Source organism: Tasmannia lanceolata, unplaced genomic scaffold, assembly GCF_043159265.1.
Source record: "Tasmannia lanceolata isolate RefF3 unplaced genomic scaffold, GAP_Taslan_0.1 ptg000029l, whole genome shotgun sequence".
Taxonomy (NCBI): Eukaryota; Viridiplantae; Streptophyta; class Magnoliopsida; order Canellales; family Winteraceae; genus Tasmannia; species Tasmannia lanceolata.
In genome coordinates, this window is record NW_027518706.1 from 7,260,750 (window position 1) to 7,384,205 (window position 123,456).

At 38.0% G+C, this 123,456-nt stretch overlaps 6 protein-coding genes and 1 long non-coding RNA gene across 28 annotated transcripts; 4 read left to right on the forward strand and 3 right to left on the reverse strand.

Moving 5' to 3' along the window:
* The first annotated feature begins 449 nt into the window (after positions 1-449).
* LOC143858914 (uncharacterized) lies at positions 450-18,321 on the forward strand. Of its 11 annotated transcripts, XR_013239078.1 has the most exons (9): positions 450-553; positions 776-882; positions 970-1,108; positions 2,027-2,616; positions 2,970-3,139; positions 3,629-4,507; positions 4,784-5,400; positions 5,489-5,531; positions 18,085-18,321. XR_013239078.1 is itself a non-coding variant. In XM_077369606.1 (8 exons), exons 5-8 carry the CDS (start codon positions 2,985-2,987, stop codon positions 18,172-18,174), a joined length of 408 nt encoding a protein of 135 aa, XP_077225721.1. In that variant the 5' UTR covers positions 450-553; positions 776-882; positions 970-1,108; positions 2,027-2,616; positions 2,970-2,984; the 3' UTR covers positions 18,175-18,321. The 11 variants fall into 11 exon arrangements, 3 of the variants coding, with proteins under 3 accessions (XP_077225721.1, XP_077225722.1, XP_077225723.1); XR_013239077.1 differs by having other exon boundaries at positions 3,629-5,400; XR_013239079.1 differs by having other exon boundaries at positions 3,054-3,139; positions 3,629-5,400.
* Positions 18,322-21,630: 3,309 nt separating this feature from the next.
* LOC143859282 (APO protein 3, mitochondrial-like) lies at positions 21,631-30,531 on the forward strand. 2 transcript variants are annotated; one of them, XM_077369988.1, is made up of 5 exons: positions 21,631-21,873; positions 21,985-22,034; positions 25,777-26,194; positions 26,361-26,788; positions 29,563-30,531. In XM_077369988.1, exons 3-5 carry the CDS (start codon positions 25,809-25,811, stop codon positions 29,970-29,972), a joined length of 1,224 nt encoding a protein of 407 aa, XP_077226103.1. In that variant the 5' UTR covers positions 21,631-21,873; positions 21,985-22,034; positions 25,777-25,808; the 3' UTR covers positions 29,973-30,531. The 2 variants fall into 2 exon arrangements, with proteins under 2 accessions (XP_077226103.1, XP_077226104.1); XM_077369989.1 differs by having other exon boundaries at positions 25,922-26,194.
* A 2,857-nt stretch (positions 30,532-33,388) lies between these two features.
* On the reverse strand, positions 33,389-38,495 carry LOC143859173 (sec-independent protein translocase protein TATC, chloroplastic-like). Its single transcript, XM_077369863.1, has 4 exons — positions 38,246-38,495; positions 35,311-35,424; positions 33,971-34,261; positions 33,389-33,725 (listed from the first exon to the last, which is right to left on the reverse strand). Exons 2-4 carry the CDS (start codon positions 35,347-35,349, stop codon positions 33,540-33,542), a joined length of 516 nt encoding a protein of 171 aa, XP_077225978.1. The 5' UTR covers positions 35,350-35,424; positions 38,246-38,495; the 3' UTR covers positions 33,389-33,539.
* Positions 38,496-40,441: 1,946 nt separating this feature from the next.
* LOC143859082 (uncharacterized) lies at positions 40,442-52,735 on the forward strand. 4 transcript variants are annotated; one of them, XR_013239134.1, is made up of 6 exons: positions 40,442-40,594; positions 40,814-40,995; positions 41,086-41,162; positions 51,107-51,760; positions 51,939-51,998; positions 52,461-52,735. It is a non-coding gene; the product is annotated as an uncharacterized LOC143859082 (long non-coding RNA). The 4 variants fall into 4 exon arrangements; XR_013239135.1 differs by having other exon boundaries at positions 52,496-52,735; XR_013239133.1 differs by having other exon boundaries at positions 51,939-52,735.
* A 2,495-nt stretch (positions 52,736-55,230) lies between these two features.
* Positions 55,231-64,299, forward strand: LOC143859191 (uncharacterized). Of its 8 annotated transcripts, XR_013239187.1 has the most exons (8): positions 55,231-55,336; positions 55,554-55,730; positions 55,818-56,124; positions 56,205-56,836; positions 57,630-58,260; positions 59,887-59,954; positions 60,031-60,067; positions 60,156-60,584. XR_013239187.1 is itself a non-coding variant. In XM_077369881.1 (6 exons), exons 2-6 carry the CDS (start codon positions 55,609-55,611, stop codon positions 63,985-63,987), a joined length of 504 nt encoding a protein of 167 aa, XP_077225996.1. In that variant the 5' UTR covers positions 55,231-55,336; positions 55,554-55,608; the 3' UTR covers positions 63,988-64,299. The 8 variants fall into 8 exon arrangements, 3 of the variants coding, with proteins under 3 accessions (XP_077225996.1, XP_077225998.1, XP_077225997.1); XR_013239186.1 differs by lacking the exon at positions 60,156-60,584 and adding an exon at positions 63,856-64,299 and having other exon boundaries at positions 55,818-56,836; XR_013239184.1 differs by lacking the exons at positions 56,205-56,836; positions 57,630-58,260 and adding an exon at positions 63,856-64,299 and having other exon boundaries at positions 55,818-55,962; positions 60,156-60,394.
* Positions 64,300-67,197: 2,898 nt separating this feature from the next.
* Positions 67,198-83,467, reverse strand: LOC143858880 (Vps51/Vps67 family (components of vesicular transport) protein). The gene is made up of 6 exons (XM_077369569.1): positions 81,127-83,467; positions 79,295-79,489; positions 73,502-73,806; positions 73,090-73,269; positions 70,678-70,858; positions 67,198-67,908 (listed from the first exon to the last, which is right to left on the reverse strand). Exons 1-6 carry the CDS (start codon positions 83,290-83,292, stop codon positions 67,738-67,740), a joined length of 3,198 nt encoding a protein of 1,065 aa, XP_077225684.1. The 5' UTR covers positions 83,293-83,467; the 3' UTR covers positions 67,198-67,737.
* A 15,222-nt stretch (positions 83,468-98,689) lies between these two features.
* On the reverse strand, positions 98,690-120,984 carry LOC143859315 (alpha/beta-Hydrolases superfamily protein). Its single transcript, XM_077370041.1, has 8 exons — positions 120,754-120,984; positions 118,344-118,652; positions 115,955-116,154; positions 115,012-115,362; positions 114,376-114,576; positions 114,154-114,224; positions 112,500-112,639; positions 98,690-99,162 (listed from the first exon to the last, which is right to left on the reverse strand). Exons 1-8 carry the CDS (start codon positions 120,791-120,793, stop codon positions 98,837-98,839), a joined length of 1,638 nt encoding a protein of 545 aa, XP_077226156.1. The 5' UTR covers positions 120,794-120,984; the 3' UTR covers positions 98,690-98,836.
* Positions 120,985-123,456: the final 2,472 nt, after the last annotated feature.

Genomic DNA, 123,456 nt, shown 5'->3' on the forward strand with positions numbered 1-123,456 from the left:
CATAAAACTCATGCTGGCCCACATTTTGGGGGTGATCAGAGCATTCGTTTGAAAGGCCCCTACATTAATAGGGTGCCTACAAAAAATCAGGTCTATAGGATCATCCTAACCCTTCCATTTGTAGAGGGAAAAAATGAGCATATCGGACAAACATCTGTTCATTTTTCCCTCCACGTTTTGATGGATTAGGATGATCTTATAGACCTAATTTTTGGTACACACCCTGAGGCCTTTAAAATGAATGCTTTGGATCACCCAAAAAATGGGGGGCCACCTGTGGTCCTGAGCACGAGCGTAGAAACACTTTACATTTCAGTGTACCTGCGAAAAATTACTTGACAAAAGCACCCATACGCCATAGCAATAATGCTTGCCCTTGAGTGTGCCAATTTCCTCTAAAGGGCATATTTGTAATTTCAATATATAATAGGTTATAAAAATCAGGTTCACCTACCCCTCCGAAGATGCTCTTTCAACTTTTAAGTAAACCCTCTCATCAAGTCATTGGCAAATGTCCAACGTCCTTTCCAAACATTTCTTCCGATTTATACAGGTCTGTAGATCTGCATTTTTGAGGCGTTTCTTTAATGTTTTCATACGAAATCGTTTCCGATATGTGTGTTTTTTAGGGTCCTGTTTGTGAAATAATCATTTTCCCTCTTTATTTTTACTTCCATTTATTTTGTTGTTCTAAATATTATCTTTTCTCCATTTGATATTGGTTTTTCAGATCTAGTATTCTTACAAAATACCCTTGTTATCTTTGATTTTTCAGATCTAGTAATGATTGATGTCATTTCCTTCAACGTCTTCTTCCAAAGCTATGGTTGATTCTCTCAATTGCAGACCACCTCCTCTTAGAGACAAGGGTGTGAATGTTAGGTAAGCTTTTGTTTGCGTTCTTATTTCTCACATAATTGCAGAAGAAAGAGATAAGGATTTGTTCTTATATCTACATGTATTTTACAGGCTTGTGGATGGATCAGGTGATATAGGAAAACATGTCTCCTTGCGACCAAAAAAAGTTGGAATAGGAAGATGGGGAGAAGCCTTCTTGGCCGGGGGGATTGAACGCATCTTGACCGGGCGAATTGAGCGCTCCTTGCCGGTAATTTCTCAATTGTTGGTTCCAGCCTGTCTGATCCTTCTTGGCCGAGAGGATTATCTCAGGCAAAAAAGGGGAAAGAGGTAAAAAGGGGAAAGAGTGAATAAGTGAATTGAAAATGGTAGGAAAAAAGTGAATAAGTGGACCAAAAAGGTGTGAAAGCTTGAAATTATAGTAGAGGAAGTAATAGTCCAAACAAAGAGGAGGAAGAAGGAGGAAGAAAGAGGAGGGTAGGAGAAAGCTTGAAATTATAGTAGAGGAAGTAAGAGTCAAGGAGGAGGAAGAAAGAGGAGGGTAGGGAGAAAGGTGTTCCTACTTTAATTGTTAGTCTAGAAATTGATATCCAAGAAATTAATGTCAACGTTCTAAAGAAACATTATCTATAACTACCTCATAAACCCATTGAATAGATATCTTAAGAAGTAACTACCTCATAAAGCATTAAATAGATATCTTAAGAAGGAAGCGGACATGCAACCATATGCTCTCCCCTATTTTATAAGTTATTTCATGTTTAAATAAGGGAAATGATTTCTGCGCTCCAATGTTTTGATAAACATGCGCTCCAATTTTTATTGTGTATCATTTAAAGGGCTGTCAGAGGAATATTACGGTTCTCAAAAAGCACTTAAAGAACTTTAAATACTAAACGGCAAACAAGTGGAGCGCATGTTTATCAAAACAATGGAGCGCTGAAATCACTTCCCTTAAATAATCATGTCTTGATTTCAGGTGTGGTTATTTAAGTATACCACGTTATGAACACCTAGTTTTTCTAAAGCGCATCCACTTTGACTATGGATACGAGATCACAGGAGGGCTAGGATTTTTTTTTCTGTTTATTATCTTATTGTAATCATTATTTAATTTATCTAACCTAACGTCGAAATGAATTTTTTTGTTCTTTTTTGTTTGAAACAGACAACAGACAGGCAGGAAATAGCAAGACTGATTTCAAATCTTCTACAACAGAGAGAGGGAGAGAGAGAATGGATGTGAATATGTTGATCCAGCTGATCTTTTCTCTTATCATCAAATTCACTGCAGACTTACCTTCGCTTATGGAAAAATTCAAATCTACGGAGAATGGGCCACTGAAAACTCTCGTATATGCCATGGTCTTAATCTCCTTCTTTGTGGTTACTGTCGTCTGCTCTTATAAAGCAACCCATTTAACTGATCGCTGGCTCCTCATGATACTTGTTCTATCTATAACTTCTTTACTGTCGATTCTTCTGTATAGAGAATCAGGAGTATGGAAATCCATTGTTTCATACGCGTTCTCCCTGTCTTTGCTGTACTTGGCTGGAGAATTTCTACTACACAGGCTGAGGGCTTGCTGGTGTGGATCTATCAAGCTATGTTACGCGTCTTTTCTGTCATTCTATGTGCCATAGCCGTAGCTGCCATGTTCTGGCCACTGCTGAGCTCAACCTTCTCGCCAACCACTCTCGGCCAGCCATCTTCCAACGCCCTTAACGTTTAAAGGGATCGAGTAGTCACTGCTACATGTTAGTTCTTCCTTGTTTTGTTTTTAATAAGTTTATATGTACTTGACCTTATAGTTACGGGCAGCAGCAGGTGACAAAATTTCTATGCTATAAAATGTCCAACGCCCTGTTCAAACATTTCTTATGCTTTATATAAGTATGTAGATCTGCATTTTTGAGGCGTTTCTTTTATGTCTTCATACGAAATCGGTTCCGATCTGTGTTTTTTATGTCCTGTTTGTGAAATAGTCATTTTCCCTTTTTAGTTTTACTTCCATTTATTTTATTCTAAATATTATCTTTTCTCCATTTGATATTGGTTTTTCTGATCTAGTATTCTTACAAAATACCCCTTGTTATCTTTGATTTTTCAGATCTAGTAATGATTGATGTCATTTCCTTCAACGTCTTACCTAGCTTTCACGCTCGACCTAAGGTTGCAATATTGTCATGAACAGGATAACGACCTTAAATTTATGATTGATTCTCTCAATTGGCGCAACTGCAGACCACCTCCTCTTAGAGACAAGGGTCTAAATGTTAGGTAAGCAGCTGTGGATTCTATCAGATATTGAATGCTTATATATATTAATTCAGTGTAGCAAGGGCAAATTCAATTAATCAATAGATGATGGATTTATTCTTTAAAGATACCTTTAGTAACTAGCAAGTTTCAGCCGACATGACTCTTGGAACATTGTATTGATGAATATTTAATAGGAAATTTGCTACAGGATCTTACAAACATAGGTGTTCGTCAGTTGGTTAATTTTGCATATAAGTTGGAGCAAAGTGGAAAATCAGTGTACTTGTTTTTATCATGTAGATTGTAGATTATAACTTGGATCCATAATGTAGTTTGTATCGAGCTTAGCCTACAAAATTAGATTATGGTTTGTACTCCAGTGGTTGATTTTAGTTTGTTTGGTTTCATTGAATAATAGCTCTCTAGTTAGCTTATCTGGAATTTTTGGATCTGAAAGAAGCCTCTTTTAGTTATTTATCTCACTCTTTTTTTCTAATCTCTATCCAGCTCTTCCAAGCCAGCTCTTGAACCTACTCCACAATAGTACATAGGCCTTGCCCCAAAAATCATCTCCCTAAGATGATCCTAACTCTTCGAAACACAGGGATTTTTACGAGATGTCGCTGTATTAGATTGGAGGGTTAGAATCATCCTGTTGAAGATGATTTTTGGGGCATAACCTATTTACATTGAAACTCAACATATGAACGGTTTGGATATTCCAACAAATTGGCTCCAATAAAGTTTGGAAAGAATATGAGTTATATGAACTCTTGCTGTTCATTTTGCAACATTTGTAGCCTCCTCTCGAAGCCGTTTATTCTCTTGTCCATTGCGCGGCTATCGCCTTAGTGGGATCTATAAAATCTTATGTCGAATTGCGATATCCTCTCGAAGCCCTTTATTCTCTTGTCCATTGCGCGGCTATCGCCTTAGTGGGATCTATAAAATCTTATGTCGAATTGCGGTATCCTCTCGAAGCCCTTTATTCTCTTGTCCATTGCGCGGCTATCGCCCTAGTGGGATCTATAAAATCTTATGTCGAATTGCGATATGATTGAGAGGGCCCCTCCTTTAATAATGAGTGGGTTCACATCACGACAGGGAGCAAGCTCTTTGCGCCCCACGTATGTCTTCCACAATGATGTTTGGTGAATAGTATGCAGAGGACCCTACTTGACCGAACAAATAGTAGATCGTGAGTTCTTAGTAACACACTTCTATTAGGGGATCGGCTCAAACGCTGAACTTGTGCATCCCCAAAATACTTTGAATTGCTAAGGTTGTAACTTCACCATTACCATATCTCCTTCTTTGTATTCGCTAATCCCATGCATATTATTCCAATACCCAAACCGTTCATTTGATGTCCCCTAATATAAATAGGCCTTTCCCCAAAAATCATCCCCATCCCCCAAAATTATCTATGGGTTGGGATCATCCCGGCATTAGAATTTTAACAGTTCAGTCGTTGGGCCCGTCCATAGCGATGAAAGACCTTCTAACGTTGTTAATTTTTTATTTTTGACAAAAACACCTATCGCAATAATGTTTTTTCTGAGTTTAACCGGAGCCATGTAGTCCCTTTTACTTTATAGAACATGGTTTAATGGTTAATTTTTAAGCAATTATGTTTGCCCTAAAGAGTACTATTTTTTTTAGAGGGGCATATTTGTAATTTCGTAAGATAACAGGTTATAAACCCTAGTTTCCCCCTTCATCACCACTAGATCTATCATCCACTGCCTCTAGAATCCCCATCTCCCTCAAGATCCGGTTCACCATCTCCATCTAACCCTCCCTGGGTCGAATCAAAATCATCTTCCCCAACCTCAATTTCCCACCATTTGTCTTACCCTAGGACCCGATCCTAGGTGCCATTATCATATCTATTTGGGAGATCTTCTCATATTTGTCTCCGACAATCTCTATCGAATCTCCTATCAATGTCGTCAAGCTCGGTAAGGCTCGCAACCCGCTCAGCCACACCCTAGTTTCTTCTCATCCTTGCTCTTTCTGAGTAACCCTAACGCACTTTTAGGCGTTTCTTTTGTGCCTTCATCCTAAATCTGTTCTGATCTGCATTCTTTAAGGTCATGTTTGTGAAAGTCATTTCCTTCAATGTCTTCTTCCAATGCAAGCTTTGACCATCATCATAGGCCCAAGCTAAGGTTGCAAAGCTGTCACAAACCTGCTAACGGCCTAATATTTATGCTTAATTGTCGCGATTGGCTGAATTGCAGACCTCATCCTCTTAGAGACAAGGGTCTGAGTATTAGGTAAGCTTTTGTTTGCATCCTTCATTCTAACATAATACCTGAAGAAAGAGACAATGCTTTTTTTCTTATATCTACCTGTATTTTACAGATTTATGGATGGAACAGGTGATATAGGAAAAACAAATAAGCAGGTATATTTATTTTTCCTATTATCTTTTACGTTTGGATGTAGCAATAAATGTATTATCTTGTCAATAATTTGTTGTCAATCTTTGAAGTGATGGTGCATTTACTAAAAATTCTAAAATTATATTAGAAATATGGACCTTATACTCATACAAGGTTTTGAATAATGAATAAAGGGGAGCTGATGTCATGTTTCCTCTTTTCTATGTGGTTGCCACTTTTCCAATAAAGTAAATTACTTCAGAACTTGCGATATCTAGTCCCTAGCACACATTGAATAATGTTCTTCCTTGATATGGGTTTGTAGACATGTATTTTTAAGGTGTTATGGTCATGTGTCTATTCGATTGCTCGGATCGGTTTGAAACCCACTAGATAGATTTTCAGGAAATGTGTTTGTCTTCAAAAACCCAAATATCCCTCAGTTCTCCTTCTACCTATGATTAGCCTAGCTATAAAGCATGATGTAGCAAATTAAGAAAGATCCCAGTCAAAAAATACTTGAAAACTACTACTATGGTGATGATCGTCTTCATCATGTAGATGAACTAAACAAAGAACTCTTAAGTTAGAATCAAATGACAAATTGAGCGTTCATAAGATAATTTTTGAACTATTTGCATAATAAAATGAGGTTTCAGTTCAATAAAGCTGGCAACATACATTCCCAAATCAGATTAAACATAACATTGTAATCAAAGACGGAGTTTTCATGGAAATTCGAAGCTTTAGAATCCCTTTTATCAAACACAAAATAAATCAACCCCTTAGTTGTCAATTTCGTCCCGGTGACCATTTCGTTTTGGTCATCAGGACGGTGCGTTTCGGTCGTTATGTTCCGATTTCGTTCGAAACTTTTCGTTTCGCTACAACTAAATGAACCAAATATGTAAAAGATCCAATATCTACTTAAAGAAAAATCACTATTAATCAGCTAAAATGCTTGTGTTGACTGTTCACCAGTGCCTGACAAGATGAAAAAAATTTGGAGTCCAAATTACGAGATTTTTTTACCAGACATTTGGGATTTAATAATGTTTGGACATGATAGAATTTATGAATTTTTAAAATTAGAAAAATACCTCGCCTTTTGGAAGTTAACATTTTTTATTTGACCTGATTTTTTTTCTGAAATTTGTACTCTAGCTGGAGAGTTGACTTTTTATCCTTTAGATTTGTGTCTTGAAACTATTTTTATTAGATCCAAATGGGGGGTATTCCGTTATTTACATGTAAATCTTAACTAAGTGGACAATAAAAATAGTAAAGACATTTACTTAAATGACTTTACATGTCCGGAATAGGTTTTCCTACTCCTGCACCCTATGGTTTAGTCGTTCCGTGCGGTCGCTCGGGAGAGGGCCTTCACTACACTGGATCAGGCTTAAGTATTTGTTTCCTACACAGCTCCAGTCCTTCAGACCACGCCCATATTGGTTTAGTCGTTCCGTTTGGGCCCTCTGGAGACGTTTACTTAAATGACTTTACATGTCCAGAATGAAACGACTTTACAACTACGATCAACCCAAACTAATGCCATATAATAATTCCATAAAGAAATCAGCTAACCAATGAATGAAAGAAGTCAAATGTCAGTCAAATATGTCTTGAAAAGAAGATTCGTATATCTATGGCCACAACAATACCTAATGTGTAAGGAAGTGATAGTGGCTAACTAGACTAGGGTCGAGTGATAGGGTGACAAGAGTTAGGAATGATAATGTGAAAGAGAGTAAGAGATAAAGAGAAAGGTTTAAAGGGGTGGGAATGTAGAGGTAGATTAGGAAAGTAAAAAAGATGGGATCCGTATCTGAGGTGGCATGCCGGGCTTGTGCTATGGTCGTTTGGCTACAAGTGATGTCCAAGAGGTGTGAGAGAGCTAGAAAAAGGGAAATAGTGTACTCTGATCTCAACCAAAGAAGTGAGAGCTAAGTTGTAAAATTCGTTTCGTTTGCTGTTTTATTTTGGCGACCGGGGTGAAACGTTTCAACCATCTCAGTCATTTCGTTCGGATTTCTAATTGATGTAACATTTGCAAATAAAACTAAATTAAAATATTATTATGTCCAATAACAACCAGGTTTAGTCATCCCGTCTTGTTTGATTTCCCTATATATATATATACCACTTTTGCTTTTTTATATTTTTTGTTGTATGGATCTTGGCCACATCAGCCATTGGGCTTCTCCTTTTTGTACAATAAAATTCTAGTATTAAAGAAACATTTCAAAAAAATAACAAGAGACCATTTCAATGTCACGTGTGTGTTTTAGATGGGTTCTAAAGCTTATTAATAGATTTTAGTAATTGAAAATTTGTCACATTTACGCATTGTCCTTACGTTATCTTGCACTACAAATTGTGCTTAACTGCTGAATTATTTTCTCGTATTATTAAAACTTTCTTTCCATGGTAACCTATAATATCTGTATTTCAATCGACTAGTTTCTGCACCTATTCTTACCCTCCCTGTTAGTGGTAAAGGATTTGTGGTGTGTAGTGATGCTTCTATGAAAGGATTGGGATGTGTATTGATGCAAGAGGGTAAGGTAGTTGCTTACGCATCGCGTCAGCTCAAACCTTATGAGGAAAACTACCTTACCCATGATTTAGAATCGGCGGCCGTAGTCTTTGCATTGAAAATTTGGAGGCACTATCTTTATGGGGAAACTTGTGAAATTTTCACATACCATAAAAGTTTGAAATATTTGTTTACTGAGAAAGAATTGAACATGAGACAACGCAGATGGTTGGAACTTTTGAAAGATTATGATTTGACCATTAGCTATCTTCTGGAAACTTAGCTACATTGATTACTTCTCAGGCTCTTATCCTAGAAGACTTAAGAAGGTTGGATATTGGTATCTTTTGTGGGGTAAATCAAACCCAAATTGCAGCGTTGCAAGTACAACCAACCTTATTGGAGATGATTAGAATTTCCTAAGCCGACGATCCGCAGTTACAGAAAATTAAAGACAGATTGGTATCGGATGTAGAGTCAGATTTTCAGACCCATTCAGATGGTTCCCTCAGATGTAGAAATTGAATTTGTGTACCAAACAACCCTGATTTGAAGTTAGAAATCTAGAAAGAAGCTCACAGTTCACACTATTCGATTCACCCAGGGAGTACGAAAATGTATCGTGATTTGTGAAGAAATTTCTGCTGGAACAACATGAAAAGAGAGATAGCTACTTATGTATCTCAATGTTTGACTTGTCAACAAGTGAAAGGAGAGCATCAGAGGTCGGCAGGGCTGTTGCAACCTTTACTCATTCCAAAATGGAAATGGGAAAGAATTTCTATGGATTTTGTTTCTGGACTTCCTAAGACAAAAAGTGACAATGAAATAGTTTGGTAATAGATCGATTAACCAAGTTTGCCCACTTTCTACCGATCAAGACTGGTACGACCCCTGATGATTTGGCTAAATTATATGTTAAGGAAATTGTTAGATTGCATGGAGCACCGATTTCCATTGTGTCAGACAGGGATAGCCGTTTTGTGTCACATTTTTGGCGAAGTTTGTATCATGAGATGGGGAACTTCACTTGATTTTAGTACAACTTTTCACCCTCAGACTGACGGACAATCAGAAAGGAGTATTCAGATTTTAGAAGATATGCTTAGAGCCTACGCCTTAGATTTTAAGGGTTCTTGGGATCATCACCTACCCTTAGTCGAGTTTTCCTATAATAACTGTTAGTATTTTAAATACTAAAAATGAAAGAAACATTTGCTTTTGAAAAAGATTCTTTTTTGCTTTTGAATTTCCCACCCAAAATTTGAAATTTTCAAATTGATTCTATTCTCTTGTACTTTCCCACCAATATCATTTAAACTTTTGAAGGTAGCTCTCTTACCTCTTAAAAGTTTAGTCCAAGATGGGAAGTTGAGAAAAATTCTCCCATCCATATAAGAGGGAGTGTTGAGCAAAGGCTTGAGCCTTTCAAGGGCATTCAATTTGTTTGCCTTTGGTGTTTTACAAAGAACAAGATCAAATAAATAAAAAACACACGCGCGCGCGCGCCGAGCCGAGCCGAGCCGAGCCGAGCCGAGCCGTGCCGTGCCGTGCCGTGCCGTGTCGGGGCGGGGCGCGGGTGTGTGTGTCTGTGTTGGGTTGGGTTGGGTTGGGTTTTCTAAACGGATTTTTTATTTATAAATCCAACGGTCATGTCTCTTTAGTTTTAACTTAATCCAACCGTTACAACCCTCTTAAGTAACGGCAATTTTTTAAATGACGTTTTTTAAAAAGGTGTCTCTTCCGTTTTTAAAAAAGGTGTCTCTTCTGTTTTAAAGAGGTGTCTTCAACAGACACGTTTTCTCTATAAAAAGATATTGTTTCCAACGTCTTGAAAAATAGTTCTTACATCTGTTTTAGAATCTCTCTTTAAACAAATAGACGAGCCTTTCATCTCTGCTGATTCGTTTTTCCATCTCTATTGAGTCGTTTGCAAAAACAGAACAGTTTCCTTTCTGTTATTTTTGTTTTCTTTTCTCTGTTCTGTTTTATTTGTTGGGCATTCGGAGTGTTCGCTGTTTGGTTCGGATCTATCTGATTGTGCACTTCAGATAGATAGCGACGGTGCGTCGGGCTGTTGTATCCTGGGGGTGATTGCGTTCGGATCTGTTGCACCGGAGGGTTTTCCGCAGAGGCGCAAAATCACCTTAAAGAGAGCGACCTAGTCCGTGCCTCAACTCGCCGCATCGAAAAGGTTATACTAATCATCTATTCTTTCTGTTTTTCACAGAAATCAGTAAACAGGTACGCCATATTATTTATATTAAGAGGAAAATATCATAACAATTTTAAGGTGATTTTCGTTTCTGTTTTCCTCTTTCTAAAATATGGCATCCCATGACGAGATTATATCGGATTCCTCAAATCCGAATAAGCCTTTTCGATTTAGTGGTGCTAATTTTAAGAGATGGAAGAAGAAAATGTTTTTCTATTTATCCACCAAGAAAGTAGCCCATGTTTTGGAAGACCCAAAGCCTTGGCGATCAGAACTTGAACCAGTTAGATCTACTTTGAAAAAGAACTGGACAGATTCTGATTTCCTATGCCAAAACTTTATTCTCAATTGCCTATCCGACGAATTATACGATTTTTATAGTGACTGTAAGGATTCCATGACACTTTGGGAAGCCTTACAGAAGAAGTATGATACGGAAGAGGCTGGGTCTAAAAAATATGCGGTTAGCAAGTATTTTAGATATTACATGGTGGATGAGAAGACGGTGATTTCTCAAACCCACGAGTTGCAAAAACTTGTTCACGACATTCTTGCGGAAGGAATGACTATTAGTGAACAATTTCAAGTTGCAGCCGTGATTGACAAATTACCTCCTTCTTGGAAAGAATTCAGAAATTCCCTTCTTCATAAAACTAAGGAATTATCTATGGAAGGTCTTCTTGTTCGTCTTCGGATCGAAGAAGAAAACCGTAACCAAGATAAGAAAGAAGGGAATACTGAAATTGTAACTAATGTGAATGCCATTTCTGAAGTTAAGAACCAAAATCAGAAACCGCAAGTGAATCTGAAGCCCAAAAAGAAGTTGAAGAAAAAGCAACAGAACCAAAACCGAGGTACCTTCAAGCGTCCGAACCAAAACACAACTTCTGGAAAGAATGACTATTCCAAAATTGTGTGCTATATTTGTGGGCTCAAGGGTCATATTGCACGGATGTGTCGACGTAAGAAGACTGCACCAATCCCTCAAGCCAACGTGATAGAAGAGCCACTTGTGGCTATGATCACTGAAGTGAATATCGTTGGAGGATCTGAAGGGTGGTGGGTCGACACTGGTGCGTCCCGTCATGTGTGTTTTGACAGGAAGTGGTTCAAGACGTATGCTCATGCAGATAATGAGAAGAAGGTGCTTCTAGGGGACTCGCATACAATAAAGGTACTCGGTGTTGGGGACGTTGAACTTTGCTTCACTTCAGGGCGGAAAGTGATACTGAAGGATGTTCTTCATACTCCAGACATGAGGAAGAACTTAGTTTCTGGTTTTCTTCTTAACAAGGCTGGTTTTAAACAAACCATAGAGTCTGACCAGTATGTTGTAACCAAGTTTGGATCCTTTGTTGGTAAAGGATATGCATGTGATGGAATGTTCAAACTGAATGTTGAAATAATGAATGAAAGTGATTCTTCTGTTTACATGCTTTCTTCTGTTAATTCATGGCATGCTAGGTTGTGTCATATAAATAGGAAATATGTACATAACATGAGTGTATTAGGTATGATTCCTAAAGTAGTCTTAGAAGAATTTAACAAATGTGAAATATGTAGTAAGGCTAAAATTTCTAGAAAGCCTTTCAAAAGTGTTGAAAGGAATTCAGAACTTTTAGACTTAATTCATAGTGACATTTGTGAGTTAGACGGTATCTTGACCCGTAGTGGTAAAAGATACTTTATAACCTTTATAGATGATTTTTCTAAGTATACAATCATTTATTTAATTAGACATAAGAGTGAAGCCTTAAAAATGTTTAAGGAATACCTATTAGAAGTAGAGAACCAATTCAATAGGAAGATTAAGAGACTAAGAAGTGATAGAGGAGGTGAATATGAATCATTAGAATTCACTGACTTTGTTAAGTCATTAGGAATTATACATGAAACAACCGCTCCTTACTCTCCCGCTTCAAATGGGGTTGCAGAAAGGAAAAATAGAACACTAGTGGAACTTACGAATGCTTTACTCCTAAGTTCAGGAGCCCCTTCTAACTTATGGGGAGAAGCAATTCTAACTTCCTGCTATGTTCTTAATAGAATTCCTAATTACAAAACTAAAGTCTCACCTTTTGAATTTTGGAAAAATAGGAAACCCAATGTGAGTTACTTTAGAGTTTGGGGATGTTTAGCTTATGTAAGACTTTCTAATATTAAGAGACCCAAAATAGGAAGTAGAGCCATAGAGTGTGCCTTTATGGGTTACTCTCTTACAAGCAAAACATATAGGTTTTTAGACCTAAATAATAGTGTAATAATAGAGTCAGTGGATGCTGAATTCTTTGAAGATAAATTTCCTTTTAAATCTAGACATAGTGGGGGTACCGTGACTATTGGAGATAGTGGGGGCACCGAGCCTAGGATTGAGGTAAACCCTGAAGTAGAAATTGAACCTAGGAGAAGTAAAAGATCCAAAATAGCCAAGAATTTTGGCTCTGATTTCTATGTCTTTAGTTTGGAGGGAGATCCTTCTTCTTTAGAGGAAGCTTTGTCCTCGTCAGATGCTGACTTTTGGAGAGAAGCTGTCAATGATGAGATGGAGTCTCTGATGTCAAACCAGACTTGGAAATTAGTAGATTTACCACCAGGATTTAAGACCATAGGGTGTAAATGGATTCTTAGAAGAAAATTGAAACCAGATGGAACCATAGACAAATATAAAGCTAGGCTTGTTGCTAAAGGCTTTAGGCAAAAAGAAAATATAGATTTCTTTGATACATACTCTCCGGTTACTAGGATTACATCTATTAGAGTTTTGATTGCAGTGGCTGCAATCCATAATCTGGTAATTCATCAAATGGATGTAAAGACTGCTTTCTTAAATGGTAATCTAGAAGAGGAGATATATATGGACCAACCTAGTGGTTTCATATCTCCAGGTCAAGAAAATAAAGTATGTAAGTTGGTGAAGTCACTGTATGGACTTAAACAAGCACCAAAACAGTGGCATGAAAAATTTGATAATATCATTATATCAAATGGTTTTAAAATCAATGAAAGTGATAAGTGTATATATTATAAGTATATTAATACTTATTGTATTATTATTTGCTTGTATGTTGATGATCTTTTAATTTTTGGTTCTAACTTGGAAATAGTTAAACAAACCAAAAATCTATTAAAACAAAACTTTGATATGAAAGATCTAGGAGAAGCAAATGTAATTTTAGGGATTAAAATTACAAGATCTGATAGTGGTATATCTTTAGACCAGTCCCATTATATAGAAAAGATACTTAAAAAGTATAAGTACTTTGATTGTAATCCAGTATGTACTCCTTTTGATCCTAGTATTAGATTGTATTCTAATGAAGGTGATAGTGTTAATCAAAAAGAGTATGCTAGTATTATTGGTAGTTTAAGGTATGCTACAGACTGTACCAGACCTGATATAGCATATGCGATAGGCATATTATGTAGATATACTAGTAATCCAAGTATAGAACATTGGAATGCTATATCACGAGTCATGAGATACCTCAAACGAACCATTAATAATGGGATTCACTACCATAGGTTTCCTGCTGTTCTAGAGGGTTTCAGTGATGCCGATTGGAATACTTTGTCAGAAGATTCCAAGGCTACCACTGGGTATGTATTTACTATTGGTAGTGGTGCAGTTTCTTGGAGATCCAAGAAACAGACTATTATTGCTCAGTCCACTATGGAATCTGAGTTGATTGCACTAACCTCTGCATGTGAAGAGGCTAGTTGGTTGAGAAATATTTTATCTGATATACCTATTTGGGAAAGACCTGTTCCCGCTATTTTGATTCACTGTGACAGCACAGCTGCTATTGGAAGAGTACATAATAAGTACTATAATGGAAAGTCGCGACAGATACGCCGGAAACATAGTACTGTGAGAGAATTGATTTCTAATGGATCAATCACGATTGACTTTGTGAGATCTGGTGATAATTTGGCAGATCCCTTAACTAAGGCCTTGTCAAGGGAGAAAATCTGCAATACATCGAGGGGGATGGGACTAAAGCTCATTTGTAAATAGTTACCTATGATGGACACCCAACCTAGGGACTGGAGATCCCAAGAACTAGGTTTTCAATGGGAAAAACGAGTCGTAGTGTAACTTGTGGACGATCATGCTATTTTCAAGTTTATCTCAAAGTCCATCCCTATGGTGTAACTCAAGCATGATATCCTGAAGCGTTTGGAAGGTTGAGTTATTACTCTTAATGAGATCTATAGCTCGTATGAGTGGGATGTATAGGCTACAGGAGCATCCTTGATAGACTCACCTACATGTTAGCGCGGAAGTGGGCCGCTTCCAAAAGAGACAAGAGCTTATTCTCTTATGCTTACATGGAAACTGGGATGTAGCACATGGCCGTAATGTGCGAGCTTTTTGGAACCAATTGAACACTTTAGTATCATGTGTGTGGTGCACGTCTCTCTGTACCCAAGGATTGTAGTTCAAGACATAGTCACTATCAATTCCTTACAGTTAGAAAGCACTTACACTAAGTAAAGGTTCAAGACATAGTCACCTTTATTATACGTGATACTCTGCTGATTGCCCAGCATTAAGTTTTACTAATATTTTTTTCTATTAAAATAAGTGGGGGATTGTTAGTATTTTAAATACTAAAAATGAAAGAAACATTTGCTTTTGAAAAAGATTCTTTTTTGCTTTTGAATTTCCCACCCAAAATTTGAAATTTTCAAATTGATTCTATTCTCTTGTACTTTCCCACCAATATCATTTAAACTTTTGAAGGTAGCTCTCTTACCTCTTAAAAGTTTAGTCCAAGATGGGAAGTTGAGAAAAATTCTCCCATCCATATAAGAGGGAGTGTTGAGCAAAGGCTTGAGCCTTTCAAGGGCATTCAATTTGTTTGCCTTTGGTGTTTTACAAAGAACAAGATCAAATAAATAAAAAACACACACACGCGCGCGCGCGAGCCGAGCCGTGCCGTGCCGTGCCGTGTCGGGGCGCGGGTGCGGGTGTGTGTGTGTGTCTGTGTTGGGTTGGGTTGGGTTGGGTTTTCTAAACGGATTTTTTATTTATAAATCCAACGGTCATGTCTCTTTAGTTTTAACTTAATCCAACCGTTACAACCCTCTTAAGTAACGGCAATTTTTTAAATGACGTTTTTTAAAAAGGTGTCTCTTCCGTTTTTAAAAAAGGTGTCTCTTCTGTTTTAAAGAGGTGTCTTCAACAGACACGTTTTCTCTATAAAAAGAGATTGTTTCCAACGTCTTGAAAAACAGTTCTTACATCTGTTTTAGAATCTCTCTTTAAACAAATAGACGAGCCTTTCATCTCTGCTGATTTGTTTTTCCATCTCTATTGAGTCGTTTGCAAAAACAGAACAGTTTCCTTTCTGTTATTTTTGTTTTCTTTTCTCTGTTCTGTTTTATTTGTTGGGCATTCGGAGTGTTCGCTGTTTGGTTCGGATCTATCTGATTGTGCACTTCAGATAGATAGCGACGGTGCGTCGGGCTGTTGTATCCTGGGGGTGATTGCGTTCGGATCTGTTGCACCGGAGGGTTTTCCGCAGAGGCGCAAAATCACCTTAAAGAGAGCGACCTAGTCCGTGCCTCAACTCGCCGCATCGAAAAGGTTATACTAATCATCTATTCTTTCTGTTTTTCACAGAAATCAGTAAACAGGTACGCCATATTATTTATATTAAGAGGAAAATATCATAACAATAACAGCTATCAAGCAAGTATTCAGATGGCACCGTTTGAAGCATTGTATGGTAGAAAGTGTAGATTGCCTATATGCTGGGACGATGTTGGTGAAAGAGAGATTTTGGGACTCAAGTTAGTTCATCAAGCAATTGATAAAATACAAGTAATTCGGGAGCATCTTAGAATAGCTCAGAGTAGACAGAAAAGTTACGCCGATGTTCGAAGAAGGGAGTTGGAATTTCAGGCTGGAGACAAAGTTCTGTTAAAAGTGTCACCCACTGGAGGGGTGATGCGATTTGGAATCCGCAGAAAGCTTAGTCCCAGATACATCGGACCTTTTGAGATTTTGGAGAAAGTTGGAGCAGTGGCATACAGATCAGCCTTGCCTCCTTCCTTAGCAAGTGTTCATAGTGTGTTTCATGTGTCTATGCTATGGAAGTATGTATCGGATCCTAACCATATAATCGAACTACGACCGGTACGGTTGAGAGCAGATTTATCATATGAAGAGCGACCTATTCGAATTGTGGACCGAAAGAATCAAGTTTTACGAAAACGCACCATTCCTTACGTAAAGATTCGATGGCAAAATCACTCGGAGCGTGAAGCTACTTGGGAATTAGAAGAAAAGATGAAAACCGAATATCCATTTCTATTCGAGGACTCAGGTACGTGATAAGCAAATTTCGAGGACGAAATTTTTGTAAGGAGGGTAGAATATAATATCCTGAAAATGCCCCCCTTTCTAATTTTGTCCACCCCTTTAGTGGAGGGCATTTTTGCCAAAAATAATTAAAGTTTAATTAGGGCTTTTCTTTTTAGACCTATAAATATAAGTTTTGGGAGAATAGGGAAACTAAAAGCAACCCTAATTCTTGCTACAGTTGGAGAGAAAGAGAGATCTACAAGGAGAAAGAGGAGAGGATCAAGAACAAGTGCTTTCTGACACAAATTGAGGTAAGAATCTTGTTTCGATTGTTCGTATGTTTGCTAAGGATTCTAAAACAAGGGTTGGGTTGACTAAAATTGAGTTTTCGTTTTGATTAATACGACGTCTGATCTTTGGTTTTTTCGAAGGATTCATCTTGTTTTAGTAATCTTCATCGTATCCAAGATCTAGATCATATGTTTGGAATAGTGCGTTTTGGAAGGTTTTGATAAAAAAAACCCACATATATTTTACATCCTTGATCTGATAAGATTTGAGTTGCGAGAGTGGGTTTGGTGGATACGTCTCGTCGTTATGAATCCATCGGATCCAACATTGCGCAAATCGGAGTTGAATGGAAGGAGTTATGAATTTTTGAAGACTATCTAGTCAGAACTTTAAGGCCCTTATAGGAATTCCATAGAAACGATGTATGAGTAAGGTCTGACTCATTTAGAGTAAAAAAATATATATGACATTGATTTTGTGAACCTCATATGTAGGTGATTGAACGGCCGATCAAAAGACAACTTCAGAATCTGATCGAGATGAGTAGTACGGGTTATACTAACGGGTTATATTGTAAGAACCTTTTGGAGCTTTGCTATTTGTTCAATCGAATTTGAATTTGAACCAATTTTGACATCTGTTGAGTATAGCCTTTTATACTCTTTATTGGACACAACCTTGAGCCTTGTGCTTTTGAACTCCTATTAAACTATTGAACTATCGAATTTACTTTCGATCCTGAAATCATTGAATTTGTTGATTCTTCGGAGTCCCTTAACCATTGAATCATTGAGCTCTATGCCATGATTATTGAACTATTGACTATTGAATTCTTGGAATGCTAGTTTATTCTTGGACCCTTATGCCTTCGGGGAATGCATAATACGTTGGCAGCTAGATACCATTAGGCCAAATTCTGGACCCCCAGTGGGGAATGCATAATACACTGAAACATTTTGATTTATCGAAATTAGTAAACTAAGCAACTGTGTATCCAAGAATTATCGAATCCTATATTGAATTCAGATTTGACACCTATTTCGATTTTCTTTAACTAAAAGAACTCTGCTTGAATGTGCTTGATGTTTTGGAGCCATGCTTGTTCGTATATGGATCATGCCTTGATCTTATTATTTTCCGTCAATTGCTTTATCATCTGTTAGTGCAGTCTTTATTACTCACAATCGAGTTTTAGCTCACCCGTGGTTTAACAAATTTCAGGTCAAGAAGATTGACTCCAACCTGAAGCGGAGTACCAAGAAATCCACAATTAGGGCCTTCTTTTATTTTGTTTCACATCTAGTTGTTTAGGTAAGCAAGTGGTGGACAAATTATACTTCAATCTTTTATTATTATTTATTATGGGTTGTGAGTGAGAGAGTTTGACACTCAATGTTTAATTTGTTTAATGGTTGACTTTAATGGATGGAATGGAATTTAGTTGTTGAGTTTAGTTAAGCATGGTTTTGTTATTGCTAGCCTTGCATGTACGTAGAGTAACCCTCTATCAACATGTGGTGCTGTTGTGGAGATAGAAGGAATCTAATTAAGAGTATTGAGAACTTCAGATTTGATAACAGTGACAGCAAAAGCTTTGAGATATGGAATGCCATGTTTGCATTGGCTTTGCTAGTATATGCTCATCAATGAGGGGTTCCCACAATGTTATCAAATAGGACAAGGGGATGGGCTCCCCATCATGGAAGGTTGCATATTTTTGTAGAAATTCTTTTTTTCATATTCATTCCTCTTGGAGGGTTCCTTTACAGTGCGTATCTGTGGAGATGAGAACTTTTGCCTCCATTGGTTTTGCTAATAAAGATGTGTCTTTGTTGGCTTGAATTGTTGGGAGTCTCCCAAATAGTTTTATAGTATCTCAAACTTTAGCTATGGCAGTTTACATGATCACTATACTCTCTTCTAACAGAAAGAAATGAGTGAAATGAGAAATCTAAATCTGCTTCAGTTTCAAAGGGTTTTGAGTGTGGGATATCCAAATAACCTAATTTAACAAAGAGCATGAGACTTGATTCGGCATTTAAGTGTCTAGACTTTAGAGAGTTAAAATCTATAAAGACTTCAATTTTTGAGAAATGCGCACAGAATGAGAACTAGAAAGTGGTTCAGCTACCAAGGACTTTGTGAGAAATAGAGCGTACTCTTCATTAGGAAAAATGAAAGTTAGGGAAAATAACGATTAAGAATTCAGTGTCTTAGTTTTCAAGGATTTGTGAAATGTCATTCAGCATGACCCTTTTTCTATTATAATTTTCCAAAACCAAAGACTTCACTATTAAAATAACAAAGAGGAAAGGATTTTGAATCTCAGGAATAGGATAAGGGTCTGTATGTTTCAAACAAAACACATCCTTCTCAGCACAATGTACAACAATACCAATCTAAATTACTGATGTAAACAGCATCCTAGACTGGATTGTCCCTTGGCTTTGAAGTCGTCTCTTTCAGTGAATCTTCTAGGGGACATTTAAGTGGTTGGATAGAAAAGAAATTAAATCTTTTTTATACCATTGGTTCATACTGGCTTCCTTGAACTTCCCTGTGAAAAATGCAAAATGATAGATGAAATGTCATGATAATTTAAATAGTAAAGATTTTGGAAGAGTTCCTAATAAATTTCTTTGAGGTAAACTCCCAATAGATAATACCTCCATTATCTCAATCTAAACAGTTAAGGATATGGAAGAGTTCATGATATTTTTCCTACAGATGAGCTTTCTTCTTCATGAGTATTCATGGTCGAAAACCAATAGACATAGAAACCATCAATAAAAAGAATGCTGACATTGAGTAAAAGAGATGATATCTTGAGATGGGTATTTCTGAAAAAAACCTTCTATCAATTGAATCTTTCAGGATAAAACTTCAAGAGAAAAGAATACCAACAAAGAATACCATCAATAAAAGAAAACCAACAGAGAAACCATCAATAAAAAAAGAAAACCAACATTGAATAACATCAATAAAAAAGAATACCAACAGAGAAAACATCAATAAAAAAGAATGCCAACATTGAGTAAAAGTGATGCTATCTTGAGATGGGTATTTCTAAAAAAACTTTCAATCAATTGAATCTTTCATGATAAAACATCATTGAAATAGGGAAATAGATGAAAAGGGCACCAACTATTAATGGAAGTTAATCAAATCAATGTATGGGAAAAAGATAAGAAACCCATAGACATACCAAAAGGCTAAAACCAGTGACCCCTGCAAATGAAGTAGCCATTGAAGCACTAGAGAGAGCAAGCTCTCCAAGATGACCAACAAACATAAGTGATATAATTTGTAGGCAGTTCTGCAAAAGACTAACTGATATGAGAGGCCCAGCCAACCAAAGTTGTTTCTTCACCTCTGCAACTATCTCAGTTCTACTAAAACCATTTTGAGTACTCTGTCTACAAAACTCAGAGCTCTTTTCAGAGTTTGGAAGTAAAGGAGATTGGAGAGAAGGGTTGTTTTCTTCTTCCATATTTCTTCCTTATCCGTGTAATTTCTGCAGGGAGAAGGAATAAAAGCTTAGCTCAAGGATCCACCTTCGCCATGTGTGCAGCAAACATATATGTGTGGATTTTTTTGACGCAAATACCCATTCTATATCTCTTAAATAGCTAAATTAGCATCGCATAGTTTTAACCTGTCAAATGTAAATTTCTGTATAACTATCAAATGTCTCGTATAACCATGTGGCTACTCATATTGGCACTACTATGTTTTGATAATGGGACTAACTCACCTTGTCTTTTTTATTTAATAAGTTGTCAAAAACAAATTACAATTCCCAAGAAGCTCTCTTAATCGGCTTCAGTTTTATGCATAATTTTAATCTGAAACGCAAATTTCTGTATAGCTATCAAATGTCTCGTATATATAAATGGCTACAAGCTACTGATATTGGCACCACAATCTTGATAATTGGACTAGCTCGCCTTGTCTTTCATTATTTAACAATTTGTCAAAAGCTATAACAATTCCAAGAAAGCTCTCAACAACTAATTAAATAATAAAAGAAAAGGTGAGTTAGTCCCATTATCAAAAAACGAAGCACAAACTTAAAAATTGTATAGATATAAGATATTTAATAGCTATTGAAAAATTTATCTGTATAGAGTATTGATAGATAATCATTGAGAAAATTTTATTTATATGATATCTAACAATTAAGGGAAACTTTGCATTTGAAAGGGCCATCCACGTTTTCCCACTGTATATAGAGTCAGTAACTTAAACCAAGTTTACATGTCTGAGGTTTTAAATCATCTCATGTGGCCACCTAATTTTTTCCATTACACACAGTATAGGTAGTAAAGATGAGGTTTTAAAAAATCATGGGGGCGACCTAAATTTTCCCATTATATATAGTAGTAGGGATTTGCTAAGCTCCATCGTAAAAAAGGGTTTTCACAGCTGGTCTGTCGCACGTCAGACCAGCCATCTCGTTAATGGAGACAACAGCTTTTGCAATGGACGCTAGCAATTCCCATGGTGGTATAGTTAGGGGTGTGCATTAATCAGTTTAAACCGAAATAACCGACCAAACCGAATTCGATCAGTTATTTCGGTTAGGTTAAAAAATATATCGGTTCGGTTTCGGTTTCCATCGATTTTTTTTTTTGGGTTTACCGAATAACCGAACAATGGGTTAGATGAAAACCGTTAACGAAAGGGGTGTCCTGAGTAATAAAAAGGGGTGAATAAATTAAACCTAAAAGCTAAAAGACTTGGGGTTTTCTGTTCTTTTCACTTCATCTCATCTCACAAAAAACAGAGCTAGGATTTTCTTCTGTCATCTCTGCCGTCTCTCTCTCTCTCTCGTCTCTGCCGTTTTTTTTTTTTTTAAATCTTCTTTCTGGTTTGGGTGATCGCTAAAAGTTCTTGTATTGTTTATCAATTAACCCTCTCCGGTAATTTTATCATTTCTGAGAAAAGGGTTTGCTCGGGGCTCCAATTGAAGGAAGAAAGGGAGTCAACTACACCAATCTTAGATTTCAGGTAATTTTTATCTATTTTTCCTCTTCATTTGATTAATTTGTTGGTGATTTTTGGGAGCTCCAGCCTCCATCAGATTCATCTACTCAATAAAATCTTGGTTTTTCTTCTCAGCTACTGGTTTTTGTGGGCAATTGAAGCATCGTATGCTGCAAACGTTTCAGGTATGGATTCATTCTTGCTGCAATTTTTTGATTTGTTTTGCTTTCATGATGAATTTTATCTGTTTGATTTGTAACTACTTGGGATGTGCTTTTATCTTAATCATCTAGAACTTTGGAATGTAGTTTTTTTTTTCCTTTTATTGTTGGCTACTGCTGATTACAGTAATGTTGTTATGTGATTTGGCCTTCCATTTTTCTCCCTTGGAACATGGCAATATTTTGTTCATACATAGGTCTGGAATGTTGATTTTTCTCTGTTAATGTTGTGGGTTTGGATTTTTCATAAGTTTTTTCCAATGATATTTTAATCCTTTCTCCATTTTTTGAGTGAAATTCAGGCTTCTTTGAGTTTTTCTTGCTTAATTTTGATTTTATTTATGTGATCTAGTCTTGCAAATATGCAAAAACTTCATGTCACCTTGTCAGGTTATTTATGTGATCCATTGCTGCCATGATGCAATCCATTGAGAAGGAATTTCATTTTCTAAATATGCCTGATTAAATGACGTCTGTTTAGATTAAATGTTGTAGGATAATAATTCCTACTTACATGGATTGAATGGTTTGGACTTTGGAGTAGTTGATGGTATTGAGATTGGAGGAGTCTGATGGAATGATAACTTTTGGATATATAACTTTTGGATAAATCCAAAACTAACATCTAAAACTGAGAATTGGTTTATCAAGAACCCAACTCCCAATTTTACTAGGAATCAGTTTAGGACTCAAAATCAATTATCAAAATCCAAAAATAAACATGGCCTAAACTTCTAAGCTCCTATCATTCCTCTTTAGTAATTCGAACCATAGCAGAACTATCTTTTCAATAATGGATTTAAGGCCACAACTTTGATGTTTTTAGCATACGGATTTCGGACAACAAGAGCAGGCACATGGAATTTTAAATGGAATGAGAAGTAAAATTAAAATATAAATTTTAATTCAAAAAAATTATATTAAAATTTCCATTCCGGGCAAAATCAGAATACCATCTCTTGGGGCGGGAAACAGACACCGTCATTTTCCCCCTTTAATTTTGCCCTGGCATGTCAATTCCGTCCCCTTGATTCCTCTTTTTAAACCAAATGTGAAATGCTAGAATCGGGCGGAATCAGAATCATATACAGATTCCAGAGCTTAATTCCGGCAATGCAAACAGCATAGACAAAAAGTAGCCAAACCCAAGCCCTCAATCTATGTCCATACTCATAGCAGTGCAGTGAAGAGAGAAAAAAGGAAGGGAGAGATTACATATATTTCATGGAACTAAGAAAACAAGACCAAGGTATACTACTCCATCTCAAACCTATAATATATAATACACAAGTAGAACAACAACCTTTTATGAATTTCAAGAAAGTTTTCTTCTAATTACAAAGTTTTGTTTTATTCAACTTTTTAGATTTTTCAATTCAATAAGAAAGGTTGTTGTGACCGCCAAGAATGAGGAAGATGAAAGTTTCTTAATTTGATCAAATTCTCCAGCTATTTTTTATTTCGTCTGTTTAAAACCCTAATTTATGAGGGCTTTCCTCTAAAAAGGAAGGGTTCTGTTCAACTGTGTTAGAAACCATTGTTCTGTCTGTGTTTAAAACCCTGATGTTGGTTTTTGGTTTCTATTTTTCTTTTTTCTTTTTTGGATTGTGAGTTCTTATTTGTGTTTTTCATTTTAACAGAGAATTATTATCAAGAAGCACTTTTCTTTCAGTTCTGGCTTTTTCTTTGCTTCTATCTTCTTTTCTGTACAATTCCATCTTTATATATTCAAGTTGTTCTCTTCAATTCAGATTTGAAAATATGGACTTAATTTGAGGAAGATAATTAGTAGATGAGATTGGCTTGCACTTAAAAGGCATTTAGGAATAAATTGGGGTAATTGGAGTATGTTTTATGTTTTATAATGGAATACTCAGTCGAGTACCGATATTTGTAGTATAATCTAAAATGCAATATTCATTGACTTGGTTCATTCACCAATTCTCAAGAATCATGTTGGGCAGTGTAGCTCAATTACATCAATATGCAGTAATTGAAGACCTATATATATATATATATATGTGTGTGTGTGTGTGTGTGTGTGTGTGTGTGTGTATGTGTGTGTGTGTGCCTAAAAAATCAGCTTCATAGGATCCTCCAAACCCTTCGAACCGTGGAGGCAAAAAATGGACAGATTTGTGAAGGTTTATACACGTCCATTTTACCTCCACAAATCGTAGGGTTGGAATGATCCTATGGAGCTGCTTTGTTGTGGACACCTATCTATGTGAAGGCCAATCAAATGAATGGTTTGGATCACCCAAACAATATGCCTTCCATTGTATTTTAAGGTAGTGTGTAGAAACCGTTTTCTACACAACCGTTTTCTACACTTGTGTGTAGAAACCGTTTTCTATATATATATATATATATATATATATATAGATATATATATATCTCTCTCTCTCTCTCTCTATATATATATATATATATATATATAGAGAGAGAGAGAGAGAGAGAGTTAGAGTTAAGTGAAGCTACACATACGTAGCTAACTTAGCTACACCGACGGCTTAAATACAGTGGGTCTACATTATTTGGGTGATCCAAACCATTCATTTGATAGGACCTCACATTGATAGGGTGTGCCCAAAAAATCAGCTCCATTGGATGATCTCAACCCTTCAAACTGTGGAGGCAAAAATGGATAGATTTGTGAAGGTTTTTACGCGTCCATTTTTGCCTCCACAAATCGTAGGGTTGGGATGATCCTATAGAGCTGATTTTTTGGGCACACCCTATCTATGTGAGGGCCCATCAAATGAATGGTTTGCAGCACCCAAACAATGTGGGGCCCACTGTATTTTAAGCCGTCGGTGTAGCTAAGTTAGCTACACGTATGTGTAGCTACACTTTTCTCATATATATATATATATATATATTTATATGAGATCCCTTACTGAACTTTGGAATTCTTTCCATTTGTTATCTTCTTATATAAGGAGATCTCTCCCTGATATTTTCACTGAGTTCCCAATGGATTCCATGTCCCTGCTCTTATTGTCCGTATGCTAAAAGCATCAAAGTTGTGGCCTTAAATCCATTATTGAAAAGATAGTTCTGCTATGGTTTGAATCACTAAAGAGGAATGATAGGAGCTTAGAAGTTTAGGCCCTGTTTATTTTGGATTTTTATAATTGATTTTGAGTCCTAAACTGATTCTTGGTAAAATTGGGTGTTTGGTTCTTGATAAACCAATTCTCAGTTTTAGATGTTAGTTTTGGATTTCTGCTATTGTTGGAGTTCAAGATCTTGTTTATGGTGATTTTTTATTTTTTTTTTGTATATCGTGATTATGTCATAGATTTCCTATCATTAGAATGATCTGAATTCTATTTCCATATTTTGAAAAAAAAATTCAAGGAAATAATTTTCCATGTATCCAAACACCCTTGAGGGTTTTTCTTTCTATGAATCTAAACATCGATTGCAGATTAAGGGTTTCTTTGTTTTGAGATTAATTTACTTCCTCTCCTTTTCTTTAATTTCATTTCTTTTAGTGAAAAGCTGATTACTTGTAGATTTTTGAGATTTTGAAATTTTAGAGTTCTTGATCTTGGATAACTGAAATATTATTGTGTAGGAGCTTGGGATTTGAGCTTTGGTGATTCGTTTGAGTAGTTGATGTTTATCTTTCAAATGATGCTTGGGTTCTTATAGAAATTCAATTATAGCTCTAATAATCTTTCACCCAAATGTCTTCCAGAGTAATCAGATTAACGGCCATAATCGAAAAAGATGTTACCAAGAAGAACTCGAAACTTCGTTAGCCATAGCGAGATAATTTTACAAAACTTTTGCACTAGATTCATTTGTAGAATCGCTACTCATCGAGCCTCATTTTGTACTAGTTTGGTCGAGGCACCTAAATATGCAGAGCTACCGAGAAAGCTTCAAAACTCGGAAAGAAAGCCATTTGTAACTGGCGTAAATGAACTCAAACGTAGAGCAAGACTGGAGAGAGAAATGAGGCAGGAAGTGCGCGAGATTATTTTGCACCCCCCTGAAAATGGATTGTTAGTGAAGAAACTAGTCCCAGTTGCACATGAGGTTTACGCTGCCAGGTTCGAGCTTTTTCATTGTGTTTCGAGGATTGTTGAAAGCATCTCTGTTCATTCATGCAGGTAAAGCTGTGGTCCACAATTTTGATTTTGTGGGGCCTTTTTGTTTCTTTTTTTTATGTACTGGGTATTCAATTTCCAAGTGCAATTCTAAATATCAAATTTGATTATTCTTGATTTCTTGCTACCAGTTCAGATTCTAATTTGATATTCGTTTGTTCTCCTATAGCTTGTGTGGAGAAGTTCATGTGGGGCCTTTCCCACATAGAATCCATACGTGCGACATTGCCGGGAGTCCATCTAGCAAAGAGCACAACTGGGTAAAAGGTGGTGTTGAACATGTTCTCCCTCTCGTGGAATCCTTTCATCTATATGACAGATTGGGAAGAGCAGTTTCACATGAAGAGCGACTTCAGGTTGACCGCATCCCGGGAATTGTAGAACTTTGCATTCAAGCGGGTGTGGACATTCCTGAGTATCCAACAAGGAGAAGGGCCTTTCCTGTATACAACATTGCTGGGAAGATGATAGATTTCGAACGGAGGTATCCACGGGACGATACATGTGGAAAGGATATACAACCATTTGGGTTTTGGGAGAGGAGCACGAGTCCAAGGGATGACAACTCTCAGTCCTCTGCCTCTGATGATCTGCAAGGTTTGTCTCATAAGTTAATTATTCCTCCTTTTTATTTTAATAGTTGTTTTAAGAAAATAGCTGACCTCTAGCGTTCTTAGTTGGAAGATGTGGCCTTTTGCGTTTCCACTTCTTGATCTTTTCATGAATATAAGGCCTCTGATCACACATGAATGACGATGGATTTTAGATCCAAAATCCTAATTTTGAAAATATATGGACTGTGGCAGAAAAAAAGTGATGAGAACTCCATTTATTTGTTAAATGACTGGAACTTTTAAAAAAAAGCTTGCAACTGACAGAACTGGAAATCTTTTGGCCATACATAACTGAATATGGAGTGTATTAAGTCTGAAATGGAGAAGTACAACCCAAAATCATCCCTAAAGAAACTTATGAGAGATTTATTTGATATTATACCACTCAGTAAAACTCGGGAAACTTTTCACCATCTTCAAATAAGCCTCCAACAGTATTAAAAACGCTTAGAAGACTGTTTTTTTTTTCTGGCATGTTATTATTTGCTACTTTGAATGAAGAACTTGCCTGTTTTACAAAAAGATTGACACTTTTGTCATCAAATAATAAGAATTTTTAGTACTCACTTTTAGGGCAAGCTGGGTCAACTCCAATGGGTTCAGAGTTTGATCATTGTGCTTTGGAACATTGGATGAAAACCTAATGGTCATCGATTAGGAAGGTAATAAGAATACAAAGGTTTCTGGATGTGTCCCTAAACCATGTAAAGAGAAATTAAAATTCTGACTGCTAAGGTATATGGGTTCAGACTTCAGAATCTTCAGATGTTGAAGGACAATTTGTGGGAGAAGTTATCGGATATTTTTCGAATTCATTGAGAACCGAGAAGGTTGCACCATTGAAGTGAATCCTAATGGAACTTTTTCCTATTGGATTTTCAGGAGGACAAATGCTGCTGTTCTAACAGATATTTCAATCTTTCCCCTTTTTTTCTGGTGTATGCAAATATAACTATAGGACGTGCTTAATACTTACCACTATTTCTCTAGAGATGCCAATGTATTTTATTTGACTTACCTATGCCAAATCAATCTTTCCTGCTCGTACCACTCCCTCCTTGGATTCAGGCAATGTTAATAGATTACCTTGGGTCATAAAAATAGCCTATTTTCTTCTCAATTGACTCCTGCATCCTTTTTGTTTTGAGTAACCAAGGGGTAATCTCGAACTTCATTCATTCTTTGATTTATTCATGTAATCTCGAATTTCATTCATCCTTTTCTTTTCTGAAAAGTAATGATTTTATTAACAAACTATAAGCAGATTACATCATTGGGATGAGTCATCCCACTTGTGTAACATCAGTTACTTAGTCCCTTGTGTACAAACACTCCCAAACCAAATCATTCAAAAAAAAAAAAAATCCCAAACCAACAGTCCTAGTATACTTCTTTTTCTTTGGTATACCCATTTCCCTTATGTGGAGCAACTCTGAATCTCCTAGGGCTCCACCCTCTGCTGCACAGTGGCTCGGTTGCCTGCAGCCTGATTAAATTTCAGAAAGAAGTACACATGCAGAGAGTTTGGGCACTTTGAATTCAATCCCTTAATTCCCCCTCATCTCCACTGCCCGATCCGTCGGGAGTATAACCAACTCATCTGACATCTCTTTCCGCACCTTTTACTAATTTATTGGCATGTTCTTTTGACTTGTTCATGCTTTTCTGTTTATGTTTAGTTTTCATGAGATGTTTCTAACCTATATCATGGTGCCTGGATATGTGTTTGTGAACATATGCGAATTTTACCAACTTTTAGTGTGTATCTAGGTTCTAGCAGGCCACAAGATTCAGTGTATAGAGAAGTGTTCCTATATTTTTAACAAGCAATACGATAACATCAAAGATTAGCATTAAGATTTCTCCCCATGGTAAAATATTGCATGCGATGTTTGGATTAAGTTGAAATATTGGAGGAGTTTTCAATCATGAAAGTCTCTCTTTAAGAGAATGCAGAAGAGCTTTTAAACGATGTGATGACTTTTTGGTGCAGCATGTGGTTTCAACATTCATGCATCCCTCTCTTGATAAAATCAAGAGTATAGCCTTTGATTAAAACTAAGCTAGATAGGTGGATTGATAGAATGGGCCAAGAGAGAGGAGGAATGGGCAGTGGGAACTTTGATGGGCTAGATTCGTGCTGGTTGGATCTATTTTTTATTTGGTTGTTTGGGTTGCTTAGACTCTTGGTAGTAGGACAAACTTCCTTCTCATTTAGTAGTTGTTTGAAGAAAAAAATAAGGTTCCTCCTATTAATCAGGTGTTTGCTTATGTGCAATTTAGCCTTTCAGATGGTCTTTCTTAATTCTGTCTTATAGCAGTGATTTTAGTTCACTGGCTGTATTTTTCTTAAAAAGACCCATTTTTGTGTTGGAACTTTCCGTATGGATTTCTAATAATCAATATGAATGAGTGTTCTTCAATCATGGCTGTTTCAACAACAATGGGAAAGGTGTTTTAACCAGATGCCCAATATCTGAGAGTTCTACTGTTCTCATTGAATTAAACTGTAGCTTATAAAACTTTTTCTAACCACACACAAATTGCGAACTGATTAAGCAAATTAATATCCAATTTAGGGTATTTCTCTCTTAATTTGGCAAACTGGTGACCATTTTGTTTGTGCCTCACGCCTGCTGTTCTTTCTTGGTAAAGGGTTTGGACCAGATCATCCTCCTTGGTAAATTTCTAAGCATCTGATCCTTAATATAAATAAGTTTGCAAACTTTTTCATTGCATATTATTGCACACTTGCAGATTTGGCTGTGCGCGGCATGAAGGCATGGAAGACAATGCAGTCAGGGACCTTAAAACTCATGCAGAAATACGCAGTCAAAACGTGTGGATTCTGTCCAGAGGTCCAAGTGGGGCCCAAGGGCCACAGGGCGAGGATATGCCAAGCATACAAGCACCAATTAAGGGACGGACAGCACGCATGGCAGGACGCGACTATTGACGATTTGATCCCTCAGGTGTATGTATGGCACGTTAAGGAACCTTGGGACAGTAAACCACTTGTGGATCGGTTGAAGAGGTATTATGGGAAGTTGCCTGCAGCAGTGGATCTCTTCTCGCAGGCCGGTGCAAATGTGGGTGAGGATTATGCAGGTCTAATGAGGGAAGACATTGCAGTGCCCGAATTGGATGAAGAGAAGTGGGTTGTGTGAAGCCTTGTAGATTCTAGGACAGGGTCATTTTGATAAACAAAGGATTATTGACTCTGAATTGGTAGATTCTTTCAGTGTTGCCTACAAGGGTGAAAGAGGAGATCTTGCACTGGTGAGATGGTGAAGGTGGATGAAAACAGTTCTTGGGAATTTGGCGGAGAGAATTGGAAGAGGGGACTCTTCCAATGCTATTGTGTGGGCTAGCAATAAGGCTTATGGCCCGTGGCGCCTTGCTTTCAAGATTGATGAAATAAGGGACCTGGTTGCTTCTGTTCGTCTTGTGATGAAGCATACGCGGCGATCGGGCAATGATCTTGCTGATGTTCTTGCCAAGGGTGAGGTGGATCGTGATTCTTTGGTTGTTGACACCCCTACTATTTTGTAGCTTCTTCCTCTGTTTTTTTTTCCAGCCCTGTTACTTGTTTCGGATGGGGCTCTTGCATTTTCATTGTTGTCGGACATCTTGGCCCTTTGTACTATTTTTGATTTAATGCAATCTCGTTACCTATCAAAAAAAAAAAAGAGTTGGGAGAGGGGGAGGGAGCTGATACTTTTACTTGATTTTAGACTCTACTGGCCCATACAACTCAATGGGAATTCCTAAATCCCTACTAGGAATGATTCTCAATGAAAGATGGTGTACAGTACTAAAGCACATCATGTATTTGACCATAGATGGGTGTTTGGATGATCTTGGCACTCATTTGCTACTTATAGTGGAGATCAGAGTGGGACCCATCTAAGTTCAGCAAGCTGTGGACCAGGTACAATGACTTGCCCCGTTCTCTTTTATCTTGGCTGAGCTGTCTTCTGAGTCGGTGTTTTGCCCTACCAAGTCAATCAAAATTCCGACTCGCCTGAGTTAATGAAAAACTGACCCTCGCCCAAGTTGACTCCTTATCGTTTCCGAGTTCTTGTCCGAATCCATGTTTTGAAGCACCGTGGATTTGAAACTCGACCCAAAATCTGGGTCAAGTCTCCAGGTCATTTTTTTGTGTTCAAAGAGCCTGGTCATCAACACTGATTATAGCAAGGGTCCCACCTTCTTACCAAAGTAAATGGTGCTAGGTGGATAAGTAGTTTTTTAACCCAAGAGAAAGGATGAACATGAAGAAAATATGAAGAAGCTAACAAGGTGAGACTGAAAAAGGATTCACGACCAGAAAACCTTTTCTTTAGGTAGAAAGTATGGGATATGATGACATACATTTGTTTGATGCAAAACCCAATGATACTCCAGATCATAGTGTTTTGGGCCATTGATCTAGTGGGCCATACCATGAATAAGCAAATATATGCAAGTCTTTTCACCCATTTGTATGTGGGATAATTAATCTTTCTTTTTCTGCTTAATTTGTTATGATCTTCCATTTGGAGGTAGTTACCAAATGCCAGTTTTGGCCTGGTATTTTTTAGCTATGACCTATCTATGTGGTGGCCCACTAATTACTGAAAGAACATTCTTTCAGTAAATTCTTAATCCTTGAAACCGCTAGTTCTTATATCCTTTGCCATTCTGCATACTTCTGTGGTTGCAGATATATAACTCGGTGGGTTGCTCAGTTTTACAACTCGTCCGAATAGCTATTAAATTCCTTTGAAATGTAAAGCTATTTATAACTATGAAATATCTAGACTAATTATAATGGGGGATTTTATATGGCGTGTGGTGCAAAGTCCAGTATTTTCAAAATGTACAGTGCGGGCCCCTTCATTGGATGATCCAAACCGTTCATTTGTTGGGTCACAAGGTAGATAGGCTGCATCCCAAAAATCATTTCCATATGATGAGTGGAGCTGCTCTGTTTGGTTGCCAGTTAAATTTCTCCCAGGGAGTTTTTAATCTAAACAGGGAAGTCAACGGGATTTGTTAGGTTTTTTTTTTTTTCCCACAATTCCAAAATTCCTGCCAAAATTTAGGGGTGTCATTACCAAATATGGGAAGGGAGGAGAGAGAGAGAGAGAGAGAGAGAGAGAGAGAGAGAGAGAGAGAGAGAGAGACATCATTCCCTAAGAAAGAAAAAGAGGGGATAAGGAGTCCATGTCACCACATAAGCAATCATTACAAGTGTGGGATTAAAAAAATTCTAGTGCTAAAAGGCAACCAAACATGGGATGGGACGAAAATTTTACTAGATTAATCCTAGGACAAAATTTTTACTGGCAACCAAACGGAGCCCTTGGACCCGTTTGGAGACGCGGATTTTAGAATCTTGGATTTTCTCAAAATCGTAGATTGGGGATGAGAGAAGAAGGAGACCGGCCGTCGTTTTCTTCGGATGGTCTCATTCTTCTCTTGTCTCCCATCTCCAGGATTTTGAGGAAATCCAAGATTCTGAAATCCTTATACCCAAACAGCCCCAAAAAGTTATTGGAATGGTCTGTGTGAACAATTGAACATGATTATTTTATTTCAGATGCACTAAAAAGTTCTCACAAATTCCCAACAGTTTTAACCTGTTTTGATATCCTGCCTAAAAATTTCTTTCCTTCGATTCTAAGTAGGGTCTCGAAATTCGGTTCCAAAATTTTCGATCACAGAGTTAGCAGGAGCACTTTGGGCATTCCCTATCCTCAAAGAAAACTCACACCATTAACTATACAGCCGTCAGTTGAACAATAACATAGGCATGGTATGAAATTTCGATCGCAAGGCCGAAACCGAAAATCCGAAATTGCCGAAACGTACAAAATTTCAGTCGAAATTTCGGCAAAATTTGTTACAAATATTAATTTTTTATTCTTTCACAAAGTTTCGATCGAAATCACCGAATTTTTGGTAATTTCGGTCGAAATTTTGACCCAAAAAAAGGGTATTTCGGGCAGCTAAAATTTCAGTTTCGGATATGTCCGAAATTTTAGCCGAAACCGAAATTTAAAACCTTGAACATAGGTTGCAGTGTCTCCGAAGGATGTCCTGCAAGACAAGGGAGAGCTTAAGACAGCCCCCACCTATCAGCAGCCTCCGGACGAGGCTGCCGACTTGCGAGCATAAGAGCCTCAGCCTATTTCCATTGATGCAGCCCTCATCGGATGGTCCTAGCTCCTTCATCAAGAGTGTTGAAAAAAATTCCCCAAGCCATTATGGTACTACTCCTTTTCTGATCAATACAGATAAATGTGTGGACATAAAACAATGGAAAAAACAAGCTGAGAGCTAGAGTAAATCCCAACAATCATATTCCCACCATCTCATGAATTCAAATCGCCCATGAGACTACTTTAGCTTATACATGAAATAAGTTTTATATGCTGACCTGATTACTTCAAATTACAGTACATAAAAAAAGTTTGATATGATTACCTGATTACGACAAATTCCAGTACATGAAACAATGATTATAAACACTGTATTTGATAGTATGAATTGATACCAGAGAATGATACTCCTTTGAAGACGATAGAGACTATTGAAGGAAATAAAAAAGGGAAACAAATTTATAAATAAGATGAAGGGGTATTTACCTTATTAATGTGTATTTATGATACAATATGTGAGTTACATGAGCCATGTAAAAACAAATTATTTAGGGGACAATTCGGCTAACGACCTATTAGCTTTACCATCTAGGCACCGCCTAAGTAGAGACCCAACAGTGGCCCTGCCAACAGAACCTGGGTGAGAGGATCAGTTGATGGCGTAAGAACAGCTGCGACCACAACCGCACCAACCACGACATATCTCCAAATCGAAAGCATCTGGTCTCCAGATACTAAACCAACTTGTCCCAGCAGAAGTTGGACAACTGGAACCTGTAAAATAGAAAAAAAACAAGGACAGATTGAACTGATGACACTTTGCTCATAATGATCCTAAAAATCATATTTTGAAACATTCTTTCTTAAGTAGTACCTTAATAAATTTCAATTATTAAACAACAGGATTTGGTCTTCATGTTTCAATCCCATTTAGATAACTTAGAAATTTTTTGAGAAAGAACGACATAGAGAACCAAATTCATGCATAAAGAGTGCAATGCCAGTACAAATTTATGTACCTGGAAAGACAAACCCGTGCTGAACATAAGCACTAGCACAAATTCGAAGTACTGGTCGATCGACCATAATGATTCCACTGCCCCTTCAGCATAGCTAACAAAGAAACTCAAGGCTGTCGGAGTGAGAACTGAATAGGAGAAGAAGATACCGGCGTAGAAGAGCACTGAAGAGCCTAAGACAATCGGGCCAAGGAACTTTCTCTCATCCCTTGTTAAACCAGGGAGAATAAAGGCTATTATCTCGTAAAGAATGATGGGGCTCCCAAGAAGAATCCCAGTGTATCCCGATACCTGCGTAAAATCAGAAGATTGCTATTGTGATTCAAAGCAATACATATTCCATGGGAATAAAAACTGGAATACTATGGTTCTACTGAAAATTCAATTAAAGATGAAACAAGCAATGACCAGCTTTTGTATTAACAACGATGGGGTGGAACCTGGAATTAATGCCTAACCTCCCCGAGATGGTGTGTCTGAGTGTCTGTGTGCGTGTGTGTTGTCCTCAATGATGAAACAAGTAATGTACACTGTTTTGAATTAAAAATGATGGGGTGGAATTAATGGAATTAATGCCTAACCTCCTAGAGATTGAATTGAACAAATTGGAAGCCCTCCAAAGCAAGTTACTTGGATTTCGACCCGAAAAGAAAATTTGAAAAAAAAACATTCTGTTAATTATTTGATATTTCTTACCCAAATAGTAACTCAACTACACGAGAGCAGCTGTTTCGAGTCAAACTAGGTGACCAATCCAGTTATGCAAGATCAAATTGAGGACGAGAATGATATCTGTGTCAGTGGGATGCAACTTTTACCATATTCATCATGAAGTCAATAAGGAGGTGGATAATCAAGCAAAAGGAGCTGCTAGGGAAGAGCCTTTTTTTATGCTTTCATTTGCCTCAAATGCATTTTTATGATCCCGAACATCTGTTCATTGTTCCTTCTTAATAAAGTTTTCATCATCATTCAAAAGAAAAAAAAATCCTGCGAATTGGTCAAAACATACATACAAATGAAAATGAATGACATGGAACTAAAGCCACACCAGGCTGAGTATGGAAAATGTAACTATACCAAGGAAAAAAGTGTTTCATAAATATACGATAGGCATTCACGTAATTTTAGCTTCAAAGTCATAAAGAAAAACTCTCCAGGAGATAGTTGGAGGAAGCAAACTCCCTGAGAACTAACAGGGGCGTACTACCAAATCTTTAGAAAATGCAAAGCAGCCTAAGATAGCTGCTCCCACATCCAAAACTGACACAAATATTCTGTCGCAGTTCATCTAAATGATCGAATATGCATCTCTTTATCATCTGGGAGAAGATCTTTACCAGGATAAAGAAAATTATAAATGGGGCTGCTTTCTCCATTTTGTCGTTCAAGACTCTGCAAAGCTTCTGCTTGTGAGCTGTCTAGAATTTCTACTTGTGAGTCATCTCCCATGCCTACAATTACAAATAGCACAAGTAATGAGAAGATACTAAATGAAACATAAAAACCCCTCTTCCTGCAACAAGCTTATATCATGCAGATACATAATTGATAAAAAGATCATAAGTCAGTATTGTTAGCAGAGAAAATGATCAGCAGTCAACAGAGATAAATGAGCCACAGAAATGAAAATCTAGATTTCTGATAAAGGGAAGGATTGTTACTGTGTGGCTTCATATTGCCACTAAAGAAAACCAAATTCCAAGGGATTTCACGCGGTAATTGCAGAACACAGAGACATGAAGGTTTTAATCTTTAAGAGAAAGGAATCCATAGGTGTCTAGCAGGCTTTGGAAACTTCTGTAAAGCAGTGTGATGGTTAATCATTTCTAGATGTTGTTCGAAAAAAATAAAAATAAATAATCATGCCCCAACACAGACATAAGAAATGAAATGAACACGGGCCTTTGGGGATTATATATATTGAAGGCAATTAAGGTCACCATAATGGCTTGGTCATAATGAGCAGATAAGCAGATGGTTAATATAACTCTGGATCTTGAGTCAACTGATAATCCAAATATAAAATATGCTTGAATTTGAAGACACAAAGAGATGCATGGAAAACTGTGGGCTTTAAAAATGAGATATTAGCATGAGTCTGTATGGAACAATAGATTGGCAGATTCTAATGGCATTCCCTGCTTTTAGAGAACCACTTGCCTAGTTGCATCATGCAGGTTCATGTTGCATGAACGAGGGTTTGGCTATCTAGCCACACATTAAACTCTGGGACAACAAGACAGACTGGATATGGGTCCAACTCACTATGTGTATGGATAGATTGGCAAAGAAGTGGAGAAATGAAGAAGTGGCTGTAATCATTACACTTTAAGCAGAGTTTAAAAACTCCTTGACTCGACAAGGAACTCGCTCGAGTCGACTCCTTTTTGCCTTGGCCGCGTTCCGCGTTGCAACACATCCGCATTCCGCGTTCTTCCCTAAAGAGTCAAATATACTTCTTTGACGAGTTATGACCGTGTCAACCGTGTCAACCACGCTCTTGGCCGCGTCCACGCCAAGTTGACAAGGATTTTTCTTGGCCACTTTCCGCGTCTCATCCGCGTTTTTAAACACTGACTTTAAGAGTCAATCAATTCGGGATAATTGTTGGTATCTTAATACAAAAATGGTCTTTGTTGGTATTTTAAAAAGTTGTTTTGTTTACAAAAAAAAGCCACTTTGGTTTTGGAGAATGAGTTTGCTCACTTCACAAAAGCGAATAGTCCCGTATTGGAAAGTGGAGAAAAGCTTCATGTGTTTATATAGTTTTTCACTTCTTTAGCTTTGTGAATGAGAAGAGGAGAAAGGGGGCCTACGCGTATAAGCCACCAAGTGGACCCGGTGGGCATTTGGCTATACTACACACGCCCGCCGCCCGCCGCGGCTCGGCGTGTGAGTCAAGGTTTTTCCTTACCCTATATTTTAATTTTTGTTTATGTCCGTAAAACATTACCTTTACCTTCGTCGTTCTTCAAAAAGAACGCCAACGTTATTAAGGTAAGCCGGCATACCTGGGTAAGCCAGCTTACTGGAACATCGAATAACTGGGTAAATAACGCCGTCGTTATTTTACGAATAATTGAGTTGTTCCTGAACGTTGAAATGCGACCTTTGGCCTCTGTAACGTCTTTTGAACGGCTCTTTTCTTAAATGGCGTCTTTACTCTATTAAAGGGTGTGTTGAACGGATATGTTTTGCTTTGTAAAAGAGGAAGTTCTCTGGTTTTTTCAACATAAGCAACAAAATAAAACTACTGTTTCTTCTTGTTTTCGTTATCTTTCTGTAAACAAAGTTTCCTTTCTTCCATTTTCTATTTTATGTATTTTGTTGGGCGATTGGAGTGTTCGGGTGGTTTGAATCTCTTTGATCGTGCAGTTCTTGGAGATCGACGGTGCGTCGGGCTGTTGTATCCTGGGGGAAATTGCGGCCAGTAATCTGCTGCATCGGAATTAGTTTCCGAAGGCGCAAATTCACCTTAAAGAGAGCGACATAATCCGTGCCTCATCTCGCTGCATCGGGAAAGGTTTCACCAACATCGTTTGTTTGTTTTTTCTGTTTCTCAACAGTGTTAAGCCGTATTATTCCCTAAATCCACAACATAGCGGAGTGGAGTGAGTTATTTTTTAGTTATGTAGACCTAGTGAGAAGCCTTGTCCCTCTCTTGTATATTGATGCTTGGTTTTAATAAAATTTCGTTACATTTCAAACACAAGCTTGCTATGGATGTACCTGAGCTGATTAGCACTAGCAGTTCAAATAGTAAGCTGTTGAATATCAAATGACCAACACATTAAAATCAACTGACAAAAATAAAACTAGAGAAGATGAATTCAAACCCATCAAATGATAATATGTTCTGAAGGTTATAACTGGGTTGAGAAGCCTCAAATGAGTCAATATGCAAATAGATGAAAGAATAAATCGTATAGCATACAACACCAGCAGATCTGGACAGCAATTTTGGTAATACAATGAACTAATTCCCAAACAATCCAAAAAATAGAAACAGAAAGAAAGTGAAAAACCCACCAAAGAAGCTTTAGAAGAGGAGTAAAACAAACAAAAAAGAAAAGAAAGAAAACCAATAAACCATGACAGATATCAATTAAACCATAAAAAATCGAAAATTGAGTAGATTTAATCGCAACCCAATGGCAGAAACCTTCTCCAAAACCCCAAAGCATAAAAAAAATACATCTCATAAACTCCAAAAAGAATAAGATAATCCAAACCATAAGAATAAATTCAGATTTTGCAGCAAACCTTAATTACCAGAAATAACCGGTCTTTCTTCAACAACAGAAGAACCAACAGCACCCAACAACTGCTCCTGTTTCTGGTCTTTTCCACCTTCGAGAGCTAAACAAGCAAACCCATTCTTCTTCTTTTTCCAGCTCTGAGAAATCCTGAAACTGGGTCTGCTTTTGATTTGCAGAGAATTTAATTTCCTGGAAAAATCGAGACGGGAAAAGCAGTTGAGGTTGCCTTGTCCTTGCTGCTGTTTATTTGGGCGAGACCCCTCGCGTATTTTAGTGAAATTTGGGAGAATTTCTATTATGCGCCAGTGGTGCTCTGGACCGTTGATCTGATCTTGGTGGGCCATCACCAAAGTATATGAATCTGGGGCTCCATCGGGTTTTTCTTTTTGAATGTTGATAGTTGTAATTTGCAAGACATAATGGAGGGCTAGGATTCGTTGATTCGTTATAGAGCTGGATTATTCCGTGCAGAAGTTGATCGATTTGTATCCACTGTCCAGCCTAGTTTGACGGATCTGGGACTGCCTTTGGATAATTAATTAACGAATGGGATCAAAGGAGGATAAAAAAGAGAAAGCAGTGGCTTTAACATGCGATCACTAACCTCACATTTAACTCCAACAGCACCCGACTTTCACCCAAAACAACACTAATAAACCATCTCTCTCTCTCTCCCTCCCTCCTAGGGTTGCAATTCGAGTTGGGTTGAATCGGGTTGAGGCCAACCTGGTATAGCATTCCCTCAAACCTAGTCCAACCCAACCCAACCCATCGGTCAACCCTAACCCAAGCTGCCTCTAAATCTCCCAACCCAACCCAAGACAACCCGTCTAGCCTCCTTTTGGTACATGCCTAGACGGGATTAGATCTTCTAAGATCTAATCATTAGATGGTAGATCAGGGCACTGGGGCAAATTGAGCAGCTAGGATTGCTTTGGACACTAGTCAATATTAAGCTAATCTTTATTTAGTTATTTCTATTATTATCTATCTAGGCACATAACAGCTTCTTCCAAATCGGGTTGTGTAGAGTCTGGTTAACCTAGCACCAAACAAAAAGTACCAAAAAAATATTATGTAATACATAAATCATTACAAAATTAGAGGATGGTCATTGGGTTCGCTGTGGTCCCAATGCCCACAAGGGCAGGGGGAACTGCCGGGCCTAGCAAGGTGTGTTCTCACAAGTCACAACCAATTTCATGCACAAAGTGTGCAAGGCCTCAACCCCGACCCTAAGCAACCGAGGAAATGACAACTCAACCTTGAGCCAAAATCGGGTTGAACCCGTTGGGTTTGGGCTGACCTGTCCCGAGTTTGCACCCCTAATCTCACATCCTCCCACCCGTTGGGTTTGGTGTGCTCTCGTTCCTCGTGCCTTCTAAAGATGCACAAGCCTTTGTGCTTGCTCTAATGATGTACTTTGAAGAGTTGGAGGAGTTTGATGTAAGGAACTTGGTGATGGTTGGACTTATAGAGTAACAAAAGCAGGTTAGGATCGTCATTAGAGCGGTTCTCGTCTCTCTGGAGGTCGTGCTCCCTGGAAGCTCCTTCCTAAGGAGCACCGAATCAAGGTTCCGAAGTGGGAGCGGCACCCCGAGAGAAGGTTCCTGCTTCTCAGGGTAAAATTTGATAGGAATGAACTCAGAGACTTCACTACTTCCCCATATTGAAGTTCAAAGAACAGAGAAAAGCACAATATTAACTTGAAAAAGTATTCCATATAACTCCTTAGCAGGTTTTGCAAGCTACATTCAGATAAGGTATCATCACACCGAATTATTGAGATTATGTAAAATGCAATCCTTTTTTGGAGGTTGGAATTTATTAATCCACTCACAATCTTGGGTCATGCTATGAATTGGTGTAAAATAGTGTGCCCTACGCTTCAGAACATAAGGTGTAAACAGTGTGCGCCACTAGATCAGAACATGAGGTGTAAGTTGTGGACTCCATCTAAAATATAGGTTTGGGGGATGGTGGGTCCCAACTATCAAAACACGAAATGTAAAACGGTGGGCCCAACATGCTATAAGCCTGTAACAACCATTGTCTGCCCCGTTTAGACCAAATTGCCCATAGCAATAATGCTTGCCCTGGAGTGTGCCATTTTCCTCTGAGGGCATATTTGTAATTTCGTTATATAATACGTTATAAAAACAAGGTTCACCATTTTCCTCTGAGGGGCCTATTTGTAATTTCGTTATATAATAGGTTATAAAAACCAGGTTCACCTACGTCTCCCAAGATGCTCTTTCAAGTAAACCCTAGCAGCTAAGAAGCAGAAGGCAAAACCCTCTTATCAAGTCATTGGCAAATGTCCAAGAGCGCCATGTTCAAACATTTCTTATGCTTAATATAGGTATGTAGATCTGCGTTTTTGAGGCGTTTCTTTTATGTCTTCATACGAAATCGGTTCCGATCTGAGTTCTTTAGGGTCATGTTTGTGAAATAGTCATTTTCCCTTTTTTATTTTTACTTCCATTTATTTTGTTCTAAATATTATCTTTTCTCCATTTGATTTTGGTTTTTCAGATCTAGTATTCTTACAAAATAACCCTTGTTATCTTTGATTTTTCAGATCAGATCTAGTAATGATTGATGTCATTTCCTTCAACGTCTTCTTCCAAAGCTAGCTTTCATGCCCGACCTAAGGTTGCAATATTGTCACGAACCGGTTAACGACCTTAAATTTATGGTTGATTCTCTCAATTGGCTCAACTACAGACCGCCTCCTCTTAGAGACAAGAGTCTGAATGTTAGGTAAGCTTTTGTTTGGGTTCTTATTTCTCACATAATTGTTGAAGAAAGAGACAAGGATTTGTTCTTATATCTACTACATGTATTTTACAGGCTTGTTCATGGAACAGGTGATGTACGAAAACATGTCTCTTTCTTGCCAGCGAAAAAGAGTTGGAATAGGATGGCCGGTAATTTCTCCATTGCCCTTTCTGATTCTAGTGTGTCCGAAAGAGTAAAAGAGTGAATAAGTTGACGAAAAAGTTGCGAACGCTTGAAATTATAATAAATAAGAGGAAGAAAGATTAGGAAGAAAGAGGATAGGAGAAAGCTTGAAATTATAGTAGAGGAAGTAAGAGTCCAAAGAAAGAGGAGGAAACAAGAGTAGAAATAAGAGTCCAAGAAATTAATGGCAATGTTCTAAAGAAACTTTATCTATAACTACCTCATAGACCCATTAAATAGATATTTTAAGAAGGAAGCAGTTTTGCTTACATGTAACCAGATAACCAGATGCTCTCTCTTATTTTACAAGTTATATCCAGATGCTCTCTCTTATTTTACAAGTTATATCCAGATGCCTCTCTTATTTTACAAGTTATTTCATGTTTAAATAAGGGAAATGATTTCTGTCTTATTTTACAAGTTATTTCATGTTTAAATAAGGAAATGATTTCTGCGCTCCAATGTTTTGATAAAACAAGCGCTCCAATTTTTATCGTGTAGCATTTAAAGGGTTTAAAGGTTGTCTGAGGAATATTACGGTTCTCAAAAAAGCACTTAAAGAACTTTAAATACTACACGACAAACAAGTGGAGCGCATGTTTATCAAAACAATGGAGCGCTGAAATCACTTCCCTTAAATAATCATGTCTTGATTTCAGGTGTGGTTATTTGAGTATACCATGTTATGGACACCTAGTTTTCCTAAATCGCATCCACTTCGACTATGGATACAAGGAGGATAGAGCATACAATTACTATTCAAGTGGAACACGACTATGGATACGAGGATGATAGAGCATACAATTAAGATTGGCTTGATGAGAAGATGAAAGCATCACAGGAGGGCTAAGAATTTTTTTTGTTTGTTTATTATCTTATTGTAATCATTATTTAACCTAATGTCGAAAGGAATTTCAAGTGTTGAGGATAAAATGATGCTGACAGCTCCATAAATGACCCTAATTAGCATCTTCTTTCTCGTTTTCATGGTCTTAGATGTCATCAGAGCATGCATAAAATGAAAAAAAAAAAAAACACACACACACACACACACTCATATATATATATATATATATATATATATATATATATATATATATATATATATATATATAGGTTTATCTCATATGTAGTAGCCAATTCTATTATTTTCCAGATAGGACCCATGCAATAGACCTACAATTGGAGAGTCTGATTTTGTTCACGCCATAGAATTTAAACGAGAGTTTTGACATTCTAAGCATGGTTCACACCTTGGCAATCTTCTATGTTTTGATGATTCTAAACACATGTTGATTTGTGTTGTTATTACTAATGTGTTCGATTTTTTAGTGCATCCAATCAATCAAACACCAAAGTCAAGGACAATGTATAGATCATGGCTTGAACCAATGATGGAGATCAAATGAGCCAAAGCAAAGACAAAGGCTTGGACAAATCATGTTGATCTTGTAAAGCCAAGAAATAAAGAGTTGATCCATGAAGAAGTGGACCAAGACTTGAAGAGAACATCATTGTTGAAGATCCAAGTATCGAAGTCTTGTGCTAGGTATCCCATTTTTAAGGCACATAGGATACCCAAATATGGTCCTAAAAATGATAAAGTATAAGGCAAAAGACCATGTACCAAGGCTCAAAGGACTGAAATAGAATAACCATAATTGTGGAAAATTATACTGGGCTGGTCGATTGAGAGGCAGCAATCAGAAAAAATAAAAAAGGACCAGCGCTTGAGGTGTGGTTGACCGGACTTGGATGAAAATTAGCTAGTTTTGGGGGGACTTTGTCGTATTTACAGTTTTGCCCCTAAAACATCTATTTTGAGCTCAAATGCCTATGTGAGGGTACTACACATCCTTGGGTCCTTATGGAATAATCCTAAGCTTATTTTGACTTTTCATAGAGTGATTACCACCCTTGTGCCTCATTTGGGATCATTTAAAAGGGATTAGATCTTAGGATTCGTTTGTACATCTTTTGAGAGGGAAACTACTTGTGAGTTTGAGAGCTTGTTTAGTCTTTAAAGAGGTGGTTTGCATTTTCATTTTCTTTATACATCTTGTAATCGGCAAGTGTTGGTAGAGACGCAAAGCCATCTTCACAGGGCGAGTGTAGGAGACGCAGAGCAATCTCGAGAGCAAGTGTGGGAGACGCAGAGCTTTCTCCGGTTGGCGAGTGCTGCGGTTCAGAGCCATACTGTAAACAGTTTAATTCCCACATTTAAGGGAATTGGAATTAGTGGAGCCATCAACTATCTTGGTGGAGTGGAGTAGGCCTTGGTGTGGATCGTTGGACCGAACCACTATGAATCTCTGATGCACTCTTCTTTACTCTATCTCTCTATCATTGTTTGTGTGCATCTTTGTGTTTATCTTCATTGTGCTTGAATGTTTAATTTGCCATTTGTTTTTTATTTTGCATTAACAGGGGCAAAAGTTCTTATTCCCAATTCACCCCCCCCTCTGAGGTTGCTATCTTTTCTTCTCTACGCGGGCATACATTATGCAAATAGTAGTTGGTGAAGTGGATTAGGCCTTAGTGTGGATCCTTGGACTGAACCACTATAAATCTCCGATGCACTCTTCTTTACTCTCTCTCTCTCTCTCTATCTTTGTTTGTGTGCATCTTTGTGTTTATCTTCATTGTTATAGGCGGTTAAAAGGGGGAACAGGTCACATTGTTAGGGTGTTTTTAACAGAGATTTTTTACTGAGGTTAAATGGCCGATTCCTCCTCTTCCTCTGGCCCTCGTACATATAAAAGGATTCGAAGAGAGTTCCCACAGTTTACGGAGTGGTTCCAGCATCGGGACTGGGTTCGAAGCTTGCGGTACAACCAAGCAAACGCTGAAGCGAAAGCTCCCACCAAATCAAGAAGCTTGTCAAGAAGCAATGGAAGCAATTTCTGGAGGATTACAAATCCGTTTTTGAAGAATTCTTCCCCTTGACACACCCGACATTGAGGCTATAAGCACACCGGTGTACAAGCTTCCTTTTCCTTGAAATTGGTTGGAGTTTACTGATAATCTAAGGCGGACCCAATGGGAGGAAAAAAGGACCCTTTGCATCCAGAAAATAGCTGAGATTATAGCTATTCGGAGAAGCCCGATAGAAGAGGTCCCCTATCCACAATATGCCTTGGAGTTTTGGCCAGAGGACATGGAGTTAGAATTGGATATGGGGATTCTGATGGTAGAACTGAAGGATTGTGCGGAATAGGACTGTGTTATGGATCAGCGAGGATCCAATTTTGGTTTTGGCGTTATTGGTGCATGGTTGTGGAAGGAAAAAGAAAGATAAAAGAAGAAAAAGAGAAAAAAGAAGAAAAAGGAAGAAGCAAAGAAAACAAGAAATAGGAAGAAAGTGAAAAAAGGGGGAGTAGATTAGGAACTATAATAGTTCCGAAGAAACGCAGGCAACATTGGAGTGGTAAGGAAAACTATTTTTTGGTATCCTTTCCATTAGGTCTACTCTATCTAGTTCTGGGTATGCCCAGTCCAGCTTTTTGATATTTTGTAATACAGGACAGGACTCCTTGTCCCTAATGGTTATCTAATATCAATGAAATTGTCAATTTAAAAAAAATAAAAAATAAAAATAAAAATCTTCATTGTGATTGAATGTATAATTTGCCATTTATTCTAGGAAGATCATTTTTTAACACCCCCCTGCAAGATTATGTGCCCCCCTCTTAACATGATTTGACATCAAAAGGCTTTAAAGCCTGCCCACAATGCACGAGAAAAAAAATCTTTTCTTATACCATGTAGATTCCACCTTCCTATGAAGAGAGAGAACCCCAACACAATGTTGTTGAGAACACTTTGATCAGATGATTTTGGGTCTGATGAAAGGGCTCTTGATATGCCAAAGCCTCTTTTAGGGCTTGCAAATATTTTTCTCCATTTCCTTTTTAAATGGTGATATTTCATTAGAAAGGCAAGCACACAACAGTGATAGTCGGGACACCAGAGTACAAGTGAAAGAGGGGGGAAAACACAACCAAGACTACAAATTTCAAGTGGAAGAAAATAAGAAATCTCTAGTTCTGAACTAGACACTACAGATATAGTGGAATTGATTAAAATGACCCTCCAGTCGATCAAAAATCTTATCAATAAACTCCGAAAATCTCCAGGGATGGGGACCATCTGATAACATTGAAGGAATCACCCTTTTCTATCAAAAGTTTGGACCGTCGATTTTTGTAGGTGTTTATCTTAAGCACGAGACATCAATCTCATGTGGGACCTCAAAATTGATTGTCACTATTTATCATTTATTGCCTATCTACACGTTCTCAACTGTTAGGAGGATGCTAAGGCTGGGTATACAAACTAGTAAAAAAAAAGATGCTACAAAGTAGTAAATTGGAAAGAAGGGATTGAGCCTCTATTTCAATTGGTAAAGGATTTTGTTCTTCAACCCTGAGGTCAGAGATTCAATCCCAACTTACCTACTAAAAAAATTAATTAGCAAAGAAAGGACAGGAGAGAGAACAGTGGAACAGTAGGAACCTTCTTGCATCTCTTACTTTTAATGGCTACCTATAATCAATGAAGAAATTATATATTTTCCACCAAAATTTTTACTATACTTGATTTTTATATGATGTCAATTTAATAAAGTTTTAAGTTAATATAGGAAAACTCGAAATCAACGAACGATGGACCCTGGCAAGCCTTTGAGTACATCCCTTAGAGCATAGAAATGATTCTCACATATATGATCAGAAATCAAGTTGCTAGAGAGACTATGGTCTGAAAATGTTCGCCAGCGTGCCTCTTCCAGAGTGTAAAATTCTTTACCTTTACCACTACCATTACAAGTGTCTTGCCTTCGCTTTAGAAAGTACAATGTTCCAGGAGTGAACAGCTCCTCGGGCGCAGCTCCATCCTGTTTAACAATGGCAGAATCCTTTGAAAGTGGCTTGCGTAAAGGGTTCTCAACAACACCCGATTCATTTGTGATTGAAAGTTCTGCCATGGAAAGCAAATAACAGATTAAACACCACAAATTTTTGCACTTAGTTGTGTATAAAAAAAGAACAGAAAAAAAAGGAAAAAATGAGTGTATATATCAAATTAGGTTGTTATGTGTGTCTAATGAAACACATGCACATTGTTGTATGTATGTCTTACACAAGTAAACTAGTCAATTCATTTGAACTTTGAATGATACTGTCAAAATGCGCCAGCGGTTTTTGAAATCTCTACTTATCAGCTAATACAAGGTTTTCAATTTGTGGGTGTCTCATCATTTCTTTGTAAAGACCAACAATTTGTTCACAATGGTGGAAAACTGTGGGTGGTTCTAAGCTCAATCATTGAGTTGTTCATCAAGATATGTGATTTGTCATCCATTAATATTATGGATAAATTTTGTTGCTAAGATGTTGCTTTGGTTATTAAAGATTTGAGAATGTGGGTAACCAATCTTCTCCATTGTGTTGCGCCAATGCAACTTTGCAACATTACAATTACAATCTGAACATATGCACTTGTTGTCTTCGAGAGAATGACTGAAAAATATGTTACATCTTTGGACGGCTCTGATGGGTGGGAATTTATAGCAGGGTAAGATCAAGGAATCATTATCACTGTTCCGCCAAATGGGATTTTCAAGAATTAAGCCTCATCAATTCACCATTTGAACTTAATCGAAATGGTTGTGGCTTTATAGGTATTCCCGAATTTATAAACAGATCCATGTTATCGGCACCAAAGCGGGGTTTGAATATTACCCTTTTGAGGGTAATTCAATCATTGATACGTGCTCGAAAAGCGGAAGAGTGAAGGTGTGGTGAAAGTGTTCGATATAATGGCAATTAGAACTCTGATATCTTGGAACCCGATGATCCAGGAAAATGAAAGAACAGTGGAGATACATGGTAGTTTCAAATTGTCAAGCGTATTAAAAGCATGTGGTGTTTTAAAAGAAATTCATGAAGGAAACAAAATCCATGCTTTTCGGATCACAAACGACTTTCCAGTTTCGTTAAGCAAGCCCGGGAAAGCTGGAATACATATTGATGGATTTGTTCATTCAAGCATGATGGGTGTGTTTGCAGATTTTGCTCGTGGAGTAGGAAAACAAATTCATACCTTTTCAATGCAACCTAGTAGTTTCCATGAAAGAAGAAGAAGAAGAAGAAGAAGTGAAGAGGGGCGAGAGAGAAGTAGAAGAGAGAGTCAACATTTCTCTCCCTCACATAACATCATGTGTGTGTGTCACTAGGGTTACATGTACAGTGTCCATAACATAGTTACCGGATTCACCATCCGCGATCCGGGGTCGCACGATCCGAAACGTGGTTCACTAACGACCCGGATTGCCAAAAATGATGAACCACGGCGACCCGCAGGAGAGAAAGAGAGAGAGATGCATATAGACTAGAAGAGAGATGGAGAGAGCTACAAATTTTATATATTTTTGGTTGAATTGGAACTAGAGCTTTATTTTGAAAAAAATATGTAGGGCATATATGAGGTTTTTTTGTTTTTTTATTAAATGGATGTAGTATGGACTATGGAAGGATATTCATATATTCCAACGGGAACTTTCTTTTTGAAAAAATATGTATGACATACACGAGGTTTTTATATTTTGTGTATTAAATGTGTGTAGTGTGTACTATGGAATGACATTCTTGTAAAAATATATGAAATTATATATATATATATATATATATATATATATATATATATATATACCCTCATCGTACAGCTTACCGGACTACCATTGTACCCCGTACCCGTTAACGTACTGCGTACCGGAACGAACCGCGTTCCAGGTAACCTTGGTCCAGAATACCCTTAATCGGGTATATAATTACACCGCTTCACCTAAGAATACCTATACCATTGAAGCCCCTTCTGGCTTAGATGTTCCAGTAGCCAATTCCATTGTTGAAATGTATCTCAAGTGTGGATTAATAGAAGCAGCATAACAGCCATTTGCCGAAATATTGAGAAAAAAAATGCGGTGTCTTGGTAAGTCATGATTCAGTAAGTCATGATTCCTGAGTTTGGAAGACATGATCAGGGCAAAGAGGCAATCCATCTACTTGGAAGAGATGCCATTGGAAAAATATTGGACCCGACAAGGTGACCTACAAGGTGATAGATATTTTTCAAAATTGTGCAAAGATTATCAGATCAAACCAAAAGTAGAGCATTATGCCAGCTTGTCCAACTCCTCAGCCAATGAGGCCATTTAAATGAAGCTAAGGATCTTATAGAGAACATGCCATTAGAAACAAGTGTAGGTATATGGCAGACATTGGTAGGGGCTTGTAGAATATATGGATATTTAGAAATGGGAAGAGAAGTAGGACATAGGACAGGTTCTATTGATATTAGATGGGGTGAACCCTGTAATTTTTGTGATGATGTCTAACCTCTATACAGATGCAGGTGAGTGGGGAGAGTGCAAGAGGATGAGATGCTTGATGAAGAGGAAGTGAAGTAGAATGGATAAGGGTAGAAACTAGGTATTTAATGCAAATCCATGGGTTCACAGAGCACAATGAAGACATTCTCATTCATTGACTATAAAATCCTAGTATGTTTCTAATCGTCACTGTGTATTGATTAAAATCCGGATACTCAAATCCTTCTGTCAACAGTTCATTATTCCGATAAGCCATTTGAACCCGAGACTTGTGGCTCTATACTAAATGGAGCCACAAATCAAAATAAACTACACACAATGACCAAAAGCAGCTAGAATTTTCATCAAGATCTAAAGCTTTTTTTTTTTTTTTTTTGAAAGATGACAAATTTCATTAATGTTGGAATAGAAGATCTAAAGCTTTTAAAATAATTCATCAATAGAAAATCAACTCATCAAAATAAAGCTCCAACATTAGGTTCTAATCAAAGGGGAATCAAATACTAGTAAAAAAATATTAGATTTGTAAATAAGTCTATCAAACAAATCAGATCAACGAACTAATGTCAAACAATGGCCCAAAAGGTGTGTAACATGGTATAAGACTAATGGGGTTGGTAGGTTTAAGGTATGAAGCAAGGGTGATAAGATGGAAATGAAGGAATAAAGAAGAGAAATAAAGAATACGTACCTAGGATGGCGTATTGGCCTCGGGCGTCGTTCTGCTTCAGATAAGTTTTGAATTGGGATAGCTAGAGTATAGAAGTAAGGGGCTGATCTCATCTGAGAGAGAGAGAGAGAGAGAGAGAGAGAGAGAGAGAGAGAGAGAGAGAGAGAGAGAGAAGAAGAAGAAGAAGAAGAAGAATATAGAATTCAGAACAACAAAGAGATCAAGATCAAGATAGAAATGATAGGAGTAGAAAAGGGAAGCGGTTTTTTAGCCCAACCGTGGGGGGAGATGTAAAAAGGGAGATGGAATGGGGGTAACTTATGAATCCAATCGGGGGGGGGGGGGGGGGGGTGGTGGTGGGCGGGGGTGGAGATAGATAGATAACCTGGAGTCGCAATAGGGTTCTCTTAGACATCACACATTAGGATATGAAGCTTCACATTTCAAGAAAGTGTCACGCTGAATCAAAATAAGAATGCATCAATTTTTATTCACATTCAACTGTTTTCAGGGCCACCAGGCCTTCTATGCAAGCTAGACAATTTTGTTTTTAAATGACTCCCTACTACAAGTAAACTAGGACTCTTCAAACCCACTATGACTCCTAACTCATCATGGAAACTACCCCACTTGAAGCTCCAAAAATACAAGGACACCCTTCTGTTGTAATGTATGTCCACTTAACAACTTAAATGATTAATTAAAAAAAACTCAAATGGCCCTATCACTTATGATTTTCATAATAAACATGTAAACCCCATCTTAAGCAGCTACGACTTAAAAGAAATCAAGTGATATTGGTGGGGAAAAAAAGACCGTAGTACCCCTCCTATAACTTAAACAACTTAAAAGACACATAAAGGACACTTAAAAATTATAATATAGAACCTAGGACGGTCCCTGTCGGTATTGTAGCTCTGATACCAATTGACATGGAACAAACAAGAGAAAGGGATATTTTTAGGCTTTGTGTTCAAACTTAGGTTACTACGCTATGGGAATTGGTAAGTTTTAAAGGAAAAGGCTTATGAAAGTTTAGGAATGAGAAAATAGAGATTGTTGTGACGGATTTAAAATGGATGGCTTAGATTTGAGATTTAAGGTAATTATGATAGGGGAAGTGAGACATTCACTCCCTTTTCTTCTCTGGGCCAGCCCACTCTAGCGTATTTATGACCACCCTTTTAAACTATAAGAGGCTGGCCCAAGGAAGAAAAGTTGGGCGAATATATCATTTCCCTTATGACAGATCTGAGATAAACAGACTGTCGTGAAATATTGGTGACTGTAAGTGGCTTGTAATGTCCCTTTGGTCTCTAATCCATGAAGAAGTTTAAAGAAAAATCAACGGTTGATAATGTCCCAAGGATTGATGTTACCCAGTTTGGGTACTTTAAAGTTCTTGGTAAGGAGATGTTGTTGCCTTCACGGCGGTCGTTGTGAAAGCAAAGCTTATTTCGAAGATTGCAGAGAAGAAGATCAAGGAGTAGCCGGTGGGGCAGTTGTTCTTACTGCTTGATTTGGGAACAAATCTGAAAATGGTAGTTTTGAATTTCTATGTTTTGTTTAAGTAGTTAATGATTAGTGGGTTTGGTTGGGGGAATCATGGCTCGATTGTCTTTTTCTTAATCTGCATGTTGGGTTGAATGGATGTTGAGAACTCCCTTAGGGTTTTTTTAATGACTCTGGTATGTTGCTTTGATTTTAATTTTGAATACTTGGGAAGAAATCAGTATTGGAATATTTTTGAGTAGTTTGTTGGTGTGTATTAAGTACTGTTTTTCTTGCTGTTGATGTTTTTGTCTGTTATTCACACTAATTTCTTCTTGCTTTTTCTTCTATTTGTGCAGAAAAAAATCTGGACCAGTGGCGATCGATGGAAAAGCCTGATTACAGGAATATAAAATTGAACACAGATGCTCTTTTAGCGGACAACAGAGCATAAGATACGCGATAAAATAGTAGTGGACATTAACCTTTTAGAGCTACGTGCCATATACCATGTGATTAAATTAACTTTGCATGAAGAAGTTAAATCAATTCAAATAGAGACTGATAGCTGACAATTAGAAATCGGAGAATGTTCTAGTTATTAAATGGGTCAATGCTATATTGGCTCTACTCAAACAGTTTGAAAAGTCGACAATCAGAAAGATTCTTTGGACGGCAAACAAGGCCGCTGATATCCTTGCGAGACCCACCTACCCGAAGAAATGATTGATTATTAAAGAAATATCCAAAGTTCTTGCAAGTCAACTGGAGATAGATGCAACCTAAAGTGAGAAAACAACAGAAGCTTATCGAAGGGTGTGTTAGCTTTTTTTCTACCTTTTCATACATGGCTGCAATGTCTGCAATAAGCTCATATTCGACATGCTTCGTAACATGCTTAATGTCCTCTTCGCAGTCGACCTCGTGATCAATAACATCCGTATTTCTTATTTTTATCTGTACTTTACAGGTTTATTGATGGAACAAGTGATATAGGAAAAACAATTAAGCAAGTATATTTATTTTTCCTGTTATCTTTTTATGTTTGGATGTAGCAAATAAATTTTTTTTGTTCATCCTAGAATCTCTAAACATGATCACAAAATCGGATTATAGCTTATTGCCCTTTTTGAAGAAGGTTCTGTTACTAACATGTTCACTTCATTGTTTGTAATGTATTTGGGTTGAAAGCCGTACGCGTTTTACGTCTGGAAGATCGCCCATACCATGGTTGAGGCATAAATTGAATAGGTATGGTCGTCCTACTGCTAAAAGTATTATCTTGTCAATCATTTGTTGTCAATCTTTGAAGTCATGGCGCTTTTAGTAAAAATTCTTACATTATGATTTCTTATTAGAAATACGGATGTTATACTCGTGATCAATTACATCCAATCTACTATTGGCATCATCTGTATCTGGCTCTAGAGCCATGGTTTTAAACTTCAGCCGTAATTTCAGATTTCCACAAGACCGAATCGAAATTCTCATGGAAACATTTTTTTACAGGATTTCAAGAAATATTTGCTGAAATTCCAAATTTTCCAATGAAATTTTAGGGAAACTGAAATTTTACCACAAAATTTACAAGATTTCAACCGAAATTTCCGCCAAAACCAAAATATTTCGATTTTTATTGTGGCCGAAACTGAAACCGTAACCAAAATTTAAAACCTTTTCTAGAGTGATGGTTGTACTCGGTTCTTATTTCAGATCATTGTCTTCCTTCACTAACATTGGCTGCTTAGGATAATCCTTCATGCAAACAAAGGTTGAAGGAACGGAGAGCATTCGAGTTGGCTGTGGAAATAGAGGAACATGCTTAGAGTAGTCATACCCGCTATAATAGAATTTCTGTTTCATGTGCTGAAATGCAGCGACCATTCCTTGTATTCTCCTCTCTCCTTCCATAGATTGTGTAAGCAATTCATTGTAGACCAACAGTTTGTTTGCAATGGTGGAAAGCTGTGGGTGGTTCTAAGCTCCAATCATTGAGTTATACAGGAAGATTGTTAGATATTTTGGGTTTTCAAAATCTTGAATTTTTGGTTTTTAAAAACTAGTGTTTTGGGAAATGTTTTTCTAGAAGTGTTTTGGTGAAGAAAAACTTTTCTTTGGGAAAAAAGTTGTTTTTTGTAAAGAAGTCTAGAAGTGTGGTTGGAAAAATAGTCTGACATTGGAAGTTTCGAAATTTGGAGATGGGTGTGTAAAGATGCTTTACATATCAATGCTTTGTTGCTAAAGTAGGTTTTAGCCAAGGGTGGACCTGCACCTCAGCCCACGCACCCACGCATGACTTTGATGTTTGCACGACCATGTTGATAATGGGACTATCTAATCTTTTTTACATTGTTTAATCTGTTGTTAAAGTGTATTACAATTCCCCAAAAGCTCATTGCTGCCAATCAGAACTGTAAATTGCAGTAATTGAAGGGAACATGATTTTCCTACTTGGGGTTGGGCCTCTAGCTCACTGGTTAAGGCTTTGTTCTTTGACTTTGAGGTCGGGGGTTTAATCCTAGATTACCTACCAAAAAGAGATTGGAAAAGAATCAGAGACTAATTTTAATTCCCGATTCGGGCAATCCAAATGCGCCCTATATGGCTATATGTATGGTAGGAGTGTCAATGGACCTGAGCAATCTGCGACTGATCCAATTAAAATGGAAGGAATGCTAAACTGAAGGGCAGCCTTGCAAAAATAAGCCTCAAGGGCACCTTATTCGATCTATGTCACTAAACTTGATTTACAACTCCTTTAATTTATATTTTCATGAACTATTTTAATAGGGACAAGTGATGTGAATCCTATGGTGTGTCCTTACCCTTCGTCTTAAAACAAAGCAGGACACTAGTTTAATTAATCATGATGGAATTCTTTCGGCTTAAAAAGGTGATAGAGAAGAGAAATAAATTTTCATTTAATTTTATGTATCTCTATCAACTTTATCCCATATCTTTCAAAAAGTATTGTATGGTTTACACATCAGGATAATCCAAACTGTCCATTTGATGGGCCACAACAAAAATAGGCTGTCACACAAAATCATTTTCATAGGATGATCCTAGCCCTACGATAGTTTTATAGACTGTAGGGCTAGGATCATCCTATGGAAATTATTTTCTCGGACACAACCTATTTACATTGTAACCCATGAAATTGATGTTTGGATGATATTATTATGTGGGATATATAGTACATTTTGAAAATTACAGGACTAAACATGCTTACACCATATAAAGGGAAGTGATAAATGTGCCCATTTTCATCACTTGGGACACTCAACTGCATCGTACGTGGGAATTAGGTCACTTCATTTCATCAAATATGAAGTACATCAGCCCCTTTTCTGTCAGAGATACACTGTCGCTAGTGTCCCTAGTAATGAAAAGGGCTGCATTTATCATTTCCCAATATAATCTCCTACTATTATGTAAGGTATGTAGGGTAAAAAAAAATGAGGAAAGTGCTTCTGAGCTCCAAAACTCATGTTTGCCCACATTTTTGGGCTGATCTAAAGCATTGATTTGAAAGACCCTTACATGGATAAGGTGCCTACAAAAAATCAGGTCCATAGGATCATCCTAACCTTGGGAAAAATGGGCAGATCTATGGACAAACAGCATCAGTCCATTTTTCCCAACACTTTTTGATGGGTTAGGATGATCTTAGGATGATCTTATGAGCCTTTAAAATAAATGCTTTGTATCACCCAAAAAATGTGGGCCCACATGTGTTTATGAGCACGAGCTTAGAAACACTTCACATTTCAGTGTACGTACGAGAATTTACTTTGACAAAAGTAGGGTTGCAACTCAAGCCGGGTTTTACCCGACCCGAAAATAGCCTGGGTTGGGTTCAGGTTTCATGGGTTTCAGGTCGAGCCGGGTTGAACATTCAAAAGCCCAGATGAATCTCGGGTCGAGCCGGGTTTGAAGGGGCCCGACCCGACCCGACCCGAGTTACATAAGTTATAGTATGTACATTTTTTTTCTATTGTTAGTTAAAAGTTAAAAGTGAAAACCCACGCACCCGTTGTTATTGTATGTGAGTGTAATTTCTGCTTCTATGAGTTGAGTTGATTCAGCATTGTTTGATTGTAATTACAACATTGTTTGATTACAGCATTGTTTGATTCAAGTGTAATGTGAGTGTAATTACATCATTGTTTGATTCAAGTGTACTGTGAGTGCAATTTCTACTTCTATGAGTTGAGTTGCCTTGCCAAACAAGAATTTTCCTTAAAAAATTGCGTCAACGTGAAAAACCCGACCCGACTCGAGATTTATCATGGGTAGGACCCGACCCGAGATATTTCTCGGGTAGGGTTGGGTTCTCTAAAACCCGACCCGCCCGACCCGAGTTGCAGCCCTAGACAAAAGCACCCAGAGGCCATTTTCGTCTGAAGGGCATATTTGTAATTTCAATATATAATAGGTTATAAAAACTAGGCTCACCCACCTTCCGAAGTTGCTCTTTCAACTTGTAAACACGTGCGAGCAGCTACGAAGCAGAAGGCAAAACCCTTTTATCAAGTCATTGGCAAATGTCCAACTCCCTGTTCAAGCATTTCTTCCGCTTTATACGGGTCTGTAAATCTGCATTTTTGAGGCGTTTCTTTAATGTTTTCATACGAAATCGGTTCCGATCTGAGTTTAGGTCTTGTTTGTGAAATAGTCATTTTCCCTCTTTGTTTTTACTTCCATTTATTTTGTTGTTCTAAATATTATTTTTTCTCCATTTGATATTGGTTTTTCAGATCTAGTATTCTTACAAAATACCCCTTGTTATCTTTGATTTTTCAGATCTAGTAATGATTGATGTTATTTCCTTCAACGTCTTCTTCCAAAGCTAGCTTTCATGTCCGACCTAAGGTTGCAATATTGTCATGTATCTGGTAACGACCTTACATTTATGGTTGATTCTCTCAATTGGCTCAACTGCAGACCACCTCCTCTTAGAGACAAGGGTCTGAATGTTAGGTAAGCTTTTGTTTGCTTTCTTATTTCTCACATAATTCCAGAAGAAATAGACAAGGATTTGTTCTTATATCTACATGTATTTTACAGGCTTGTGGATGGACCAGGTGATATAGGAAAACATGTCTCCTTCTTGCGACCAAAAAAAGTCGGAATAGGAAGATGGAGAGAAGCCTTCGTGGCCGGGTGGATTGTGTGCTTCTTGACCGGGCGGCGGATTGAGCGCTCATTGCCGGTAATTTCTCAATTGCTGACGTCTTTCTTAAAGATTTCGGGACTGATGGCAAACAGCAAACACAACTCCTCCCGAGAGGCATCCTCATAAGAAATAGCAGCAACGTCGAATGCGAAACCATTCAAGTTGTAGTCATCTGCTTTTGCAACTAGAAGGATCAAGGTTTCTCCTGTTATCTGCCCTATTTCTGGCTCTTCGTCACCTCTGACAGTGAACAACTTCCCATCTTTGATGAACTTCAGTTTTTTGCGAAGGGTTGAAGCAACAGCACCTTCCTTATGCAACCAGGGACGTCCCAGAAGCATATTAAACGAGGCTTTGATATCAATAACTTGAAACTCAACCTCAAATTCTTGACCGCCTATAACGATCTTGGTGGTGAGGACTCCGACCACATTTCTGCGGGTGTTGTCATATGCGAGGATACCAAGGGTTGATTCGGCAAAATCAGTGGGACCGAATCCCAAGGTAATGGCAGTTCTCAATGGACACACATTCAAGGCGGATCCGTTATCTACCAACACAGATGGTACTTTCTTGCCTCCACAGACAATAGTGACATGAAGGGCTCTAGCATGATTCCGACCTTGAGGAGGCAGCTCCTGATCTGAGAAGCTAATGGCCCTGGTGGCCTGGGTTAGAGCAACAACTTCAGCCAGCTGCTCCGGAGATATTTCTGAGGATACCTGTGTGGTATTCAATTCTTTCAACATAGCCTCTCTGTGTTTCTTTGATGCTATCAATAATCCCCATACAGATATAACAGCCTGAGTTTTCTTCAACTGCTGCACAACTTCATCATCTGGATCTTTCACATATTGCGGCTCCTCTCCTCGAGCTAATGCCCCTGGATTTTCGACTCTCAATTCAGCAGGTTTGAAAATTCTTCCGCCCCTTGTCACATGAGCGGGCATAGGCAAAAAGGGGAAAGAGTGAATGAAAATGGTGGGAAAAAAGGGAAAAGAGTGAATAAGTGGACGAAAAAGGTGCGAAAGCTAGGAAGTAATAGTGTGAAAAAAGAAGAGGAAGAAAGAGGAGGGTAGGAGAAAGCTTGAAATTATAGTAGAGGAAGTAAGAGTCCAAAGAGGAGGAAGAAAGAGGAGGATAGGGAGAAAGGTGTTCCTACTTTAATTGCTAGTTTAGAAATTGATATCCAAGAAATTAATGTCAAGGTTCTAAGGAAACATTATCTATACTATAACCACCTCATAAACCCATTAAATAGATATCTTAAGAAGGAGCAGACATGTAACCATATGCTTTCTCCTATTTTATAAGTTATTTCATGTTTAAATAACGGAAATGATTCCTGTGCTCCAATGTTTTGATAAACATGCGCTCCAATTTTTATCGTGTAACATTTAAAGGGCTGTCAGAGGAATATTACGGTTCTTAAAAAGCACTTAAAAACAAGTGGAGCGAATGTTTATCAAAACAATGGAGTGCTGAAATCACTTCCCTTATATAATCATGTCTTGATTTCAGGTGTGGTTATTTAAGTATACCAAGTTTTTCTGAAGCGCATCCACTTTGACTATAGATAGAAGATGAAAGCATCACAGGAGGGCTAGGATTTTATTTTATTTTGTTTTGTTAATTATCTTATTGTAATCATTATTTAACCTAACGTCGAAATGAATTTTTTTGTTTACTTTTGTTTGAAACAGACAACAGACGGGCAGGAAATTGCAAGACTGACTTCATATCTTCTACAACAGAGAGAGAGAATGGATGTGTGAATATGTTGATTCAGCTGATCTTATCTCTTATCATCAACTTATCTGCAAACTTACCTTCGCTTATGGAAATTTGAAATCTACGGAGAATGGGCCACTGAAAACTCTCGTATATGCCTTGGTCTTAATCTCCTTCTTTGTGGTTACTGTCGTCTGCTCTTATAAAACAACCCATTTAACTGATCGCTGGCTCTTCATGATACTTGTTCTATCTATATCTTCTTTGTTGTCGATTCTTCTGTATGGAGAATCAGGAGTATGAATATCCATTGTTTCATACATCCCTTGCGTTCTCCCTGCATTTTCTATACTTTGCTGGAGAATTTCTACTACACAGGCTGAGGGCTTGCTGGTGCGGGTCTATCAAGCCATGTCACGCGTCTTTTCTATCATTCTCACAAGAGGTGCCATAGCCGCAGCTGCCTTGTTCGGGCCACTGGTGTAGGTCTATGGAGCAATGCTCCGTATATGGAGCTCAGCCTTCTCGCCAACCACTCTCGTACAACCATCTTCCAACGCCGTTGACGTTTAAAGGGATCGAGTAGTCACTGCTGCAAATTAAGTATATCTTTGTTGTTACTTGGGCTGTTAGTTTTTCGTTGGTATGTTTTAAATAAGTTTTTATGTACTTGACCTTACTTGACCAAACAAATAGTAGATCGTGAGTTCTTAGTAACACACTTCTATTAGGGGATCGTGAGTTCTTAGTAACACACTTCTATTAGTAACACACCTTCCACTATGATGTTCGGTGAATAGTATGCCGAGGGCCCTACTTGACCAAACTTCGTGAGTTCTTAGTGACACAGGGATTTTTACGAGGTGTCGCCGTATTAGATTGGAGGGTTAGGATCATCTGATGAAGATGATTTTTTGGGGCACAACCTATTTACATTGAAACTCAACAAATGAACGGTTTGGATATTCCAACAAATTGGCTCCAATAAAGTTTGGAAATAATATGAGTTACATGAAATCTTGCTGTTCATTTCGCAGCATTTAAAAGATACCATCTCTGGCTGGGTTAGTTTTATGATGCTTGTGAGGTGCAACACATCATTCAAGCTCCATCAATCAAAGGCAAGGATCTTGTGAGCTTTGTCACCTAACGGACATAGCCAGTGGCTAACGTCTAGAATTGGATTTGATCATGACCACACTTCTGTAGGGACTTTGATCGGACACCTCATGTGCTACCATTCAAAGCCAACATGGTTCTGCTGTCTGTTTGAAACCTTCAAATTTTAGGTGACAAGGTGGAATTCAATTCCTTGAAACTAGCAAAGCTCATAAATCAACAGCCACAAAATTCAAGTTGCATGCAGGGAGCTTAAGTTTGTATATACATAGGAAGTTACCATTCTTGGCTCAGCCAACACATGAACAGTAATAATAAAATTCCAGAACCAATCCAATTGAGGATTAGAAGCAGCCACGGTTTCTTTCACCTAGCATAAGAAATGACCCTTTTAGTAGCAGAAATCTGCCATTTCTATTCTCACAGTCTCTGTCCAGATTACCTTTCGTATAACCTTGCTAATAGTTCCAAACAAGTTCCTTCACAGATCAGAGTCTTCACTTGGTTCACGTTAAGGTTCGAGCATGAGATGATTCCACTTTCAAGGAGTTAATGAGATTAATCAGATTGTAATGAAATTTCAGGAATTTTGATAACAAAATTTTCACAACAAGACACATAAGTACATATAAAACCACAAAGAATGACTAACCTCCCAATAACAAAAGAAAAGCCTATACTTATGATCACCTGGGGGATGATGTCGAATTCCAAATGGGATGCGCCTGCATCAATCTCAAAAAACTAGATTTATCCATATCTGATCGTCATCAGGGTATGTCACCCGATCATTAATTATAGTACAAGAAAAGTAAATCTGAACTGCAACCACCTGATTTGATCAGAAAAAAAATTCTGTCTTAATAAACAACTTTATATCTGAAAAAAACAATGCAAATCTAAACAAATAATTCCATATATGATCTTTATACCCTTTTCACAGTATTCAAAGGGCAACAACCTGAGAGAAGCACCACGACGATCTTAAAAGGAATTTATTGCATACATCTGGAAGGAAGATAGAAACAAAGTTTTAAATTTTAGTTTCAATTTCTGTTTCAATCATCAGCAAAACATAAGCATTTCTAATGAAGTAATGCGTTCCTGCAGGTGTCACATAATAAGTGTTTGCGAAGTGAGAACGAGGCAAATATTGCAAAGTGGCAATGCGAATTGATGTGAGTATATGAAAAACATGACTTCTATGTGTTGGTTAAAAAAAATCTGATTTGATAGAACTTTGTTTTCTGACAGGCTAAAAATGGACGAGGCTTCTAAATCAATTGAGGAGGTGAGGGTTATGAGAGATGAAAATCGCTTGTACTTGTATACTTACAGATCTTGCATCTAATTTGGGTGGTACTGAATCTATTCTACAGAGTATCAGTCTGTTGAAAACCTGCAATGAATCTTTCAAATCTTGCGCGATAAAATTCCTCTTAGATAGTATCGTATCCACTTTTGCTGTTGCTGCCACTGTAGTCATATTCATGTTGCTGCCACTGTAGTCATATTCATGCAAGTGGGAAATTGGGATGCTTTTGAAGCTCGATTGAATAGAGATGAAGAAAATGATGGCGTCTTATTTTCTCGCTTGGATGGATATTGAAATAAGGAAGTTAAGGACCTATTTTTTCATGTCTGAATCCTGCAGTTTGTTCATATTTCTGTTCTTTTTCTTAACCAGGACCTCATGAAAATTTTCATCCCCAGCAAAGGCTTAGTTGAGTTGACATGAGTTTCTTAATCAGGACCATTTTGCCACGGTTTTAATGTTTTATTTATTTATTTATTTTACCATTGATTCATTCTTGATGCAGGTTTTCTGATTTTCTTAATTTGCACTATCATACTGATTTTCTTTATTTGCAATATTATGCCGCGTAAAGTAGAAATTGAGCGAAGGAAAGCGTCCCTTGAGCATAGCGAAGTCCGATCTACTCTTTAGAGTAGGTATTATTGAGTGATATGTTGAGTGATCTTCCATGTACCCTAGATTTGCAGTGTTCATCCTTTGTTTTCACGACATGGCTTGCTTGCAGGTTTTCATGATGTCGTTTTAATGCAACCTGTACTTTTCTAATGAAACCTTTCCATCTTGGCTGCGATGTCGTTTTTTTTTTTGCTAAGTTTAGAGTCAATCTCTCATTTTAAGGGCATTCTTAGAGTTTGACATGGCTTATTTATGAAGCAACAAATGTAGGCTGTAGGATGAAATAGACAAATGGATGATGGTGATTGAAAGAAGATGGCACATCTTCTAGAGAATTCTAAAGCAAAAAGGCCATCTAGGTCATTGATGGTAAAAAGACCTTTCATTCGAGGAGTAGGAAGGAGAAGAGAGATAAAGTGCTGCAATAAAATGTTCAAATTTACCCTATAAAAGGATACGGATAATATCCGAATTCGAACAATATCCGACGGAATTGAATTCGGTAATAAATATTAAATATCCGTTGAATTCAAATCCAAATCTGAATTCAGATAGTGTATACTGTAATCGAATTTGTCGAATTCGGATATAGCCATATCCGCTTTGAATTTGATCTGTTTACACCCCTAATAATAAGAATAATCAAGGTACATCATATTAGCAGCTATCTGGGGTTCCATGCAGCTCCATAGAAAAGATTTGATTGCAACATCCGCCTGTTCCCATCTCTCAAAGGTCGAATCTGTAGTGGCCGCTGGGGGGGGACTCTCAGGAAACTGAACTTTGCCTCGACCAAGAAGATATGTGCGTTCCCTCTGCCAATGCAAAAGATCTCATTCGCAAACAACCAATCAGAGGTGTAAACGTTGTGTAGAAGTTCACATCTTTTATCAGTTAATCAGGTAAATCTAGGATCATTCAGTCACGTTAGGATCGGCCCGGTGGGGTGGTGTTCGATTAGATCAGGCTTGAGTCATGACCGTAGTTAGCAAAAATGACGGTTTTTTAAAATGCTGTTTAAAACTCATTTTAATGGTTTGACGTTTAAAACTTTCATGGTAAAAGAACTCTATTTTTTAAGGAAAACCTTTTAAACACATTTAAAAAGCATTTTAAACATATTAAACACGTCTTTTTTGGCCAACTTTCCAACTTTACACCTCATATAATTTGTAAATTACAAAATTTTAAATGTAGTTTTTTGTGTTTCCATTTTTTTACTACGTTTTTTTGAACCAAAAATATCTTGAACTCAAATTTTTGCTGTTCCGTTTTATTGCCGAGTCACGTTTTGCCAACTATGGTCATGACCGCCTCAAGACCCACATGTCCTAGTCACGTGCCAAACTGAAATCTCATCCCACTGTTTGGTTAGATGAGATTTTAGTGGAAGTAGTAGTCAACAAGGAGGTGACAAGGGTGGGATATGTGTAGACTTGTCTAGAGAAGATTAGAGGGAGTTTTGGGGAATTTTGGTAGTGTGTTTGGTTAGATGTCAAAGCATGTGGGAGAATGGAGGGGTGTCATTAACAAAATAAATAGTAGAAGAGAGAGAAAGAGGAGAGAGAAAGAGAGAAAAAAGTAATGATTACACATGGCATTTCATATTCTACTCTTCTCCCCTCTAAAATTTACCAAAAACAAGGTTTGGCATTGGAAAAGTAAGGGAGGGGACAATCCCGCCACATAGGCGCCACCTAAGCAAAAAGCTAATAATGATGTCTCTTCCATGTCTAGTAGTCCAATGGGATTTGAGCTAAAAAATGACAACCAAACAACATTTGGTATTTCATATTCCTAGAAATGCTCAGCCGTCTTCCCTACTTTTTGCAACCAAACAGAGCTAGAAAGGGCTAGGAAAAATCATTGGCTTTGCTTATTCAGGTGGAACCCTAATAGGGACAATCCAATGTGCAATGGGTGTTACTTACATTTACTATTACCACTTGGCTCAAATGTATGTTGATGTGAGCTTGTAATCCCTTAAAAGTACTTGCACCTCATTCAGTTTTGCTTGTTTCTTCATGTAGGCTAGGAAAGGAACAATCCAATCACAGGCTGATTTTCTTTCAATACCTCTTGTTTATGGTACATGGTGTTTGGTTTGGTCAGCTACATATTTCTTGATGTAGTAGTAGTGATCAACCTATGTTTGCTTTGGTAAAACCCACATGATTTGCATGATTGCAACAGAAAATAACGCAGCAAAATCTATGCAAAAATCATCTCCAATGGTAAAAAAGGGTCATGGATTCAGATGCACGATAGTTGATAGCAATATGGATTTTTCAAACAAGAAACAAATATGGTCTAATGGAAATCACAAGAAGCGACATTGTGTTTTCTTTTAAATTTAAGAACAACTTTTACCCATCCTCTCTTCTAAACTTGTGCCATATATGCTCAAATAAGGCACAAAAATTGTAAATATCTCATTGTTTGATCTCACATTTTCTTAGTGGACCGTCAATTCCATGCAAAAATCAAGCTGCTAATTCTTACTAATGATGAACTTTTTGACCCCTTTTTAGGCTACTGTTCCAAATTTAAAAAAAAAAACTGTTCTTGCCTAGCTTTCTCACTAATTTAACACTCATTTGATTGCAAAGTTGGTACCCCATGTAATCCTGCATCAGGTTGTGAATCTTCAACCCTTTTTATACCAATTCATTCCGAAATACCCCAATTCTTTTGATTGCAAACTTCTAAACCTTCCTCTTTTTAGCATGATTTTGCTTTAGACCCAATTCCTACAATTTTCCATTTCCCCATTCATGCATCTTATTGTTGTGCTTCTTTATTATTGGGGATGTGCTAGGGATCATCGCGTAAGGCATTTCACAGATGGACCGTTGCATGCATGTGAGAGCAGCCACATAGGTTCAGATTTTGTCTTATTCATTTAATTCGTCTGTGGTGGCTGCTCTCACATGCAACAGCCCATCCGCGAAATGCCTTCTGTGATGGTCCCTAGCAAATCCCTTATTATAGGCTATTCTTCTTTTCTTTTTATTTCTTTGGCCCCATTTATATTCTTTATAAGCTCTCAAGTTCTCAAAATTTTCATCTCTGGCCTCAATTTCCATTCTGTCATTCATCTATTTTAACAACAATTTCCTCGTTTTTTTTTTTTTTTTTGGTTTCAGGTAGATGACATTCTCTATGAAGTGGGTAATCCTACCCATATGAGGATGTTCACGTGCTGTGGTCAATCATGGTTGAGTCACAAGCACCTCATTGTTTCAAACACCCCATGGTTTCATATGCTTGAAATCTAGTGGCCATTTGTAAAATATGAAGAAGATATTAGTGAAAGATGTTTCTTGTTTCTGATTGTTGCTTTGTCTATACGGGATAGTTGAAGGGTTGGAGCTTCAATTCACATTCGGCCTTGTGTAAACAGCTGTGCGTTCTATCAGATATTGAAAGCTTATATGTATTAATTCAGAGTAGTAAGGTCAAATTCAATTAATCAATAGATGATGGATTTACTGTTTAAATATACGTTTAATAACTAGCAAGTTTCAGCCGACACGACTCTTGCAACATTGTATTGATGAATATTGTATATGAAATCTGCTACAGGATCTTACAAATATGGGTGTTCATCAGTTGGTTGATTTTGCATATAAGTTGGAGCAAAGCGGAAAATCAGTGTTCTTGTTTTTATCATGTAGATTGTAGATTATAACTTGGATCCATAATGTAGTTTGTATCGAGCTTAGCCGACAAAATTAGATTATGGTTTTATAGTCCAGTGGTTGATTTTACTTTTGTTGGGAAAGTTGCCTTATTTCCCACCACGGTTGTGTGGTGTGGCGGGAAAGGCAAAAGGACAAGCAACAATATCATGAATTTATCACGATATTTCATGATATTTTTGCAGTAAAAAATAAAATATGAAGTATCTCGGAGATTTTTCAGAATCTCAAGAGAATTTCAAGATTTTTCGCTATATAAAAAATCATAAAATATCGGGATATTTTTTAAAATATGAGAGATATTTGTGACCATGATCATAATTTGGGATAGTGTGCTATAGATAACATATAGATTGTTTTGCTTTTTTTTTTTTTTTTTTTTCCAATGGCATGCAGCATTTCTTCGCATCTATCGAAAAGGCCAAGAGCGGGCTAGCGTGGGTTCCTGAATATGATCTTGTTGAAGGTCTCGCAGACTCCTACAACTTAGACTTTGGCAGGGGAACATTTAGGAAAAAGGCTGACTTCTCCACAGATGACATGATTCTCAACAAGACTCTTGTTCTCCAGAGCTAAGCCACTTTCATTTTTCTCTCTTTACTATCATTAGGCCAGTGTTATAAAGGGCCGGATCCTGAGTAACAGAACACTAGCTAGATTGCCTGAATCGGATGACATGCCAATGGAGTAACCAAGTGCATTTCCTTTGACTAGCAAATCCAAGAGTTCCCAAACAAAGATGCTAAATCATTTCAATGTGATTTGTCATGTTGATGTTTCATGTTATCATTTTATTGAAAAAAGTGAAGGGAAAAGTAGTCTGAATCTCAAGCCCTATAAATGTATTTTTCTGGTTTCTTGTTGAACTGTGGGTTGTTTAGAACATTAAGTAGCACAAATCGTGCCATGAAGTTAGTCTCTTGCCTCACAACAGAACATAGTAGATGAGCAAAGGCTAGCATAAGCATAAAAATGTGAAGGGAGAGTAAAAGGAATTGGAATGAACTTATATCTCTGATTCGAGCAGTAAAAATATGCATCCTCCTATTCTCAGGTAAGCTTTCAGTGCCCATGAAAACCAAATTACCCACAACATAGTGTGCTATTTATATTAGACATTGGCTTTGCAGGCAAAACCCACCGCATAGTAATGCTTATATCAATACTTCTGTGGGAGAATCAAGCTCAAAAGCAGAGTTTACTTCTGAGGTGAAGCAAACCAAGTTACATATTGCTCAAGCAGAGAGCTAACAAGCTTTTCTTGAGTTACTGTGTTCATTGTCCCCCCACTGATGACTTTAACTCTAATGCTGTAAAAAAATAGCAAAACAAAATTGATTTTAAGTGTATATAGTCAACCAAATATTTCCAACAAGGTGAAAGACAAATGATGGATCTAATTGCAAAAAAATGATGCGTTCAAATGCTGTAAAAAAACATTAACCTTTTTTGTAAAAATGGAGTTATTTATCTCAAATCATATGCAACTATTTTCCTTTTATAAAAGGAGGGAGATTAATATTGAGTCAAATTGGATGAGGGTAAATATGAGGAAGAACTTGGGTATTTGATGATAAAAAAGTAAACAAGATGTTTCTGGTCAATTGTTTTGAATTTTAATTACATCTCAAAATCCTTGTTAGGAGCTTATGTAAATAGAAATTGAAATTTTAAAGAATCTTAGGCATCAACAAAGGGATAGAAATTTAGGAAAATATGCAGCATATATGGGTCCTAGTGCAGACTCTGGTGGGTCCTGTGATTTGTTTGAAGTCCTTTGAAGACAATGAATCAGATTGCTTCCCTGGAATCGTAGGAAATTAGGAAAGAACAAATTTATTTATTGAGGGAAATAATAGTTCACTGCTTGAGGATAAATTCACCCCCTTTCACGTTTTTCTTTGCCTTTAAAACTTAACGGATAATATTAAAGGGGGGGATTTTATCCGTCAGAGGGGGGGAAATATCATTCCCCGTTATTTAATATCTTCTTGTTGCATGACAAGCAGAGTAGGCAGCACAAGTAACACACCTTGAGAAATCAACGCTTCCTTATGCCTGAGAAGAAGAAAAATCATTTTTGCTTGAGTAGAAATTGAACTTCTTACATTGGGGCTTTCTCTTGTTGAGAATGGATGTAATGAGTAGTCTTGGGTGGCGGGATTCATAGGGTACTATGGATTACCAGAGATTGGATTTTGGGTTTCCTTCCATGTAGATTGTAAATTTGTAATATCCCACCGTGCTTCCGCATCTGCGCGACTCGCCATGGTTGCTACTATGATACCAAATGTTTGGTACCTAACCAATATGCCAAAGGACTTGTTATGCTAAGCCCTTAAACCATTTAGAATCGTAATAAAAAAAGAAGTTAAAAGAGGTGACTAGTTTAGGCTTATTTAGGAAAAACAGTGGTTTATTTTGGAAAAGAAATGGCTTAGGAAAGAAAGAAATATCATCGATAGGGGCTCTGCCAAGGCGGCCTGTTCAGAGCCATAGACTCTGTCCGAGGTCTGAGTTTTCTGAAAGCAAAGAGTAAGGTGACTAAATAAGGCTTTCTTCTTAAGCATGGAGGTCGGAGGTTCGATACCAGCTTACACTACAGAATAAAAAAAGCAGGAAGTCCAACTTTAAAAGACTAACGATTAAGAAACACTAGGGTTGAGCCTCTAGCTCATTGGTAAAAGGCTTTCTTCTTCAACCAAGAGGTCGGAGGTTCAATCCCAGCTTACCTACCCAAAAAAAAAAAGAAAAAAGAATAACACGCTTAGACCAAATCAATGAGGATACAGAAGAACCAATCATAGAACAATGATTCCTTCAAAGTGAGGTCAGATCGAACAAGAATATGGCCTCAATATACAAGAACATTCTACAATCAATATGACAATGTTGAACCAAATGAAATTTGATTACAACCTAAGTTTCTACTCTTTTTTTATGATATATATGAAAAGAAAAAGAATTACACACGCCGGCAGGTACCCACATACTCATTCCACACCCTGTAACTGTTCTTCGTTGAGCTTCATTATACATTGCACCATTCACTTCTTTCTTCAGCTTCACTAATGCCTAATAATGGCATCAATGTGATCTTTCTGATTTCTTGTTCTTGGGATTCTTTAATTTATAGAGTAACAAAAGAGAAGAATCCTTATTACATCGTTGTCATCCCTGCTGCACTTTGCTCGGAATGTAGTCGTCGTTTTCAAACAGTTGCAATTCCACCATCACATTCAAGTACAGATACAAATAGGTATATTTTTCACGAACCACCGATATCTTTTCTTTTCGAGAGGAACAGCGCAGTGGTGGGGTAAGCAATCAAGACTCTGACCTGCCAGCTCCAGTAGTGAAGGACGATAGAAGGCCCGCTGCATTGACAGGTAACATGTCACCAAATGTGAGCATGGCATTATCCTTAAGCTTGCCAACTTGACCATCTGAAAGCATGGAACCCAGTCTCAATGTGCTCTCTCCAAATTTGCTCCCAACCTGTTGTCAATGGTTATGGTTATGGAGTACGTTAGTTCCAACTTCCAAAAGGGAAAGATGTAAGATTTTTGGCAAATTGTGCCCATATACAGCCTACAAAATGATAGCTAAAGCACAATCTAAAAACCAAGCTCATGGATGGTTTTTGACAAGGTTTCGGGATTCGGTTTCGGTATGTGTTTTGGGCATGATGGAAAGATAAACATCTAGGTTTTTTTTTTTTTGAAAGTTGACATTTATTAATAGTGAAAAGCAGTACAACCACAGGGGACAAGATGTCCCAGAACAAACATCTAGGTTTTGGATGGAAAATTCGGTGAGAATCCTGTAAAATCATGAATAACGTATGGTAACATGTATAAATGATGGACAGGTAAGATGAAATTTCAGAGTGTGCTAGAATAAGCACAAATACACACTAAAGAATGACTATATAAGCAAAAAAGCACCCACAATGGTTTAAGTTTTAAAAACGTCGTAGATGAACATTCTACAATCATGTATATTTCTGATATACATGCATTCTCCATCAACAATGTAAATGCATGAATATTCGATAAGGACTATTATTGTAATAGTCCCAGTTTGCTTATCTTCAGACCATCATGGGGTTTCTCGCCTACCCTACCTATTTCTGCAATTGATGGCCTATTTCTGCAATTGATGGGGCCCTATGACAAAAGAGGAGAGTACTGTCACGTCGTGTTAGATAGGTCCTACCGATTGGACCAATTGGAAGGGCAGATCAGGTGCATAGTCTGCAGTCTGACCAAACACACAACATGCACAATGGCCTTCCCGCACCTGACTTCCTCTCCATCCTCATATCATTTCCATATATATAATATCCATACCACTCAACTCAACTCAACTCAACTCAACAAAGCCTTTGTCCCAAACTAGTTGGGGTCGGCAAAATGAATCCTTTAAAAAAAAATCATGAAGAAGGTTAAAGGAATCTACCCGGCTCTAATCCTGGTTCTAGTTGGGTGGTTCTACATGGATCATTTTCTTCCATTCTATCCTATCCAATGTCATGTTCTCTGCTATGTTTCTTAGCTATCAAGTCATTCCTCAATGTTTCTACCCAAGTTGTTTTCGGTTTGCCCCTACCTCTTTTTACTCTATCAATTTTGCATGAGTCGCCTCTTCTCACCGGAGCATCCAAAGACGTACGTTGGATATGTCCAAACCATCTTAAGCGGTGCTCTCTCATCTTCTCCTCAATTGGAGCCACCCTCACCGTTTTACGAATGTCTTCATTTTTCATTCTATCTAGCCTTGTGTGGCTGCACATCCATCTAAGCATTCGCATCTCCGCTACACTCATCTTATGCACATGCTGCTTCTTGGTGGCCCAACATTCTGAGCTGTACAGCATGGCTGGCCTCACAGCTGTCTTATAAAACTTTCCCTTCAACTTCGTAGGGATTTTACAGTCGCACAAAACTCCTGAGGCAAGCTTCCCCTTCAACCAACCTGCTCTTATTCTATGGTTAACATCCTCTTCAATCTCTCCTTCCTTATGTAGAATTGAACCAAGACAGCGAAAGATATCCCTCTTAGGTACCTCCTGTCCAGTCATATTTACTACATCCTCGTCCCGCCTCCTTACATTACTAAAGTTGCATTCCATATATTCTGTCTTAGTCCTACTGAGTCTAAAACCTTTACATTCTAAAGTAATTCTCCATAACTCTAATTTAGCATTCACTCCTGCTTTGGTTTCGTCGATTAATACTATGTCATCTTTGTTGCTTAAAATTTAATTTTCAAAAAAGAAATACTATGTCATCTACAAATAACATACACCACGGTACCTCATCCTAGTTACCCTCCGTAAGCTCATCCATAACTATCGTAAAAAGATAAGGGCTTAGAGCTGATCCTTGGTGCAGTCCTATTATAATTGGAAACTCACTAGACGTGCCATCCGTGGTTCTGTCACTAGTTACTACTCCATCGTACATATCCTTAATCACATCAACATATTTAGTAAGCTAATGAGTCACATATTTCCATACCACGTGGGTGAAAAATACATCTCTAACATTCGCTCGATGTAGATGGGGAAGTGATATTTCCACCCCCTTTATTTGTCTTCTCCTAAGAATAACTGCATTTCCACCTCCTTTTGTCTACCTTCTCCGAAAATAGTCATTATCAAGAAAAGACAAACAAAAAGGGTTGGAAATATCATTTCCCATATGCATACACACACATTAGATTTTATGTGCACATGTATGTGCGGAGAGAGAGAGGGAGAAGGAGGGGTTGGTATTGCTACTTCCACACGACTCTTTATTTAGAATCTTTTCCATTGGTTTGTACTTGTATGAGCCAATGGAAGAGGTGGAAGTGCCCAAAAGAAGTGGTTGGAAATATCGGGCCCGTATATTACTTACACATATCTACTTGGGTCTGTTTTAAAGCCACAGGCCCAGCCTCACACTCTTCTGAGACGGCCAAATCAACCCGACTCATATAGAAATCAAGTCTACTTGGCTACACAACCCATCTAACAGTTATCCATTTACTTTATCTAATTGCCAGCCTAAATTTTTCACTGGATTTTCACAGTTTTTAAGCATTCTTTTCTTTCTTTTTTTAGCATTTTCTAAAATGGCAATCAATTTTTCATAATTAGCAATGACCCACAAATTTGAATGCAACATAATTGGCTAGTTTACAATGCATTCAATTGATATTCGAACTTTGCATAAAACCAATATGACGAATTTGAAAAAAGTAAGCATATTAGATGGGTACCTGAGTCATGAAGGACTTGAATAGTGGTGTTGCAGCCACAAAACTTGAATTATCATCAAACCCAAGCTTTGGAGAAAGTTCACCATTTGAGTAAGCTTTCCAGGAGCTTCTAGAAGATATATCATTGGAGGATGTCGAAAGAGATGATTTAGGTCTCCCTCTAGAAGATAATTGAGGTGCGCTACAACCAAAAAAAAAGCAAAAGAAATCTAAGTACAGAGATAAATTCTCTAAATATCTACCTATTTTTATTTAACATCAGAACCATCTGAATTTCATTTTTTTTTAATGGTGCTAAATTTCATTAATTTGACACGGTGATTGGCCTTTGGGGTTATATTTGACCTAGCTGAACCTGAAAGAGTCAGTAATTAGGGTTCAAGTGTCCAATGCGATCATAAAAAACAAGCATGCTTCAACAAATTTACATATTTGAGGGTTATTCATTAATGTACTCATTTTTCATTTTTCTATTTTTTCATCTTTGATATATGTTTTGTATTTTTCTTCATCGTTTGATGCTTCTACAATTTTTTCAAGCTAAACCCATGAATTCATGCATCTATTGGGGTATAAATGGGGAGATGATAAATCCGCACCCCCTGTAGGATAATCTGCACCCCTTATAACGTGAATTGTGGCAGACTTGAATGCTTTTTTATGTCAAACCACATTAAAAGTGGTGCGAATTTATCGTCACCCTTTGAATTCTTATTTACCTTTTCCATTTTTTATAGTTACATTTTATTTGGCATTTCATTTGATATATATTGATTTTAATTTTCACGGGGCAAGATCTACATATCTTTAGGCTTCACCAACGTATATACATTAATTTTTTTACTTAGGCATTTATTCATTTTTCAGACCTAGACCTATGCACCATTTTTTTCTGAATGGTTAAACTTATGCAGTAACAAAACGTATGCATTGTTACTGTAGATTATCCATAGATCCATACCTTTTCTTCTCTTTAATGTCTTTGTTCTTTGCTCATTTGTTTTCAGCATTTACTTTCTCTATAACAAATGTATTTTATCCTTGTCTATCATTTTTTTTGTTCCTTTAAATTTTCATTTGTCTCTGGGGGTGTTTGGTCCCAATCCCCCTTGGAATTGAACACGAGACCTTAGACAAGGTTCATGAACCCTTACCACAAACACAACGGTGTGGGATTGGTAAATTTTCAATTGTCTCTAAACTTTTAGTTTTATTAGTATAGAGAGAATTGCAGACAAGTAAACAGAACAGGCCTAAATTGCTTGCTAACACAATAGAAACATTTTTTATTTGGAATGGCACTGTTAACTTACCAACTTCTCCAAAAGCTTAAGCTGTTGGAGAAAGGCGTTATTGATCTTTTATACTTTAACACTCCCCCGCACGTGTGGCCCACTTGGCAAACACGTGGCACATGTGGTCCCACTTTGGGCCGACCATCGCATGTGGATTTTTCTATCAGGGAGGTTTGAGCTCGAGACCTTTGGCTCTGATACCATGTTAACTTACCAACTTCTCCAAAAGCTTAAGCTATTGGAGAAAAGCGTTATTTATCTTTTATACTTTAACAGGCACAAAAGAAACATTATTATACATCAAAATCATGAACACATTGATATTTTCTAAACAAAATATGCCAAATGATAGTAAAAACAAAAGAAAACAAGAATAAATGGTGGAAATCCGACGTATTGGTTTATTTCTTTTATAGCAGTGCAAAAAAAAATCTCAAAAAGGTGGCTCAAGAAAGAGACCAGGTGCATAAAGTTCTTGTCGAAGGAGACCCTTTGAATGTCATAAGGTGGCTCAAGAAATCTCAAAAACCACCATGGAGTTTTGACCACCTATTCAATGAGATGAGTGATTGGATGGATAGATCCTCTTGGTCATTTCATAAGTTCGACGTTTAACCAAGTGGCCAACCGTCTTGCTAGGGAGGGAGTTTCCATGGATGAGCTTCCTCTTTTCGATTCTCTCCCCCCTTAGCCCTCTTTTTTTCTCTTGATCTTTTTTATGTTCCTTGTTATCTGTTTTGTATCTTGACCCCCTCGGTCTTCTTTCTCAATAAAATTGGCTATCATTTTTAAAAAATAAAAAATAATGCAACAAATAAAAATATATGCATATTAGCTAATATACAATATGTAACAGCCGATATGCCCGATAAGTATCAATTCAGCCACTAGCCGAGAGACCAACTGATGCTGGCATTTTGAACTTTGTTAGTCTTATAGGAAACAATCTTTTTTTGCGCTTGACCACTTGATTCAAGAAGAATTGACCCAACTCAGACAAGTTCTGAATTGACAGAGTTTTTATACCAGTCAAGGTATTAAAACATTCAATATTATTTTAAGACAGAACAGACAATTAAGTTCAAAGAAATACCAGCAGGAAGTCAGGAACACTAACCTGATTGGAAGGTAGTTGAACCGGGGAACGGTAGAACATCTCAATATATTTGACACGGTATTTGTAGGCACTTTTTTAACAGTATCAGTGTACATACGATTAAGTTGTACCAAGAAACCAAACAGGACAGCATGACGCTGGTACGACTGCTTCGCGTTATCCCAGAGGTACGGCTCATATCTGTTAATTTCAAAAAACTGCTTCAATTCATTGAAAGCTGAAACAACTGAAAAAAGGAATAGAAGACAACAAAAATTATAAAGTTGTTGAGCAAGTTTGCATATATGACTTCTGGAAATAAATATTCAGGAACAGCACAGAATATTTCTTCCTCGTTGTGAAAGAAAATGGCACAAAGAAACTATTTCCAGAATTTCATAATGTATTAAGTATTTGTTGGAAAGAAGCTCACGTAGCCCAGTCAATAGGATCCAGCCTCTGTGAAAGACTATGTATCAATCCCATAACGTGTTCTCTTCTAGCAGGGACAGGCTGGGTTTGAACCTGTTTCCGTCTAAAAGGATTCTTTAATAATGAACTTTTTGATGGCTCTTCTTTCCCATTCAAATCGGTATGACTGAAGGACGACTCTTTTCCCCCAGATAGAATGTCAACAGTAAATCTTACGTCTAACAAAACTTGCAGGACTCCCTTCTCGGACACTGGCGGTGCATGAGCGTCCAAAGTCGAAATAAAGTCCCCATAAATACCAACCACCTACAAGATAACATGAAAGTCAAGACAGATGCATGAGATCGCTATCAATATGATGTGCTCTCAAGCCATCAAAAGATATAGTAAACTGTATCTATCCATTTACTCTTAGTTAACCATGCGTCAATATTGAATAATAATTACTCAATATCAACTTACAAACTAAACAAATACGGCTAAACCAGCAGTAGGTATTCAAAATGCTTTGGTTGAGGATGAAAAAAGCATGGCTAATAGATGACTAACAAATGCAGGGCACGGGATTCAAACAACCAATGCACTAAATTAAACTCCCTGAAACAGTTCCCATGGCAATCAAGAAAAATAGCTTGGTTATGAATCAAATGGCATGCTAAATTGATTGAGAAACTATGTTCTTCTGCAGTAACTCCTGAAACAACTAAATCATATGAGAAAAAAATCTCAATCTCCTGGCAAAAAAAGGACGTCCTAGTCAACCAAGTGACTAGGAACATCCAAATTTGGAATTTTATGACATTCTAAGCCTGATCTTGCCACCGTGTAGCCAGAGTTAGTCGAAATGAAGCCATACATGCCATTTGATTGAGAAACTATGTTCTTCTGCAGTAACTCCTGAAACAACTAAATCATATGAGAAAAAAATCTCAATCTGCTGGCAACAAAAGCACATCCTAATCAACCAAGTGACTAGGAACATCCAAATTTGGAATTTTATGACATTCTTAGCCTGATCTTGCCGTTGTGTAGCCAGTGTTAGTCGAAATGAAGCCATACATGGAGGCACAGGCATATGCATGAGCATATGGAGACACCATTCTCACTGACATTCTAATTCAGGTTATTCGCCTAGCAACTTGTATAGTTTGAGTATTATTGTAATAGCATGCATGTATGCTACTTCCCTGGGATGCAGTACGGCGGAAGAAGGCTCATTCCAGTCACTCCTCCAAATGCGCAGGAGAGATTGGTCCAGTATACACTATTAACTATATGCGTATTGCGTAATTATGAATGAAATTACATATCTACAAATTGATGTTGTAATTTTATATACTTTTGTTTAATAATTGCAAACATAGAAAACTGGAATAATTCCTAGAAATTTTTTATTTTTTTTAATGGTGAAAGACCATCCAGGGAAGGATGATCAAACATCTCCACAAACAATCTCCACTCCCAGACAAGCAAGATGATCTGTCTCACTATTGGGAAATCACGAAACATGCTGAAAACCCATAAAATGAGCTTTAGACCATGTACAAAATCTCCTCGATAGCATCATCAAATCTCTAAGGATATCTGACACCAACTCTAACTCATTGGATAACATTGAGGGTGTTGCATCAACAATGAGTGAATCTAACTGAGATTGATCAATGAGCCTGATCCTTGAGCAGAGCCTGAACCTCTGCCTCATTAGAATTTGTCTCATCAATCGGCAAGCTATAGGCCCATCTGATATCATTCTTTGTTCTGCAAAGGAGGCCACTGAAGTCCATTGGACCCGGATTACCTTAAGCTTCACGTGTGCGTGTGCATGTGTTGTGGCGCGTTTTATTTTTTGCTGTGAGTGTGTGTGTGTGTGTGTGTGTGGGGGGGGGGGGGGGGGGGGGGGGGGGGGGGGTCTGTGATGTCGATGTATCCCTCCAGATCGCGTAGAACCCTGATTGACCTTCGGATCAACAATTAGGCGATCCAGATCGCCGATCAAGTTCATACTATGACAGAGCAATGTCTTCCGTACACAGGCCGTCTTAGATCCATCGAAGATCAAAGCGTCAATTGAATCAACAGCCCTTGTTTCTTCAAGGGTTCAAATTTAATTTATTTTTGTATTTTGTAATTTTCCTATCGGCCAAGATTAGTTATTGTTTGAGTTTCGTTAGGATTTTAAGTTTTCCTTAAATTTGAACAAATTTTAAGAAAGATTTTTGGAGTCTTAGTTATTTAGGGCCAATCAAAAGAGGCCCTGCTTTAGTAGAAGAGGAAATAGGATTGTTTTAAATGTTTTTTCCTTTGTTTTAGGATACCTAGTTCTAGTAGAAATCGTCCATGCAAAGTCTATAAATAGACTCCATTGTAAGTTTGAAACAAGTTCTATAAGCTTTTAATTAATGAAAATTTTAGTTTAGTCGAAGATCTTCACAAACTATTCTCAGTCCCGAGTTGCCGATCATAGCAAGCGATCTGCTGCTTGCCCCTTTGCTGATTATAGGGGCCACCTGTTGCTTGCTTGTTGTCTATGCCACAAATATTGTCTCAGCAAGGAAAATCTCAGGATATGTTATTTTATTTTTATTTTTTCGGGTTTATATCTTGAAAAAATATAAGATAAAATTATTTACAAATCTATAAAAATATGTAAATGAAGAAAAAATATAAAATATCGTAAAAATATTATGATATTAACATGATATTATCGCGGTAAATGAAAATATCTATATTTTTTTAATTTCGGGATTGTCTCAGGATTTTGTTCTTTTATCAAAACATCGCGATGAAATCGTTATATTTTGAAAATATCATGATAAAATTGCTATATTTTGAAAATATCGGAGATATTTGTGACATAGCTTGTTGTAACCGCAGAAGTTCCTCGGAAGATTCAAGATTTAGCCCCAAGAATCTCCCCAGCATCCTCCCCTCAAGGTTTGCAACAAACACCCTTCTCTATGCTTTGATTTCATTCAAAACTCAGCCAAAACCGCCACCTTTTCCTTGTTTTTTCAGCCAAACGAAACCCCCTCCTCTTCATATAATTAGGAGAAAAATCCCTCTTATTTTCATATCATTTAGTCGACCAAATCCCTTCTTGATCTCCAAGACTAACACCCTCCTTAACCACATTTCTTGATAATCACAATCTACTTAAAACTCATTCTTGATCTTTCTTTAACCAGCTAATAATTCCCCTCTTTCCTAACCGATTCTTTGCTTTAACCTTCTTATTCTCTTTAACCTACCAAACCTACACATCAAACCAATTAACCACCTTCTTCTTCATTCTTCAGCCAATTCTTCAACCACTTTTGAAACCAAGAAATTTCAACTTACCTTTAACCAAAACATTAATTAATTCTCTCATTATATTTCCCTCCTCATTCCCGGTACAACCACCTTCCCTTCAAGAAAGATTTCTATTAGCTCCGTGCCCTTTTTTTTACCTTTTAAGCCCTTTTCCAACTGTTTCACATTCCCTTTTCAATCATTTCACATTCCTTTTCCTCCCTTTTACTTCATTTTCCCTTCATTTTCCTTCCAATTTCCCTTTAGCTTTCCGCATCCGTACAAACAGAGCTTCTGCTATGCCTATCCTATGTCATTTGGTATCAGTGCTTCAATCTGCTGCGTCTACTCTACATTATTTGGTATCAAAGCTTCTGTTGCCGTTATCTGCCTCTGCATCAGTGTGGAGGGGGACCAACTAGAAGCGGGGTGCTCCACTCTAATCCTGTTCAGCATAATCTCCTCACAGGATAGAAGAATAGAGGTCTCAAAAACTCCTCTAAAGATAAGAAGAGTCGCTGCCCAATGAACCACAGCACAAAAGATTTGTTGCTGAATCGAGTGAAGCCCTTTAGATGCACTTTTAAAACCCTCGTGCTCATTTCCTTCAAAACAAGTCACAGCAAGGTAAAGAGGAACAACTCCAGGGCGTAGATCTCTAGAGTAAGATCCGAGAGGGGAAAAGCTCAGCTGTGTGACAAGGAAGAAACCAACTCCCCCAAAAATCCAAAAGATGAAGATCCACATCTCACGCATAAAGCTGCAATGAAAAAACAAATGGCCCATTGTCTCACCCGGAGCGAGATACATGCAAAATGATTGATAATAATCCTGACAATTGAGAAGATGATGACCCATTAAGATCTTATCCAAACAAGCAGTCCACAGAAGGCAGTCACCTTGTGTGAGGCAAAACCATCTCTGGCAATTAGTCATTGAGAAATATGGTTATTGCTTTAAGACTGGAATATCCAGAACGAGCACTTAGACTTGGATACCCTGGAGTTTTCTCAGGTGCTATCAAGTCCACGATCTCCTACAAGATCAATTTGTTCTGATACCAAACTAATGCAAGGGCTGTAAACTAAACTCAGTCACAAACTTGCAGAAAAATACAACACCCAGCAACAACTACAAAATTCTACAATTCAATGAAGAAACTGATCTCCAGTATCTCAAAAGCAGCACCAAAAAAGAAGAAGAGTTCAATTATAGCAAAAGAAATCTCAACAACTTGAAAAGAAAAGGCCAAAGTGAAAATCCAAGGTACAGAAATTACAAATTCAAAGAAATCCATGTGGGATGGCTACCCCCTCCTTATGTATAGAAAAGCTCCTATAATTCTAACCAAGGTTTAAAATTTCGGTTTCGGTACTGGTTTCGGACCATGGAATTTCGAAATTTCGGTTGAAATCTGGTACATAACCCGAAACAAATATTTTATTTAATATTAAATTTCGGTCGAAATTTCGGTAAAATATTAAATTAATATATAAAAAAACAGTTTTTTTGGGTCAAATTTCGGAAAACCGAAATTTCGGCCGAAATAAATGACCGTTTCGGTTTTGGTCCATTTCGGTGTCGGTCTCCACCGAAATCCGAAATTTCGGATTTCGGTTGAAATTTAAAACCATGGTTCTAACTAAACAGGGAAACTACACCTAACAAGCGTCCTAATACAATCTTTCAACTAAAAACTAAAGTTTTTTGAAAATGAAATAAAAACTAAAGCTAATAAATGAAACTCAGAAATTAGTCTCTTAAACCAGCTACAACTGCTTAAATCTTCAATTTTTTTAATCCTATTTGATCTTGATGTTTGAGAATCCGTTTCCAACCAAAATACTGGACAAATAGCTTTAAGTGTTTGATTTAATCCTGAGTTCTCCCAAATTCTGTGTTTGCAGGTCATAGAATTGATCCTCAATTGGGACTCTTCAAAACATATTTAAACTATTCCAAAAAAATCTGGAAAATTACTCATATTTTTAACGGCCCAAATGGCAAGTTCTGGAGCATTTCAGTCCCTTCCAACCATGTGAGACCCTCCTGCTGACATCAGCAGTTATGCCCCATTTAGACCCAAAATTCTGGAAGGCTACTGATATTGGCAGTGTCATGTTGATAATGGGCGTAGCTCACAATGTCACAATCCCCCAAAAGCTCTCAGCAGCCAATTAAAACAAAAAGACAGTGATTTTGGCTCGTTATCAAAATATGGAGTGCAAATATCAGCAGCCTTCTGGAATTCCTCTTCTTCCTTCTTACATATGCCCTGTGGTTTCTTGGGACTTCTTCCGACACTAGTGCACCACTATATGTGATCAATCAAAACTTTAAAAAGAATAATAATAACATGTACAAGAATCAGTGCAGAAAAAGTAAAATCTAATTAAGCTAAAAAAGTTCAGCAAACTGATCATAAAGACTAAACGAGGGATAACCATATTACTGAAACTATAGGGAAGGATGAAATAAAATCACATGACTAGGCAGGCTGAACCTTTTCCAGGAGTCTAAAAGCAAAGTTCTGAAGTATAAATTTGTCAAGGACATGACCACCGATTCTATGAATTTCTTGGCATGCTTGGAACAGAAAAGAGATAATGTACAGAGAAGGCATGGAAGGGAGTGCAATTTTCATCTCCAAAGCGCCCTCATTAGACTGCTCTTGTTTTATCACGATTTCTTCCCAACCCTGCACAAAATTACAATGTAACTACGATGTTTTTACAAGGAAATGCATCTACAGAGCAGAAGACAGATAAATGTAAAAACAGCAGGAAAACACTGGTTAAAATGATTCATCCATAATTCCTTACTGACAGGAAAACAAGCATTCTCAGCATAGGTAACAACCTTAAAAAGAAATTAAAAGGATATTGAACGAACATAAAGTCTTTAGATATCCAAAGGCATCACTAGCAAAAGGATACATTTTGCTCATCATGGCCATCTCTCGACACAAACATATTCAGTTTTTTATTGAGTTTGTTCTCCTAAGGCTGAGAATATTTTACATTCTTCGAGGATCATTTGGTGAATTGAAAAGTAAGAATATATTCTTTATTGTCGCCACATCTAACACAATAGAGTTGTGTCACAAACTGAGAGATGTTCTAACTTTATTCCCTTCATAAGTAAAGCTTCGTTCAATACCAAAAAAAAAAGCCTTCGGATAAGCGTGGCGAAGTAAAGTTTGTTAGAACAATCTAAAGAAGCCTGGAATTGGGCAGAAGGCGGATATGGGCCTGGACTTGTGTAGGCTTGTGTAGATATACATAGGACATTTTATACTCTATTCTTTTTTTTAATGGCATTTTACACCCTATTCTTATATCCTTTATAAGAATACTAGTGGTCTTGGACCATTAGTTGATTGGCATGTGTACAATCCAGACCATTAGTGTTGAGTAGCAGAGCACCTCATTTGGAGGCAACCCCAAAGCTCTCTCACTTCTGTATTCCAGGCATTCTTTCCAAGTTCTTTCTTGTGTGCTTCCTTGTGGGGGTCAAGTTCTTCCATTGGTCACTTTGCACTAGACTAGGTCACTTGTCCTAAACTAACTTGGGGTAGTATTTAAAAGTTGCAAAGTCATGTAGAGTGTGGGAAATTTTTCTGCAAGCCAATAACAAGTATAACATATGACGTAGCCTGTTTGAAGAGACTGTCGAGTAAAATTTGGGACGGACATCTATCTACCTTGATTAACATGGTCTATGATACTCAAGGGGCTACACACACTTCCTCAAATTCGATATTGCATGAGAGGACCAAGCATATCAGAATGTGAAAGTGGATTGTCACTTCAACAAAGAATAAGGAAATCCATAACCCCATTCAACAGCTAGAAGGATCAGCCATCAGAAGTGTTTGTCAAACCTTTTGGTTACACTTCTTTTAAGGAAGCCATGCAACATAGATATCCATATAGCAACTTGAGGACTCTAATGACAAGGATGTTAGGATAGTAAAGCAACAGGGGTAGCTTAGAAATCTAGTAGTTATTGGGTACTCATGTATATTGTGTCACTAAACGAATGAAAATTTATGGTTTTTATAAAATAATATATATTTTAACATTGAATCCCTAAGGAACTAGGCTCTTCTCATCATTAATTTGAAAATAGACAGATGTGTAAATGGGTAGAACAAAAGGCCCATTATACTCACCACATCTATAACGGTGTAACGTTGGAAATAACACAATGGACGGACATAAGGAGGAAAATCTGAAAGAAAAAAATTAAACTAGAGAATCCGGGAGAACTTACATTGGTAGAAAGCATATAAATACATAGAAAAGCAAGGATATAAATCAAACCGATAATTACCCTTAATGGAGTTGTCGCCGATAATGTGTCATCGTTTTCAATATCCTTGGCCAGAATTACTGATAGCTCATCAGATACCCATGTTATCCACAAGCTATGAGCCTTAATGCAAAGATCACGCAAAGTCACGTTAAGTTCATCGAGCTTTGGGTTGGCACTGTCATTCACTCCAAACAAAGCGGCAGTAGCCGATGAAGTTTGCCTTCTAGGGCTTTCTAGCATTTGCATCCTAGGGCTATCAACCATAGGGGAATCAAACAACAGCTTTGAATGCCTCGACATGGATGGTAGCTTACCAAACACTGCAGTTCCCTTTTGGGTATTCACCCACATCCTTGGAGAACCAAGTATTAGTGGAATATTGCTAGAGTGGTTTCGCAATGCAAATAAGAGTCGTCCAATGAAAAGAGATCTCTCAACAATTATAGCTGGAGGCAGAGAGTCCCTTTCCATTTTGCTATTGCCTAGGGCAGTGGATAGGTGTCCAAGCTCATCCTCGAGTCCCTTCAATATGGTCGATATACTTTTGTAACAATTATCTTGAAGATACGACACTAGCTCCTTCAACCTTGAAGTGGACTTTTGGGATTCTAAGAAACATAGAAGATCTTCCAGAATACTCATGCATCTACTGTCCACTGCATCTCTAATCAGGCCAACTTCAGGTCCAAAATAAGCATTAAGACAATTGTGGAAATCATTCTCATCCGCCATTGCTTTAAAACTAGAAACCAGACCAGCCTTTCTATTTGTAGGCTCTGAAAACCACACCCCACCACCCGTTGAAGGCTTCTTCAAGTATGACTGGAAGTCATTAGAATCTCCCGGACTTGCAACAATTGCTCGAACAGACTCCCTAACATTAACAGCATAGCTCAAGTCCTCGAACCCAGAATGGATGATCTCTTTCATTCTATGTACGAACGCATCTTCAAATATCCCATCCCAGAGATCTTTATTGTCTTTCAAAACAAGCTCACGAATGTGGTTCCAAGGCGACTCAATCTCCGAGCCAAAGACACTCCTTAACCAATCCATACTCCCCTCCAACGCTTCCCGGCCATCTAATGTATCCCGGATTAGCTTCTCGCCCAATGCAAGTTCCTCTCCACTTCCCATAACATCTATCAAGTACCTCCCATTCACCTTACTAACAATCTCTTCACCGCAATTCTTTAACCAGGAGGAACAAGTCCGGGCCACGAATTCCTGTTCCAACATTACCATAGTAGACTCCAATTTCTCCCTATGCAATTTCCACAACCTGACCTCCTCATCAGGATTTGGAATCCCCCCAAAAAATTGTGTCCCAGGAGGCGATCCCAACACCGTCTTATAAAACAAAGGCATATCATTCAAAACCTGCAGAAAGAGCTCCCCTACCTGTCCTAGAGTAACCTGAATTATCCTAACTACATCGCAGAAGACTATCGAAACAGAACCAGAATCAAGATCCGAACACGTACCTAGCTTCTGCGAGATCCACGACCGCCTCGAATCCAAGAAAAGTCCGAGCACCTGCTTCGGATCTAGCTCATCAACAGTGGCAACCGCCGAGAGGGCGTCAGAGTACGCCGCAACACCAAGCCCTAGATCCATCAACCTCTCACGACTCCGCTGCGAAATCTGTGCCCTAAAACTCTCAACAATCTGCCACTGGTGCTGGAGCAACGGAAAATTCGACAAAAATTCCCGATCCGCATTAATTCTCAGCACAATTCCATGAACGACTTTGGCACGGAGATACCTTCCAGAAGCCTCCAAGAACATGGATTCATCTAAGCATCCCCAGATATTCTCAGGCGTATCTACGAGGTACTTGACGCGACTGGCAATGCCATAAACCCTAACCCTAGAAGGATTAGGGCTGAATTTTGGAGTTTCGGATGTGTCTGAGAGGGATTTAATGCCACTATCGATCTGAGAAATGTTAGAAGAGATTGATTCGCAGGATGATTTCATGAGGACGATTGAGTCTGCTGAATCGATTAGATCTCGGTAGCTTTTTCCGACGAGTTGCCGGAGTTCTTCCTTTTTCACTTCGATCTCCCTCTTCGTCGAGCCCTCGATGTGCCGGATCTCGGAGATCGGCTTCGTGCGGAAGAGGGATTCCGCGTCACGAATTCCGACGGAGGAGTCTTCCCCCTGCCGTTGAGGTTTTCTCATGGCTGATTTTGAGTGCAGATATCAAATTTGTCCAAAATCGAAATGAGGGTTTTGCCCTAATTCTCTAGCATTAGCATTGAGGGGGAATTGCAGAGAGGCAGAGAGATCAGATTTGTAAATGCACTAGAAAAAACGAGCTACCATCTTCCTTCAAAACACTTCTAAGACGGGATCCAGTTAACAAAAATAGAGACGATGGTGGAACTGACCGATGATTTGGTCAATTTCAAATTGATTTTTGACTTTTGTGAGAGTGGTACGCCTTTCTTTTGTCTTCTTGTAGAAGCTTTAGAGCGTGCATTTAGTAGTAAAGGGACCCACCCACCTATTTCATGATCTAAGCCGTTCATTTGTAAGTATTCCCTCATTGGATGATCCTAGAGCCTTCTGATTTGTAATGGATGGTTAAAATAAAGCTGAATGATAAATCCCAACAAATTAGAGGTGTAGAATTTATGATGGGTGAGATTTTCAGAGGCATAGTGGGACCTAGGAAATGAATTAGAGGTGCAACAGCTCATCCATGAAATGCCTTCTGTGATGGTCCATAGCAAATCCCTATTCTACTTTTCTTTATGCTTCTTCTGCCCCATTTATATTCTTTATAAGCTCTCAAGTTCTCAAGCTCTGGATCTCTGGCCTCAATGTTCTTTTTTTTTTCTTTTTTTTTGGTTTTGGTTTCAGGTAGAGGGATTTATATTCTCTATGAAGAGGGTAATCCTACCCATATGAGGATGTTCATGTGCTGTGGTCAATCATAGTAGAGTCACAAGCACCTCATTGTTTCAAATCCCTCATGCTTTGTATGGTTGCCGGGTTTTTTTTTGTTCCTGGGAGTTATGTGGGAGAAAAAAATACCCTGGGAGATAGGTGGGAAAAAAAAAACTCCTAGAAGTATCCTGGTAAAATAAAAATCCCATATTTGGTTATGTCGGAGAAAAAAATACCCTGGGAGATATGGTGGGAAAAAAAAAACCCTTTGTTTGGTTGCTTGAACTGTTGGGTAGAAAAAAATTCTTCTCAAGCTTATTTTTTGTTCCTAGAGTTTATTTTTGTTCCTGGGGTTATCTTGGGATGGGATGAAAAGGTAATCATTACAAAAGTGGGATTAAAAAATTAACCTCACAAGTAATCATTACAAGAGTGGGATTAAAAAAAACCTAGTGCTAAAAGGTAACCAAACATGGGATGGGACCAAAATTTAACTTACTCTCCCACATAACTCCCAGAAACAAAAAATACCCGGCAACCAAACAGAGCATCATGGTTTCATATGCTTGAAATCTAGTGGGCATTTGTAAAATATGAAGAAGATATTAGTGAAAGATGTTTCTTGTTTCTGATTGTTGCTTTGTCTATGCTAGGGGGTTGAAGGGTTGGAGTTTCAATTCACATTCATGGCCTTGTGTAAACAGCTGTGCGTTCTATCAGATATTGAATGCTTGTAAATATTAATTCAGAGTAGCAAGGGCAAATTCAATTAATCAATAGATGATGGATTTACTCTTTAAAGATACCTTTAGTAACTAGCAAGTTTCAGCCGACACGACTCTTGGAACATAGTATGGATGAATATTGCATATGAAATCTGCCACAGGATCTTAGATTGCAGGGTTAGGATCATCTGATGAAGATGGTTTTTGGGGCACAACCAGGGTTGGAGCCAGGAATTTACACTTGGTCGGGGACTCATTTACACTTGCCTGCATTGGGGGGGGGGGGGGGGGGGGAGGGAGGGCGGAGGGGAGGCATGGCCACTAAACTAGATAAGGATGCATGTAAAGCCCTACACCCATGGCCACTAAACTAGATAAGCAGGCATGTAAAGCCCTACACCATAAAAGAGATTTTTGCAAGCCTTGAGGGGGGGGCTCCCCCCCCTCGGGGCACGACCTATTTACATTGAAGCTCAACAAATGAGTGGTTTGGATATTCCAACAAAGTTAATATGAGTTATATTAGGGGTGTTAGTTTGCGTTCGGCTCAGAAGCTCGCTTGAGCTCGGCTCGGTAAGGCGTGCACCTTTGTACAGACAACATCATGCGATGTTCCTAATCCCTTGATAGATCAAACTTTGTTTATAGTTCTGCGAAGAAAAGCTAAGGGTGCATTTTGCTATGTTCCAATAAATGTTTTTTCTATTTTTCCTAACTAGTAAAAATGCACATGCGTTGCACGTGCTATCCATTTAAATTATTCATTTAAAATTGTACAAACCACATCATAGGTTGATCTAAAACATCCATGTGATAGAACACAACATCAATAGGTTGTGCCCGTAAAATCATTTACATAGGCTGATCCTAGCCCTCCAATCTATTGAGGTTTTCATGATTGTTGTTCCTCTTAAGGTGCCTAGAATTCGTCAATATTTTTACAGGTGTCATGCATTCGTAATATCAACATTTATGTAATTTGACCCGCACATAGTGAATAAGGAAAAATAGTTTTTCATCATCGTTAGGGGTGCAACTTGGGTGTCAGCCCGACCCAATTCGGGTTGGGTCGGGTCGGGTTGACCCGATTTGATATGGTATCAATTGTTGATCACCTCAACTCAAGCCAGGTTGTTTTGGATTTTGAGAACCAATAGTGAGTCACCAATAATCAGTTTTTAACTCACAATCGGTTCTTAAAATCCAAACCAAACAGGGACTAACAATTAACAAAGGGAAATATTATCCGCACTACTATATTTTGATGATCACACTTCTCACTTTATTCAAGTACGGTATGGCCCCGCACCATAGGATTATCCAAACCGTCCATTGTGGATTGTGGAGACTATTTCAATGTTGAAAAAGAAAAACACAAATATACAGAACTTCTTCAGATGGAACCCAAATTCGGGTTTCGGGTCGGGCCGGGTTGCTCGACAGTCCAACCAGACCCAACCCGATTTCCAATTGGGGTTGATTTTTCCCAACCCAACCCAGCCCGATTTGTGAAAAAGCTTTACCCGATCCAGCCCAAATTCGGGTTGAACCCGACCTGCGTGGGAACATCCAAGTAACAATGACGGTTTGAAATTATATATACTGCTAATATCCTCACTACCATATTTTATAATGGCACTACTCATCGTATTTTGATGATCGCACTCCTCACTCTATTAAAATGTACGGAATGGCCCGTACCCTGTGTCGGTACTTTTCGTATGTAGATTACGATTTTACCCTAAAATAATTTCTCATAGAGATAGATGTTAGATATCAACAAAGGGGCTAATGGTAAAAGAGTAATGCTGGCGTGTAAATCCCAGATAAAAAGAAAAGAGATTTCTTTTGGATGGGCCACTTCCTACATAGGTTGTGCCCCAAAAATAATTTTCATAGGTTGATCCGAACCCTCCGATCTATAGAGGGTTATAGGTTGATCTAAACCGTCCATGTGATGGAACACAACATCAATCGGTTGTGCCCGTATAACCATTTCCATAGGTTGATCCTAGCCCTCCAATCGATATAGGCTGATCCTAGCCCTCCAATCGATAGGGGTTTCCATAATTGTTGTTCCTCTTTAGGTGCCCGGAATCCATCAATATTTTGCAAGTGTCTTGCATGAGTAATATAAATTAGTTCTTTCGTTATTGTCATATGTCTTTGCCTCTTCTTAGTAGTTTTTTGCCTTAATTGTCATAGACAGGTACCCGTGTCGGTACTTTTCGTATGTAGATTACGATTTTACCCTCAAATAATTTCTCATAGAGGCAGATGTTAGATATCAGCAAAGGGCTTAATGGAAAATGAGTAATGCTGACGTGTGGATCAAAAGTGGGACACAAGCGGAAATAACGGCAAATGACACAAATGCCCTTAGATGTGGGATACAATTGGAATTATGGCGGTGGGGCACAAGCGGAAATAACGGCAAAGGGTGGAGCACATTAACCCATCATTTTGCCTTTATATATAGTAGTTAGATTAGATTAGATTGTAAAATTAAAAACCCAGAGAAAACATGTTTGGCTCATCTCCTGTCAGAAATGATTTTCTTGTTCCTTGGCTCTTTAAACACAAGGGAAACAAAATTGGATAAATGGTTATTGAGATGCTAGGGACCATCGCAGAAGGTATTTTGCGGACCGGCTGTTGCATGAGAGAGAAGTAACATTGGATGATTAAATGAATAAGGCAGAAACAGAAAAAGAGAGCCTATGTGGCTGCTCTCTCATTCAACAGCTGTTCCGCGAAATGCCTTATGTGATGGTCCCTATCCCTTCGGGATTGTTTTAGTTTTAGACCACGCATAACTCTATCTTGTTATCATGCATCTTGTTTTCACGTTATAATCCCTTATAGTCCCTTATTTTTCAAAAAGTACTGTACAGACCACATTATAGATGATCGAAACCGTACATGTGATGGGCCATAAGGTAAGTAGGTTTTTCCCAAAAAATTATTTCCATAGGATGATCCTAGCCCTCCGATCTATAGAGGTTTCCATAATATGCAATTCATCATAGATCGGGGGGCTAGGATCATCCTATAGAAATGATTTTTTGGGCAAAACCTATTTACCTTTTTGCCCATCACTTGGACAATTTGGATCATCCAATAGTGTGGTCCGTACATTACATTTTGAAAAATAAGGGACTATAAGTGCTTACACCGTATAAAATCTATGTTTTCACATTTATGTCCAAGGGAAAATATTATTTCCCAAAAATTAAACCGGCTCTTCTTGTGCCCAAGTGATGCTCGTGCCCACGAAAAAGTGTTTTTCTCCAATTCGTTCTTTTTTCTTCTCTCTCCTTCTCATTGGTTATTTTCTCCTCACATGATCCTCCTCAAACAAAAATATTCTGATACGTTGATTAGAGGTAATTGAACAGCTGGGTAAATCCCCCGAACCATCTGTTACATATACATCGAAAGGCTTTTGGCTTTTCACCGCATCCTCGCTCTCGCTGAGTAACCCTAACGCACTTTGAGGCGTTTTCTTTGTGCCTTCATCCTTAAATCTGTCCCGATTTGTGTTCTTTAACGTCCTGTTTCTGAGTCATTTCCTTCAATGTCTTCTTCCAATGCAAGCTTTCACCATCATCATATGCTCTAGCTAAGGTTGAAAAGTTGTCACAAACCTGGTAACGGCCTAGGATTTATGTTTAGTTGTGGCGATTGGCTGAATTGCAGACCACCTCCTCTTAGAAACAAGGGTCCGAGTGTTAGGTAAGCTTTTGTTTGCATCTTCTTTCTCACATAATTGCTAAAAAAGAAAAAAGGTTTTTTCTTCTTCTTATATCTACATGTATTTTACAAGTTTATGGATGGAACAGGTGATATAGGAAAAACAAATAACAGGTATATTTATTTTTCCTTATCTTTTATGTTTGGATGTAGCAATAATTTTTTTTGCTCATCCTAGAATCTCTGAACATGATCATAATTCAATCGGATTATAGCTTACTGACGTTTTTGAAGAAGGTTCTATTACTAACATGTTCTATACGTGGTTGAAAGCCGTACGAGTTTTACGTCTGGAAGATCTGTGAATTCATCCTCAAAACTTTTCAGTACATTTCAGTGTAGTTACGAAAATTTACTTGACAAAAGCACCCATAGCTAGTGGCGGAGCAGGGGGGCGACCCTCAAATTCAGGTTTTTTTTCCTGATTCGGTATGCCGCTATATTTATATTCAGTAAAGTTGCCCCTTCACAATGCGCACCTTGTAAATCATCTCCATAGGATGATCCTAACCCTCCGATCTATAATGGGGTTGCTCGCTGTACAAACCTATAGATTTGAGGGTTAGGATCATCCTATGAAGATTATTTTAAAATTTTTTATCGAACACAATTATTTCATGAAGTAGAAATTGAGCGAAGCAAAGCGTCTCTTGAGCGTAGCGAAGTCGGATCTACTCTTTCGAGTAGGTATTATTTAGTGATATGTTGAGTTATCTTTCATGTACTCTAGATTTGCAGTGTTCATCCTTTGTTTTCACGACATAGCTTGCGAACGTTTTCATGCATTTAAGCTCACACAGATGCAACCCATTCTTTTCTAATGAAACCTTTCCATCTTGGCTGGAGGCAGCTTTTCTGATGTCGTTCTTTTGCTTAGTTTAGAGTCGATCTTCTGCTAGTTTATAATCATCGGAGGTAAAAGTCTTAACAAAAGCAAAATCAACTCAAGATGAAGAATCACCCTGTTCGGTCTAAAAGGTGCTTGGGATTGGATTTCAGATGACTGAGAAGAAGACGGGAATGATACTTCTTGCTTGGGCTCCTCGGCCTTTGCACAGATGGAGAAGACTTTTTAGGTACAGTGTGACGTTAAATGTCGGGGTTTCGACACACAGGATGTGAACGACACGCTGACATGCGCAGAATGTGAATGGCTTGCCACTTGCAGATGGTTGATGCGCGCATAATGCAAAGAACTTTCAGGGTTGACAGACTGTCCGACTCTCACCAAACGAAAAAATAATACAAATGAAATGCCTGTGTGAGACATCTCCCCACGATGGAAACCAAACTAGTCAGAGAGGTCACACACTTGTGTGATGATATCAGCTCCAGAGTAAAAAGTTGCCTCGTGGTCCAAGTCTTTTTTAGAGGAATCAAGGTACATCATATTAGCAGCTACCTGGGGTTCCATACAACTCTCCATAGAAAAGATCCGATCGCAACATCCTCATGTTCCCATCTCTCCGGGGGGGGGGGGGGGGGGGGGGGGGGGGACACGCTTAAGAAAGAAAACTTTGCCCCGACCAAGAAGATATGTGCGTTCCCTCCGCCAATACAAAAGATCTCATTCGCAAACAACCGATCAAAGGTGTAAACGTTGTGTAGAAGTTCACATCTTTTATCAGTTAATTAGGTAAATCTAGGATCATTCAATCACGTTGGGATCGGCCTGGTGGTGTTTGATTAGATCAGGCTTGAGTCATGACCATAGTTAGCAAAAATGATGTTTTTTTTTTTTATGTTGTTTATAACTCATTTTAATGGTTTGCCATTCAAAACTTTTATAGTAAAAAAACTCTTTTTTTTAAGAAAAACCTTTTAAACACATTTAAAAAGCATTTTAAATGTATTAAACACGTCTTTTTTGGCCAACTTTCCAACTATACCGCTCATATAATTTGTAAATTACAAAATTTTAAATGTATTTTTATGTGTTTCCATTTTTTTTTACTACGTTCTTTTAACCAATAATGTCTTAAACTCAAGTTTTTGCTGTTCTCACGTTTTGCTAACTATGGTCATGACCGCCTCAAGACCCACATGTCCTAGTCACGTGCCAAACTGAAATGTCATTTAGAGAAAGGGCTAGGAAAAATCAATGGCTTTGCTTATTCGGGTAGAACCCTAATAGGGACAATCCAATGTGCAATGGATGTTACTTACATTTACTACTACCTCTTGGCTCAAATGTATGTTGATGTGAGTTTGGAATCCCTCCAATGTACTTGCAGCTCATTCAGTTTTGCTTGTTTCTTCATGTAGGCTAGGAAAGGAACAATCAAATCACATGCTGATTTTCTTTCAATACCTCTTGTTTATGGTACATGGTATTTGGTTTGGTCAGCTGCATATTTCTTGATGTAGTAGTAGTGATCTTTGCTTTGGGAAAACCCACATGATTTGCATGATTGCAACAGAAAATAACACAGCAAAATCTATGCAAAAATCATCTCCAAGTGTTAAAAAGGGTCATGGATTCAGATGCACAATAGTTGATAGCAATATGGATTTTTCAAACAAGAAACAGATATGGTCTAATGAAGATCACAACCAGCAACATTGTGTTTTCTTTTAAATTTAAGAACAACTTTTCCCTTTCCCTTTTCTAAACTTGTGCCATATATGTTCAAATAAGGCACAAAAATTCTAAATATCTCATTGTCTGATCTCACATTTTCTTACTGGACCATCAATTCCATTCAAAAATCAAGCGGCTAATTCTTACTAATGAACTTTTAGACCCCTTTTTAGGGGTGTAGGGCCTACTTAAGAAACAAACAAACCCAACCAAGTAGATCCCACCTTCCTTGAAGAGAGAACCCAAACACAATATTGTTGAGAATAGTCAGATCAGATAATTTTGGGTCCAATGAAGGGGCTCGAGTCTTGACCAAGCCTCTTCTAAGGCTTCGACGGTTGATTTTTGTAGTTGATAATCTTACAGACGAGACATAAATCTCACAAGTCACCAAGACCATGTGAGCAAAGTCATGATGTTTTACAGGATCAACAGTCTTGATTGCATACAAACTAGTAAAAAAACACAGAAGATACAAACTAGCAATTCGGAAAGAAGGTAATGAGCCTCTAACTCAATTGGTAAAGGGTTTGTTCTTCAACCCTGAGGTGGGAGGTTCAATCTCAGCTTTCCTACCAAAAAAACCAGTTCAGAAAGGAAGGATCAAAGAAAGTACAATTTTCAAGGAGTGAACAACTCATTAGGCACAGCTCCATCCTGTTTACCAATGGCAGAATCCTCATGCAAGTGGCTTTGGTGAAGACTTCTCGCCAACACCCGATTCATTTCTGATTGAAAGATCTGCCATGGGTGTCTCATCATTTGTTCATAAAGACCAAATATTTTGGGTTTTCAAAATCTTGAATTTTTGGTTTTTAAAAACTAGTGTTTGGGAAAATGTTTTTCTAAAAGTGTTTTGGTGAAGAAAAATTTTTCTTTGGGAAAAAGTTGCTTTTGTGAAGGAGTGTAGAAGTGTGATGGGAAAAATAGTCTCACATTGGGAGTTTAGAAATTTGCAGATTGGTATATAAAGCTTTTACCCACTTCTCTTCGTGCTTTGTTGCTAAAGTGGGTTTTAGTCTAAGGGTGGACCTGCACCGTCTGCCCACGCACCTGCACAAGATTTTGATGTTCACACGACCATGTTGATAATGGGACTAACTCATTTTTTTTACATAGTTTAACCTGTTGTTAATGGGTAGTACAATTCCCCAAAACCTCATAGCTGCTAATCAGATCTGTAAATTGCAGTAATTGAAGGGAACAAGATTTTGATTTTCCTACTTGGGGTTGGGCCTCTAGCTCACTGGTTAAGGCTTTGTTCTTTGACTAGGGCGGTTTAATCCCAGCTTACCTACCAATAAAAAAGATTTTCCTAGAGGATTGAGAATACTGCCTCTTCATGTACAGCTCTGTTTCTTTCGACGTAAAATTTGTTTTGTGTTCATTTTTACAACATAAAAAAAATTTATATCTAAAGAAATGAATATAAAACAAAATTTACGCCCATTTTTACGTCCAAAGATACAGAGTCGTAGTAACAAAATCTGCCCGAAAATCTGGAATTGTTTAGGCTCGGGCATTCCATTTATACCGTTGATCCAAAGGTGGAAATCAGCAGGAAAAGAATCAGACACTAATTTTAATTCCCGGACAATCCAAATGCGCCAAATATGCATTGTAGGAGTGTCAATGGATTTGAGCAATCCGTGACTGATCCAATTAAATTGTAAGGAATGCTAAACTGAAGGGCAGCCTTGCAAAAATCAAGCCTCAAGGGCGCCTTATTCGATCTACGTCACTGAACTTTATTTACCTTTAATTTGTATTTTCATGAACTATTTTAAAAGGGTCCTGATGTGGATCCAATGGGGTGTCCTTACCATTCGCCTTAAAACAAAGCAGGACACTAGTTTAATGATGATGGAATTCTTTCGGCTGGAAAGAGGTGATAGAGGAGAGAAATAAATTTTCATTTGATTTTAGGGATAATTACATTTACACCCCATCTAGTTTCTGACACATCCACTTCAACCCATATAGTTTAAAAAGTGACAAAGACATCCCCTCTAGTTTCGTTTTGTTTAAGGTTTGCCCCCTCAGCTGAAGGTTTGTTCATAGATTGAAGGGTTAGGATGATCCTATGGAGCTGATTTTTTGGGCACACCCTATCTATGTCAGGACCCATCAAATGAACGCTTTGGATCATCCAAATAATGTGGGCCCATACCCGACTCCAAGCACTACCAAACGCTTTGGATTCGGGTATGGGCCCACATTATTTGGATGATCCAAAGTGTTCATTTGATGGGTCCTGACATAGATAGGGTGTGCCCAAAAAATCAGCTCCATCGGATCATCCTAACCCTTCAATCTATGGATTAACCTTCAGCTGAGGGGGCAAACCTTAAACAAAACAAAACTAGAGGGGATGTCTTTGTCACTTTTTAAACTATAGGGTCAGAAACTAGATGGGGTGTAAATGTAATTATCCCTTGATTTTATGTACCTCTATCCACTTTATCCTTACTCTTTCAAAAAGTACTGTATGGTTTACACATAAGGATAATCCAAACCGTCCATTTGATGGGCCACGACAAAAATTGGTTGTCACACAAAATCATTTCCATAGTATGATCATAGCCCTCCCATGATTAAAAGTTTTATAGATCGTAGGGCTAGGATCATCCTATGGAAATGATTTTCTTGGGCACAACCTATTTACGTTGTAACCCATCAAATTGACGTTTGGATGATCAGGAGAGTTTAATTTTTGTGTCTCTCAATTCAGGAGAGTTTTTTGTAACTCAGTATCTCGAGTGGATATATTTCTCAATGTCTCTCTAAACTATCTTGAATGGATCAACACGTTACAATTCATTAAAAGATGGCCCTCTTCATAGCATGATCCAAACTGTTCATTTGTTGGGCCACAATGTGCACCTGTAAATCATCTCCATAGGATGATCCTAACCCTCCGATCTATAATGGGGTTGCTCGTTATAGAAACCTATAGATTGGAGGGTTAGGATCATCCTATGAAGATGATTTGCGTGGTGCAGCAAATTTACTTTATGGCCCAATAGATCAACGGTTTGGATCATCCTAAGAAGTAGGTCCATAGTATTTTTTGAAAAATAATAGACTACACTAGAATTATTGAGATTTTCAATGTAAAATGCAATCCTTTTTTGGAGGTTGGTATTTATTAAAGCACTAACATTCTTGGGTCATGCTATGAATGGGTGTAAAATAGTGGGCCCTATCCTTCAGAGGTGTAAACAGTGGGCCCCAACTATCAAAAACATGAAATGTAAAACCGTGGGCCCAACATGCTATAACAACCATTGTCCCCCCCCCCCCCCGCCTTCCCTTTCAACTGCCATCGCCCCTCAATAAGTGGACGAAAAAGGTACGAAAGCTTGAAATTACAGTAAGAGGAAGTAAGAGTCCATAGAAAGAGGAGGGGAGGAGAAGCTTGAAATTATAGTAGAGGAAGTAAGAGTCCAAAGAAAGAGGAGGAAGTAAGGAAGCGGACATGCGGACATGTAACCATATGCTCTCTCTTATTTTCTAAGTTATTTCATGTTTAAATAAGGGAAATGATTTTTGGGCTCCAATGTTTTGATAAACAAGCGCTCTCATAAACAATGATGCACTGAAATCACTTTCTTTAAATAATCATGTCTTGATTTCAATTATGGTTATTTGAGTATACCACATTATGGACACCTAGTTTTCCTTAAGCGCATCCACTTCGACTATGGATACGAGGAGGATAGAGCATTCAATTACTATTCAAGTGGAAGACAACTATGGACACGAGGATGATAGAGCATACAATTAAGATTGGCTTGATGAGAAGATGATAGCATCACAGAAGGGCTAAGAATTTTTTTTTTGTTTATTATCTTATTGTAATAATTATTTAACCTAATGTCGAAATGAATTTCAGGTGTTGAGGATAAAATAATGCTGACAGCTCCATAAATGACAACAATAAGCATCTTCTTTCTCGTTTTCATGGTCTTAAATGCCATCAGAGCATTCATAAGATGAAAAACAACATATGTATAGGTTTATCTCATAGGTAGTAGCCAATTCTATTATTTTCCAGATAGGACCCGTGCAATACACCTTTGATTGGGGAGCCTGATTTTGTTCACGCCGTAGAAGTTAAACAAAGAGAGTTTTGAAATTCCAAGCATGGTTCACACCTTGGCAATCTTCTATGTTTTGATGATTCTAAACACAGGTAGATTTGTGTTGTTATTACTAATGTGTTTGATTTTTTAGTGCATCCAATTAGGGCTGCATAAAAAACCGCCCAAACCAATAAACCGAACCGAATCGGGCCTTTTGGTTTGGTTTGGTTAGGTTTTTCTCGGCATTGGCTCGGTCACGGTTTATAATTTTACCGAACCAATCCCATCGGTTCGGTTCACGGTTTTAGATTTTTAAACCGAAAATTAACCGAACCGAACTGAACCGAGAAATGGAGGAAAAGACGTACTTATTTTGTGTCATTATCAAATCTAAGGTGAGTTATTTCATTTGCAAAGAGAAGAATGGTGATTTAAACAAGGGAGGTGTGTCTATATCAATTCCTTGTATTCAAAAGTAAAGAATACGCTCACCCCTTCCCCTTAGACCACCCGTGTAAAAAGAATAGTCCTAAATACTTAGAGGGGTTGTCCAAGAGAAGAAAAAGGAGGGGGGGATATATCATCCCCTTTATGATTCGCTCGATTAGGGTCAGAGAGGGAGGGGTCTCTTCATTTTTCATTTCGTGAGAGAGAGAGAGAGAGAGAGAGAGAGAGAGAGAGAGAGAGAGAGAGAGCTTACTTAGAGAGTTTGCCGGTCTCATTGCACACCGTTGATGGTCGATTTGAATAGATAAACCTTTTTTTTAATAAATAAATGTATTTAACTACTTGACTTGGATTTGCACCGGATAAACCGTGACCCAAACCTAACCGAACCGGTCAAAATCGGTTTGGTTTGGTTATACCACCTGATCAGTTTGGTTATGGTTTGGATTTTCTCCAAACCGATGTGATTGGTTCGGTTAAAAAAAACTCACTAAACCGAACCAGTTCGAACCGTGTGCAGCCCTACATCCAATCAATCAAACACCAAAGTCAAGGACATGTATGGATCATGGCTCAGCCTTACTATGATGGGGTTTCTCATCTCTGCATCATCCACTCTTCAGTTGCCATGCCAATCCTGATTGTGCTCTTTGAGAGACATGGCCCCAAAGTCTACTACTACATAAAAAATACATATGTATGGCCCTGTTGGAATCTATATTTCCCTTTTTATGTTGAAGCAACCCATTTTAAGATTTTGTTCCCATGATATAACTTGTGGATTTACAGGTTATTGAATTGAATTGTTAATCTGTATTTGAGTCAGTGCATTGTGTTATTTTCGTCTCTGCTTTGTTTTAGACCGCGTTAGAGTATTTTCAAAATTAAACTGTTTTGAAAAAGGTTTACAAAGAAAAGTGTAATTTGTTTTGTAAAGTGGGCTGTTTTTGAAGGGAGGTGAAAAAGTACTTTTTGAGAATATTCCCACATGAAACTCAAGAAGATGGAGAGGGTGTATAAAGCTTCAGCTACTTCTTTCCCCTGCTTTGTTGCACAATGGGTTTTGGAGTGGTGGACCCGCGGGATGGTGCAACACACCATATGGGCACGTCGTGGACAGTGGGCTGTAGAACGCTAGTGGCACACTTCGCATTGTCGCGAGGAGCGATTGGAGCACTTAAATTTTTTCAGATTGGATCTGGGCCATTCGATCAAGATCGGTCAAATGTGATGGATCGGTTGGTCGGGCCTTATTATCGATCATGAATGGTGATCGATCGGTCGGTCGGTCGGTATACTCCAGCGGATGGATCCGGAATGAGTGTGATTTGAAGCGTTGGAGAGTGGGCAACAGCTAGTGGATGATCAGGTGCAATGTGGATCTAGCGGCTGCAATCCGCACCCTGGATTGACGATCTAGCGGGTACAGGGGAGGACAGAGGTTTTACACAAACCAACAATCACTCCATGATCGATTTGCACTATAGAATCGTGTGATTTGGCGTGATTTAGTGGTCAAATAAGCAGCTAATCATGGTAAGTGCCATGAAAGTGTGCATTTAAATGTGAAAAGGCACCAAAAGGTCTATAAAAGGGCCAAAAACTTACCATTTCAAGGGTAATCCGAAAATAGAAGTTGGGACTTTGGGTTTGAGAAATTCCAAAGTAACTTTCACTCTCTCGAAGCCTTTCCAAAAATCTGTTTTACACTTTTTGAAGTTTTCTCTCTATTGTTTTGTAATTCTAGAAAGACAAACACCAAGTTACTTGTAATTCCAAAAGTGAGTCGGGGTTTGTTTCTGTTTGATGCAAAACATCAACAAACATTTGGTGAAGATTCATCAGGCTTCATTGTATCTTGGAGGTGAATTCGTGGTTCCCCTTGCACACGATTGGTCGGGGGTGAATATTGCCTCAAAGAAAGCAACAACATGCCTTGAAGCATCTCAATTTCCATTTTCTATCTTCTCCACGCCAACAATTTCTCCAACAGACCGAACCTATCATAACTCAGCCACCAACCATTATCTTGAAAGGGGCTGAATCTTCTTGTATTATTCTCCCAAAAAGGATAACCCAAAACCCATTCTCTGATTTTTCATTTTGCCTGAAGCCATGAAGGCACAAAATGAATGAAATGCCAAAAGTCTCTTCCCCTACTTCCCCTTTCACCAAAGTGAATTACGTGAGATAGCTTTTCTCACAAGTCAATTAACTCTAAGGTGAGTGGCAATAAATACGACCACCAACCCACATCAAAGCAAAAAAAATCTATTCTTATACCATGTAGATTCCACCTTCCTACGAAGAGAGAGAACCCCAACACAAGTTGTTGAGAACACTTTGATCATATGATTTTAGGTCTGATAAAAAGGGCTCTTGATATGCCAAAGCTTCTTTTAGGGTTTGCTAACATTTTTCTTTGTTTCCTTTTTAAATGGTGATATTTCATTAGAAACGCAGGCACACAACAGTGATAGTCGGGACACCAGAGTACAAGTGAAAGAGGGGAAAAACACAACCAAGACTACAAATTTCAAGTGGAAGAAAATAAGAAATCTCTAGTTCTGAACTAGACACCACAGATATAGTGGAATTGAATAAAATTACCCTCCACTCTATCAAAAATCTCATCAATAAACTCCGAAAATCTCTAGGGATGGGGACAATCTGATAACATTGAGGGAATCACCCTTCGCTATCAAAAGTTTGGACCGTTGATTTTTGTAGGTGTTTATCTTACGCACGAGACATCAGTCTCATGTGGGACCTCAAAATTGATTGTCACCATTTATCATTTATTGCCTGTCTACACTTTCTCGACTCTTACGAGGATGCTAAGGCTGGGACAGCCAAGCGAGTGAGAGTCTTAGTCCCGGTAGAGTCCTATCATTTCTCCACATAAAAGAAAACAAACTTGTAAAAAAAAAAAAGATGCTACAAAGTAGTAAATTGGAAAGAAGGGATTGAGCCTCTATTTCAATTTCAATTGGTAAAGGATTTTGTTCTTCAACCCTGAGGTCAGAGGTTTAATCCCAGCTTACCTACTAAAAAATTAATTAGGAAAGAAAGGACATGAGAGAGAACACTGGAACAGTAGGAACCTTCTTTCATCTCTTACTTTTAATGGCTACCTTTAACAAATGAAGAAATTATAATTTTCCACCAAAATTTTTACTATACTTGATTTGTATATGATGTCAATTTAATAAAGTTTTATGTTAATATAGGAAAACTCGAAATCAACGAACGATGGACCCTGGCAAGCCTTTTAGTACATCCCTTAGAGCATAGAAATGATTATCACATTGATGATCAGAAATCAAGTTGCTTGAGAGTACTATGGTCTGAAAATGTTCGCCAGCGTGCCTCTTCCATAGAGTGTAAAATTCTTTACCTTTACCACCACCATTACAAGCGTCTTGCCTTCGCTTTAGAAAGTACAGTGTTCCAGGAGTGAACAGCTCCTCAGGTGCAGCTCCATCCTGTTTAACAATGGCAGAATCCTTTGAAAGTGGCTTGGGTAAAGGGTTCTCGACAACACCTGATTCATTTGTGATTGAAAGTTCTGCCATGGAAAGCAAATAACAGATTAAACACAAATTTTTGCACTTAGTTGTGTAGAAAACAGAGCAGCCAAAAAAAGAAAAAAGAAAAGACGCGTGTATATATCAAATTAGGTTGTTATGTGTGGCTAATGAAACACATGCACATTGTTGTATCTATGTATTAGACAAGTAAACCTAGTCAATTCATTTTGAACTTTGAACGATGCTGTCAAAATGCGCCAGTGTTTTTTGAAATCTCAACTTATCAGCTAATACAAGGTTTTCTATTTGTGGGTGTCTCACCATTTCTTTGTAAAGACCAACAATCTGTTCACAATGGTGGAAAACTGTGGGTGGTTCGAAGCTCAATCGTTGAGTTGTACAGCAAGATATGTGATTTGTCATCCATTAATATTATGGATAATTTTTGTTGCTAAGATGTTGCTTTGGTTATTAAAGATTTGAGAATGTGGGTAACCAATCTTCTCCATTGTGTTGCGCCAATGCAACTTTGCAACATCCGTATACAATTACAATCTGATCATATGCACTTGTTGTCTTCGAGAGAATGACTGAAAAATATGTTGCATCTTTGGACGGCTCTGATGGGTGGGAATTTATAGCAGGGTAAGATCAGAGAATCATTATCACTGTTCTGTCAAATGGAGTTTTCAGGAATTAAGCCGAATCAATTCACCATTTGAACTAATCGAAAAGGTTGTGGCTTTATAGGTACTCCTGAGTATATAAACAGATCCATGTTCTCTGCACCAAAGCCGAGTTTGAATATGATATGCTCTTGAGGGTAATTCAGTCATTGATATGTACTCGAAAAACGGAAGAATCAAGGATGCGGTGAAAATGTTCAATGTAATGCCAATTAGAAATCTCATATCTTGGAACGCGATGATGCTGGAAATACTGTTGGTGGACCTTGGAGGAGCGCTTTGTTTTCATTCCAGAAAATGAAAGAACAAGGGGAGATACCTAATGATTTCAAATTGTCAAACGTACTAAAAGCATGCAGTGTTTTAGAAGCAATTAATGAAGGAAAGCAGATCCATGCTTTTCGGATCACAAACGGCTTTTCAGTTTCGTTAACCCGGTCCAGGAAAGCTGGAATACATATTGATGGATTTGTTCCTTCAAAATATGATGGGCGTGTTTGCAGATTTTGCTCTTGGGAGTACGAAAAACAAATTCATTCCTATACCATTGAAGTCCCTTCTGGTCTAGATTTTTCAGTAGCCAATTTCATTGTTGAAATGTATCTCAAGTGTGGATTAACACACGCCGCAGAACAGCCATTCGGTGAAATATTGGGGGAAAATGTGGTGTCTTGGTTAGTCATGAATGATTACTGAGTTGGAAGACATGATCATGGCGAAGGGCAATCCATCTACTTGGAAGAGATGCCATCGGAAAATATCGAACCTGACAAGGTGACCTACAAGGCGGTAGGTATTTTTCAGGATTGTGCAAAGACTAAAAAATAAAAAAAAAGGGCATTATGCCAGCTTGTCTGATCTCCTCAGCCATTAAAGCCATTTAAATGAAGCTGAGGATCTTATAGAGAACATGCCATTAGAAGTGTAGGTATATGGCAGACATTGGTAGGGGCTTGTAGAATATATGGATATTTCGAAATGAGAAGAGAAGTAGGAAAGGTTCTATTGAGATTAGATGGGGTGACCCCTGTAATTTTTGTGAAGATGTCTAATCTCTATGCAGATGCAGGTGAGTGGGGAGAGTGTAAGAGGATGAGATGGCTGATGAAGAGGAAGTGAAATAGAATGGCTTAGAGCAGAAACCAGGTATTTAATGCAAATCCATGGGTTCATGTATCACAATCAAGACATTCTCATTCATTAACTCCATAAAAACCTAGTATGTTTCTAATCGTCACAGTGTATTGATTACAATCCAGAGACTTGGATCTTCCGGTCAATAATTCGTTATTCCGATAAGCCATTCGAACCCGAGACTTGTGGCTTTGTTCGTATCATTTTCGAAGAACTTAAGAGCATAAGAATGGTTTCAATCGGTTTTTAGAAATGCGGATGCGGGTCAAAATGCAGCCAATAAAAATCCTCGTCGACTCAGCACGGACGCGGCCAATAACGCAGTTGACGTGGCTGAGTACTCGGTTGACGTGGTCATAACTCGGGAGAGTCAAAGGAGTTTTTATTGACTATGTAGGGAAAAACGCGGAACGTGGTGGCAAAACACGAAATGCAGTCAAGGGAAAGGGAGTCGTCTCGGGGGAGTCCACGATGACGCGGAGGAGTTAAAAACTATGGTTTCAATTTCAGATTAACAGCAACATACATTCACAAATCAAAATAAACTACACAATAACCAAAAGCAGCTAGAATTTTCATGATCTAAAGCTTTTAAAATAACTCATTAATAGAAAATCAACTTATCCATATAAAGCTCCAAGATTAGGTTTTAATCAAAGGGGAATCAAATCCTAATAAAAAATTAGATTTGTATATAAGTTTATCAAAAAAATCAGATCAACGAACTAAAGTAAAACTATGGCCCAAAAGGTGTCCTAATAGGATATAAGACTAATGGGATTGATAGGTTCAGGGTATAAAACATGGGTGATAAGATTGAAACTACTAGGTAGGGCTAAGGGTATGGGGAAAAATATGGGTAGGCTAACAGGAAAAGAAATAAAGACTCTGCACCTAGAATGGTGTATTGGGCCTCGGGCGTCGTTCTGCTCTAGTTAAGTCTCGAAGAGGGAGAAGAGGATGGCTGGAGTATAGAGGTAAGGGGTTGATTTCAGCTAACATAAATAGAGAGAGAGAGAAGAATACAGAATCAAGAACAAGAAAGAGATCAAGATCAAGAAAGAAGGATGATAGGAGTAGAAAAGGGGAGCAGTTTATGAGCCCAACAGTGGGGGAGATATGGGAAGGGGGTATCTTAGTGAGGGAGAGGAGAAAGAAAGGGAAGAAACAAAAGGGAGATGGGGATAAATAACTGACCTGGAGTCACACTAGGGTTCTCCTAGGCATCACACCTTAGGATATGAAGCTTCACCCTATCACTTAAGATTTCCGTAATAAAAATGTAGACCCCATTTTAAGCACCTACCGCTTAAAGAATTCAAGTGATATTGGTGGAAAAGGGACCATAGTACCCCTCCAATTGCTAAAACAACTTAAAAGAGACATAAAAGGACACTTAAAAAAATTAGAATATGGACCCTACGATGGTCCCCATCAATATAGCTTGGATACCAATTGACATAGAACAAACAAGAGAAAGGGATATTTTTAGGCCTTGGGTTCAAACTTAGGTTAGCTACACTATGGGAGTAGGTAAGTGTTAAAGGAACATGCTTAGGAAAACTTAGGAATAATAAAATAAAGAGGAATGATAGATGCAAGGGCCCTCTTTATGCAAGGGCTAAAGAAGGGCCCTTGAATAGATCCATGTCATTTTTAAAGTCGGTTGAGAAACTGAATTCGGTTGCACTTAGCGACGTGGATCTATTCAAGGGCCCTTCTTTAGCCCTTGCATAAAGAGGGCCCTTGCATCTATCATTCCCTAATTGTTGTGACAGATTTAAAAGGAGGTGACAAATCTGGACATATCTGAGATTTAAGGTACTTATGACAGGGGAAGTGATCTATTCACCCCATTTTCTTCCTTGTGCCAGCCCCCTCTAGTTTGTTTATGACTAGCTTTTTACAATACAAGGGGCTGACTCAAGGAATAAGAAATAAAAAGGGGTGAATATATCATTTCCCTTATTACAGATCTGAGATAAACAGGTCATACGTTACGACGGTATTGAAAGATTGGTGACTGTAAGTGGATTGTTTGGCTGGGAGTGTATTGTTGGCTCGAGGAATAAGTTGTTGACAGGTGCCAATTATATATTGACATGTGTCAAGGCTTGTTGACAGGTAAGGCTACTGACAAGTGCCAAGAGACAATTGGCAGGTGCCAAGACAGCAGACAGGTGTCAAGAGACAGGTGGTAAGTCTGTTATGAGGGAATTGCTGCAGGTTTTAAATGTCGACTGTTGGGAGTTTGAGAATAGAATCTATGACAGACGATAAGAAATAGCTTTGGTGGGGATTTGGGACATTAGCAAGGCAACAGATAGGGCTTAGATGTGTAATAAGGGACAATTTAGGGTAATGACAGGTCAAACAGTCTAGGGGAGTGGATTGTAGGTGCACAATTTTGTTACAATTTCGGGATTTAGGGGCTGGGTTGATTAGATTTGGTAAGGAGGTGGGTTTTAGCGTAAGTTCAGATTTGTAACATGTGTTAGTAAAGGTTCTTTAAAGGAACTTGGGCTGTAATGGTTCAAGATTGCAACAAGGAAAGGGTTTAAGGGGGTCTGAAGTGAGGTTTAAATTAATCATAGGTCAGGTCTAATATTTTAATGTATGCAAGACGCAAGTGATGTGTTCTTGATGGGTACAAGGCTTGAAAGATAAAGGGAACGGGATTGGTAAAGAGAAAAGATAAAAATCGGGTTTCAGTGAGGGTTTAACTTAGAAACTAAATGAAAATTATATCGTAGGAGTTAAAGTATTGAGTTTAAAATGGATCTTGATCAGCTGTAGGGAGTAAGTGGCAAAAAGGGATAGATTTGAGGTGGAGAAAGGCGTACGGTAACTAGGATGGGCGAGTAAGAGTGTGGTTAAAAGAATTAAGGGGTTGAGTGGATGTTGGTCGATGGGTTAAGGTACGAGATTGAAGAATTGTTGATGGTGGTAGGGTGGAGGTTGATCGTAGGTTCAGGAATGTTTGGTAATTATAGGCTTGGGAAGTAGAGAAAAAAATAAATAAAGAAGATGGAGAAGGGAGAATAAAGCAAAGAGCACAAAAGTCACTAACCTGGATCTCCTTGGCAAAGTTATCACGCCAATCTTGAGTAAAAAAATATCATTCAAGTGTGTGTAAAAGGGAATAGCCCGTTACAAATTTATATTATATAGGCAAAGATAAATCTCACAAAAATATAAAGGACTACAAAAGAATGTAACAAAAATCTAATAGGAACATGTCAAATGGCACAAGACTAATTTAGACCCTATTAATTTAATAAGTCTGCATTGACTTGGACGTAGGATCTTTTAAAACTCATGAAAATATTAAAATGGCCACCTTTGTCACTTAAGTGACATGAGATCACCTCATGTCAAATGTGTATATTTGTTCCCACCTAGTAGGGATACCGGCATCCCTTTCGATAATACCCTTCAGAATTGATAATGACACTCTGACATGATAACGACACGTCTAATTATGATACCTCCTAAATGATAATGGCACTAAAAAAAATGAAGAACATAAGGGATGGTCCCTTCAAATTTATCACATCCATCCTCGATCATGCAATAGGAATAGAGAAGTGGATCCTTCAAATCCTCAATGAGAAACATCGAAAAATCCATTGGACACATGTCTTGCACGAAATGAATGGTACTCCAGGCCTATTCTGGTCCGCTTTCTGCAGTCTCGTTCCTTTATCAAGAGTGGCACAGCCTCCTTGAATTGACATTGCATCTCCTCTAATGTAAATCACAATCTTGCATTTTCTTTTGTTAAAGTCGTCTCCATGTCAAATCTCATTTGTCGCACCTGTTGTATTTGCCATGTAAGTTCCTCGACTTTATTTTTCAAGTTAGTTTTGACAACTAGCAGATTTTCATTGCTCTCAATCTGAAGTCTGCATTCTCCTTCTAGGAATTGCTCATCTCCATGCATGTTGAATAGTTATGGCCTTTCTGATTCGTAAATAATGCTTGTGAGACAAGTATTAGCAAAAAACGACTTTGGGTTGCTATAATTGTTGTTGTCTACCACTGTAAATCTGCATGCTCCGTGGGAAGGTTCGAAAATTGTGACCCTAGTCGTGGTTGATTGCATCTTGCACTTCTCTCATCGAATCTAATTTGCCGGGGATCTCCTAGGGGATCACATAAGAGAAGTCAGCCAAGACCTCTTTAACCACTAGTCATACTTCTGGGGTGGTTTATTATTATCTAATTTCGCAACTTCTTTGGATATGACTGTGTAAACAATGCCAATCTCTTTTCTTTCGACCTAGAACTATTTTTAGGTGAGCATGTTGAAGGCATTCTCTATTGGAGTTTTAGGCTTCACACAACTCTTAAGAACCTCGAAAGACATCGGTTTCAAAAGGATCTATTTTGCATTGTGCATAAATTGATACATGTTTGCTTTCCCACTGACATACGTCTTTGTCATACATCCAAGGACGTCCCAAGAGTATGTGTTATGTTCAAAGGAACAACATCACACCAAATGGAATCACTACAAGCACCAAAAGTAATATTAACTAAGATGTTGAGTAACCGGGAGCGTAGTGTTGTTTACCAATGCAGTTTTGTAGGGCAGTTAATTCAATTGTGACATTAATTACAATCAGTCAATGGTAGTTTTGGAGATGACATTCATACTGCTACTTCAAATAACCATTTGAACCTAGGCTCTGGTACCAAGATGCGATCGATGGGGCTGGAATATTCAATGTAGGGTATGTTGGCAAAAGGGACACAAGATGTAACAATCGAATCAATCAAGGATGCATGTGGGCCGCCAGGTTGGACAGAGTGTTAGTCAATTCCACATGACTGGTTGATTTCCAATCAATGAGAGTTACTCATATTTCCCGGACATGCTCCAATCATTGTCCGTTTCTTGTGGGATTGACCCTGGCCCTATACCTTCTGTCAAACCTTTCACGTTTCAAGGGATGTGGACAAGTCATGAGAGCTTCTTGGATGTGGTCAGGAATTGATAGAATATTCAGTTGCTTGGCTCCATGCTTGATGTGTTGGCCATAAAACTCAAGAATACCAAAAAAGTCTTGGAATTTGGAACAAAGCTTATTTTGGAAATGTTTTTAAAAATGTCAAATACAAGGAGGATGTTTTGAGAGTGGAAACTTTACATTTGGGGGATCCTAGCTTCGTGAATTCAGATCTACATGAAGAGGCAAGAGGTAATGAGGCTATCCTTTAGGAGGAGATGTTCTGGAGGTAGAAATCCATGTAGAGATGGCTTAAAGAGGGGGATTGAAACACAAAATTCTTCCATGCTTCTATTCAAATGCAGAGGAAATATGGTGGGATTAGAAAAATCAATCATGACAAAGTCTGGATGATAGAATGCTGGATGTTATTCCCAACATTGTCTCAGAGAAGGATAATAGCATGCAGGTTTTTGGCGTTCCAATGGAGAACGCGCCACGGCTGGAAATTGTTGGGACATCATAAAAAAGGAGGTAGTTGAGACTGCCATTGCCTTCTTTGCAAGATGTAATTTATCTAGGCTCTATTCTTCAACTATGAGCACAATGATTCCCAAAGTATTATCTCACAAAACTTTTCAGATTTTACACCTGTCAGTCTATGCAACTTCATCTATAAGATTTTTGCTAAAATCATTGCTATAAGACTTGCAAATGATCAAAGTTGCCAGTACTCCTTTGGTCGGGAGTTCCAGAGAATGGTGGACGACACTGGACCAAAAATGATGCCAAATGAAAAACTTACCTATCCACTTAGTTATTATAGCACTCAATTAAACACAAGCAGGCTGGTTTAAAGTGTAAAACCAGTGGAGGGATGAAGGGAGATTGGATATGCCCTGACTGTGGATACTTTAACTTCAGATGGCGAAGTAAATCCAGGCAGTGCAATTTTGGAAAAGGGAAAGGTAAAATCCGGCGACCTAGAAAGTCATCGGAGGAAAGATCCGAAGGGGTTTGGCCAGATTCTGGAAATATCATATCTAGTTCCATTGATGGGATCCAACCCTCGCTATCTCTGGGAAGGAAGTGGAGGATCGTAGCACCCTTCTCAAATCCTATTTGGTTGGCAGGTCAAAAGGGGTTAATTGGAACCTGATGGATATTTGGAACCGAGCTAAAACCCATTGGAATATTCCATCTCTCCCTAGGCCGGGTTTTTTCGGTCCAAATATGATCTTATTTATTTTTACCAGTGAAGCAATGGCCACGAGGGTCTTGGAGATGGAAGCCAAAGAATGTGGAAACTTCCTCTCCTCTCTATTTGCATGGAGCCCGATTATCAAACAAGAGGAAAAGGCGATCTGGATCAATTTTACAGGGATCCCTCTTCATGTCTGGGCGACATCAACGGTTGAGGCTTTGGGCCGGATTTTTGGAAAAGTATTAAGTGTTAAATTGGAAGGAACGACTCTTGCCTCAGTTTTGGTCCTTTGCTCGAAAACGGATGAGATTGTGCCTTTCGTACACATTCGGGTCCAGGACACCATCTTCAAAATTGACATTGACCTTCGTTCTCCTAAGCGAATGGATTCACTGAATAGTGTTTCTCCTTCCCTGTTTGATCCATTGGATTCGGATCTTTTGATCAAGCCTTATGACCGTCAGCCTGTGGTGCTTTCTGAGAAGCAGAGCCCTTTGGGTAAGAGCAAACATTTTAATCTACAGACAGTTGATGGTGGAGGGACTCGGCAAAAGAACTCGGCACCGACTCAGTTGGGTCAACCTGGTGGCTCTGATCAGGGCGAGTCCTTTAAGCTACCGTGGAAATTTTAATTTCAAAATCAGCCGCCTAAACAAGGTGGTTTCAACACTGTTGTCATGGACAAGCCCAAGGAAAGCAGCATGGATACTTCTATAATCATGAAAGGCCAACAGAGGGGATGTCAAGGTCAGCATATTAAAAAAATCCGTAAATCAAAAGCACTCAAAATAATGGGGAGCTTTTTGAGCAACTCTCACATATCCTCTCCAAAATATGGGTTGATCCGGATGTGTCAGGCTTTACATCACCTGATGGGTCGTCAGGCCTGGAAAAAAGCCTTATCCTCTCTTCAGGTGTAACTTTATGGATAATGATCATTATAGGTAGTATGGGTTCCACTCCGAAAACAGTACACGTGATGCAGATTTCTAGGGAAGAGTGTCTGCGGTAAAGAATAATTACTTTTTCGGTTTCCGTCTCAAATAGTCTTATCAACGCCGTATTAAGCAGAGGGCGGTGGCTTTGTTTTTATAACCTCGTTTAAAGCATAGTTACTTGCGTAGTACGTTTTCGCATGTCTGGAGGATCCGATGGAAGAAGTTCCTGCCCCGGGTTTTGAGATTGTTTTCTTTTCGAAGGTCAGAAGGCTGAAAGACTGTGGAATTTTTCTTGGGCAAACTGAGCTAGTGTTCTCTAATTTGATTTGCTTGGGGGTGTAAGTAGCAGTGTTTTGGGAATTTTACCTTGGATCTTGGGTAAGGAAGCTTTTTTGGAAGTCTAAACTTTGGACTTTTGGGTAAGGAAGTTTTCTTTTTGGATTTCTTTTTGGACTTCCAGGGAGCAGGTGATCGATCTGATAGTGGTTATGAAATAGGTTTTAGTTGTTAATAGTTTTAACATGGCAAAATAGGTTAATTAGTCAGATGGAATAGTAGGATTTATTAGCCTTTAATGTCAATGTCTGGTGTGCTATCAATAGCAGAAGACCCTCGAATAGCTTGAGAGACCATGGTCTTTCGTTCTATGAGGCAATGATGTCGGTTATTTAACATTGATTGATGGCTTGATATGGTGGTGGGAGAAAGAAGCATAAGGCTTCTTCTTGAAGGAAAAGGTGAAGATGATAATGGGTTTATAGAGGAGCTTTGGCAGCATGGGAGAAGTGTTTGATGATCTAGAAAACAGTATTAGGCCAGATGATGGTAAAAAGCTGATTGTGGTATGGAAAAGGGTAAGGATTTACCTACGAGGTTTTGGTGGTTTGGATTATTTCCCAGCCAGTCTTGTTGATGTTATGTATTGTGAATGGGAACCCCTGGTCCCCGATGTAACTCTCATAATATCAATAAAATATGTCAATTTTCAAAAAAAAAAAAAACTCACCTATCATTTGTTGGAGTGACATAAGGGATTGGTTGTTGGAAAGATTTGCACCAACTCATCAAAGATATGAAAGGCTATGTTCCAGAAGGGTTCAAGTGGGAAAGCCAAGAAAACTAAGGCTCGTGCTGTGATGCAATCTGTTTGTCCAAGGATCCAAACAACTTGACAGGCATACTAGGCAAAGAAAGCATACAGGAGACAAATTACTTCAACCATTCAGACCGAGACGTGTGAGAGGATTGACTGAGCGAAAAGTGCTCAACTAAAAGCGACAAACGAGAGTCGCAATCGTCATCCAAATTTGATTATGACGATAGCACGTGACTCGCTCACATTACTACCTGATTCAAAAAACGGATATCATCCTTCAAAGTTGGTTCTGTCAGGAGTTGGCCCGTGCACATTATATGAGGATGCCTAGAAGTAGAAAGTTATTCGTTAGAGTCAGCAGAATCTTCAAAGGACACCCAAGGATATTAAAGAATTCTTGCAATGGTAGGATGAAAAGTTTAGTTTTTAAAAAATTGAATAATTCTTCGAACACATGCCTGCTTCCTATTTGTAGATAGGTTATTAGGAGTCGTTTGCATGTAGGATTAGAAGTTGTTTGCAACAAAGATTAGTGGTTGTTAGGTAATAGGATTAGGAGTCCTTTTTTTATTTTCGAATGGTTTATTATACCTTTTAGGCCAATTGGCCCTGAAAATAGAGAATTATAAATGAAATTTGAAGTTTTTTTATCTGCTTGGGTGTGATACTCTTACCCTAAGGTATGATACCTTAGATCCTATGGTGTGATGCCGAGGAGACTCTTGGTGTGATTCCATGTTTTTTATGATACAGATTTATTGTTCACAATCTCAACTCCTCCCACGTGCATTTACCTAGAATTCTATTCACAATAGTTCAAAAAATCTGTTATCAATTAAAATCTGTTACATAAGTGTTATTATTTTAACAATTCTTAGTTCGCCATTCATCCAGATTTATTATTAGCCTTTACCTTATTATTTTCTAAACTATTTAGCTTGTAAACCTAACCCATCCTATAAACTGCCGAGATCTGTCTTTTTGCTAATAACTGCCATAACAGTCATGAATTGTCTAAATACAGCCTCATTCCTCAGCCTATTCAATCCAGATTTGAACCTATATTTATAAAGATATTGTTTAGATTGCTTTCGTACATCACGTGGCATCAAATCGGCAAATTAGCGATCCCTTGGTAACCCTCCTATATCAGTTTAGAATCAAAGCTACATGAGAAGTGATTCCTTGCAATCCGTCCTATATCAATAGGTATCAAAGCTACATATATAGCCTTCCCTTCCCTTACCTGTTCTGCATCATATTGACATTTTAGCATTAAGATTTAATAATTGAAAAGAAAAAATCGTGCCCTTGGAGTCTAGAAAGACCCAACATACGTTGATGTGTATTTTATCTATCAAATCTTCTGTCCCTTCCTAAAAATACAGGAAATAAGCAATCTATATACCAGCAGATACACCTGTGTAGATGTTACACATGCGACGCATGCATTTTTCTCTAACATTCACATGTTGAGTAGGTTACCCTGACCCATATCCATGTCAGTGTTTTTCAAACTGTGTTCGTAGTTAGATCTGTATCCTTTATTTCTGTCCTACGAATTTAGGACCAAGGGTAGGCATCACAATGTACCCCTTTTTTAACACAATCCTTTGGTTCATCTAAAAAGAAAATGGGATTGTCCATGTTTCCTTGAATGATTTGGAACAGTTAAAATCCAATATGGATAAAGGATGATAATGAATGAAGCATCTTGGCATCTAGTCAGAGAAAAAAGTTGACAAAACCATGTCACAGATTTACAAACAAAGCTGTGGAAACAAAATTATATAATCCACTGAGAGAAAATGACTAATGCGTAGATAAAGACAAAAACTGAACTTGAATTATTATTATTTTCAAGTAAGATAAAATGATAAATTATAGCTAATCACAATAGAATAACCAAAGAAACTCAGATATTTGCTCCAATTTTCATTTCTTCCATGCCATCTTTACAGATAGAGACTAAAACCATAGTGTTGATGTTTAAATTACAGATCATGTCCTCAGGAATATTGCAATGCAAGCACCGAAAAAGTCCAAGAATCTATAATGGCATAAAGGCAATGCAAGCATTATGGCAACATAAGGAGAATCTCTTTCAAAGGTTGGTATTTTCCATAATTTATTCTCTAAAAGAAAACTAGCTGGTTCAGCTTTCACAGCACATCCGAACTTAAAATTATTTTACTTCGTGTGCACCCCATGAGCATAGTTGATAAACTTATACGAGTCAACTCCCGAGTCGAGTCGATGAGCTTTCAAGGCGAGTCACTGGGTCCAGCGACTCGCCTCTATTGAAGACTCTTACAAGTCATCTGGTGAATTGAATGAGTCGCTACGAGTCGACTCGAAAAAATAAGTCTCTTACGAGTAGAGTCGAGTCGTTGGGCCTGGGCTTTCTTGTTTTGATGGTTGAAAACCTGGAAGTTGGAACTTAGAACTTAATTATTTTTGTGCATGCAAGTTACAAGCATATAGCTATTTATATTTTTTGGCTTAGTGCTTTATCTATGTGCTATTGGGATTTTTTTTTTTACATGCTTCATCTTTTGATTTATAATTATATTTGTTTCAATTAAATTTATGTTCTTGTCAAAAACTCTTACGAGTCACGAGTCAAGTCATGGGTCATAAAATTAAGAAATTGAGTCACAAGTCGAGTCACGGGTTGACAACTATGCCATTGAGTTTCCCAATTGCTGATTTCTGACTGAATTCTACGATAAATCTGGAGCATTCGGCATTTTTATTTATGAAGAGCTGGAGCATTCTTCTTGAAGCTGATCTTCTGTCTAGCTAGTATGTCATTCGCTAGTCCTTGACCAGTGCTTGAATCCTTTTCCATAACTTCCTGAAGCTCCAAGACTATTTCAATAGGCTTTATTTTTCCATATTTTTATATAAAAACCTTCAACTTAAAGTATGTTATACAGGAAATTGAAGAACGATGGCATCCATATTAGAAACCTAATGTGAAAATGAAAAAAATAAAAAATATGGGACTCCCAAATTTTTCTACCCTTCTTCTAGCAATTTAAAACATCTGCAGATGCGTCGTAATCCCTAACCTTCCTAAGATAGTGAGCTGATGTCTAAAAATCAGAGGGTTATTAAGGCATATAAGCTTTGTTTGTACCAATGCTACTTGACCATGTCATGTATATTAACATAAAATTGTACAGGAAACACACAGATTTCCTCATGACACAGAAAAGAAAAGGTCCCTATGTATTGTATAGCCAACATTCAAACATAATAACGAGTTCTCAATAATTATTAAGTTTGGTCACAAAGAAGCAATATATCTTATATGTTATTTCCCTAACTGCTCTGATGGAAAAATATATACTAGGGCTCACCAGAGGAATTTGTCTTGTTCCTGATCTTGGCATAATCAGCAACTCTCCGAGCTACATCTTGTACTGAGGACACAACCTGCTTAGCATTTGTTAGGAAGTCTGTGATACTCTTACAATCTTCCTTCTCTAAGACACTCATCCTGGAAAAAAAAAAATAGGTATAGTTTAAGTAACTAGTGCAAAAAAAACCAAGGACACACATATACTAGTACACGTGGACAAAGTAAAAATGGGTATGTGGCAGCTCAATCACTTAAAACCACAAAGAACTACTTATACTCTTGTATGTAGCTACAAAAACAAAATGCACAGACATGATTTCAGCATGGGATCTGTTCCATATCAAACAAAAGTGACAGCTATAAGATGCCAGATATTTTATAGTTTCCAAGTGATTTTCCAAAATCTATATTTCCCTTTTAACAGCATAAAGCATCTCGAGTCTGCAAACTTTCTCTGCCACATAAGTGCTTGAAACCAGTGTTTAACAATGAGGATGCTGCACGGAATGCGGCCGAAGAAAATCCTAGTTGACTCAGCATGATGCGGTTGAGTACTCGGTCAACATGGTCATAATTCGGGAGAGTCAAAGGAGTTTTTATTGATTCTATAGGGAAAACGCCGAACACAGATGCGGCGCAACACGAAACGCGACCAAGGTAGAAGGGAGTCGACTCGGGCGCGGGGTTGTTTTAAAACTGTGCTTGAAACTAAGAACTAAACTGCACCAGAAGTTCCTGCAATGCAAATAAAACTTAAGAAAGTCTGTTTTTCATAGGTTTGAACGGCAAAACCAAGGACTTTCATTCTCACCACAGATGCTCTTCTCTAGCTCAATAGTACAACACTAATAGATTACTTACCAATCATCAATCTGAACCTCTTCGCGGCATTCCAATGAAAATTGAAAAGGAATGAACCAGAAAACCTTTTTAATACAACCAAGATATCCTTTAAAAAACCATATAGCTCACAACAAGGGACAGTTGGTCATATTTCATGGACTCTCTTACTGGACGCTTCTCACCTAAGGGCACATGTATCATTTTTCAAAAGTTCGTAAGCATGGAAATGGAAATTATTTTCTTGGACTGAATTTCAAGCACTGGAAAACCTCATATCCAGACAAAAATTCCCAGAAAATATTCCCAACAGCCTAGAAGGTTCTTCATGAAAGAAATTCCTACCATTTAGTTGTGATTTTAATAATCAAAGATTTAATTATATGTAATTTTCAAGCTTCCTTGATGCTTATGTTGCACATAACTTCTGAATAGAAGAAATTACGAGTTGAATCAAAGCCTCCAGTGACCCTAAGGCCTTGTTCGGATTGCAAGAATTTTTTGGAAAAGTTTGGAAAGGAAAAATATTTCTAAAATTTCCAAACGTTTTTACAGATGAAAAAAAATAATTTGAACCAACTCTATTCAATTTTTATTAGGGTGACCTTCAATTTATGATAATATCCCTTAAAATTAACTATAATCATGCCATTTTCCTCTAAATTGTTCAAAGAAAAAAATTTCTAAGAAAAAACTTCCGTCAGAAATGTTTTTCTTGCAATCCAAACAAGCCCTACTGGTTTCTACGGTACCCAAAATCAGTTTCTAGGAAACTGAGTAATACTCTGTGAACAAACTAAAGTTTGACTTACCAATCAGTTTGAAGGATTTCATTCCTCAACCTTGTTAATGAAGCTATACTTAACCTAGGAATTATATCATCCTGCAAGGAAAAGGGAGAATAAAAGAAGAGAGCTACAATCAAGACGACATATACCACATGAACAAACTTGAGCTTAATTAGAAATAAACTATTGTGTCTAAAAACAACAACTAATGCCATGAAATAGAGTATGTAAAACATCAAGCAAAACCTGCAATACAACAGTTGAGACATAGTTCGCGCAGCTTTCAGCAAGCTCTTTCGACACACAAGGTGGAGTTCCAAACCCAACAGCAGAAACAATGTCAGGACTAAACCCCAGCTCCTCTTTTGTCTTCTTTCGAAGCATTATTGCAAGTAGTGCGGCTGCAGCACCACCAAGTGAATGGCCTACCAGCCTTAATCTAAATCCCTGTGCATGAATTAGGCTCAATAAACAAAAAAAAAGAAAGCTTTCTTAACCAAGGTTTAAAATTTCAGTTTCAGGGTCGGTTTCGGCAATGGATAAAACCGAAATTCGGTAATAAAAAAAATTCAGCCAGGTTCCAAAATTTAGGCCGAAATTTTGGAACAACTAAAAAAATTCGGAAAAAAATTAAAATAATAGAAATGGCCGAAGAAATCTGGGTCGACACTGAATTCAGGTACTTTTGGTGTCGGCCCTGGCCGAAATACTGAAACATCGGCCTAGAAATGGCCGAAATTTTGAAATTTCATCCGCAATCTGGGCCAACACTGAATTCATGTACTTTCGGTGTCAGCCCTGGACGAAATTTTAAACCATGTTCTTAACAAGGTGACGGAGAGCATGACATCTCATAGAAAAGAAAGCAACCTCTTCCCTCACCTCATGTTTCTCCAAGCATTTCCTAATGGTTCCCATCTCATGATGAAGAAACCAACGAGCAGCTTCGGCTGTCCCAAAGTGGGTTGAAAAGCCATCAAATGTGACTTCTTTATCACTAGACGAAACCATATCAGTAATCAGGTCATAGACAGTATGTGTCCCACGGATTCCAAGAATTATTAATTTATTGCGGATATCAGCCCCTATATAATAGCCAGGCCTCATAACGCTGGAATTTTTAACGAACTTCAAAATGTTGCTTTCCCGGAGCATGCAATTGCGTGCAAGACTGGCAGTATTTTCCTTATAAGAGCCTTTTGCCAATTCACTGTGATATATGAGGTCTTGAACCTACATGGCAATAGATCATTAGATTAGCGAGCTATCAAATTCTATTTATGTATTACAAAAAAAATATAAAAATACAGTCATCGATTTTAAGTTGGGACAAAGGCTTCATTAGCTGACCCAAACTAGTTGGGGTCAGCTAATGAATCCTTTAGAAAATTTTCACATAGGAGAGCATGTCAACTTTTTTCTTTGAATGGTAATTAATTGCATTAGAAAAAGACCGAGATGGTCAAATACAAAACAAGAGAGAAAAAATTAGATACAGCAAATAAGATATAAAGCAAAAATTAAGGAGGCAAAAAATCGAACAGCTCAAAATCAAGGACAGCATGTCAGGTTTGTGACGTCTAAAATTCTCGCGTTGGTATTTCAATGACAAACATCGATCTGAGAAATTATTTGTAACCAGGGCCTGGATGTGAATAACACCCCGATTCTAACATTGAAGTACAACTATTTTCGTTAGAAGTGATGCCTTGCATATATAGAATTAAAAGCTATATAATTCGTTCAAGTTTAATAGGTAACTTTGGCACCACGAGGAATTCAGTCAATAGTTTTCCTTTCTAATAGCCAAGGTTCGAGAGAGTACTATATATTCAGACGATATCGGCACACCCATGACATCCTCAACTTTATTTGCAGATGCTTGACGAAGATAAATGAGGTATAAACCCACAGTAACATCACTAAGGCTCCAGTCTTGAATTCCAATTTTACTCCGCTGAAGGCCTCCAAGAATCTCTGCAATAGATCGACCGCTAGGTGGGATATTTTCCTTATCATTGTTACCTGCATGTAAATGTTGAGTCAGTCTCTCTGACAAAAAAAATGAAAACTGTATATGAGCTAGCGCTTTCATCATGCTTGCCAAATCAGCAGTGCACTGCTATATTTTCAGAATTTTGTTAGATCTTCCATATATACCAATATTTTAAGTTGTACGAAACCAACTAATGCTTCAAAAAAGGAACAATAAATTGACAGCTAGTGGATAGCACAGATTTGTCAATTTATATACATTTTTGCAGTTTGTTCTCATTTCCATATAAAAACTTTTAGAACTTAAACAGTCCTACCCTTTTCCAGGACATTAACTTTCTAAAACCCAACAAAAATATTCCAGAAAATTGAACTAAAAATGACCAAAAATTCCTACTTTCTCTTCAAAAGTCATTCTTTCTTCTCTAATTTCTGATTTTACATATTGATTTCTGTCGCATCGGGGAGGATAAAGGAGGGCATCCTATATCTCATTACTTTTCAGGAGCTCAACCAGCTATGGTTCTCATCCTAATCGATGTCAATGTTACTTTTGATACTAGAATGATGATGTAGAACTTCAGGACGGCCCAGTACGCGGGGTCTGGGGAGGGCTAGATGTAGAACTTCAATGGCTGAAAAATAGTCTCAAGGAAAACTTTGATATGACTGACCTGGGAGAGCTTCACTACTTCCCCGTATTGAAGTTCAAAGAACAGAGAAAAGCACAATGTTAGCTTTTAAAAGTATTCGATAGATCTCCTTAGCAGGTTTTGCATGAAAAGCTGCAAGCTACAATCATCTGACAAGGTATCATCACACGGGTGCTCCATTGGTCACATACAAGAACTATAGAAGTGAAATGAAAAAAGGAACGAGTTAAATTCTAAGCAAAGTTTTGTGATGATCTAATCTTCGAAGGCCCTGTCCGTTTCAGATTGTGACAACCGATGGTGAGGGCACCAACCGATTATTGGCCCAAAATTAAACACAATTTTCGGCCAATAATCAGTTGGGGCCCTCACCATCGGTTGTCACGATCTAAAACGAACAGGGCCGAACTGTGATAAAGATCGGTCCTGGTAGAAAAAAAACTAATACACTGACAAATTCACTATTTTATTTATTTTATTTATTAATTTTGTTCTTTCTTCGATGAGACCAATAGAATTCACGCTCTGAGACCATGTTAAAGTTGAGAATGGATCACCCAAACTCACTTTGTATGGAGAGAGGAGAGAATATTGGAGAAAAGAGAAGAAAAATAACAAGGGAGAAAATGAGGAGAAAGGTAATCATGACCTCTTCCCACATGATCTTTTATAATATCCAAAAAAAGGTGGCCCGGTGCACGAGGCTCCCGCCATTGCGGGGTCTGGGGAGGGCTAGATGTATGCAGCATTGCAGCCTTACCCCTGCTTTGCAGAGAGGCTGTTTCCGTGACTCGAACTCGTGAACACCAGGTCACAATGGAGCAACCTTACCGTTGCACCAAGGCTCGCCCTCGTCTTTTATACTATCCACTTAACAGAAATTGCATAGTATGCTATTAGGTCCATCCAGTGATGATCCCTATTAGACTGAAGTAAATAAACTAAGGCAAACATTTAAAGAGTCAACTAAAACATAAATACAGAAGTGCCTACACTAATTTAGCTCTCTAACACAGTGTATCCAGTTTGCCAATTCGCTCATGATCCAAGGGAAGACCATCAATAAGCAACAAAGAAGATCATAAGAGATGTCACAGGATACTTGGATCCCCAATAAAGACGTCAGCTATAAGGGTAGCTAAAAGACATTGAATATTTAACTTTAAATAAATGAAGTTCAGAGAAAATACTGCCTTAGAATTGATTAAGCGTCATATTAACTTGTTTCATTTCATTCATGGGAAGAAATAATATAATGGAAAAAATGGAAATGAGCATTAAAAACTAAGCTAGCATAAAAAATGCAGAATGAATACGGAATTAAACATCCACAATCCAAATGAGTAAAAGCTCTCGGCATTGTACTTCCATGTCTATAGTAGATATCGATTATTTGACCTGCAACAGTTAGCAAGAGATAAAAATTTATCAAATGTATCACGTAGGCTGCAAATTATTGCCATATGACATCCATTGATCTATGATGCAGTTACACTACGAGTACGGAACAGAAAAAGGAGAAAAATGAAAGGAAAAACGCTTTAAAAGAGGTTATATATTATTGACCTGTTGGCAAAGCCCGCCTGCACAACTGCAAGGCTGGCTCAAGTGCTTTCGTGAGCCAAGCAAGTTCCACTTTCCACTTTTTATCGCTTAAATTGTCATCTTGAGTACTGTACTTGCTAAGTCCTGCACCCTGATTTCTCTGCTCTTTTCGTTCAGGTTCCAATAACCCACACGACCCATCCTTTCCCATTCTTGAATCATCAATTTCCACCTTCTCGGTTTTCGACCATTGCATCCGAGAATGAGTAAGGATACTAGATACAAATCTTTGATAACATTCTTGCTTCTTTATAAGATTTATACTCCAATCTGCCCAATTGAAAAAAGGTTAAAAAATCAAATAAAACAACCAGAACGATTGCTTGTAATCAAATCGGCATCCATAAAATGAAAATTGTATGCATGAAAAATGTGAAAATTTGAAAGGTAACTGACATTACAAATCCAGCATAAGCAATATATAGAAACAACAAGAAAATTTGAGAAAAAAAAAAAGGTAAAACATTATTTTGCAAAACTAAACTAAATAGAAAGCATGATATTCTGATCTTTTAAATTTAGCCACCTTCATGGCTCAGCATTCAATAACATAAATTAGACTTCCAAAACAAAGTAATATGATTATGCAAAACCACATTTGCCAAAGTGGGAAGTGAGTGCGAGAAATGACGTGGGAAGCGATTGTTTTAGAAAAGAGAAAAAGCGGGAAGCAAAAAGCCCTAAAGATATTAAAGAAAAAATATGTAGGAAAAGTCGTTGAAAGTCAACATGAAGCATGTAATAATCCACATTGGAAGCAAACAAGAAGTATATAGAAAGAGTATGATTGTAGTAGCTTAGAAAGGAAGGGTTAATATAAGTAAGGATTACAAATAGAAAAGAAAACTTAGCAACTAATTAGAATTACAAGTTTGAGGAATTTAAAAGTTCACACGTTTTTTTTTTTTTTTTGAATGGTTAAAGGTTCACAGGTTTTATTCCTATATATATTTGATATTAAACTTTTGGAAAAAGATCCACGTAATTTTCATTTGAAATTTGAAGACGAATATCCAAGTTTTAAATGCACTCTTTTTTTTAAATACAGGTATACACCCCTTCATCGTTGTCAAAAAGAAAAAATATTCTTTTAGTAATAAATAATTACCTAAATGGGAAGCGTACTCTCAATTAAGAAACGCGGAGAAAGCGTTTGGGAAGTGAGAAGAACTTAACTTCCAAAACGAGTTTCTTGGGAAGTGAGCTTTCCATCCTACTAGTAAGTAAGTTTTTGGTAATGATGTGAAAAACACTTCTAAAATGGGATCCCATTCCGAAAATAACGACGGGAGTGAAAATGACCGATGATTGGGTCATTTTCCATGTTTTTTTTTTTTTTTTTTTTGCATTTGTGGGGATTCGGGCTCTCGTTTTCGTTTTCTTGCACACGTGTCGCAATAGAGGATCTCGTGCTTTTTTACAAAAGGGATTCCCGTTTTGCTAGCAGCCCTCTAAGAATAACAAATCAATACATTCTGTGAAAAAAATGAACAGCCTAGCATTTCTGAAACCCTAGAATTTCTTCAGCATGATATTCTGATTCTTAAATTTAACTACCTTCATGGTTCAGCATGATTCTTTAAATTTAACTACCTCCGTGGTTCAGAATTCAACAACATTAATTATACTTCCACAAAAAATCAATAAGATTATCAAAACAATGCATTCTCTGACCAAAAAAAAAAGAACAGTGTAGCATTTCTGAAACCCTAGAATTTCTTCTTGATTCACATGGAAAGAAAGTAAAAACCATAGATTTCTGAAAATACCTCAAACTTTCCAAAGATTATCAAAGCAATGGATTCTCAAACCAAAAAAAAAAGAACAATATAGTATAATCATTTCTGAAATCCTAGAATTTCTTCCTCACTCGCATGGACAGAGAGTAAAAAGTAAAAACCATAGATTTCTGAAAATACCTCAGACTAAAAACCATAGATTTCTGAAAATACCTCAAACTTTTCAAAGATTATCAAAGCAACACATTCTCTAACAAAAAAAAAAAAAAACAGTATACCATTTCTAAAATCCAAGAATTATCTGAAATTACCTCAAACTTTCCAAACATTATCAAAGCAATACATTCTGTAACAAAACAAAGAAGAGAATAGCATTTCTAAAATCCTAAAATTTCTCATTCACTCACATGGAAAGAAACTAAAAAACCATAGATTCCTAAAAAATACCTCAAACTAAAACCAATAAATTTCTGAAAAATACCTCAAACTAAAAACCATAGATTACTAAAAAAATACCTCAAACTAAAACCAGTAGATTTCTGAAAAACACCTCAAACTAAAAACCATAGATTTGTGAAAATAACTCAAACTTCCCTAAAAAATAAAGGGTTTTCAGAGAGTAATTTTTTTACCTAGACGATGGAAGAGGCGAACGGGGGATTGTTTTGCCATTTCTGCGTTTGGGGAGAATTGTGTGTGGGCGTTGGAGGTAGTGTTTGATTGGTGTTATGAGTTAGCAAATGATTAGCGTTGTGTGCTAACGTGCACTGAACAGTGGGAACATACATATTGCCGATACGGAGACATGTGTTTTGGGCAGCGGACGATGGGGTTACTTGGGAGAGAAGTACGGAACACCTGAATTGTTCTGGAACACTCGGTCCCTTTTAAGCATTTGAGGGTATAATGGTCATTTTAATAAATAAAATTTTTTTTTTTTTTTTGGGTTTTAAATGTTAATCTCAAACCTGATCAATTCTAGTGTTACGTGTAATCAAGACCGTTGATCTGGTAGAACACATGAGGCAACCCACATGGGTCTCGGTCCCATGCCAAAAAACTACAAAAATAAGGGCCGGTTTGGATACCTCCCATCTGTATTTGGATTTGAAATTGAGTTTTGAATACAAATTGAATAGATCCGGCCGCTCATGTAGAGGGAGACACAGAGGGAACGGGGTACTTCCTAGTGGAGGGGAGAGGTTGAGGAGCAAAGAGGGTGAAGGAAACTGCCACATATGTGGATTTCCAATTTCTTATTTCCACAGCATATTTAGAAATCGGATTTTTTTCACTGTCAGCTGCTGAATTAGAAATCCAAGAATTTAATCCGATCCAAATTACAATGCAAAAAGGGCTGCAAATGTGAGAAATCCAAATCCAAATCCAAATCTTCTCGGCATCCAAACCGTGGTATTTAGCTTTTGTGAAGTGGATAGCCTAATCAATGAATTAGGAATTTAGTATATCTAAATCGAGGTATTCTCAAAAGCATATACTATGATTTGTGATTGTTAGTTGGACCAACTGATTTGGTTAGATACAGGCTAAACGAGTGTCTGCCAGGGACAAGCTTAATCGACATTGTCTTTTTAGCATTTTTTTTAAGTCCATCTTTGGTAACCATGAATTTTTTTCCCGTGGAATATGAGTTTATGAAGTGGTGAGAGAGGCGAGGGCAAAGCCAGGAATTTACACTGGAGTTGGACTAATTTTCACTTTGCTTGCATTGGTCATTGGCGGGCCTGCTTACTAAGTTACTAACTTTCTCTAATAATTTCTACACGTATCAGTACTATAAAAGGGATTTTGCAAGTCATTTGGGGCCGGCCGTGGCACCCCCACGCTATATGTCCCTCCCTCTCTGGAGAGTGGGAGATGACTTGAGATTGCGCAACTGAGGAGAAGGGAAGAAGTGGCTAATAAGCATGAAAAAAAGTCTCCATGTCATGTACAGAAAGATCCAACCTCCTAGATCATTTGCTAGAAATACTTCCATGCCATGTACAAAAAGATCCCATAGATCCAATCACCAGTTCTGCCTGCTCATCTAAGGCATCCCGACCCAAATGGTCGCTGGAAATTTTCTCTTCTTCGACCCAGGAAGCAAGAAGAAAGTCCACTTGCAAATAAGAAAGCAAAAGTCTCCCCAGATTAATGAGGTTTATACTTTCCAAGAAAGAGAAATAACACTTGATTTTCTTTTTCCCCGTTTTTTAAGTAAAGTCTTTTCCGAGAAAAGAAGAAATTATATTAAAGGTGATGACAGAATTAGGAAAATAAGTTTTATAAGGAAATTTTTTTTTTTTTTCTAATAAAATAAAATGACTACATCCAAACATACCCGGCCTTAGGGCATGTTTGGCTACGCTGAATTTTTTTCAGTGGTGGAGGGTGGGAGAGGGATAGATAGGGGAGGGACTGTATGATGAGAGGATAAGAAAAGCCTGAAAAGCAGGGAAACAAAAAACTCCACTCTAAATCTAATCGACTATTTCAAAGTTTTAGCCACTTATCACCTTCCATTCAAATCGTGCCCTCTTGGCAAATGAAAGCTTCTCATGATGACCTCGACTAAGACGCATGGTCACGAATAAGACGGCTCTGTGTCAAGGTGTGGCAAGCAAAAAATGAGAAATCTCAAGAATAAGAGCAAGCATGAGCACGGTCACTTGCTTATGTGGAGGTGCCTCTAACAACGCAAGTACGATCTAAAAGGCCGACTTCCTCCTAATTTTCAACAGTCAGAAAGAGAGATTGTGCTTATGTGCAGCCTATTGGCGTGTAGAATAGCACAAGAAAGTGCTAAGCAATCTACGTCGACGGGCAGTCCTCTTTCTATTCTAGAGTGAACGAAATCACCTTCTTTACCTAGGAGTCCCTATGATAGGCGATATTGTCAATCTCAGGTTAGTTAACTCATCCAAGAGGTAATCACTCAAATGTGTTATTATTGGGAATCGGCCCCTCAAGATCGAAGTACTACAGCATCATCATCACCTGACACGTGCTAGCCCGCCTTTGGTCTTTTGGTAGTGCACATCCCTCTACTTAAGGCAACGAAGGAGCCCCTACCCGTCTTGTCGAGACTAGATGGACCCAAATAATCAATATATTCATTGCACCTCTCGCCTTGATTTGACTTTGAATGAGGCCCAGACCTCGCTTTGGTTGACCAGGAACAAATGATCGATGCCCTGCCCTCAATTTGCAGGGGCCTCTCCATACGATGATAAGCGGACGTCACAAGCTTTTAGTAAAGCAAAGCACCTGGCTCATACAAATAACGAATATTTATAACTGTATGACGATAAGAAAAGCCTGGAAAACCAGGA

Coding starts and splice junctions, on each gene's coding strand:
- LOC143858914 (XM_077369606.1), top strand. CDS start 2,985: ATGTCATTTCCTTCAACGTCTTACCTAGCTTTCACGCTCGACCTAAGG. Junction 5,401..5,488: donor GACAAGGGTCTGAGTATTAG/GTAAGCTTTTGT, acceptor TGTATTTTACAG/ATTTATGGATGGAACAGGTG. Junction 5,532..18,084: donor TAGGAAAAACAAATAAGCAG/GTATATTTATTT, acceptor AACAAATTTCAG/GTCAAGAAGATTGACTCCAA.
- LOC143859282 (XM_077369988.1), top strand. CDS start 25,809: ATGTTACCAAGAAGAACTCGAAACTTCGTTAGCCATAGCGAGATAATT. Junction 26,195..26,360: donor ATCTCTGTTCATTCATGCAG/GTAAAGCTGTGG, acceptor GTTCTCCTATAG/CTTGTGTGGAGAAGTTCATG. Junction 26,789..29,562: donor TGCCTCTGATGATCTGCAAG/GTTTGTCTCATA, acceptor GCACACTTGCAG/ATTTGGCTGTGCGCGGCATG.
- LOC143859173 (XM_077369863.1), bottom strand. CDS start 35,349: ATGGAGAAAGCAGCCCCATTTATAATTTTCTTTATCCTG. Junction 34,262..35,310: donor TTATAATTTTCTTTATCCTG/GTAAAGATCTTC, acceptor GATTTTACGCAG/GTATCGGGATACACTGGGAT. Junction 33,726..33,970: donor GCACGGGTTTGTCTTTCCAG/GTACATAAATTT, acceptor TCTATTTTACAG/GTTCCAGTTGTCCAACTTCT.
- LOC143859191 (XM_077369881.1), top strand. CDS start 55,609: ATGTCCGACCTAAGGTTGCAATATTGTCATGTATCTGGTAACGACCTT. Junction 55,963..59,886: donor GGATTGAGCGCTCATTGCCG/GTAATTTCTCAA, acceptor GCGTTCCTGCAG/GTGTCACATAATAAGTGTTT. Junction 60,068..63,855: donor CTTCTAAATCAATTGAGGAG/GTGAGGGTTATG, acceptor TTTTGGTTTCAG/GTAGATGACATTCTCTATGA.
- LOC143858880 (XM_077369569.1), bottom strand. CDS start 83,292: ATGAGAAAACCTCAACGGCAGGGGGAAGACTCCTCCGTCGGAATTCGT. Junction 73,270..73,501: donor GATCCTATTGACTGGGCTAC/GTGAGCTTCTTT, acceptor TGAAATTAACAG/ATATGAGCCGTACCTCTGGG. Junction 67,909..70,677: donor TCAAGTCCTTCATGACTCAG/GTACCCATCTAA, acceptor CATTGACAACAG/GTTGGGAGCAAATTTGGAGA.
- LOC143859315 (XM_077370041.1), bottom strand. CDS start 120,793: ATGGCAAAACAATCCCCCGTTCGCCTCTTCCATCGTCTAG. Junction 114,225..114,375: donor TCTCAACTGTTGTATTGCAG/GTTTTGCTTGAT, acceptor TTTTCCTTGCAG/GATGATATAATTCCTAGGTT. Junction 99,163..112,499: donor GAACAAGACAAATTCCTCTG/GTGAGCCCTAGT, acceptor TTTCCATGGCAG/AACTTTCAATCACAAATGAA.